Consider the following 128,699-nt stretch of genomic DNA (forward strand, 5'->3'; position numbering starts at 1 on the left):
GCCCTGTGGAACACTGTGGAAGACGCAGGTAAGAGTCCCATGTTCTTAATCAATCAATCAATGCTTAATCAATCAAGGTCCCTAATTCCTCAAAAGGCCTGTGGGTCTCTTTATCCAGGTGGTGGGGATGGGGGTGAAGGAGGTGTGAGGAGGGGAAGGGAAAGATGCTTACTCAGTTTTTTGTCAGCTTAATACTTCCTGCTGAAGAGAAAACCTTAACTGGTTTCAAAAATTGCTTTTTAACGCTTTACTCTTTAGTGCTTTAACTATTAATTTCTAAACATTGATCTCTCGTTACGATTAGATAATAAAGAATTCTCAGAGGAAAACCTGTTAGTCAGTTGTTTTCCCATCTGTTTGGAGTTGTGACAATTTAGATCTTTCAAATATTTGTTTCATGAGGGATGAGGCTGTAGAATAAAAGAAACTCACTTTTCACACACGTGTCCTCAAGTCTCGAAAAAAGCAAGAATAAAATATGTCTTTCTACTGAAATTGTGCAGAGCATGAGTAAAACATCAATTTTATTGGAAAACATGGCCAAGATTAAATATCCCTAGGGTTTTAAAATAAAAACACCACATGGGGAAAATTGTTCTAGTGGCTACAACGCACAGTCCAAACAAATGAATCCTTTGATCGATCTAAGAATGTAGAAAACCTTGGATAACAAAGAAACAGTCACAGTGGAGCAGTTAGTACACAGTTAATAGATTATTGTGGTAAATAATCAAAATGCTAATATGACATGTGTTCTGTAAGAAGAAAGGACATCATCTGTAATGTATTAAGTAGCATAATTAATAAAATACATTTGAAGGTAAATGACCCTTTTCACAGTCATAAGTTATATCTTAAATTGCAAATATGTTGAAATGTTTCCTTTTGGTGTGAATAAATATAGAAAAATAGACGAGGTTACTACCCGATGAGTCTTACAGTGTGTACTTACGTGCTATACTCAACTCACTGTTCAGTATGTTGCTGTATTCACTTGTTTTCCTCAATGTTAGATCATACATTGCCATTTTTCACAAACTCTTTAGTTACAAAGTTGTTTAAAATCTTCTGGAAAGATAGCTCACATTTTTTTTTTAATTACAGAAGGCAAAACAACTGTAGATATTAAAATAAGACAAAATTTGTTCGGCTTAACTGGAAAATGTATATCCCTTCTTAATTTTTTCTTGTAGAGAGAAACATAAAATATAGAAACAGTATCAAGACAATCAAATTTTATTTATAATGAAAAGAAATATGTAACATCATTTAATTGGAAAAAATAAGTAGGAATATTCTTAACTTTAAAGTATTTAATGTACACAAATTTAATCCTGCCTAGATATGAGTCAAAACAATAAGATGAATTTCTAATTTGATTAGAAATTAAAAATGTCTAAATTCTGATGCTTGTTTAAAAACAAGAAAAAAATATAATCATAAACGTTAACACTGAGGTAGGATTAATTTGAGAGGATCTGGAATTTTGCGGGTAAAAGTCAAAGGGTAGATTCTCCATCTGAAATCCAGCACTGATGGACAAGTCTCCTCTCAACTTTTCATTATCAACAAAAAATATTAATTAGAATTACAGAGCTGAGATTGGTCATTATTACTCATCATTATAATTGAACAGTCATTTATTTTCATTTGAGAAATTAAGACAGCATAGTCCTTTATGTTTGTTAATCTTGGGATAATCACCTGGATGTTAAAATTATAAGACAATGTCTGTGTAGCCCTAGGTATTTAGATTGAGCACAATTGATTGACTTTGATGATAATAATAATGATATATGTATTTTTTGAAAGAATAGTTTCTGATATGACTTCTATTGCTAAAAATTTGGTGCAGGTCAGAATACACCATACTCTTTCTGTGTAGTTGCTCGTGATGTGTTTTGGTAATAAGAGTAGAAAAAATTGTATAACGATTATGCAGATACCTACTGGGCTAGATGGACACAGGAGCTAAGAAAGGCGTTCTAGGATATAACTCTGGTGTCCACAGCTCATCCTCTGAATCTACAAGGCAATGATGAAATACAAGTGAGATAACAAGGCATTTACCTTTTCTTTTAGTTTTTTTTGTGGTGTGCTGTATTCCCAACCATTTTTCAACTTTCTCATGAAATAATTAGAGCTAATCCAATATTAAAGTTTTATCCAACATAAAGTATTAGTTTTGTACAACAAGACTAGCTCTTAATGGGGTCCTAACTTGCTAATATGCATTTGAAATTAAGATATAATTGCAAAATAAAATTTATTACTTGGAAACAAAATCCTAGTGTATAAATATTTCTGATAAATTGGCTGAGGTTGGCCTTTACTACCCTTTCAAGTGTGTGAGGATCTTCTGGTAGACTAGCACTATTAGCAGAAGATAAAGATGGCCGAGGTTGGCTCACCTCTAAAGGATATGAAAATAATCCTTTTTTTTTTAAAAAAAAAAAACAAGTTTCACCTGAAGCATATTTCCCTAAACAAGCACATCCTTAACCCCACATTTTGTGATTTTTTTCAGCAGAACAACCAACATTCATAAATAATAATGTATCTAATAACATTCATGTTCCACAAAAATCACTTTATCTACAGTCTTCCAGTGAGTTTTGAAGATTAAACAAGATTTCAATTTCATCACCTGTATTTAGAGTTTGCTATTTGCCAGGCAACGCTAGAAAAATTATCTCGTAGTGCATTAGAACTGGAAGTTGCTTTTAAATGCAGCAGCTTGTCTAAATCGCTATATTTTTTTTCTTTGAAGAAGGGACATATTATCCTTACTTTGCAGATGAGGACATTGGAGCTCAAAGTGTTTAAGCCCAAAGTCACATAGCTTGGAATAGATTGGCATCCACATCTTTTGACCGTAAATCCAATCATCCTTTCAATATACATGTTTTAAAAAGTTAATTTGTAATTTGGGGAACTTTAATAAAATTCTTCAGTAGAAACTCACAACATTTCCCAAAATAGAACTGAGTAAAGACCCAGAGTAAGAATATGCTGGTCTTGCTGCAGAATGAGGGACTATTCTATGGACAACAAGATATTCTGCACAGGATGACAATAACTCTTTGGTAATATTTATTTCAATGAGCCTCTAAGACCCATGCATCAAGAGCAATATTACAATAATCCTAAAATGACCAATTTTCATAGCACATAGTATTGGAAGGACTCTTAGCCCTTATAATGCCCAATCTCCTCTCATTTCAGAGATGGTGATAAACATCTTATTCAGCAAATTTAGTGATACCTCTGGTGACAGACAGAATCTTGGTGTCCTGACTCCTAGTTCAAGAACTTTTCCAATTTCAGTGCCCAAATGGCAGTTTTTCATATAGACCAAATGCAGGTGTCCTGGTGTGATTGAGCTACAGAGAATCTGTGGTGGCAAAGAAACTTTATTGCTATAGAACAAAAAGACTTCTTAGAAGGAAATAGGTGATAAAAGTCCCTGATTTGATACCTTTCTCAGAAATATCAAATGGAAAAAAAAAAAAAAAACCTATAGCTCTTTTGGGTATTTCTCTCTTTTGGTTTAGCCAAACGTGTAGCCAAAAATCTCTTTCTTGTTCTCAATTGCCCTTGAGCCTTTCCTGTAAATGACAGTGGTGTAGAATTTTCCTCTACTCCAATTTTTCCACACTGCAATCAAAAGTCCTTAAGTACCTCTTTGGTATAGGGATCTTATTTTCTAGAGGAAATAAATGAATGAAAACTTACAACATATGCCTTTTTTTTTTTTTATAAATGACAACATCATGTTCTCAAAAACCTTGCACATTTGCCTAATTTTGCACAGAAATTATCTGAAACATTTGAATGGTATCTTAGCCTCGCACATGTAAGTTTAGATTAGTCTTATAGTCACCTGATATGGTTTATTGTTTCTGTTTCTAGCCTAAGTGGATTCCATTTTATTTTATTTTATTTTATTTATTTATTTTTGAGACAGAGTCTCACTTTGTTGCCCAGGCTAGAGTGAGTGGTATGGCATCAGCCTAGCTCACAGCAACTTCAAACTCCTGGGCTCAAACAATCCTCCTGCCTTAGCCTCCCGAGTAGCTGGGACCACAGGTATATGCCACCATGCCTGGCTAATTTTTTCTATATATATTAGTTGGCCAATTAATTTCTTTCTATTTTTTTTTTATAGTAGAGACAGGGTCTCGCTCAGGCTGGTTTTGAACTCCTGACCTTGAGCAATCCGCCTGCCCTTCCTCCCAGAGTGCTAGGATTACAGGCATGAGCCACCACGTCCGGCCTTATTTTATTTTTTTAAAATATTTTTTGAGAAACAATGACTAATCTAGAGATAAAGCTTCTTGAACCTACATACTGGTTATTTTAGGTATAAAGAGTGACTTAGACTAAATTGAACATTAAATGTTATTAGAAAAAGATATTCAAGGCTAGGTGTAGTGGCTCATGCCTATAATACTAGCACTCTGGGAGGATCGCTCAAGGTCAAGAGTTTGACACCACCCTGGGAAAGAGCGAGACCCCCTGTCTCTACTAAAAATAGAAAGAAATTAATTGGCCAACTAAAAATATATAGGAAAAATTAGCCGGGCATGGTGGTGCATGCCTGTAGTCCCAGCTTCTCGGGAGGCTGAGGCAGGAGGATTGCTTGAGCCCAGGAGTTTGAGGTTGCTGTGAGCTAGGCTGATACCACGGCACTCTAGCCCGGGCAACAGAGCGAGTATGTCTCAAAAAAAAAAAAAAAAAAAAAAAAAAAAAACTACCATACTCAAGATTTTTGTATTAAAAATGTTATATTCCTATGTATAAGTAACCTCTGGCATAATTAGTATTCTATAAATTCATTGATTCCATGTTTATGAGGCATTTGACATATTCCTAGTACCGCTGCAAGAGGCACCAGGAATTTGGTTATGAAGAAAAGAGACCCAACCACACAGAACTGGAGTCCAGCAGAGAGGAACGGCCTGGAGCAAGGTCCCCAGATAGCAGAACTGCATTCCCCGTAAGAGCAATGGAGAGCAGGTGCATGCAGTTGTAACAGGAATTGCTAAAGGAAACACAGAAAGTCAGAGATTACAGCGTGGACCCTTCATGGAGGCCTGTGTCTGGAATGGGATGAGAGAAGAGGCTGGAAGGTGCTTCTGGGTCAGTGTGGGTGAGGAAGCGTTTTTGGTCATCATAGTGTTTGGGGCCAGAGCTGGCAACCATTTTGGAATACTAGGAAAACTCCCGTCACATCCTACACTCCCATAGTGACCCACTTGAGAAGCACAGGGCCCTCTAGGCATGTGAAGGACTTTTATCATTCACTACAAGAACATTGTGGCTACTAGGAGAATAGATTGAAGGGAGCCTTGAATGGGAAGGAGCAGTTAGGGTGATACTGCAACGGTCCAGGCAAAATGCAATGGTGTCATCGTGGGGGTTTGCGAGCCTTGGAGAAAACTTGTAAAATGCTTGAGATTGTTGCTTATCAGCTGATGTAACAGAACTTTAAGCCCAGCTAAAAGGCTTTTTGACCAATTTATCTCCCAAATTCATTCTTCAGTTTCACACAAGTCACTTAATTCTACTTTAAAGAGAACCAAACCTGGAGAACAAATGGGACCCACGCTGCTCTCCTGCCTCAAGCATGAACCCAATAGTGATCCTTGCTGCGGTCCCCAGTGCTGACAGTAAATATTTGGTGGTGATAACTATAAAATTTTAGACTTCAAGGGACATTACTGATGATCGAATCAGGCCATGATTTTTCAGAAGAAGTCTGTCACTTGGAAATTAATACCTTTTGCAAAAATCTGGATGGAGACCATTCTCTCAAGTGAAGTATCTCAAGAATGGAAAAACAAACACCACATGTTCTCACTATTAAATTGGAACTAACGGATGAGCACACATATGCACAGAGTGAAGTAAAACTCAGTGGAAATCAACCAGGGGGAGTGGGGAAGAGGGGTGGGGAATAAACCAACCTGGTTGATACTATGAACACTATTTGGGTGATGGGCACATTTACAGCCCTGACTCAGGCATTACAAAACAGATCCATGTAACCTAAACCATTTGTGCTCCCCTTAATATTTTGAAAGAAAAAAAGAAAAAAAGAAATTAATTGATATGCTTAAGATCATGCATCTAGTTAATTTAAGAATTGGACCAGAAACGAATAAGTAGAAACTATAAAAAGAAAAAATATATGATTTCTAATCCAGTGATTTTTTTCCTTCATGTTTCTTTCTTGCCAATAACAGCAAGGATCTCAAAAAGGTTATTCACTATCATCTACATATTGGTGACAGATATCTCATGCTTTGGAAGTTACAAAAAGCCATGAAAATTGCTAAAAGTAAACAGAAAAAATTTAAAAGAGCATTTCATTTTATTTGCTCACATTGATTTTTTTTTCAAGACTTGAATTTTCATGCCATGGGGCAGGACATTCATTCACTTGTTCACCACAGGCCCTACCACCACCTGTTGTCACCAATTTATGTCATCTTCCAGGCATTTTTCACTCATTAGTGAAACGACTGATCTTTTCCCAACCACTCAACCAGTTCACAGCATGGACTAACCATGCTGTCCATGCCCTCAGCAAAACATTCAGATTGGCACTCAAGGCATGCTGAAAGCTCACAGATAAGGATGTTCACGTATTTCTACCTCTAAAAATTGAGTGGTACATTTACCTACAGTCAGTTTTGTTTGTACCCCTAAGCTATATATAGGACAAATTTGTCTTTTTCTTTTTTCTTTTTTTTTTTTTTTCTACAAACTCTCACTGCAGCTATGTCTTTTTTTGTAATTACATAATTTAAGTAAAACTTATACAAGCTTATGATACATGAATGCAAAAGGTAAAAAAAAAAAAAAGAAAAAAGAAAAAAATATTTCAATACAAGCTAATTTGAGTATCTTGGAAACATCCAATAAAAGTGAGTTCCCAAATTTGAATTGGATATGGGTGAGGCAAAGATAAAAGCTTGGGAAAATCTCATAAAAACCTAACAGCATTTCATTTTCAGATTGCTTCGTGTCTTCAAATTCTTGATCTCTTGTAAAGAAACTAAAACTAGAATTCACAGAGGATTCACTGTGGGCAAGAAAGTCCGCATCATTAGATCCCTACTTGGAAAGAGAACTTGGCAAATAATGTACACTTAAATATTTTCAGTTATACTAAATTAATACGATATTAATGTAGTATTCTTCATGAGTCTCAGTTTTAACCAATTTTTAAGTTAACTATCTACTTGTAGGTCTCTTATGTGATCAATAAGAAAGCTTTTTATATATTCTTAAATGTCAAAATATCATTTCCAAAAAATTAATATGTGCTTTTATATAGGTGTGTGAATGTACATAGGTGTATGTTTTTCAGCATATTATCTCATAGAATCTTTATTATTTATTATATGCAGGTGTAAGGATGACAATTTTCATGACAGTTTAGTGCTGAGAACATTTCATCTAAAAGGATTAAACATGTTTAGCATTTAGTTTTTAGTGTAGTAACAGCAGATACTGGAATGAAACAGAGTGTATAGGTATGTTTTACAAGTTGTACATTTTTTTATAAGCACATTTTATATAGATAAATATCATGTCACTTGTCAGCTTCTAGTCCTTTCTGTCTTAAGTAAAGATGTCATGCCTTTGATTGTATTTATATTTTGACACATTCCAATGCTATAACATAAACTTGATCAACATAACAGACTTGTACAATAGTAGTAGAAGAATTCTCTGGCAATTTTTAATGCAGTATTTTCAAGGTCTGTCAGACCTGTTTGTGCAGACTTTGACAATGACTGGTAATACTCACACCCTAGCCCTTGAACCTGACTTCAGAAATCCAAGTGTGTTAAAAGCTGTCACCATGAACGTCGAAAAGCTAATAAAACTTGGTTTGCTTCCAAAAGTAAGTTTATCCTCTAGAGTTGGGTTATTTTGGAACTGTGGATTGTGTAAACTTCTGCTTAAACAATCAAACAGCTTATGATCTCCACTGATGTGCTGAGATCCATCCAAGAATCCAGGACATCTTTGGTGAAGTTAAGCAGAAAACGACAGCTGCTTCTTTAGCAGCACAGGACTCCTTATGAGGAGGAGGAAGGGGAGGGGGAGAGGAAGAGAAAGAAAAAGTCATCAGATGATGGAAACAAAAAATGTGTTGCTTTTAGCTGAAGAGGATGCTGTCTGTCAGCTGGACACTCTTATTTCCGTGGTCCTTAAGTGTAAATCTTTTGGGTGTCAGAAACTGCATGTGTCTGGAGCCAGGTTCTGCAGAGAGCAAGCCCTTAGTCCCAGCTACTCCGGAGGCTGAGGTGGGAGGATCACTGGAGCCCAGGAGTTCAGAGCTGTAGTGCACTATTCGCAGGAGGGAGGGAGAGAGAGAGAGAGAGAGAGAGAGAGATTTTGCATGTGGTTCATACTTGTCTTCTCTAGAAACAACTTTCAATAAAACTACTACTAAAAATGTCTGAGCAACTGCTGTTGACCGTAGTAAGTCCTGTTGTCCTCAAACTCTTAATTGTCAATGCCACTTAATTTTCATTTTATCATCTTCTGTCTTGTACAATTAAATATCATTCATTCATTCTTTCATTCTTAAAAATATTAGGTCCTTATCATGAGCTGGGTCCCACGCTGGGTCCTGGGGACATGATGATAAGTCACACCTGGGTCTTGGCCGCTAAGGTTTGCCATCCTGTTTTCACAACAGGATGATGAATTCTTTGAAGGCACACAGCTCTATTATTACCTGAAATCTTAGAGTCATAGAATTTTAGAGTCAAAAGGGGCCTTAGAAATAATAATCTGTACTAACCCCCTAGGATGGAGCTCTCCCAATGTGACCACGAGCCAAGATGGTGGACAGACCACAATTATTTACCTCCTCCCTTCTGAGACTCCATTAAAATGATGCCTGTTGACAAACAGCGCATACTAACTACGAGCCAGGCACAACTGTATGAATCTTACACGTATCGACATATCTAAGCCTCACAACAGCCCTGCAAAGCAGGTAGTACTATTACTTCCATCCCACAGAAGAGGAAACAGACGTCCCAAAAGGCCGTAGCCTCCCCAGTGAGAGTCACCAGAGTCACGTGATCCTAACCACGGTGCCTCTCTGCTTCTATAGATGCAAGGAAAAGGAATTTTAAAAGGCAGTTTATAAACCAGGAAGGAAGCCAGCTCTATTATTTTTTGCCATCTGATATTTTTAAACCAATCGATATTGTGTAGCTTGATTTTCTTTACCTTATTTACCAACCTGATAGCTTGGCCTTTTCCAAAAATTTTCAAAAAATTGTGCCATAGATACTAGGAGTAATTTCGGAAGAAGGATTTCAATATTTAATGCATAGCAGCTTTGTTACAATAGAGTAGATGCTTTAGGGTCATGCCTCTTTTTTTTTTTGAGGCAGAGTTTCACTTTGTTGCCCAGGCTAGAGGGAGTGCCGTGGCATCAGCCTGGCTCACAGCAACCTCAAACTCCTGGGCTCAAGTGATCCTCCTGCCTCAGCCTCCCGAGTAGCTGAGACTACAGGCATGTGCCACCATGCCCGGCTAATTATACTATATATATTAGTTAGCCAATTAATTTCTTTCTATTTATAGTAGAGATGGGGTCTCGCTCTCGCTCAGGCTGGTTTCGAACTCCTGACCTTGAGCAATCCACCCGCCTCAGCCTTCCAGAGTGCTAGGATTACAGGTGTGAGCCCGGCCCATGCCTCTTATTAATGATGATACAATGATCTCATGCAAAGGTTCCATGTCCCATGAACCACAAACATGAACATGTATGGGTGGCATAATGACTTCTTAGGTGACCACAGACATGAGGGAAAGGTGGGATTTGTTGCCTTTTATCACAAAACTACCAGAGATAGGCATAGGGCAGCCGACACTGAGACCATAAGCAAGCAGTAGAAACCTGACTGGTTAGACTTTAAGTACTTCCGGATGAAATGCCTGAGAAACCCATTTTGAATGGATAAAGGTTAAGAGGGGTCAGGTACCCTATCTTTCCTTTAGCTTTCCGCTGTTTAGATAAAATTTGCTTTTAAGTTCACCATGTTCTATGTCTAATTCAGTTGTTTTATTTAAGATCTGTTTCAGATATTTAAAATGTTTAGTGAGGTAAAAATGTTTTGAGTTACACTATGCAATAAATTAATGAGCCACACTCAGAGGTAACTGTTGTGTCCTACTAGAATGAGGCGTCTACACCACAGTGTGTCCTGGTTTGTCTAAGGAGGGGTTCGCAGGTCTCTGCTAATAAAAATTCAGGACCTGCAGGACACCCCCCTTCACCCCCAACTAGGCTGATTCTGTGCTTCTGCTCAGTGAAAAATTAGGAGAGAGAACTTCAGCAGAATTCTTTATGTTATGATTTGATGTCACCCTGACTCATAATTAGTGGAGATAAAGTTCAGAGAGGCACCCAAATGTTTTCTAAATCCTAGCCTTCTGGCATTGTTTATTTCCTCTAAGATGAAAAGAAATGAGGCAATGACATTGAGAATGTCCTGTGTCCTCAAGGTCAGCTTGATTTTATTTATTTGCTTCCACCTGAAAGAGAAACCCTATAATTGCAGGGTGTCTTTTTTTCCAACTGTCTCCTTTGTCACTGTTTGGTTAGAAAAACACTTCTATCTGTAGAAATGGAAAGAATTCCGGTGGAAATAGATGAATTGGAGATTATAATTATGCCTGAGATGTTGACTTTTCTGATTATCACCAGTTGATATTGTTACTTCATGGACAGAATAATAACAAATGTAAAATTCCAGCCCCGGAAAAGGCAATTTAGAAAGGAAATACAATGTTCAGTAAAATAATTAATACCTTTGAGACAATACCTGTCTTGTCTGTTTCCAGTGCCTCAGAGATATTATTTGTGAATCTTAGACTATAAAATTTTAAGTCTGGAGATTTCTCTCTCCACATGACATTTTTGGAGTGTTTACCACCAGAGTTCAAATAATGCAATGTTATTGCTTAAGAAATATATTTTCATGGGGTGTGTTTGTAATGTCAAAGTTTTGTATATTACTTAAAAAATATGTAATATTTTTATTACATATTTATACATTTATTTCTAGTATAAAACTAGATCTCTTTTTATCTCAAACTTAAAACTTCATCTGTATAATGTTTAATTAGGGAACAATAATAGAAAATCATGGACTAGGAGTCAAATGGCTTGGTGTCCAATCCTAGACCAGCCATTAATTAGCCTCGTCATTTGTCCTCTCTGGACTTATGTCTCCTTTATTGTAAAATGATGGTGTTATAATTCTTGGAGTGTTCTCTAAAGTGTTAAATTCTATGATTCCCTGATGCACTAGGATCCATGTATACTTTCAGATATGCTGGGAAATTTAGCATTTTTAAAAGTAACTTTAGGAATAATAAAAAAATGGGGGACACTTAAAAACCTTTACTCGAAATTTATTTTATTTCACTTACTAATGCAATTGTTAAAACTTCATCTTTCAGAAATAGAAGTCATTCTATCAGGTAGCATGTCACTTGCCTTCCTGTTCAACGCATTTGTGATATTGTGTAACATCTCCAGAATGCCACATAAAGAAGCTGGGCAGTCTTGCAATTTTGCATAGTTATTAATAAAAGATAGCTGTGCTGGTTGGTGGTCCGATTCCTACAACAGTCCTGAGAGACAGTTGCTTTCATCTAGTAACTGGCTACCATGGCGGTAACAGATGACTTTTAAACAGCTGTCACAAGCTGAAAACAAAACAAAAAAGCCACCCTCCCACACTATATACACAGCTTGCTAATAGCTGAAATGAATCCTTCCTGGAGTATTTTAACAAATGTTGTTTTCTCTTTCTTTCTTTCTTCCTTTCTTTCCTTTCTTTCCTTTCTTTCCTTTCTTTCTTTCTTTCTTCCCTTTCTTCCCTTTCTTCCCTTTCTTCCCTTTCTTCCCTTCTTTCTTTCTTTCTTTCTTTCTTTCTTTCTTTCTTTCTTTCTTTCTTTCTTTCTTTCTTTCTTTCTTTCTTTCTTTCTTTCTTTCTTTCTTTTTCTTCCTTTTTTTTTGGATGCTGTTACAATTAAACAGAAACATAAACCTCAGACAAGCTGGCTTCATGTTTCCCATAAACCTAACTCTCTAAATTTTCTAATGGGATCACAGCAATTAGTGGTTTCCAGATGCATTTAAAATGTGTTAATTGCCCGCATGAATTGGCTTTGAAAACATACACAAATCTTCAAATTCTTCAACCTCAGGATTCTACTGTAAGTCCCATGAGGTTCTATGCTGTCTTGGTAATGTTTGGCCACAGTTTCGTGCTGAGGTTGCAAATTATATCAAATAGCAAAAATGGGAAATGAGCAAATTCTGTGTTGTAAGGATACTTTTTCCTCCCTCTCTTATAATGGTCACATTACCAGTTCCCTTGTTATCCTGAAAATCATGGAAATAATCAGTAACTCCTGCTGGAGAAAAAGCCGGTGTGAATGGCCTTCCAGGAAGAAAGCTGTTGGTGTCACTGGGTCACTAGAGAGAAAGCCAGACATTCCAACATAGAGAGTGTAAAAGTTGTTAAAGTTGTCAGATGGATGTGTTTGTAGTTTAATTAACCGCAGTACAGAAATAAGTTCTTACTCTCTATGTTGGGATGTCTGGCTTTCTCTTATTTGCTCCTGGACAATTTCTACCTCTCACGAGAATCTTCCTTAACTGAAAGACCGAGCCTGTGTTTACACCCAGTGTTTTACCTTTGATTAGGACTAGGCAGAAGGTAAGCTTGTCATCTGTCTTCTCGCATCTGGCCGGGCTGAAAACAAGACATGAGAATAAAAACATGGCTTTTGATGGAAAAAAATGTTAATACAGGTGTTTTTTTCCTTCAGTGACTGACATAGTTAACTTCACTTGACACATGGCTGAGCCTCATGTCCTTCATTTATTTTTCTTTTAGATCCCATGTGGAGAGCTCATGAACAAAAATGAGAAACTGGTAATGTTCGCCACTCCGTATGAAGATTCTGAAAGGTAATAGCAACATTTTGTTGAGAAGTTATATATGCCTCTCGTGGTAATATTCTAATTAGAGTTCCTCTGTTTTCTGACAAAGATGGTGAGTTTATTAAAAATGGATGGCCGGGCACGGTGGCTCACGCCTGTAATCCTAGAACTCTGGGAGGCTGAGATGGGCGGATTGCTCAAGGTCAGGAGTTCGAAACCAGCCTGAGCGAGACCCCGTCTCTACCAAAAATAGAAAGAAATTAATTGGCCAACTAAAAAAATATATATATACAAAAAATTAGCCAGGCATGGTGGCACATGCCTGTAGTCCCAGCTACTCGGGAGGCTGAGGCAGTAGGATTGCTGAGCCCAGGAGTTTGAGGTTGCTGTGAGCCAGGCTGACGCCACGGCACTCACTCTAGCCTGGGCAACAAAGTGAGACTCTGTCTCAAAAAAAAAAAAAAAAAAAAAAAAAAAAGAATGGATGAGCACTTATCTGGGTGAGTCATGCAGAAAGGATAGAAAAAGATGAGGTGACAATGCTCTGTTGCCTGGGCTAGAGTTCACTAGCATTAGCCTCGGTCACAGCAACCTCAAACTCCTGGGCTCAAGCAATCCTCCTGCCTCAGCCTCCTGAGTAGCTGGAACTACAGGCATGCCCCACCATGCCCGGCTAATTTTTGCTTTTTCTTTTCTATATATTTTTAGTTGGCCAATTAAACCCACCTATAAGCCTACAGGTTATAGGTGGGTTTAGTAGAGATGGGGTCTCGCTCTTGCTCAGGCTGGTTTCCAACTCCTGACCTTGAGCAGTCCTCCCACCTCAGCCTCCCACAGTGCCAGGATTACAGGTGTGAGGCACCACACCCCAGGCCCTAAGATACTATTAACATTATGGAAACATAGAAACTATATGATGTTGAACAATTTCTAAGAAAGAAGATACTCCATTCTCCTTTGGTAGCAGAAAAACATGTTTGACAGCATTTTATTCTTCAAAAAAGAAAGAATGAAAGGGAGAAGAAAAGAAAGAAGGAGAAAAAGGAAGGAAAGAAGGAAGAAAGGGGGAGAAGGAAGGGAGCGAGGGAGGGAGCAGGGGAGAGAACTGTATTTCCACAGAGAGGCAGGGGTTACCCTCACCCCACACTCCCACAAGCCGTTTCCTTCCATGTGGGGAATCGTAAGGACTTTGTATAAGCTCCTGAATCCCATGTCACAGCCCTTCTTCACAGCGATGCATTCTCTGTATTTACTAATGATGAAAATTATACAGAATTTAGTAGTTAACATGTTTTTTTCTCTAGTGGTCAAAAACTTGTATTTCTGAGAGACAGAGAGGGACAGAGAGAGAGGGGGAGGTGGGTGCTTTGATAGTAATCTAAAACGTCCAGAAGATGCTTTTCAAGTTACTGTAAGGTCTACATGACTAGGGGCTCGGAAAGAAGGACGAGGGGAAGTGGGAAAGAAGGCAGAGAGAAGAGAGAGGAGAGGAAACAGGGCAGGAACAGAACGGTGAGCACCCGAGTCTCCTTTTCCTCACTCACTCCTGAACTGGCTCCTTTTTATAATGATTGCAACATTTTAGATTCGGCAAGGGTAAAATTTGCCATCTCCTGACACATTGTATTAATATATTAGGTTTGTCATACCAAGCAACCTTTCAAAAGAAAAGGAGTGGAGGAAACAACTTTGATTCTCCATGTGGGGGATTCTCAAAGTCAATACAATATATATATATTTTCAATACAATATTTTGTAGTTTTTCTGTTTCACTTTAACATAGCCTTGAAGCTATCATTTTAAAAGCAGCCCCATTCAACATGTTATGATCCTGGGTCATCCTTTTTTTTTTTTTTTTGGAAGTATGCTTATAATAATGCCAGTTCCTCATTTTCATTTCTCTAAAGCAGATGTTTCCCTGTCCAAACAATTCTTTTAAGAAGTATATTTTTAAAAAAATGTTTTTGCATTCAGAAAATTACAGTTCTAACCTTGCAAGGAAAATGATTGTAGTTCATTTTAGCCTGAAGTAGAGCTCATCTCAGAAGAGTGGAATGAATCCAAGTTCTCATGAAGGGCCCATTTCGTTTCACATTTGCCTCACTCATAATGGCAGTGGTTCAACCTGCTCTTAAACATGGGCGAAGGCCATCACTTACTCATTGCCTTCTGCTAACAATATACCGGTTCTCAGATGCACTTAAGGAGCTCTTGTCTTTCCTCGTATTCAAACCATTCAAATGTCTTTATGTAAACCACTGGTGGACTTTAAGAAAACTAAACAATAGTTTTGTCTTTTTTTTTCTTCTCCATGTGAATAGCACATTGCCTTCCAGATGCAGTATTGAGCAGCCAGACAGCTGCTGGCCATTAAAAGTCCCTTAAAGCTCTATTATTTTGCTCATAAAGGGAAGAGAAGTGTAGGGATGTTTATGGGGTGACAGGCAGATGTTTTAGTTGGACTATGTAAGTGGTAAGCGAAAACTAAAATGATCTCTTTTATGGTATCATGAGCATTTTTACAATTGTTTCGGCCTCTTTATTTTTTAACCCCCTTCTTACCTGACCCTAAAGTAAACTGTTCTGGAAAGGCAGAATAAAGGACCACGTGTACAGTTATTGTCTACCTTGCAGAGAAGTTAATGCTGTCTTGCACTTTTTCATAAAGACAGACATCCCTGAAGATCATTTTCTCACGCTGTCTTGTTCTGTAGAAGAGAAACCAATTTTGAAGAGCTTGTTAATGAAAAACAACAAAAAAAAGCCAAACTCTGTAAAGTAATTTTAAAAAGATTTACTTGAGCCAAATTTGAGGACCATGACCCCAAGCCATGCCCAAGAATCCTTGAGCAAGTGGACTCGGTGTGGGTGGGTTACAGTTTGGTTTTATACATTTCAGAGAGACAGGGGTTAACAGGTAAAGTCATAAATCAATACGTGGGACACATACATTGGTTTGGCCCCAAAAGGTGGGCCATCTTGAAGGGGGGGGTGCCTACAGGTTATAGGTGGGTTTAAATATTGACTTGTAATTGGTTAAAGACATGAAGCTTTGTCTAAAGGCTTGGAATGTTTTAATATAGGAGCTGTTAATCAGAGACAAGCCACCGGACATATATTTGTTGTGTAAATTGAGGACCTACAGGTTTGTCTTGTATACCCTTAGGCCTGTTAAAGGGGTAAAAAATATATCTCTAAAAGGTAGGGGGTCATGATGGGGCATGTCTGACCTCCCTCCTCCTGGCAGGCAATTTAGTTTTGGGATATTCCTTTGGCCAAAAGGGGTCCATTCAGTCAGCTGGTGGAGGGGTGAGCCTCAAAATTTTATTTTAGTTCACAAGCTGAATAAGTATTTCTAATGACACAGAACATCATAGATGATAATTTTTTCATAAATTTTACTAATTTATTTATTCATTTGTAATTCAAATTTGTCAGTTTTCCAGAAATTATATTTCTTCAAACTAATACCATCAAAGTCACACTGGGTTTCTGTACAACAGCTTAATTAAGTTTCTTCTCTTTCCAAACTAAGAAAGTAGCTTCTCAACCATGTGTTTATATGTAATATATTAAATAAAATGAACTTCTATTGGATTGATTCACAGAGATTTAAGACAGGGGACTTTGGGAAAACTTGTGCCTTCAGTCACGCCCTAGAAAGCACATTTTGGTAAAACCTCTTCCATGCACACAACATGGGATAGACTTTCCATTTTCTGAGGCTTGTTGTGGCCCAATTACAGGACGGGGGATGGACACAGAACATAAAATAATGACACAGATGCACACGGACATGAAATGACTCGAGTGTCCAATGCACTGGTCGCTTTATTTTTATACCCCCCCCCAGACCCAAGGTTAGTTCCTTGTACGTAAGCAACTGAGCATAGCAGCGATAGCTATCAATTCCAGAGTTGTATCACAAGGAAACAATGGTCCCATGCTCTCAGACCTCAAAATGGTTACTTAAGGCGCTGGACATAGCTCAAAAGCCAAGACCGAGATAAGCAACATAAAGCAATGCAGCCATTTGAAGTACTTCTTGTTCTCTTTCCCAGGCAGCGGCTCTCTCCCAGCCAGTGGCTGACCCCCACGGTTGTGCCTGTCTTAGGTTGCCCCTCTCATGAGGAGTCTTAGCTGTCATTGACTGCCAACCATCAAATGGGGGCCACTCCTTGGGAAAGTTCTTCTTATCCTGTGGCCTCCAGACTCCCACCATGGGGGCCCTCCGTGTAGGAGCTGGGCAACATTTGCTTGCGTGCAGAAACTCAGGCCTCTTATCATGTCACGAGGCAGCAACCGTGTCTGAAGAAAATGCTGACTACCACTGTGTCAGGCAGCACATGTACATTACAGGCTATAGTGAATGATTAGTATAAGGTATAATGCCAGAATCAGCCCCCAACAGAAGCCTGGCTGGTACAGAAGGCCCAAGAAGATACCTATAGTGTTACAGCAAGTGTTACAGTGGGTGGTCCGAGTACAAACAGAGAGGCACACGAAGAGTCGGAGAATCAAAGTTTATTTTGCTGGTGGGCTCAGAGGGGCCTCACCACCAAATTCTGAGTACCATCTACCCGATTTTTCCCACTTTTATTAATTTGGGGTGGTCTGAGGGGTGGGGTACCAGGTGTAGGTTAGTTGATGTGTCACAGAATAGGTTAATATTATGTTGATGCACCAGGCAATAGATTTAGTGTTACGCTGATGCCAGGCAATAGACTGGTTGACTGGCCAGGAAACAGGTTAGTAAAATGCTGATGTGGGTCTTCTGTGAGTGTGTGTGTGGGGTCTCCAGTGGCTGATGGGCCAAGTAACAGATGGGGGTTTCCCTTATCAATAGTATGTCTTCATATCTGTCTTTTTTTTTCTAATACTTTATGCTTGCATAAACTCTTGGATTCGAAGCAACAATCACTTATAAAGCTGCAACCATGTGCTAAGAAGTATTTGAGAGATATCACTGGAAAAAATACCAAATTAGAATTTTCCCAAGAACCAATTTATCAATTGTCTTAGAAGGACTGGCATTGCCTACCAGCATGAAATTTGTATGTCTGGAGACTGGAATTTGGCCAGGTTTTACATCAATGGAAATGTCTTCGATAAAACCCGTGGAGGTGCAGAGTTTGTCTGGAGGTCTTTACGAGGCCCCAGGCAGCCCACAGACAACATGCAGCCAGCAGAATGAGTTATAAATCTGTTCTTTCTGTGTGTGGCAACTTTTAAGAGTTGCTCCCTTTTTGCAGAAAGGCTATGGGGTTTATGCTTGAAGCCATCTCCTCCAACTCAATAATTAAATACACAGATCATCCACAGTACGTTCACTTTCTGTGGCTTCCATTTGAGGCAGTTGAAGGCTAATCAATATGATGGAAGGTACTGCATTAGCAAAATTCCAGTTTTCAGGAGCACTTTGGAAGCTCCAAAGTCACAACTCTCTCTGCTGCTCCAGCAGGAAGTCATAGAAATACACTAAGTATTTCTTAATGAAAAAATAATGGGGCATGGGGAGGATGAAGGGACTCGAGTTTAGAAAATTCAACTTGGCTTTGGTTTGGATCATTTCTCTTTTATTCCTTCACATAAATTGAAATTTTAAATTTAATACCCTCAGTGAAGTGGGTTTTTCATCTCTATTAGGCTTCTGTTTGGTATACTGCATATGTGTTTGCTCAAGCATGGGTTTACTTTGGAGGGTAGGCAAGTTACGTCCAGAATTTGTTTCAAATACATTTTTATTCCTCGCTTTCAGTAATTTATACCATTCGTTGGCTTTTCTATTGACATAAGACTAACTGTCACTACACGTTCTGAACACACTACTCTGTTAGATAGGATTATAATTACTTAAATCGTGTATCACCTCACTTTCCAAGCCAACTGAACTAGAGAAGCATTTTTCTGTTTCACATCTAGGAAATATTTTTAAGCCAGGGACATTTCTGCTTTCCAAACCCAGTTATTTCCACTGTTCTAACCACATAAGATTTTTTATTCCTTTCCTATTACCAGATTACTGTTTTAAATCGTCACAGAAAACATTAGCACATGAAAAAGCAAAGTAAAAATTATTTTAAGACTCAAACGATTTGGTGACTTGCCTTTTTAAATTTTTCTCTGTGCTACATCACACTTTATTTTAGAACACAACAGTAGGCTGTACCCTGAAACACCAACAGGAAGTGACATGTAAATATCAGCAACAAGGCTTACATGAATTGCACGGCCTATACGGCCACTATTATCAATAATTTAATATGACACTGTTTGGGCGCTACAATTCATAATCAGAACTTGCATTTGTGTAATGTTTTATACAGTTCAGAAAATCTTTTCCCGTTTCTATTTAAATTTGGAGTTGATTATAAGCTACATAGAAAAGTTCACATCAGTATGCATTTCTTGCTTATTTGCGATTGCGCCCCTTCTTACCTGTGGATTGGTTAGTTGCTCAAAGAAGTGAGGAGCGGATCACACAGTGAGTGGCACGTGGGAAGTGCTTTGAAAATATTTATTGAATGAAGAGATAAGTAGAGGCTGCCCTACTCCTACTCTAAGCAGAACACTTCTCTGATCATTACACAGTAGCTTGCCATCCTGCCATCTTCTCATCCTCTTCACATTTCTGTTTCTTTTTTTGAAAATAGTTTTTATTTTCTAACCGCAATATTAAAGCATGAGTTAAAAGTCAGTTCTTTCTGTAAGGGGTGCTATATTTATACAGAAGGCTTTAGTGTTTGCAAAATACAGACAAGAAAGAAAATAAATCTCATGTTTAATCCCACCATTTAAGATAACTACTAATAGAATTTTTCAGCTCTCTCTCTCCCCCCTCTTTATTTTTTTCTTTAAAATGAGAGCATAGCAAAAATGTTGTTTTTGAAACTGTTTTTAATAGGTGCATGATGAATATTTCCCAAGTAAATATTTATCTGTATAGTACCCAGTTATAGAGCTACGTCAGTATTTATTTATCGATTCTCTGAAACATTTAGGTTGAATTCAGTTTTTTACTATTATGAACGATGCCACAACAAACATACTTGTATTTAAAAATCCTTGGGCACATTCGCTTTTGTTTTCTTAGGGTAAATTCCTAAAAGTGGAAATGTTGAGTATAGTAAAACAGAAGACTTTTGATATGAATTTCCCAGTGCTCTCAAGCAAGGCACAAGTACCGATGTACCTCCCTTCCAAGAGTTGAGAGAATAATTTTGCTGCATTGTTACTGCTCTAAATGTTATTTACCGTTGAACCAAGTACTTCGCTCTGGTCGAAATGTCCTTCCTAAAACTGAATGCTAGGATTCACTGGAGTTGAGAGTCATTCTTCACTGTGGGTGGCTGGATTTCTAGATGCTCTCACCAAAGGAGACAGCGTATCTGTGCATTTTCTTTGCGGCCAATCTCACTGTGCACTCTTTTTCTTCTAACATTCTCACTTCTTGAGCTCTCTGTCTTTCTCTCCAATCTGGATCGGTACTCTTTGGCTTGCAGCACAGCTTTTTTCTTAGAACTTTCTTTATGATCTCAGAACTTCTGATTTTTGGATCTTTTCTGGCTGTTCAATTTTTATATTTTCTAGTCATGGAGATGTAGGACTGGCTGTAGGTGTTTGCAGTAGGGCAGACATGTCAGACGACTGCAGTTTACCATGCAGATTTTTGTGCAACCCATCCCGGCCACCCCAGTCCTCCCCCGTGCCATCTGTCCCTGAGTCCAGAGGCTTTTGGCTTCCACTTCCTGACATAATCAGTCTTGGGTGTGTCACACCTGCGGTATTAAGGCTCGTTGCCTGACGACATGCGTTCACATGAGAAGAGACCTCAGGAATTCAAATGCTCCCAAATAAGACAGTGAATTTGTTCCCTTGTTTTCAACTTTTTCTTTTTCAGTTGCAGCAAATGCTCAGCCTTTCAGAGTCTATGGGGCAAACTGTCTTCACTTCTTGGTGGCTTCTCTTTTTACAGACACAGGTTTTAATTTCCTCTGCTTTGGTGGGTCAATTATGATTCTGTGTTTCTTCCTCCAAAAATGGGCTGAAAAAACTCTCATACACTATTGTCTTCTCTCCCAATTCTCTCTGTCCTTTGGGTTAATAATGGTTTAAGAAATTCATTTCTTGGGATTTTACAAGAGCTTTGAGAAAAGAAGAAGAGTTAAATTCACATGTGCTCTATACCTATTGATATAATGCTTATCTATTTATTATTGAAACAGTAAATTAAGATCAATTGTAAAAATTATTTTGTGAGACTTGGTGTTTAGATATTATCTGAGGCTTTGTGTTTTTCGATATTTTCAAATTAGTGACCAGGTGTGTCTACTTCCGATTAACTTCACAGAATATTAACTTGTTTCATTTAATACTTTGCATCCAAATTCTACCTTGCTGATCTCAAACCTTGCCCTCTTATTGTTTGCATTTATTTGGTACATCTTAGACCAATCCTTTATTTTTTAGCTTCTCTGAATCACTTGGTTTAGGTGTGTCTCTTCTATTTGGCACAGATTTGGGTTTTGTTTTGTAAGCCACACTACAAATTATTAAATAGCTGAGTTAAGCTTGTTTGCATTTGTCGATATAACGAATATGCATGATCTCAATTCTGTCTTAATATTCAACGATAATATTAGATTTCTTCATTTTGTTCTCTCCTTGATCTGTCTTCCTTGCTCATTTTTCATATTTATTTCTGTATTTAGGAAAGTTGCATTTTGTTCTAGTGTTTGTCTTTATGCTAAGAATTTAAAATTCCCTTAGCCCCTTTTTTCTCTTACTTAGACTTTTATTATTTGGCTCGTTAAACTTAAAAGATGTCCTTTGACTTCTACCTATAATCTGTGCAGCAATCACTGAGCTTATTTTGCTTTCTACTTTCCTCCTTCTCTAATTTTTAAAATTACTTTTACCTAGTTGGAACACATTTCCATTTTAATGATACCTTTTTTATGCTTGTTTTCACCTTTGTTTTAATTTTGAATATATTCTTAGATCTGCTCTATTGTATTTTAATACTCATCATTAGTCTGTTTGCCAAAGTGTCCTTTAGATTTGATCTATGTAAGATAGTTTAGCTGGATATAAAATTCTTAATACTGTTTCATTGTTGTCATTGTGTGTTTCTGTCCAGGAACTTTGTGAATTTGGGGGGTTTTCCCTCTAAAGAAATATATTTTTTTGGATTCTTGAAAAATGAATAGTTTTACTAAATTCTGTCTTGTAATTTTCAAGGTATATGGTGGACACTTTCAACAAAAAGATTAAGGTTTCATTTTTTTTTTCTGAAAAGGATTCTTTAATTATAGTTTTAAATGTATTTCTTCCCCATTGTTTTATTTTCTTATTCAGGAAATTCCAATGTAGATTGGATTTTTTTTGCTGTTATTTTATTAATATGTCAAGCACTTTCTTTCTGATCCTATTTACTTCTTCATGTTATTTTTGTTCTTCTACTCAAAGCCCCTTATCTTTGCAGTCAAATCTGTTTTTCTTAGACACTTAGCCTTCATCTCTGAGATAATTTTTGTCTTTTTCTTTCAAGTTCTTTCTCAATTTTGGTCATATCTCCTTTTACATTGTGCTTTTTGTCCACTTCTGATGTGAGGCTTTTGAATTTATGACTTAAGTTGCTTTTTTATATCTAAAACTGCTTACTTGGAGATGTTTAGTGCTTAATGGGTTGGGTGTTTTGCCACAGTTTTTCTCTGCTTCATGTTTGGTTTCTTAGAGAATATTTTCATTAGTCGAAATCTTTTGACTTTCATTTGCTATTTTATTCTTGTAGATTTTATTGGATGCTGCCTGTCATTTTATAATCATTTAAAAATGTCACATTGTCCTTTAGTGGGGATAATAGGTGTTTCTATGTAGATATGGTGAGGGTGTTTTACTATTAATAGGTGTCTTAGTTCAAGAATACCCTCCTTTGTTGGGGTAGATAAATGCTTTTTCTTTAATAGTTGGTGTATTTTCAAGGCTCATCTATCTTCTAATTTTGTTTCTGTGGGACTCAATGCCACAGCTTGCTTTCTTATGTCCTTTTACTACCAAGATTCACAAGGTGCTTTCTCCTTCCAACCCACTGTCCTCTCCCCCACAGTGGTGACTTCCCAGGCTGCCACTTTTGGAGGATAGTTCTTCATGACTCTTTGACATTCCTGCATGTCTTACGAGCACAGGCACTGGCTGCCTTTGTTGTGGACTATCTTTTCAAAGATAAAAGTAATGTCTCCTCTGGACTAAAGGGCAAAATTGCTTATAGTCTTGGAAGATAGTGTGTTTCTTTATAGCAAGGGCAGACACATTTACTGTCTAATATAAAATATCATCCTTCCCTATGACCAGGGTTCCTCTTCCTTAGTGCAACCCACTACATTGTAAGTGCCACCTGGCTCTCTTTGCACCTCACTGTAGGAATTTGATTTGAGAAATTAGCCCAAGCTGACACTCTGGCTACTGCTATTGCTCTGAGCAAAAAAGTCCTTTGGCTCTGCTGCCAGTACCCATGAATGAGTGATAGGCTAAGTTTTTAGTTTGCGTGTGGGGTAGCCTCAGACTCTTCATGGTCCTTGACAACTGCCTTTGTCCTCACACTTGGTCTTTGAGTCCTCAGGAGCCAGTTCTCAGACATGTTCTGAGTATTTTCCCGCTCAGAATGCAGCTTCATCTTTCTTCCTTACCCCCCCAGAATATCCAGTATATTCTATTTAAAAACTGAATATTAGGAATATTTTCAAATAAACACAAAGGCAGAGAGCATATTATGATAAGCGCCCTAATCATCACAGCAACTTCAGCAATTTTATTTCTATGTATCCCCACCCTTGGATTATTTTGAAGAAAATCCAGGATGTCATAGCAAAGGCAAGATAAATGGTTAATTCTTTCATTTACTCATTTCCAGGGTACTGAAGACTCTCTCTGGAGGAGATTTTATTGTGTCCATGACCACTAGACCTCTATAGTTCACGCCTCTTTTCAACACAGTCTTCCCCAGACCCTGCTCTGGGCATGGTTTCCAAACCTGGCCAAATCTGTTGCTTTTGGATTAAAATTTGAAGTATTCTCTGACCTGACTCTTATTTCTATGGACTGAATCTGAGTTATGTTCTCCCCAAATTTATATGTGGAACTTCTAGCCCCTAATGTGACTCTTTGGAGATAGGGCCTCTAGGAGATAATTATGTTAAAGTGAGGATGTAAGGGCAGGGCTCTGATAGAAGAAGAATAGTGCCCTTATAAGAAGAGAAACCAGAGAGCTTGTTCTCACTCCTTTTCCACACACACACACACACACACACACACACACACATATACACACACACACACACACACATATACACACACACACACAGAAAGAAGAGGTCATGTGAGCAAATTGTAAGCCAAGGGAAGAGGCCTCATAATCACAACCTACCCGCTGGCACCTTCATCTTGGATTTCCTAGTCTTCAGAATTGTGAGGAATAAATCCCTGTTGTTTAAGCCACTCAGTCTTTGGTGTTTCCTTATGGTAACTCAAGCTGACTAAGACACCTATGTATGGTACAGGTGCTTATTAAGGATTTTATTTGCTCTTCTTGTTGATGATTTTGTAGGCTGTGTAGAGAAATTTGAGTTTAAGCAGATGTTAATGTTTCATATGCATGTAGAAGTCCAGGAAGTATATTGGGAAGTGATCTTCAGGGAACCACAAGTTCTTCTATGATCAAAGATGTGTTTACCAAACCTGATTCAATTTAAGCCTATTAAAAAAAATGTTCTAGAAACCCGCCTGTTTCGCTTATCCTGCTCCTAAATCGAGCAGCTACTAAAGCTGATGAGGTGATTTTGAGTCATACTTCTGATTGGCTGACTATCATGTAAATGAGGTGACTTTTGGGACATACTTTTGATTGGCTGACTACTATGTAAATGAGGTGACTTTTGTGAAAACTTGTGATTGGCTAACTGTAACCCCCCAAAAGGTATAAAATTGAAAGAAAACGAGAAAGGGGTGCTCAGAGTTTTGGTGGCAGATATGTTTCTCTGAGCCCACCAGCGTAATAAAGCTGACTATCCAACTCTCTGTGTGCCGCTCGGGTTTTCCTTCGGCCAAGAGCTGTTCACACCTGCCGGGACAATTTCACCTCTACTTCATGGTCATATATCCTTTTATTATCAGGTATAAGTCATTAGAGGATGGTGAAATTCCTTCTCATCAATGGCTCAGGGTAACTCACACCTACCCTTCTGAGCTAAGCTGATGGCAGAGGTTCTTATTTATTTAGGAGTAAAGGCCATCCACTGTCTCAATGACGCCCCTTAAAATCAGTATTCTGGCTAAGAGTGTGGTTTCTTGAGTCAGACTCCCTGAGTTCCAATCACACTTTTTAGGTAAGTCACTTAATCTCTCTAAAACCTACATTTTCTTATCTTCCTTACAGGTATAATAACAGTCGTGATGACTAAATAAGATAATACATATAGAGCCCCTGATGCATAGTAAGCATTCAATCATCATAGAGATGTATTTAAACCAACCAGTTTAAGTATGGTGTAAAAAATGGCTTACCTTAAAAAGATTTCAAATTTTAATAACTTTCTCTTTACCTAGACACAGTTATGTAAAATTAGGTACAACTCTACACAGGACCAAAAAAAGGTGCCAATGACTAGTTTTTTACAATAAGAAATATACTATAGAAGCACCTAGAACAGTTATTGGCCCATAGTAAACTTCAATAAATATTTGTTGAGTGAGTGAGTAAAAAATCACATAATAAAATAACGTATTTGATATTTATCTCACCCCATTTGGAGTTAAAGGGTGGAGGATCTTGAATCTTCTACAGTTGTTTAATGGAGCTTCAGAGGTACAAATATACACAATACTTGCCAGAACTTTATTGGTCTGAGTTTACATGGCTAATCTGATGCTTTTCATTTCCTCTGGGCTCACTATTCCTTCTATACATGATGTAGCTTGCCTGGGATCATAGAAGCACCAGTTACACCCGGTGCGATGTTTTTTTTTTTCTGACAACAAATGCATGGTCTTTTCCACATCAGTTCTCCAACACCAACTGAGTATCCAACAGTTCAGCTCAATCCTGGCACCATCAGGAGTTAGCACAGACCTGCAGGGTAAAGCTCAGTCCCACAAGACTGTCCCCACTTGGGACACTAGCTGTAAGTCCAGGTGCTTCTGGCTGTCTGTCTGTGAATCCAGAGGTTCCCATGCCCCCTCCTCAGATCTGGGCGTTCACTAGAAGGACTCACAGAACTCAGGAAAGCACTCATGTTTACCCGGTTTGTTATAAGCATAGTGCTTGGGAGCAGCCAGGGGAAAGGGATGCATCGGGCATGGCGTGGCTGGGGGGTGGGGGAGGGGAGCCACTGGCACACATTGGGGTGTTAGCACCCTGGAAGCTCTCAGACCTCCTGTTCCAGACTTTCTACAGCCCAAGCTCCAGCCCCGCCCCCTCCCTGGGGGCTGGGACGTGGGACTCAAAGTTCCCACCCTCTGCTCACTTGATTGGTCTTTCTGGTGCCCCCCACGCTGAAGCTACCTATGGGCTCTACCCTGAGAGGCCTCATTAGCATAAATTTAAATGTGGTCAAAGGGGACTATGTAGTTCAAACAACAAAAGACATTCGTTCCTCACCTAGGACATTCCAAAGATATTAGGAGTTCTGTGCCAGGGACAAAGGGACAGGGACAAAGAGCATACTTTTTCTCATATCACCCACAGTTTCTAGTCTCCTTGTCTAAATTGCCCTTCTCCTCTGAGTGGTTACTATGCCCCAAATCTGGGCTTCTTGGTGTTTTCATTCACTCTGACCATAACTAGTGTTAGAGCACTTAAATAGAACAATTTAGAAAATCACCAAACTTATGAAATAACAGAGAGTAAGACTTAAAGATACATAGCAGCTACATAGAATTGCCCAATTCATTAACATTCAACAATTACAAATTATTCATTCACAGATCCTGGTTTCTTCCAAACTTGAGTAGATTTAAATTTCATGGAATTTTCTTTGATTTTTCCTGGGACTTATAATTACTCTTTTTGATTTAGAAGCTTCTGCTTTACCACTGTCAAAGCTTAATATCTTTTTTATGCTTTAGATTTAAATATATCACGGACCATTGTTTTTCACTGCTTTGAAGGCTGTTTTTCCGTGCATTTCTGAACAATTCTCTGAACATCCAGGGTTCCCTCATCTTTCTTCTTCAATTTCCAGTAGTAGTTAACAGCAGCAAAAAAATAAACAGCAAACAAAACAAAAAAAAACTCAGACCACACATACCATGTTTTCACTATCATGACCTTCCATGACTGTTCTTTTCCAATGAAAAGATTTTCCTCTTACCAACCACCTCTTTTGCTCTTCGCTCTTTGCCCTTTGGAGTCAATACTTAAATTTATTTCTAGTTTGAACCGAAAGGTCAGGGCAACCCTCATAAATACAAAATTAGATAGCTCCTCAGGTGCTTAGTACAAGAAGAAAAAAAAAAAAACCAAGATATATCCAAATCTAACATTCCAACATCTTTAAATAAATTTGCATCTTAAAAGGTCAGAAAAATAAGTTTATCTATGATAAAATGGCCTGTGAGAATAATAATTTGTAGATTACGTTTAAGGAACAAGTTGATTATCATCATATTTAACTCACCTGAGGATCAGGGAATAATAATGGCTTCCTTATTGTGCTATGGTGAGGATTTAGTGAGGTAACACATGTAGAGTGTTTAGCAAAAGGCTTACACTGGTTAAGGCTTGCACGTTCATCTACCTACTCAGTATGTCTGCTAGGAACGTCTAAAAAGACATCCCAAATAAGAGTCTCAAAAAACAAAACAAAACAAAACAAAAACCCTTCAGAAAACAAAACTCCTCACCTCCCTAACTATCCCAAATTTGCTTCTCTTTCAGTCTTCCCTGTCTCAATAAAGGGGAACTTCATTTTCTCCAGTAGCTTAGTCTAAAAGAACTTGAAAGCATCTTTGAGCTTTTGCTCTCTCCTCCCTTTCCCTTCTTAGTGGCTAAATCCAAATTACACCCTGAATCCTACTTTTTCTCTCTGCAGCCCTGGCTGCCACTCTGTCCAAACCGCTACCATGCGGAGCCCACAGAAATTCAGTAGTTTCCTAAATGGTCTCTGTGCCTTCACCCTATGGGGTGTTCTAAACCTAGCAGTAAGAGGGACCTTTCCAAGTATGTCGCATTGTATCACTCCTCTGTCCACCCGGAGTAAAAGATAAGCTGTCTGCAAAGCCTGCAAGGGCTCCTGGAGCTGCTGCCTTGTGCCTTCGTGGCACAACCTGCTCCTGCTAGCTGTCCCCTCCATATCCCTCGACTCCAGTTGGATTTCCCTTCTCCGTTGGGCGTTGGACACACCAGGCTAGCTCCAGCCCTAGCTAGGGTCTCTGCACTGCCACCCTTACAGGGAATCCTCTTTCCCCAGCGAGCCACATGGCTCATCCGACACCTCCTGCAAGCCTTGCACAAATGTCACCTTTCCATGAGCCCTACCAGCTTCCATCACTGCGTTTAAAGTTGCAATCCTCACCTCCCCCGCCAACACCCCACGGCCCTGATCCCACTGACGTTGCTCTGTAGTTTTTCTACGACACCTATTACCTGTTAAAATGCTAACTAGACAAAGAACTACCACAAATGGGAAAGAGATAAGGTATTCATAAAGAAAAATCAGTCAAGAACCAGGACTAACAAGTATGGAAGAGAACAAGCAAATGATTAACAAACATATTTTAATATGATCAACATCACTGGTAAGTAGGAAAATATGAATTGAAACAACAATGGAATATCCATTGTTGGTGAAAATATTAGTAACATCGAAGGCTGACTTCAATTGTAAGAAAAAAAGAATTCTTACGTATAGCTGATAGAAATGAAAATCATTAAAACCAATTTAGGAAATAATCTGGAAGCATTATTGAAAGGTTCACTGTTCATACCTTGGACCCCAAAATCTAACTTTGGTAAATCCATTCTATGTAAATAAAACACCAGCATGTAAGACTATATCTAGACAGGTATTTCTATTATGCATTGATTGTAGTGACATTAAAAAGAAAAGTAAATAGATACAACTGGATATTTCATCATAGATAAATGATTAAATAAATTTGGTGCATTCATAATTTTCAAATATTATTTGACTATTTAAAATAACTAGAACAATATGTATGAGCCTGATGGAATATTCAGAGATGTTTTTCAGGAATGCAAAATAATCAAATAATTAGCAGAGTAATATATAATATGATTATATTTATATTAAAAAAAGAAAAACAGCATATATATGTGCATATATACACACATACCGTGTGTATATATAGTACATATACTATACTTATATGAGCACAGAGAGACTATGGAAGACTGGTGTTAATACTAATTATCATACTAGGATGGAGTTGAAAGAAGAATAAGAATATTATTAACTTTGTCTTTTATGTTCTCTAATATTTACTTGTTAAAGTGGGTGTATTTAATAATTTCATAATATGAAACTATTCAATAAAGAAAAAATAAAGCAGGCTACTATTTGAAAACACATGGTCCAATAAACTGATAAATAGGTTTATGTATCAAGACAGATGACCTAGATTTTTATCTCAATACGCCAAAAAAAGTGTGACATTTAAACTCAATTATATGATTTCCTCGCTGGAGTTGATCTAGCGTAGTTTCTTTAATTTACATATGAGGAAAACGGGAACCTCAGGCACATAGTAGGCTCTTGGCATATAGCCACTGAATAAATCAATGCATGTATTAATTAATATGCAAATGAATGAGCTAAGAACTTGCCCGAATCTAGCTAGTTAGTTAATCCGGAATCCAGGTCTTCCGATTCCAGGTCCGGGGCGTTTCCCACGACCACACAAGGACTGGAGAACAGGTGGATGTGTATTGCACGAAGCAGCGTTGGGCTTCCAGCTCTAAATTTGCCTAAGGCAAAAGGCATGATGCTCATGAGGAAGAACTATTATTTCTGTCTTCTGTTTGGAATACCTATTGTCTTTTATTTTGGGGGGGGGTTGTTTGTTTGATTTTAAGGCACACAATATAATTCTTCAAAACTAATTTTAAACACATGAGACACAAAACGATGCCTAAGAGCCAGATGTTCCACCCTGGAGCCTGCTGCTCTTTGAGCAGCCGGCCGGCAAGCACAGGCCGTCTTGCACGGAACGTCCTGTGGTTTCTGTGGCGAGTCCTCCCGTGGTCCTGCCAAGCACTAAATAAAGTGTCGCCACGGCCACCCCATTGCTGCCTTTCATGGAACATTTGATTATGTTTTCTGAACTTTCCTCACACCTCAAAACTTCCTTTCTTGCCCCTACCCTTCCAGACTCATCGAAGCGTCCAGCGACATAGCATAGAGTCCATTCACAAGCTGATCAGAGTCACTGTAGCCACCAAATTTCCCCCCGACCTTCAACTCCCACTCTCCTCCCTAGCACACAGTTCCACTTTTACTAACATTCAGAGTGTCTCACCAAAAAGTGACCTTTACTTTCACTCTCACCCGGCGGATCCAAAGAGCCAGTTTCGCTTTGCGACACTTCCCTCGGGTCTCGTTCTACCCTTGGTAAGTCATTTTCCAGGACAGTTTTGTTTGAGTCCTGAACAGAGGACTTGAATGGCCAGCTGGGCTGGAGTTCCAGAACTCTGCGAACAAAAAGCTCTCTGAGGAAATTGAAATAAAAACCAACCAACCAACAAAACATCTGTTGAGGAAAGGATAGCCAAGGTGCCTAATTGCTGGCAGCAACTCTCTGATCAGCTGAATCGATAACTTTGACAGTAAGTGGCAGCCACAGTTCTCTTTGCACTAGATTGTTCTATCATAGGAAAAGATGGCAGCTCATTGGTGGTTACCAACAGCAGCGTCTGCTGGCCAGGGTGTGTGCGCTCAGGGGTCTCTTTATGAATCCAGAGACTGCCAGTGACCCCGCAGCTGCCAACTGCCAAAACTCTGCGTAAAGATGAAAAACGTTGCTCAGAAGTGTGGAAAACCCCATGAGCCTGGCAAGTTCTAACTAGGTACAGTTTTGAGAAATTGGGTCTAAATAAAGACTGCTGAGGGCCCTACTAGAGTTTTTGAGAAATCTTGGACAGTCAATGTTCCTCTTCTTAATTTAAGACCATGCAAAAGGGAATTTGTAATTTTTGTAGTGTCTTCTTTGTCAAAACTCTGCTTCAGTTGTTCTAGTAAACCCAGTGTTTGGCGTTCTCAGGTGTGGTTGGTGTTATCTATCCGGTGAGAGCAAAAGCAAGAGGAACTGCCTTCAGCATGGCTGTGTCCATTTGGGAGTGGTAAAGGACACCAGTGAAAGTGTTCACGATGTCCCAACATAACAATGAAAGAAATGCCAAATGCCATCCCAGTATTGCCAGGTAAGGGCCCTGCCTGTGACAGTGGCTTTGGAGAGGGACACTGTTCCCAGGTTACCACTAGCCTATAATAAGTTCTGCCTAGATAATGGGCCAGGTCCCAACCTTCCCTGCTAAGCCAGCAGCCCACACAAGGTGCTCAGGTAGCTACCCTGACAAATGACCTGCTCTGATGTCACCTCAAAAAGCTATGTTTCCTTAGCTTCTTTTCTTCCCCGAGGAAACCAAAGGAATGGTCACCTCTGGATGTTGTGAATTTCTCTTCTTGGAGTCTCTCTTCTCTAGCTGTTGCAGTTTGGCACACACGGTCAGTTCTAGCTGAGTACGGGGGTTTGGGAGATAAAAATCAGTTCAGTGATAAGCCCGGTCTCACGTCTCTCAGTTGGTCATGGGTTGAAATCTTTAATCAAAGTTCCCAGTTGCCACTGCCTTTTCCAGTTCATTGACCCCTCCTCTAACCGGGGCCTTTGGAGTCCTTGTTTTCCTGCCTGTCCACTTCTGCCAGACGAGGGGATTTCTGAGGTAGAAGTATAGAAACATTGTTTTCTCACAGGCCCATGCTGACTTCTTTTACTCTTAAATGAAAACATGATTCAGTCACAACCTGCTTTATAGGTATATCTGTAAGCTCCGTACCCTGCAGCTGTTACAAATATGTCACTAAACGTTTCCTAGCTCCAACATTCATCTTTTACCGGTCCCTGAGGTGATGCCACCACCACTTCCATGGGTGTTTCTCAGGTTTCCTTTTCTCTGGATTTTTCTCTAGATCTTCTATTTTTGTTTCTCATTTTCTTCTGTTTTGTATTTTGTTGCTTTGAACTATCTGTCTCCTCTTTCTTTTCCTCTCAACACTTTCAACTGGGCCTGCCATGCTGCATCTGGGTTTTCTCAAGTCTTTTTGTTTGCTTGCTTGGTTGGTTTTAGAAGTTCACTAAACTTCCTCTTAATTTTTTACAGCTTTGTATCTCTGGCCATCAAAGAGGATCTATACTCTTTCCAAAAGATCTCTTTAAAAGATTTACATGTTAAAGACAATCTCTTTCTCATTACCCTCCATAATTCTTCTTTTTATTAAAAAAATTTAAATACCTTAGAGCTCTATGTATATTTTATGACATAAAACAGTAGATACTCTCATGGGTCACAACTCAGACCATAATAATCACCTTTGAGAGGAAGGGTTGTTCCCATAACATATTCCATGATTTTGTTAACACTCTCTTTGAACCTATTTATATTTTCCAAATAGATATACTAATTTTTAACTCTATTTAGAGGCAATTCATCTTCTTGATACTTGAGTTGACCTTCACTAGATCTTCCAAGACATGTTTATTAAAGAACGTGACTTCTTAAAGAACACTCTAGATTTGTTGGGAGGAAGAATAATGTTACAGTCTTTGTCATTTTTAACAGAAACTTCGACATGTAAGCTCCAAAAGAGCAGGGAATTTTCTTCTGTTTTGTTCATTGATATAATAATATGCCAACCACCAAGAAAAGTATGTGGCATAAAACAGGTGTTCAATAATTATTTGCTGAATGAATGATAAAATCCAGTCATTTTAAAGATTTATCATGTATCTCTGTAAGGGTAATTTCTAAGCAAATAATCTACAATGCCTTGTAACTCTCTTTGCAACTGAAAGTTTAGGCCACAAATACTGAATCCATTTGTTCTGGGTTTTTTCTTTGAATACAATTCTTTACAATGAAGCCATGTGTGACCTTTCAGCCTTTTCCCATAAACTTGTGCACTTTTCCTGTAATTTATTTCTTTTGCTTTAGTATTTTGGTTTGAAAAGTCTTAATAGTATCATTGTTTATCTTTCCAATAATTTATAAAAAACAAGAATGAAACTTCTCCTAGCCCAGATCCCTAATTAAAATAAAATATTTATACTCACCCAGAAATGTCTGTTATCTGTACCCTTTAATTCTTTTCCAGAATCTATTTTTTAATAACAAATATTTTCATATTTATTCAATTATTTAAATTGCCTTTGCCTATAACCTTAGTGAAGGTTTCACATGTGTATTCATTCAGCAAGAAACTGTTATTTCCACAGATTAGAATACTTTTATAGCAGTGAATCTATATCATGGCAATCCAGTGCTCACTAATAAGATATTTGAGTTTGTTATAGGGCTCTCTTTATTAACAAGTACAGTATCAACAATCTTCATTTCTCTTTCATGGTGGCTAACATATTTTCAGCAAGATTTCTAAATTTGCCCTCAAATTCCTTCAGAATTCTTGGGTGATTTCCAAGTTTTTCTTTATGTTTAGCTCTCTAGCTGGTTTTCGAAAAGATCCTATGAGTACTTGAGTTTGGACTTAGGCATTCTTAAGGAGAGTACTGGTGTAGGAATACTTAAAGCCTTTAATAGTAAGACCAAAACCCTTACTGTTAACTCTTAACAGCCATCTGCTTGTCATTTATGAGTGCAACTTTTACATCACCCCACTGCTTTCTAGTTGGTTTTTGCCCATCTTTGGTGTACTTCACACATTGTATTTTTAAAAAGTTTATTAAGATTTTGAGTCAAGTCTATTTGTGTTTGTTCGTGAATGCTTTAAACTGAATTTTTATTCTACACATGGATCTTTTTATATTAATAAAACGGATCATTGGTAGAATAAGAATTTTCTTATTTCTTATTTATTTTAATGATCTGATGGTACATTAATCAGAAAAAGTAAAACACATCATTATATATCCCTCATCTCAATTTTAAAAAATATGTATGTAAGTATAAAGAAAATAGAGGCAAATCTACTATGATTTTATTCTAAATTTTCTACATTAAAATTTTATTATTATAATAATTATTATAAAAATCTTTATACAAAAAATTAAAGTGCTTATTATCCCTTCATCCAGCATTTGTTGAGACTTTACTTTGCTAGATATTTATACTTATGAATGTATGAATGTGTATTCTTAAGCAATTATTAATTATTTTCAACTTCAAAGCTATATACTTTATATCTCATGTAGTTTATAATTCGATTTAAAAAAGTGTGACAGATTGCTTGGTTTTCCAGATCTCGCTAGAATTCCAAATTTCATTGTTATGATTTCCACAGCCTGGCCAACCACACACAATTACTTTCTGTACCAATTCCTGATTTTTAGCTCCTCCAGAACAAATGTTGAGTATGTCTATTTCTATTTTACTATCTTTTAAAAAAATCTATTATTTGTTATAGAAAAAAAATACAAATATCTACCCCTACTGTTATCACCAATCTGTCCTAATTCTTTACCTTCAGCAATTTATAAACACAAATTTAAAATAGATTTTTAGTGCAGCATTATTTTTAGATAAAAAAGCTATAAAACGAAGTATCATGGACCTGAACATAGAAAAGGGGTCATTTGTTTCTGGCTGAATCCTGAAGGCTAAGAGGTCACCTTGAGCATATTACAGAATCTCTGAGTCTCAGTTTCCTCCACTGTAAGACCGAGGTAAACCTTTCCACCATAAGAATGCCTTCAGCAGACGGAATGAAATCAATCATGTGCTGTTCAGTGCAGTGCCTGGCTCCATAAATCCTGCCTTCACTGTGACCAGCCTGGGCAGGAAATCTGTGTGTTTGTACATATTTCAACAAGCATCAGCTGCGTGAGGGTAACTACCATTTCTTTAGTAGAGTGCGACTGTTTCCCACACATTCTATCATCACTCACAAAAACAGTGTCACTTTACCCATCTGCTGGTCACTGTTTCTGGTGTCGAATGCCATCTGCCTGGGTAGATTATCTCTGAAATGCTAGTTACATGGGAGGCATGCCTCTCAATCCTGTAAAGAAGATATATGAAGAACAACACAGCAATTTTATACCAAATAACAGTTTTACTTTGCTGGTCTCTCAGTCAGTTTTGATTTTTCCCATTACAGAGGATTCTAACCTCAATCATTTGATCAAGATGGTATCTGCCAAGATTCTCCAATGTGAAGTTATTCTTAGTATTTCCTTTAGAATTCACCAAGATTTGGGGGGACTATGAAATTATGTAAATATCCCATTTCTCATCAGATTTTCAGCCACCAGTTTTAACATCCATTGATATTTCTCATTTGAATTACTACATGATGGCTGTCAGATAGTGATTTTCTAATACCATAATGTTCTCTACATTTATTGGTAGGCATTCCAATGTAAAGAAAAGCTTTGTCTTATACCCATTTATATTTATTGGAAAAGTTTTTATCAGTATAAATCAATGATTCCTGTTTTATTTGATGAGTTACAATACATTCCCATTATTATATATTTTGATGTTGAAAGTATCCTATAGTTGATCAGTTCTTTTAGTACTTACTAATTTTGGTCACAAAAGATATTCCAGGCTCATCACTTTCACATCCATATGAACACCATAAAAGAAAAGAAAGAATACGGATTATTGCAATTTTTTATAAAACCAACTTACATGTGACAATGTTATGTCTTATCTCTGATGGCACATTCCAAGTCTTTTCATCTAGTTGATATAGTCCAAGCCACTTTTTGTCAGATCCCTCACACTAGTTTTGCTAGAGGTGGTACAAAATATGCTGAATCAAATCATGATCGGTTATTATTATGTGTGGGGTAACTCTATGTGTTTATTAGTACTGTTTCTGAAAAACTTCTACATATAAGAGGAAAGCTGTTTGATGTAAATCTATTACATGAATGTCCAACAGTATTTGCAACTCGAAAAAACTTTATTATAAAAGAAATAATTGTGCTCGCTTCGGCAGCACATACACTAAAATTGGAGCAATACACAGAATACACAGGAGTTAACATGGCCTCTGTACCAGGAAGAAGCACGAATTTGTGAAGTATTCCATATTTTAAAAAAAGAAAATGAAAGAAATAATTTTTATCAAGAGTTTAAAAATAAATAAAACAAATGAGCTATAATTATTACTCACATGTACGCCACAGATTCTCTAGCTCCTGCCTTCCTAAACTCAAAATTCAAAATGAAAACCTTAAGAAAAATGAGCCTCAGACACTTTCTATGTGAACTGAATGCAGAGCGCCCTCTAGAGGCATAATTAAATTGATGCACTATTTCTAACAGTGAGTGAACTATTTAAAACGCCCAAGCCTTTCAGAAACAATTCTCATTAAATTCATAGAATTACCCGACACATAGTAACAACTGATCATTATTTGGTACAGCATAGTTTGTTCCGCCCCTTACAAAACTAGAGCAAGGGATATAACAAAAAGTAGCTTGCACTTTACCAGCTAGATAAAAAGATTGAGAATGTGCTATCAGAGATGGGAAGAGACATTACGCTGTACTAAGTGAAGTAACACAAGAATAGAAAAACAAGTACCACATGTACTCACCATCAAATTGTGTCTTTGCACAAACGCAAAAACACTGATGAAGTAAAATCAAGAATTGTAATCATGTCTTGAAATGAAATTTCAAATCACATGTGAAAAAATTCACATTTAAACTGATATTTCAAATAAATGTCATTTAACAATTAATTATATAGAAAGGTAAAATATTTCTATTAAAACGATTTTATACAGTCACCAGGTGTATGGTGTCTAAATAACTTAATACCGCAAATATAGTCATAATAATCATATCTTTCTCACAATATTTGCTAAAATTTAAAAGAATTTGAATAAATTTATTTTATCAATGGCTATTTCTTAAAGAAAAAGAATTCTTTCAAATATTTGTAGTGATGAGATTCAGTTTTAATGATAATAGTTTGAGAAGAGAATAATTTTAAGATAGTAATGTTTTTATGTGATGGTAATTTTTACTTCAACACACAGTTAATTGACAACAATGAGATACTAGGTAAAATATTGTAATTACTGGACATGACTCAAAATTTAGTCTTCCAGTCTTCTCAGGGAATGTCACAACTTGGAACTGTATCTATTTGAAAATTTAAGTAGAGATTTGAGATAAATGTTTTGGTAAATTGAAGGAAAACTATAGTTGACACAAGGATGTGGTTATATCAGGTGAGTATATCGGACTTAATTTATATACTCTACTTCACTTTTACAATATAGACACAATTGTAAAATATATCATTTAAATGTTCTTGTTGAAATGCATATCTCCAAGAACATTTATAATAAAATACATAACCTCGCCCTACATGTGTAGCTAGTTTGATTTAGTTCTCTTCCTGATGTTCATGGATAAACCTGTGCGTGTGTATTTATACTGCAGAATGACAGTGGGAGAGCATGAAGGAGGGATGGAAATGTTAGAGTAAGTGCCAAGATTTTTTCTTGACCTAAACGCAGAGGCTTAGCCTTATTCATAATATTGGTTAGGAACTATGTTTCCTATTATCTAAATCTTTAAGATTCTTCATTTTTTTTGTAGTCTCTGCTTCTTTAAGAAAATGGAATTTTAAACAAACAGAAAACAACCTTGACAACAACATGCCATACTAAAACAATAACAAAAACACCAAGGGTCTTCTTCCTGTTGACCCAGGAAGCCATTGAACTATGTTCTTCCTGTGTTCCCGTCAGAAGGTGGATTTTGTGCAATTTTTTGATTTTAGAATACAGGGTAGGAAAAGTAGCAGTGTTTGCCTGATTTCTTAGTTTTCACCTTTTTCTCCGTCAGAGTCCTGGCTCCCTAAAGTAGAAGAATTTGGATCTCAGCATCCCTTGGTTTTCTGGGCTTACCCTACCTGCAGTATCTAATGTGGCATCATTTTTCTCTGAGCTTTTATTAAGAAACTCTATGAGAGCTGTTAGGGAAGTATCATGCTTAACAGTTGCCTTCAGTGAAGGTTTTGTCCTTATTCATATTTCCAAGTATTGACCTGACTATAGGCATTAATTCCAGGGAACCTACAAAGGACTTCTGAACCCCAAAATACCTCCAGAGCCTGTTCACTGATGCCTGGAACTCTGTGGCTTGTAGGAGACAGGTGTGTTCTTAGTTATGTACTCATAGCTGTTAGCCTTGGTCAGCTCTCTTTCCCAGAGACAGATTTATTGAGGCTTAGAAGGAAAGAAACAATATGGACAGCATCAGTAGAGGTTGTTAGAAGAGGGCCAGGGAACAGCTTGTATAGGACTTTTTTTTTTTTTTTTTTTTGCAATCACACAAGAGGAGCTTTATTTTCTGGCTAGCCAGGGTCCAAGCCCCAGAGCACCAACGTAGTGGTCACTCCCGCAGGCAAGGACCTATAGGACTTTTTAATGGAAGTGTTTCTTTTTTCAGTATTATCTTGTATCTGTTGACTTCAGAAATAGTTGTTCTTGACAATCTGTTCTCTTGTCAAATATTTAATAATTACCATGAGGCTCTGGAAATGCAGTGATAAACAAGCTAAACCCATCTCTGCCTTCATGGAGTTTATAATCCAATAGAGAATAAATGTGACTAACAGGCAATTCCAATAAAGGGTAACAAGCTGCATAATGGGGGAAATCCAGATTGCTATGGAACTATGTAGTAGGAGCATCTTCTTCCATCTAGAGTTCAGTTTCCACCCCACATGGAAGGGGAGAACTGGATGGCTCAACTTCAGCCGGGCAAAAAGGCCAAGATGTTCATGTATCAGAATATCTTCTGTTGAAACACCATGTATTCATACGCTCTAGATTCTGTTTCAATCTATCACTCTGTTTTATGAACAAGATTTGTTTTACCCATGCAGAACAGTCCCAAGAATGAGGCCAAACCTACGTTGGTGGGATACTTGTAGGAGAATGTGATTTTTTTTGACAGAACTTTGTTCACTGCTAACCTTCCACGGGGTCTCGCGCCAGCCCCTGCAGCTATGCTCCATCTCTGCTTCCAATTGCCTCCTCTGCCCGCACGGTCCTCCTGGGCACAGGCACGAGAAGTTTGGCTTGGGTGTGCAGCGTCAGTATGGTGACCTGGCACATCAAAAAGCAAAGAGGAAATAAACAGGGATCCAGCCAAGAATGCACATGGCGGGCAATGACAGAGTCCGTGTTTGTGAGAAATATCCCCCCATTCTCTGGGCTTTCATTTCAGACATGCAAATCCAATATTTAGACATTTATTTAAATTATTAAACCACATAACTTTGGGTAAAACTTTAGAAACATTCATTCTTGTCCGAGGACAATGCAACTTTAAACATTCTCTGAGCAACCTTTTTCTCTTCTACTACCTTTTTAAGCCACATCTGTAAATATTTCCAATTACCAAAAATAATTCAGATATCTGAACTTAATCATCTAAACCCCACATACACAGAGTAATTTCTTTATCAAGTAATTTGTTTCTCCCCAAATAGCCAGGAGCAAACTGAAAGTACTAATCATAACAACAAAAAGTAAAAACTGAAAATTGCTATTTGAGTAGAGTCTTTTAGAAAACACTTCTCATTCTGGGTTGCCAGAATTCCTGGTCTTTGAACACCTAGAAACATTTCCATTCTAGAAGAACCTGCTATCAATTTTTCCTTGTCTTATATTTGAAAATGATCTTTGTTTTCCAGAATCTTTCCTGAAAAGAATGACCTATGACATAAGATCAAAGCAGAAAATGTGAGCTTCCTGGTGGGCCGGGAGGAAAATTGGGACATTTGAGGAAGGCGAGTGTGTGAGGAAAACTCTTGCCCTGTCTTTGCTGTCTGTCATTTAGTCCCCCTGAGCCTCATTTCCCTGTCATCTAAATGCAGGTGATGAATTAAATGATCTTCAATTTATTTCCAAGATGGTGGTGACCTGCTTTGTCTATTGAGTAGAATTATTTTATCCAGGAATTTCCACTACTTGCCAATACTAATGAGGCAACTGTACCATGAAATCATAAAAGCCAAGCCTGGTAGTTTGAGGTTGCATGCTCACCATGCATCATTAATGCCAACTAGAAACTTCCGGTCGTAAATTACCAATAGCCAAGGTGTTTAACATCCAGTTTGCAAAAACTTGAAAACATGACTCTCATGCAAACATAAAATGAAGATATGTCCAAGATTTTATTCAATTTATTAATGAATGAGGTATCTAGAAAGGTAAGAAGGCTCATTCAAGGAGCATTTGAAGAGCTGGATATTTACGGGCTATTCAGTAAAGGAATGTCAGAATAAGACGGTTGGATTAGATACACATCTGCCCTATACAGCAGTAAACCATAACCTTTGAGGTTATCTTTTCTCCCAGACAGCATTCTTCAAGTTAACGATGCCTAGGCTCTAACCAACTAGTAAAATTTAAATAAACAAACCCTGGATGAGCCTGATAAAGGCATTCAAAGACATGTTGCATCCTTTAGGTAATTTTTTGGAGACTTCTGTAAGTATAGACACTTTGAACAGGTAATAAAAGTACGAGGGCTCCAAATATATTTGCAAATCATCATGTCTTTTCCTGTCCTCTCTGGTTGCTTTCTGGGGTTACAGGGCAGACTGATACCTCCCAGTGTTAGTCTAGGGAAAAACAGCTCATGATCATGGATAACGTAGGAGAAACTTTTTTTGAAAAAAAGTTTCAGTGTCAAATTGGCTTAACGAACTATCATATTGGTAAAATCTAATTCCTATTAATATCATTTCTATTTATTTTCTGTGTTGATTTCTTCTGTGAGTGAAAGATAGGAAGGAGGGATTGCATCAAAAGAGGTCTGTGTCTATGTAAGTTAAAAATAAGCCATGAATAAGCCAAGGGCCAAACAGGGATTTACCGAATGTTATTTAACTATTTCACCATCAGCTTGAACTCTTAGCCCAACAATATTGCCTCTCTAATTGCCTGTTCGCTTGCAGTTTAGTAAGGAGGCTCCCTCACATGAAGATTTTAGTAACTGTGTTTGATTAAAAGATCCATTTCTGAGTTTTTATAGTTCTTCCATGGAAAAAAGAAAGAGAGAGAGAGAAAAGAAAGGAAGAAAGGAAGGAAAAGAAAACAAAGAGAAAGAAAGGAAGGAAGGAAGGAAAAGAAAAGGAAAGAAAAGAAAGAAAGAAAGAAAGATTAAAGTGTACTCTTAAACCAAAAAATAAAATAAAATTAAATTAAATTAAAAAGCCACAGTGAGATTTGATTTTAAAGTAGTCACTCGTGACAGTAACTAAAGTTGGGTCAGTGTATTCCAGCCTTTAAGCAGCACAAGAACTTGATAAAAACTATAGACCTTGTCCTCGGAAAGAGACAATAACCACATATCAATTTTTTATTTAGTTTTATTAGGGATGATTCATGGAACCCCCCTGAATCCTATCGTGGGCCTGGTCAAGAACTCACAGCTTTAGAAACTAGGGAGTTACAGAAAGAACAGGGAAACAGTAGATTCCTGCTCCTCATCTCTTCTCTCTCAAGCTTCTCCTAACATCTGACCACTGGAGTCACAATTGTCACTTAATCGGCTGGGCAGATTCAGGGAACACATCTTAAGGCGAGGATAATACGTACCCAGAACTAACGCAAGGATTATGTAGGACTTGTTCTGTTTGTCTTTAAAAGTTGGGTAGGATGTTTTCCTTTTTTCTGTTCTACTGCCAACCTCAGGTCTTAGTGCTATATTAGGAATATAACTATGTTAGATGCAATTATGAAGTGATCTAAAGAGAAAAGCAGGGTTTACGAGCTTTAATTGATTCTGCCTCTCAATTGTCAGAATTTTGAGTTTTTAGGAAAAAACTAAACCTTGATAAATATTTTCTTTTATAAAATAAATCTAGGGCAAATTGAAATTCATGACACATAATGAATTTCACTAACTAAAAATAGAATGTAAACTATTTTCATATACTACATTCTTACATTAATTAAGGAATAATCTAAAAGATTTGCTAAGGATGTTCCAAAACTCAAGTAGGTGACATGGTTGTCCTATATTTAAAATGTGACTAAACTTTTTGATTCCTTGTTGAACAAATGGAAATTTTTGTGCTTTTTAAAATTATTTTTCTTTTCTTTTCAGCAGTATACTAAATCCATGGTTCCTACTTTTCAAACTCGTTTGTTAGAACGGTGACTATGCCAGACCTTCAGAATAATAACAGTAATGTCGTTACAATGAGTATCGGTGACATGCCTGGCACTGTTCTAAGCCTTGTGCATGCAGTGTCACTAATACTACATTGTTTTCTTCTTTTTACAAACCAGGCCAATGGGGTTCACAGAGGTTCAAGGACTTACACCAGGTTCCACTGTTAGGTTCAACTTTAGAAGCCTATTCACTTTCTACTGCTTCAGGGGCACTTTCAGAGAATTCGTATGCTAAGTCTGAGGCACACTCATTATAGTGACCATGGTGATGGAAGTGACACTGGCAATGAGAAAAGAAAGTGAGTCCTACCTGCAGTGTCATCCCTGGAGCTCCACCCCTCCTGTGTCTTTTCAACTCCCTGCTGGGTCCCTGAGTGCTCAAGCTGTCTCCCTACCACTGGGGTGGGGTCAGCACGGAGACCCCTCACTCTCTCCATAGATGTGACCAAAGCTCCCCACCCCCTGGAACCACCACGTGGTCCTCTTCTCTTTGCTGTCACTTCTCCTCTTCCTGTAGTGGCCAAAGTCAACGAGGCTGAGGTCACCACACTAAGGCTCTGTCTGCACCACGTCCAGAAACCCACCGTCCCCCTGAGGGTCCCCCTTTGGCTGTGGTCCCAATGGGTCCCGATGCTGAACCATGCCCACAAGAGGGGGCGCAGGGCCCCAGCTCTGAGGCTGAGCCTTCATCCCCCTGTCCAGGTGCAAAGGGGAGGCGATGGCCATTGGCCTCTATGCGTGCTTGCTACTGATGCTGGGATGGTTTGGGAATCGTCACTGCATGTGATTATTTCTGGGGGAAGTCATTACCTTGAAATAGTGGACACTCGATTCATTATTGTTGAGTACCGAGGAACGCATATACTACTAGTATAAAAGAGCAAGGCAGCGTGAAGGCAGTAACAACCGAGCTGCCGTGTCCATTCTGAAGCTACTGCTAGTGTCTCCTCGCTCAATGATTTGGGTTTCGTTTTTATCCGTCATCCTATGAGTTTGAGGTTATTTGCCTACATCTTTTATTTTGTGATTAGAACATAAATTTAATCAGTAAGATCGAAATAGAGTGGATAAAACATAAGAGTGGAAAAGAATGACTAAAAGGGATGTTAATAGGAAATATTTGCCTATATTTTAGATAAACAACTAATGTGATGGTTAGATGTGCGTTAATGGTTAGGAGTTGTGGGTTAAACTTCCATCATGGAGTCGCAGGTACTCGGCAACAAAGACTTATTGAAGTCCTACCATGTGCCAGGACACAGAACAGCGAATAAAAATAGGCAAAGGCCCTTCCTTCATGGGACATATATGGTGGTGACGGAGAGGAAAAATAAATAAATCAGAAATCAAAAGGATTAGGAACTTCAGAGAAGAAAATGAAACGGAATTAAGGGACAATCATGATGGGGTTGAGAAACCCAGTGCGGATAATTCAGTCGGCAGAGGCTTTCTTGGCAAGGGGACGTGTGAGCGAGCACGTGGGTGAAGGGAGGGAGGAAGTCACTCACGCTAAGGCACAGCACATGCCAACGCCTAGCGCGGGAACTGTGCTTGGCACCTTCGGTCAAGCGTGATGGGGCAAACACGTCTGGAAGGAAAAGGAGCAAAAGATGAGATCAGAAAGCAGGCAAGCGATCCACATAGGTGGGGACTTGGAGATCAGAGTGGATCGCCTCCACAGGGTCCTGTCTGGGGTTTGAAACGCCTCAGCACAGGTTTGTCACAGAGGGATGTAGTGTCAGCAGTGTCGTGACCTCTCAGCAGGCAAGTCTGGTGGAGACAAGGTCAGGAAGCTACTGCAGGAGCTTAACATTCAATCTAGTTCACCTCTGTTGCTCTTTGGGAATCAGATCAATCTGAAAGATCTAGGGCAGTCACTAAAAGAAACTCTGTGGCTCTCCTCAAAGGGTTGTGGGAAACCTTGACGACATGTCCAAGCTCAATGCCAGGCACGTGCAACCCTTGGGGCCACAAAGGATTTGCCGTAGATGCAGTAGCCTGCATGTGACCATGGATGGCAAGTGGGACAGGAGGCATAGACATTTCACAGCTCGAAAGAAACAATAAATATAAATGTGAAGGTCAAGGTGCATATTTAGGGATTTTTGATGATAGAAAACAGAAACCAAGCAAAGCTAACTTTAAAAAAAAAAAAAGTAGGAGATAATTCCTTATAAAGATATGGAGTGGCTCACAGAATGCAAGGGTAGGACGGCAGCCAGGCCTTAGAAATGGCTGATTCTGAACGAGTACATTGTCAAGACTCTCTTCATCTCTCAGCTCTGCATTTCTCTACCCATCTGCTTCATTCTCAGCCCCTTCTGCACCCAGAAGAGAATCTCACTGGCCAAGCTGGGATCGCTTGTTTACTCTTGGTCCAATAAGTTACAACCAAGGAAACAAGGTCAAGACGCATCGGCGAGCATGGCCGTCACAGCCATGGGAGTCACTGTCACAGGAGGTGGATGGTTGGGCAGACACGTGATCAGGCCACCCATCTACCTATTTATTTTATTTGGAGCCAACTTTGAGAACTACTCCTGCAAGAATTCCTCCCCCAGTCCAATTTTTAGGGGGTGAGATAGGATGAGGCAGGCAAAAAAAAAGTATATATATAAAATTACACAGTTAGTGCATTTTTCTCGTGAGTTGTGTTTTTAATGAGAAAATTTCTCCATCATGCCAACACGATATAAAGGGAAAGAAAAATCTGATACGAGGAGAAGATCTGGTTTAAATCTCGGCATTATCAGTGAATGGTCAGTTCTCAGCTACATGAAGCCATTGGGCTACATTCTCCCTAAGGTAGCTTCCGGATACTCTTTGGCTATAAAATAATATTTCCATTTGGCAGCAAGTAATTGCTTAGGGATTTGTTCCCGGGTTAATTGAAGGTACGCAACAAAAATGGTTAAGACAGGGTATAGAATTCTACAGGTCTGAGTTTGATCTTGGCCTGCCAATATTTCACAGTTGACTTCACCTAAGTTAGCAAGTTAGTTAACTCCCTACTCAAGTTTGCTTGTCTGTAAAATGCAGGGACAGTGACAATTTCAATGGGTTGTTGTACCCATTGAATAAGAAAAATGTATTAAACTACCTGGCTCACTGTGGGCCCTCAGTTCTTGTCCTTGTTGTCATACTATGAAAATCTCTAAAATTGTCTGTGTCTTCCTTTACCACTTTGTATAAGTGTGCAAGTAGGGAAAAAAACCAAACTCTAAAACTCTTTCAAAGTACTTTTATGTCATGGACTAATGAAAACAAAATAAGGTTAGAGTCTGGGAGATTCTAGAGAGGTATCATGCACAAATAATACCTCCGTGTCATTCATACACTCACTCTACCCTTGAATAATTTTTAATTACCTTTGTAAAATGTGACTTCCCCATGTCCTCCGGGGCAGATGTGAAAGCATGGAGCTGGACAATCAAATCCGGGATCTGATTGAAAGAAATGCTTCCGATGCAAAAGGGGTCACCACGGAGGTCGTGCCATGTCCCAGAAATTCCTGTTCTCCAAAGGTAAGAAAACACCTTCTTTCTACTTCATCTCAATGTGCCCTTCAATAGTTTATTCACCAAGAAGGATCCATGGGGACAGTCCCCAAATCATTTACAGTCAGTCATATACTTCCTTGTCGCCTGAAGTGAAGCACTATAAAACTTGTACACAGTCACTTCCTGTTACTAAAGAAATCCTTCACAAAAGGCACCTTCCAGTTGAAAGTGTTCAGGCAGCTGCGACCACAAGAAAATGAGGAAGAGATCATGGTATTAGAAAGAATGTTTAATACCATGACAACTCTTTTTTTTGGGGGGGGGAAGTAACCCAGTTAGAGTAAACCCATTTAAATTGGGTTACTAAAATCAGCACAAATGCATGCTCATGTTTTTGTGTAGTTGGTGTTTTTGTTTTGTTTTAAGAAAAAAAAGGTTGTACTGATTAAAGGAGTTGTTTGACTTTTAACTTCCTCTTGTTTTAGGCTATTGATGTCTATGGTGCTTCATATAAGCAAATAAAATTCAAGGGTAAGCTCAAGCTAGGAACTCTGTGAACAACTTTCTAGAAATGCCTCATAAATTAACAACAGGAACTTGGACTCTGTAGTCCTCCCGAGTAGAAACCATCTTTAGTGATTATTACAAAAAAAAATATCTAATGAGTAGATTGACAGCATGGCTAGCATAAAAAAATAAAAGAATTTATACTTCTGTTTAAAAATAACTTTAGTTCTTTCTAAAGTAATTCATGCTCATTGTAGGCAATGAATATTGGATAAACAGAGAGAAAACTATAAACATCATGCAGAGATAGATTTACTGTGGAAATAATGGAATAGGGGTTCCCTTAAACAAATATTTATTTTTATAACTAATTTGTATCTATAAAATTGTATTTTTTTCCCTCTTAAAGGAGGTCCCAGAATTGTGGAAGCCTTGGGGACCTGCCCCTGAAACCAGAGAGTGTCCCTTAGCACTGGGGAACTTTCTGTGCTTTTTCACACACACAGCTGTTTTGTTACCTTTTTTCACTTGATACGTTATGAATACTCCTGTATCTCTTTCTTTCCTTCCTGTAGTAATTGGTACTGTGTACGTGCTACAGGTAGGCACTTTTTCCTGTTTAAAAACTCACTTCTTCCTGAAAAGGCTGTCTTTATTTTTGAAGTTACAAATGGACGTTTGTTAATGGGCAGGGTGTCAAAAAAGGCTTCTTTCTCCCCTTCCCTTCTGTTCTCCCCCTAGCTCCCGGCCCTCATCTATACACCTCTAACTCCCAACTAGAACTTCATTCCTTCTTGGAAATGTGTGCTTCCCCCATGACTTCCTTGTCTCACCCCAGGAAGAAATCTCATGGTGACAGTTTCAACCCCTCCGGTCCCCATCCTCACCTTCGCTGCCTGTCGCCCTCGTAGACCCACTGCTCGGGACTGGCCTCCCTCGAGATCCTCTTCTGGATCCTTCCCACACTCTTGACAAAATATTCTGTCTCTCTTTGGGGCTTACTGAAATTTGTGTCTCCCTCCAAGATATTTCTTCTTTGTCACCTCATTGATGAAATTTGCTCCCTCTCCCGCACTCCACCCACCCAGGTGAAGGAGAGCAACTTCGTAGCTGGTGTGTTCTCTCTTCCTTTGGAGTATGAGGCAGAGACCTCTACAGAGTGAGAGGGTAAGAAGTGAGGTCCAGGGTTTAAGGAAATTTGGGAGGGGGGCGGTAACAAAACAGTCACTGGGAGACAGGGAGGCACAAGAGATGAGTGAGAGTAAAGGGAGGTGCTGAGTAGCAGTGAGGACCAAGATGGGTTTGGTTTGAAAGCCCCCATGGTAAGGCCAATTGCTGAGCAGTGCTGGCATTACCATATCTTCAGTAGCTCAATTTCCTCGAACTACTGAAAGAAGCCTTTTTTGACACCCTACCCATTAACAAACATCCTCAATTTCCTTGCACCAGCTCAAAATGGGTGCACAATTATCCTCCTCTTTAAACGTACATGAAACCCCATGGTGGTTTTTTTTTTTTTTTTTTTTTTTTGAGACAGAGTCTCACTCTCTTGCCTGGGCTATAGTGCTGTGGTGTCAGCCTAGCTCACAGCAACCTCAAACTCCTGGGCTCAAGTGATCCTCCTGCCTTAGCCTCCCGTGTAGCTGGGACAACATGCATGTGCCAACATGCCTGGCTAATTTTTTCTATATATTTTTAGTTGGCCAATTAATTTCTTTCTATTTTTAGTAGAGACGGGGTCTCGCTCTTGCTCAGGCTGGTCTCGAACTCCTGACCTTGAGAGATCTGCCTGCCTGGGCCTCCCAGAGTGCTAGGACTACAGGCGTGAGCCACTGCGCCCAGCCCCCCCATAGTGTTTTATGGGTGATGTTCAAACTCTTACACAGAGCCAGCCTACTGATCACAGCATCCAAGACTCTCCCTCTTCTATTACACCACTAATACCTCTGCCTGGATAAATCCAATGGTCACCTTGCATCTATCTTTATTTTTCTCTTGTCCTCTCATCTGCATTTGACACTAGTCACTAATTCCACTTTCTTAAAATGTCTTAGTCCATTGACATCTGTAATATTGATCCCTGCTGCACGTCTGGTGTTGACCAGTGTCATGGTCCTTTCAGTTTTCCATTGTTTGGGTTTTTTTACTGCTGCCAATTGAGTGCCTACTGTGGGCCAGCACTTTGCAAAGCATTTCTGTACATTAGTCCACTTCATTTTTACCCCTCTACAGATGGGGAAATTGAGGGCCAATGAGGCTAAACAATTTTCTCATAGTCTTAAAGCTATTAATATCTAGATTCTGGACCTAAACTCAAATCTGTCTAACTAGAACCATCGCCCTATACTTCCTGTTTTTAATCCCCCTCTCTCACATATGGGTCATTTGGGAACTGGGCAGAGCTCAAGCTGGTATCAGGAACAATCCTGTCACCAGAGAAACCCCACCTCTCTGGGCGTGTAGGTGCTTTAGCGCCATACTTGGATCAAGCCACTGTGACTTTACTCTCTCCCCAAAGTAAACTATTCCGGAACAGCCCTTGGGAGTCTCCATTCCTTACCCCAGTAGACCTCCGCCATAGCCTTCTCAATTGTCCTCTGAAGGTATCTTTTAATATTTGATTCCTTGAGTAAACACTGGTGAGTTTCCTGCTGGAATCTCTGCTAAATTGCTATTTATGCCATAGCACTCTGCAGAAGGAAATCTTATATTCAGAACAAAACAAAAGCATTTACATTCTTGCTAAGATATTGGTAGAACTAAAAAAGATCTAAGAAAACATCTATTTGGGTAAGACAAGGGTGAGCCAGTGACAGAGGGTCTGTGGAAGGCTTTTTACATTGAATGAAGTGAGTATAAGAATGATAGGGTCAACTTCCTTTCCAGGAGCAGGAAATTATTTTTTTATGACTTTATAAGATGGGAAGGATGTGACTGAATACAGATGATACGATTCAATGAAAAAGCCTGAGATATATGTCAAGTTCTCTTTCTGCTCAACTACTATTGTCAAGAATACAGAAGGAGGGAGAATTACTATAAGAGAAATGAACAGATGGACTCACTGTTTTGAGGAAACAGGAAAACATTATTGATGGACATGAAGAACTCCATCAGCACAAAAGGACATTTCAATATTCTGGAAGAGTCGAAGAAGAAAGTTAGTGAACAAAGGTCATTTTGTCTTCTAGGTAAAGGAAAAATAATTGGCTAAGTGGGAATAATATTAAGATTCCAAAATGAGTGTTAAATGAAAGTTATAGACAAGCAAGATACAGTCCTAATACTATGAGAAACTTAATATATGAACCTACAGTTGTATGTCTTCAAGTACCAAAGGAAGGATGGAAGTCTTGAAATGTATTTCTTGGATAAACAAACACATTTGCAGTGATGTTTGGACACAAGGATGTAAGCTGGGAGTGGGGAAAAAAAGTGCCCACATCTTAAGAAGATCCACCAGAATCCAATTTGCTTAAGAACCTTCTCCTGTCTTTGGATTCTATTTTTTTCTGATTTTAACTTAGAAGCAGCACCAGAAATTGACCTTTAGTTACTTTGGACACAAGTCGAGGGAGGATATCCCAGAGGCTGGGGACACGCTTCTGAAAGTAAAAAGCCTTGAGAAACTGCTTTGGGTGGTTCAGAGATTATTATGAATTTATGACATTTCAAAAGATTATGGGGGAAAATCTCCTTACAAACTACAGTAAGTTGACAGGTGTTTTCTGTAACCACATTGATGAAAAAAAGATCTAGTTTTCCTTTCCTTTTTTCCCTTTATTGAAAACTAAGTTGGCTATTTTTTTATCAAAACAAAATTTTGATTAACGAAGTCTCGTTTTCTCATCTGTAAAATGGGATAAGACTATAAAGCGAGTAGAAGTGAGGAAGCACTAACGTGCTAAACTAACACAACATTATCATCTCTGTCATTGTCACCACCATTACAATGCCAATGGGTTTAGCTCGAGCCTCCCAGTTTTCTTTAATGGTTTTCTCTTACAATTAATGGCTTCCTCATTGTCTAATTTCAGTGGTTGTAGCTGTGGAAGCTTTGGTCCTTCCTATGACTATTAGTTTTTAGTCTTCTGATTCTAGAAGTACTATGAAACTTCAAAATTCAACTGATTTGTGGGTAAAGAGGCCAGGTTGTGTTTCCCAAAATATCACCATAGAGTTAGCTTGATTCCATGGAGAATTTATAACATATTTCTCCTTCCATTCATTTCAAGGATTTTAAAAAGTTTCCACTGCCCATGAATACTGGATATATATCCAAATAAGGAGATCTGGCTGTGTATGCCCAGCTGGAACTCTATTTTGTAAGCAAGTGTACCACTGGCCATTGCAGGAAAACAGAGACACAGATCTGTAAGCTAAAATGGGACCCCAAGACAAAAGAATTAAAACTCTTAAAAAACAAAGGAAACAAAAGCTCTCCCTAACTCTTGAGAGGCATCCACTTGTTGAACAGAAGGTTCTATACAAGATAGGAGAAGGGAGGCAACTGGAAAATGAATGGAGGCTCCCTCTCTGTTGATAAATAAGAAGCACTTTTCAGTAGGATGCTCACTTTATGACTCAAAGGGTGTCTGTTTCATCGCTGGGTGAATTTGCCCCAAGTTCTACAAAAGAGGGAGTCATAGAAAACCGGAAGATGCAGGTTGTCTTTTGAACGATGTAAGCAGTAGGTGGAAGAAGATTCCCTCTGTCTCAGTGGCAGCAACAGTCCTGGCAGCTCTAGTTTGGGTCACTGGTGCGGTCAATGGAACAGCAAGACAACGGATTTGGGGGGGTTGGTGGAGGAAGCCACCAAGACTTGAAGTGGAGAGTGGTATCTGTGGGGAAATTATAAAAGTTGATTAAAGTCTGTAAGGCCCCTAGGACCCTGCAAAGAGAAGAAATAGAATTCAGGATCTAGAGTTTCTACTAAATGGTATTATCAAATAATACCTTTTACCAAAGGTATTATCATGACTTTTGAAATGATCACTCTACCTTTGTCTTCTCCCAGACTTGTATAATTTCAGTAAGTATGATGTTTAAAAGAGTTCTCATCTACAGCAAAAAAAGAAAAAGAAAAAGAAAAAAAAATTCAGTAAGTAAATTTGAAGAAATTTTGAATATGTATCCCTTTTTGCTCAAGAAGAAGAATAGCATAAGTCTGTGGGCTAAGAAATTTGTAGACAATATTAAGGAAGCAAAATGTTTGGCTTGGGAGATATAGAAATAACATCTTCTTAAGAGTTTTTTTTTTTTTTAGCAAATGTGTTCTTTATGTTCTTGATCTGTTTAGCCTTGTGACAGGATGTGGATCTCTCTTAGGGACTTCCAAACCCAAGCTGGGTTTTGGAATCTAATGCCTTAATAAGCTTTCTTTTTCAAGTAAGCCTTCTATTTCTAGTTTAGTTGAAAATTTTTTTTAGTGGATGTGGGAAAGGTACAAGCAAAATGGACATGTCAGCTCTTGATGAAGAACACTCACATCATTCTAATATCTACCTTCTAGATAAAATATATCGTAAGACTCTTTGTACCTGACTTTTTACTTGTGGGGAAGTGAGGCATGACTCACAAAGTGTATGAATGTTTTCCTATGGGATTCTGGAATCAGTAGCAAAAAATTAGGCCCATTCTTCTTTTCTTTTTTTTGTCCCCAAGGAGGAAGATAGCTATATAAATTACTTTTTAAAATAATTTTTTTCTGCCATTAAAGAGAAATTAGCAAATGTTTGCAGTTTTTTCAGGGTAGGGTAGTGGGAGATTTTTTTTTTTTTTTGAGTCAGGCTCATTTGCAGATAAAATGCCCCCCATGTGTGCTCTTGGTCTCACCTGTATTTGGAGTCCTCATCATGGACAGGCTTCCTATAACCCTACACCATCTTAATATGCACATTTTCATTCTTAATTTTTGTTGTCTAAAAATAGTATCTAAATCTATGGTTATAGCATTGAAATAGTGCCTCAGGAAGAGGTTGGTCTTCTTTCACTTCCAGTGCCCACACTAATCCAGAAGATCCCTTGGCAGGAATAATGCAGAAAGGACTCCCTCATCAATGGAGTGGGCCCCTCAAGTCTTCAGATTTTCTATACAAGAAACAGAAAATACATGAGAAACACATGTGTTTTGCCCATCACCATATTCTAGTACATAGCACGATACAAGGTCGCCAGGCCATAATTGATCAATATTTATGATAAGAATGCTCACATGACTGAAGGTGAGGTCAACCCAGGGGCAAAGTACAAGAGAAAAACAAAGGGATCTATGTGAACATAAAATAATCAGAGATTCATTTCCTTCCTTCCAGAGAAGAACATTTTTTAAAAAATTCCAAACAAGATTACAATATTTGAAGGTTAACTTTCTCCTTTCTGTCCACTGGTGTTTGGCAGTAGAAATTCATCTCTAGGCAAACAGTGGTGGGAATTGGCAAGATTTTGTTTGAATATGACCTCAGAGCTCAAGCCAGGTCATATCTAACCCTCGAGAAAGCCCAATTTCCACGAAACTTTCTTGAATTCTATTCTTAACGGCTTAGGTTCCTGAATCAAAGAGGGAATGATATCTTATCCAAACATTTTTAGCTGTGTTAGTTCTTTGGGGGGTAATAAACCAGGAGAACTATTAATGAGTGAGTTCTTATATTGGTTCAGTCACTCACTTGTCATGTAATGATCAAGTCATTGGACAAGTCACTGGCAAGTCACTGACATCTCTAAACTTCAACTTTGTCCTGATTGACATCAAAAATGCCTCTTCTGACAACCTCATAGCACTGTTGTGAAGTTTGAAGCAGATAAAGTGTTTCAAACCACAGAATTGATTTTTACATGATTGTAATTTTCTTTGTTTACTACACTAAATTTAGTTTTAATCTAGGACCTCCATCCTGTCCCTTAGAAAATAATTTAATCTAGTTGATTACAGAAAATATCAGTCACTTTAGTGTTGTCTCAGACAATTTATATTTTCTGTGCAGTCCCATGCAGGAATTCTCCCTTTTTCCTTCTCACCATAATGATATCTAGGGGTGTGTGCAGCAGATCTTGTGAAATAATTTGGGTGGAATATTGCCAGATGTAGCAAAGAAAAATACAGAATGCTCACTTAACTTCAGATAAACAACAGACTGTTGTATGGGACATACCTACATAAAAAAACCTGTTGTCTATAAGAAATTCAAATTTGTCTGGATGTTCTGTATTTTTCTGGCAACTTCAGTGTGGAGGCGTCAGGGTTTCAATAACCTACCGTGTGACACCACCCATTGGCATAGATGTAATCTACCCTTATGGTGGCAATCACTTATGCTTCCAGGTCATTCGGCACATCTCCTATCCTTAGGTCCATGCTACTTTGTCTTCAGTTTGATGCGAGACTTCCTTCAATCCATTAAAACCTCAGTTAGCCACTTTTGCATCCTTCCCAGCAACATAGGAAATTTCTGGCTCTACTTCCACACCACTCTGGGCGTTGAGTTGTCTCAGGGCCTTTCTACCTAGACATGTCACTGGGCCCCATCACACGCTGGGGAAGGGAAATTCTCTTCAAGATGAACCTTCCCTGGACTTAACCGAGGGAGAAAGGCTGAAGCTGGCTCTGCTCTTTGATGTTCAATCTGGGCAGTTTGATAGGTGATGGTTGAGTCCCTAGAAGGAGGGGGACAGGGCTTAGTCTCCTCATGAGGACTGAGCAATGTTCAGGCAATATTCTTTTCCCTTCACCCCATCTTTTAAAAAATTTTCCCCAGGCTATGAAACCTACATCTACTCTTCTGGGGATGATGGTGGAAATGGTAAGGATAGGTTATATCGACTCTTTTTCTACCTTTTTTTCCCCCATCAGTTGTTCATGGCATAAATTTTTATGCCTTGATTCAGACTTTTCCCCTAACATTTTATATTATATTAAAACTTCGAGCATACAGCAAATGTGAAAGGATTCTACGGTGTGCACCCATATACCCACCCTCTAAATTCTGCCACTAACATTTTATGCAATTTGTTCGCCACGGAGCTATCCACTTATCCACCCCTCTTTTCATCCATTGACCCATGCTACTTGTTGACACATTTTAAAATAAATTGCACAAAAGCAATTAACTTTGAAATTAAAAAGAAATTATTTTGAAAACACTAGCTCTTGCAATTCAAAGGTTTGGTCTGCAGAATGGTCTCTGGAGTTTGGAGAGTCAATTTTGAAACTCAAAGGCCAAATGGAGGCCTTTTCCCCTAAAAATGGGAAATGTATGACAAAGTTAATCAGGCTTGAGGCAAAAAATATCTCTTATGGAGCAGCGAAAGGATTGGTTACATAAAATAAAGAGTAGTATGTGTTTTGGGGGTCATCAGTTAATACTTCAAGACATTTATTTATCTTATAATATGTTATATAGCACTATGAAAGTATAAGAAATATTATTGAAGATCCATGCCTTTGAAAAATCTCCCTATAGCATGTATAATGTTTATTTATTAAATATTAACCAAGATTAAGTGAAAACATTTTAAAGGAAGTTTTGTGTGGAGGTTAAATAATGTTGATCGCATAACCAAAATAGGAATGTGTGAAATATTCACCTATAACATGACTATTTTTTGTAGAGACAGGGTCTTGCTATTGTTGCTCAGACTGGCTTCGAACGACTGGCCTCAAGTGATTCTCCTGCCTAAGTCTCCCACAATGCTAGAATTACAGATGTGAGCCACCATGTCAGGCCCAAAGAAAATTTTTTAATTCCTATTCTATAAGGCTATAAAGAAAAAAGCCATGTTTATTTTACTTGCCAAAAAATGCCTCCAAGAATTTATAGAGATGTGATGCTGTCCTCTTGGACTGTTTTTGAAAGAAGTATTGTTAACTAGAAGGATGTCAACTACGACCAGTGACTGGTATAGTTCCTTGTTCCTTTCTTGCATCACATTTCTTTTTGTGATTTTTTCCCCTATGTATAACTATAATAAAATACATAATATTTTGGTAACTTCAGAAATGAGGACTTTTAAAAATAGCCTTGGGAACATGGAGTACTTCATTTCTCTCAAACCAAACTTGGGGTTCTTTGGAAGAGTTATTATTTATTCATAAATAACCACATGGCTCTTTGAGCTAATAGAAAAATCTGTTTGTTGTTCATCTATCTGCATAGCAGAAGAGGCAAAGGAATTGTAATGGAAATACAAAGGTGTAGGATTTCCATTCAATAGAAGCCATCACACCCAGCGATGCGTGCATCAGAATACCTTCACAGGGGAGACTCAAGAGACAGCAATGCCAAGGATATTTCCTGGCAAGAAAATGTTCTTTCAAACCACTTTTCTAGGTCTTCCCACATCCACTGGGTTATTACTACCAAATACAAAGACAAGGCTGAAGGAAACCTTAAACTATATACAACTATGTGTGTGCGTGTGCGCGTGTGTGTGTGTGTGCATTTCAGGAGAAAAATAGTTTCATGTTAGGGTTTTTTTTTCTTTTCTCATGAGCAGTTTTAGTGTTGATAAAGTGTCACTCTCCAGGAAATCTCTGCTTCTACCCGCTAAAGTCAGATCCTATGTGAGTTATAACTTTTACTTTTAGAACTTGGAGTGAACAATTTGATTCCCACCTGTAGTTTTGGATACTGCCTTAAGGCAACTTCACTCCTTCTCACTCAAGTGTACCCCTGAAACAGACCAAGAAACCAGCAGAAAGTACATACACACACACACACACACACACACAAACTAGTCATCCATTTAGTCATTCAGCAAGACGTGCTAAACATCTGTTGTGCGCCAGGCAGCTCGTGGCCAGGGTACTGCGGATGCAGAGGTGAACACAGCAACACACAAACACAACATTGGAATGCTTAGTGAAGTGCTCTTTTGGGCTGGTTACTGAAGGCCAACAGAGGGTCAGAGGACAAGAGAAGCATTAACTGGATTTTCCAGGTCACCAGTTTGGAGGGACGGCCCGGAGAGGGGATGCTGAAGGTGGTAAGAACAGCATGCACAAGGGCGCGGGGTGTAGAACTGACTCCTTTCAGGAAATGGAGGTCAGTCGGTATGGCTGGAGCGCAGGGGAGAGCTGGAAAGTGGGGGGAGACAATAAGGATAAAGAGAGGGCCAAATCTTGGATACCCAATAAATGATTCCTTTTTGGAGAGTTTGAATTTTAGGAGTTTTAGGCTTTATCCTACATCTATGGGGATGTTTCATAGGCAAGTCTAATGAAAAATTTTTAGTGATGGACTGTAAATTCTTTCTTTTCTCTTTTCAGCAACACGTTCTTTACATCTTTGTATTCTTTGCCTCTTTAATTGCTCCCTTTCCTCCAGGTCCAGAATGAAGTCTTCTGCTCCATCGTGGTTCATTTGTCTACCCCTAAGTATGTCTCATTTCTGTTTTACCTGCACTACCTGTTGGTGTGCCATCACGCTGAGGCCCTGCAAAATGACAGGAGCCAGCTAATGAAAGCTACAATGTTAGTGCAAAAAAAAAGATTTAACTTCAGTTGAGTCATGGAGAAAATCTGGACCTGGCCTACAGAAAAGATAGTTTCTTTTTTTTTTTTTTTTGAGACAGAGTTTCAATCTGTTGCCTGGGCTAGAGTGGCATCAGCGTAGCTCACCGCAACCTCAAACTCCTGGGCTCAAGCGATCCTCCTGCCTCAGCCTCCTCAGTAGCTGGGACTACAGGCATGCGCCACCATGCCCGGCTAATTTTTTCTGTATATACTTTTAGTTGTCCAGCTACTTTCTTGTTTTTAGTAGAGACATGGTCTCGCTCTTGCTCAGGCTGGTCTTGGACTCCTGAGCTCAAACCATCTGTCCGCCTCGCCTCATCCTCCCAGAGTGCTAGGATTACGGGTGTGAGCCACCCCAACGGCCAGAAGATAGTCTTAAACTTGAGAACCAAGTTTAAACATTCTGCCAATAAAGAAGATTAGATTAGCAAACAATGCCCCCCCTTTTTTTTTGCAATAAATTATTTTCTCTTTTAGGTGCATAAGAATTGGTAGCACTTATAGAATTATGTATGACTCATTAAGTTCTACAAATCTAAATTCATATTTAGAAGGCATTGCCAGAAAACCTTGCCATTAGGGAAACAAGTAACCGAGGTGTCAAAAACTCAGCAGTTACCTAATTGCTCTGGGAAACACAATGAATTTATAGCAGTTAGGCTACTGAGTAAAGACTTGGATTGCCCAGGCTTTCTGTGGTAGTGAACTTCCTCCTCCAGTGGGAGAAACTGCCAGTAAAGGAAGAATGACAATTTACATACCAGAGCAAGGCTGATCTGCCCCAGGCCTTAGTCACAGCCTGCCCGTTTGAGACATCCTGGGAAATCCCTATTTGGAAGAGAAGAAAAGTTAAAATCACAGCTGCTGTGCTTACAACCTTATTCTGTGTAATTCATATCCAGAGTTACTTCTGTTTATTTTTAATGAAAAACGATTGCTATTATCTTTTATCATGAGTTAACTGTGATGCATGCTTTTAAAATTTTGTATATTTGCTCTCACCCTAAAAGATACCATAAGAGACTTTTTTCCTCTTTTTTTTTCTTTTTTTTCCGATGCTTTCCAAGACTCCAGGAAAAACGGCTTCCATGGCATATCTTGTACAGGACACATCTAGAATGAGTGCTGCAGAAAGTTCTGTGGAACATCCAGAGGTAAGAACACATTTCTACGGGATGAATTGACTACACAGTAGCATTTCTAGCAGTTAATTGTGCATTGATTAAGAGTAGAAACAGCTAGTTTGATTTTTTTTTTTTATTTTTTTTTTTAGCTAAGATGTGCTCTGTATTTTTAATCAATGTTATTTAACACAGAAAAAGTATCTGGGTAACTGGTGCATTGTCTTTAACCTCTCTGGGCTACATTTTTTCTTTTACAAAATGAGAGGGTTAAATCTGTCAAAATTACTTTTGGCCTCCCAATTCCATGGGTTCCATATTTTGCTCTTGATTTATAGGAATTTAGTTCAGTATAAAATGTAAAAAAGAATATTGATATGGTTACAAATAGAACATATGATAGCAATAGAGTATCTATAGTAAAATGTTTACATATTTACAACTGATATTGTTATTTTTCTTCAGTTATTGCAATAGATACTTGTCAATTGAATGAATGAAGTAAAGTGCTTTCTTAAAGTTTTTTTTTTTTTTGAGCTAATCAAGGTATAATGGGAAACTAAGTGGAACTCTTTTGTTCATTTAGGTATTTAATGTAGTAGTGTCAGACCTTAAATATACTAGAAATTGGTATGGCTGTTATGGTAGAGAAAGAAATGCCTAGAAACTTTGAACACAGATTATACTTTATAGGCAATAATCATAGGGAATTATTTATAGGGAATAATTGCTCTGTAAGCAGACCCTTACTAGAACCAGTGACTAAAAATCTTTATTTGATAATTTCACTAGCAACTGGAAAGCAACGTAAATACAAATGAAAAGTTACCACAAGCCTTTGTGTTTGATTTATTTCACTTCATTTTAATATACAGCTGAGACATATGCATCAGGATAAAATGTTGCTTAATCTCCAGTGAAAACCCTGGTGACACATTCTAGGCTTACGAGCCATTCCTATTCACCGTGCTTTCTAGATTTCCTCCCTCCTCTCCTCTCCCACTTTTAACTGAGTATACTTCTGAGTTTCAGAAATCAGTACTCCTACAGTTACAAATAGATTCTCTTGCAGATTCAGTAACTAGCTTTTCAGTAATTCTTGTTTATAAAATAAAAATCAAGGGTCAAATATTTTACACTTTTCTTCCAGAGAAAATTATTTATGAAGAAAAAAAAAAAAAAGCACTGTCTTATCATTCTATACCTGGATTCCCAGAAGGCAGGGACATGTAAACGTTTGCTGGTTTCAGATCTTTGCCTGCATCATAAATAGAGAGGACCCAAAATTCATGTTTCCAACCATGGTCTAGGATGGAAGGATCTTGGACTTTAGCATGAATCAGCATTACCTAGGAAATGTATTAAAAACAGATGTGTCCTGGCTCCCCTTCTAGAAATTCTGAGCCATTGTTCATGAGGATCTGTATTTAGCCAGCTCGGTGGTACTTTGATGCACTCCTACGGTGGGTGAGAATCGCTGTTTTGAAATCCAGTCTCACTGCATCTCTGTCTCGTAGCATTTTTCAGATTAAAGATACTTAATGTTTATTCTGTTGTAATCCAGAGTGGGTCCAGTTTCTTAGAAATCTTCCCCCAAAACAGAAGGTCCGATGACAGGGCCCAACACATTTGACACCTGGGGTTTGAGGTCACTCTTGCTGCTTAGCCAAACCAGCTTCTTGAGATCAAGAGCAAATATAATTATTCTGAATTTATTGACCCACAGAAGACCATCTCTTTTAAAACGTGGTCTTCCTTATACCACAGGTCTAAGAAGAGGCCAAGGAAATGAAAAACACTATCTATACAGATGTAAAATATCATCAAACCCTAAAATGCTGAAACATAAGTATAAACAGAGAAAAGATAAAAAATACAGTCTTATAAATCATTTCTAGTGAAAAAAAGTCCTTGAACTCCTATGGTGATTGCAAAAGAGCTTTTTCCTGTAAACATTTTGGGCAAAGATCGACATGTTTCAAAAATATTTCTTCATTGTTCATTAATATCTTTAAGTGCTTTTGTAGTCCACAGTAACTATTGAGCCTGAAACTGAACACAGGTTTAGGGGCGACCGTCACCACCCAGTTCATTGTGTTACTTACATTACTCGGAGATGAGATGGTAATAAGAATATTGGAGTTACAGTAAAGGAATCAGTCCTGTATTTAAATCAGTTTTGCTGGCAGTGAATTTAGGCAGATGGTAGTTTCTAGAGCTTTTGAGCTTTCTTTAAATGAATACTCCCATTTCTGAAAAAAATATGTCCAAAAAGAAAGGTGGTTAACTTTTTCATTATGCCAATAATTTATAATCAATCTAAATTTATAAGCTAGTGGCTTTATTTAAGGAGCTGACTAAAGTTACACAGTACCAGATAATCTATGCCCACCTCTATAACATACTTGTGTCATAGTCATTGAAGTTTCTTGGTTCGGTTTGGTTTTGGGTGGTTTTTTTCCTTTTGTTTGTTTTGTTTTTGTTTTTTTAGAGACAGAGTCTCCCTCTGTCACCCAGGCTGGAGTGCAGTGGCCTAATCATAGTTCACTGTAACCTCAGACTCTTGTGCTCAAGCCATCCTCCTGCCTTAGCCTTCAAATAGCTGGGACTACAGGTGTGTGCCACCATGCACTGCTGTAGTTTTTAATTTTTTTTTTTTTTTTTTGAGACAGGGTCTCGCTATGTTGCCCAGGCTAGTGCTGGGATTACAGGTGTGAGCCACCACATTTGGCATTGAAGTAGTTAACTTATTAGTTCTGGAATCAACTTGCCACATTTTAGCTGTATGTGTTCGTTATTCTTGATGGTTCTATCACTCCTCTGACTTTTGCTAGGGCTACTCTTCAGAATCTTACTCATATACACGTTCATGGGCATAGCTATAAAAATGACTTTTTAGAAATGTATACTATGTAAATGCCTAAAATGTACCCATGAAACTTACCTGATTTCTATAAGCCATTATACTCTGAATTGTCATTTTTTGGGAAAAGATTGAATCCAAATTCATGAAATTTGAAATTCTAATCTGTGGCTTGCCCATTACAGTATATAGATACATTTATAATTTATTAGAGAATTATTTGGGTAACTAATCCATATAAAGGAGCCTAAAATATGATATGAAGCTGATTCATCAACAAGTTACTATGAAGGACTTACAGCGTGAGGATTTTTACTGCTAGAATCAGGCATTTTTATAAATCACAACATGAGAGTTGGCCAAATGCATGAGGTTTGTGAAGGACAGTATTTCTCCTGCTTACTTTGTAGACTTTTGTTTCAATCTTCTTTTTTTGTTTGTTTTCAGTGTGCTCAGTCATCAAGAACAAACTTGACACATTGTCTTGAACAAAAGATAAGGTGCTTGGAAAAACAAAGAAAAGAGGTAATTTAGAAATAGTAGTTGAAGCCACATGTGCTGTGGATTAATGCTCAGAATAAAATAGTGTATCACCTCATGCTTTTTGTTTTTATCAGGCAATAGTATTTATCTCTAGAATTCTAGACTGCATGTTTGGAAAGCAAGTGCTTTTTTCTTATTCACCCACATATCTTTACTCATTCTATCAGTGTTTGTGCAATGATGAATGAGAAATAACAAAGTCATGAATCTGGTCATTATAATATTAATTTTCTGAAAACTTAGATCTTTCTTTCACATGGACCATGTGAGCTTATCACTTGTACCCTTTATGCCTTGCAACTTGACACACCTTGAAACTCAAAGTGACAAAGGCTTTATAAGCACAGTTGACTTGTAATTTTGTAATTCCTTTTCTAACTCATTCTATGTATTATTTAATACACCTTTCTTTTCTTCTATAGTGCCTTCTATTCCTCTTTGATACTGCATTGATATTGTGCCCATCTGGAAAATTACTGAACTATGGCAGAGTAATGTTACTATAGCATAGAAATATGAATCCCTAAAATGCCAGATCAGGTATATTTATATGATAATATTATACAGTCTTATACTAAATAACCATATCTATTTCCAGTGTAGGAGGTATCTAGTAACTGCCACTCTGGATTAGGTATTTTGTCTTTTTAATTTGGAGAAGGCCTTGCTATTTTTTAGTCATGTGACTTATCTTCTCAGTCTCTGTTCCATATTGATAAGTGCTGGAATTTCTCTTAATGTAGGAAGCTGTGAGCTTCCCCTACAAAAATACTGAAACACAGATCATAGTGTTCTTTCTGTCTTCTAATTAGCAGATAATTTTAATATCCTTAAATTGTTTGCTGCCTAAAATTTTTCTAAATATTGTCTTAGGATGAAACTGTTATTCCTTGAAATCTATACTTTCAAAAAGGTGATATCCATTTGGGCATATATTACAAATCATGTGTTAATCTTTTAAAGCACATTATTCCAAGCAAATGATTATCAGTTAATGGAATCTAGGATTTGTTAATACAAATTCTGTCTTAAAGGAGCTGGAAAAAATATTTCATTATAATAATCGGTGTAAACACATAGACCAATATGGAAAGGTTTGGAAAAAGACCCTTCATACATTAAGAAATCTTACAAAGTGCTATCATTACTTACAAATTTTTACTAGATTCTGATTGGATTGAATGAAGAAGATGACAATTCAAATAACTAAGAAAAGTTAAACGTTGCTGATAAACTGTTTGACTGATTTGTCAAGATGTATTTAAGACTTAATAGTTTTTCATACATGGATCAATTACTAAAAGATGATTCTAATGAGAGTGAGAGTGTGTCCAATTAAATTATCCTAGCCCAATCAGAACTTGGTGGAAGGAATCTCATCTTCACTCATGGTTTCCAAAATCTCAGTAAGGCCAAAAAGTGATTTCATTTTGGCCAAATTTCCAGATGGGCAGACATTCTTTTTTGATTCACCAAATTTTAATAATTTCAGCTCCTGGAAGTTAACCAGCAATGGGATCAGCAATTTAGAAGTATGAAAAAGTTGTATGAAAGAAAGGTAGGCACCTCTCTCGATTTCGTATTTTCTTGAAACCAATAATCCTGGTGGAGCCAAGAGTGTGAAGATTCATTGATTTCAGCTACGGAGAGATTGGTGGATAGCCAACTGCTGAAAAACGAGGGAGGGATGCTGAGTGTATTATTGGCCTCTTGGTATTGAAGATTAATGATCAGTGTCAGTGAATTATCTTGAGCTGGCTAAAGAAATGTGCTAAAAACAGCCCCCAGCAATGTCTCGGGAGTTCTTACGCACATTTATTACGGTTCATCGAGTATCCCGGCCTCAGCTGTGTTATGAATACAAGCAGCCATAAACACACAAGTTATGTGTGCAGCGAGAGATGGTTTAAAGTTCACACCGTTTTATGCAAGTCTAGCTCTAATTATTTAACTAGATAGCAATAGCTATTTTCCACAGCTGCAGAAACCAACAGCGGCAACAGTGAAAGTGTGAGGAAAAACGGGGCATCCCCCACTTCCCTCCAAAGCACACTTGCTGTCAAGAAGCTTTTGCTTTGGTGAGAAAGGAACATTTTGGAGAAAATCTCCTTTAATAGGTAAAAGACGATTTACAATGTAAAAATCATTCTGTCTTCAAAAAGAGAAAGTAAATTCCCCTAAATAAAGGAAACTTGACCACAAGTGAGTAATACAGCAGCTTGTGTCCCATTGTTTCCCACTATGATACCCAGAAGACTAAATTTGAAATGCACTGCCTGGGGCAACGTCCCGGCCACCTCGCGGCGTCCGCGTCTTCCCGGGCGGCGCGCACGTGGGAACGCGTGTAGGCGACCGGGTCGCACCCGTCCCGGAAGTCCAGTCAGGAGTCAGACTAAAGGCCATGTCCGTTTTTCTCTGGTGTGGGCGTATTCTACCGGCCCCGACGCTCGTCGCCTTTTTGCCAGGCTCGCCGTGAGAGCCCAGAGCAGAATGACAAGCCGGGGGACGCGGCTGCGGCCACAGCCGTCGTCCCCGCGGGGCGCGCCGGGGCAGCGGGAAGCGCGAGGAAGCGAGGGGACAGGCGCGCGCGCTCCGCCGCGGAGCGTCTCCCTCAGACGGGAAGTGGCGCTCTGCGTGTGGCGGGGCGCGTCCGTCGCCGCGCGGGCCCGGGCGGAGTGGCGACTGTCTGTGAACGCCTCCCCAGGTCGCGGAGCTGCAGACGCAACTGGACGCCGCGGAAGGACGGCTCAGCGCGCCCGACGGGGAGCGGCGGCCGCAGCGCCCGAGGGACGGCGACGGGCCGCGCGGCCCCACCCGGAACCCGCCGCGCGAGGAGGTGGGCGGCGCCGGACGGTGGAAGCGGGGCGCCGTGTCCAAACCCCGGCCGAGTGACGCCGGCGCGCGGGGCGCGGGGCGCCGGGCCGTGGCTGGGCGACAGCTCTTTGCTGCTGTCTATCCAGGGCACTTCAGCTTAGACGAAAATTAATTATTTCTGCTTTTATTCACATTTATTATTTTTATTACTACTGTTAATAATTACTAATAACATAGCAGTTCCTTGCATTTGCACAGTATAGCTTACAGACACTTTACAAACAGGTATTACGTTTGTAATCATAAAAAAATAACATTTTTAGAAGCACTTCGGCCTCATTACCTCATTTAACATTCTCAGGCCACCCGTGAGGAAAATGTTATTTTTGCCGTATTAAAGATGAGGAAGCATTTGTGCATATTTAAAACATGCACAAATCTTAAGGCAGTGTTTAAAATCAGCACAGAACATGCCAGTCCAGGTTTTCCTACCTTGCTAAGGATGTGTTTGTCATAGTGAGTAAGGAAAACGGCTTTTGACAACTCCTTTTCAGCCATGTAGAAGTCATTTCCTTTTCCAATTACACCTGACCAGGAATCTTTGTAATTTTTTCCCTGTGCAGTTGGGACCATTTTCTAGTTAGAATAATTTTCTCTTAAATTAGAAAATGATTGGTTCATTTTTTAGGTATATAGACCCATTCTATTTAAAAGCAAATAAAAAAGTTTTTGCTTTTAATGACAATGAATTACCTAAAGTGGATATTTAAAATTTAATAGTTGTATCGGGAAATATTAATTACTAAAATAACATAGTTTAATATGTGTATTAGCTGTTTTCTTATTTTGAGTTACCTAAATTCTGCAATATTTATTTTACCCGGTTAAGATCTCAATCTCATTAAGAATCCAATTTGCTTGACAAAGCATTTACTGGTATATAGTAATCTAGTATATAAAATTCTAGTAATCTAGTATATAAAATCTAGTATATAATCTAGTATATAAAATTAAGAGATAGGGGACATTGTCTGAATTCAGAGCCTATTAGTATCTAGGCAGCTAACCTTCAGTCATTTAATACACTAGATTTCTTGATAAAGATCTAAAAAATGGAAGAGTGGTGGCAATTGGAGTAGTTGATTTCTACTTTTTAAAAATAATAATGACAACAATGTAGTACTCTGATTACTTATCTATAGTGAAGGGTCTTATTTGCCTACAAATTATTCTCTTCTCTCACTCTCTAGTACAGAATGTTGCAGGATTGAGCTTTGAGATAGAGTCTTGTTTTGTTGCAATGACAGTTTTTTTCTTTTTAGCAATTTCAACTACTTTTCTTTCTTTCTTTTTTTTTTTTTTTTGAGACAGAGTCTCACTTTGTTGCCCAGGCTAGAGTGAGTGCCGTGGCATCAGCCTGGCTCACAGCAACCTCAATCTCCGGGGCTCAGCGATCCTACTGCCTCAGCCTCCCGAGTAGCTGGGACTACAGGCATGCGCCACCATGCCCGGCTAATTTTTTGTATATATATTTTTAGTTGGTCAATTAATTTATTTCTATTTTTGGTAGAGACGGGGTCTCCCTCAGGCTGGTTTCGAACTCCTGACCTTGAGCAATCCGCCCGCCTCGGCCTCCCAAAGTGCTAGGATTACAGGCGTGAGCCACCACGCCCGGCCTTCAACTACTTTTCTGAATCACTTATCCATCACTTAGTATATAGGAACTTGTTTATTCTGCAGACCCATTTATTTGACTATTGAAAGTAAAACTTGGGGATCTTGAGTTTTTTTCTAGAGTCACAAAACTTCTAAACTACTCCAATAAGTTTTGATAAAAGATGGATTTCTTCAATCCTAATCTTGTCCTTTACCCAAAGGATATTGCTCAAATGGAATGTTAAATGAAAATCTTGCAGGTTCTGTTATTATTATATTTCAGAAGGGTGCCCCTCTCAATCTACCATAGCAGCTTTTTCTACAATATATGACTTTTTCTACAATATCTCATTTGACATTTATTGAGTTTGATTTTATTTTCTTGCTCTTTACCTCAGAAGGAAAAGGAAAGCCTAAATGAAGAATTACATGAATTGAAGAAAGAGAATAAGCGTTTGAAGGAAAAAAATGCTCTTGCAAACAAGAAGAAGGAACATTTAGAATGTGAAATAAGACGCCTCAATAAGGTATTAGACCAACTCAAGCATGGGAGATCAAAATGAGAGGTCCCTGTGTAAGAACACATTCCTACTAAGAGTCACAACAAAATCTAGCCTGCAACATGGGGCCCAGCCTTGGGGGCTTGCACAAGACTTTTCTCTGTAATTTTAGAAATCACTCATGTCTGCAGCTTTCAGCCATACCTGGGTAAGGACGCTTTAGGGAATTTATGTCCCTGCAAAGAATCATCATGAAAAAGAGAAGTGAAAAATTATAGACGATAAGAACTGTTTTTTTGTTGTTGTTTTTTTTTTTTTAGTTTGAAGAACCACATAAAGCAAGCGGGTGTTTGCGAACAGTAACGTATTTCTTGGTCAACCACAAAAGCTTCCTGAGGAAACAAGCTGCTCTTTAAAATGATAGCCATGGAGCTGGGTGTGATGCACACTATATGGAAGCCGGCTAAATGCCAGACCCAAGGCTGAGATGGTGGCTCTCCTGAGTGCAAGCCTAAAACCCACTTTTATTGGGGGCAGGTGGTGGGGAGGGGTCAGGAATAGTCAAGGCTTTTAGGAATATGCAAGTGGTTTACTACCTTAACTCCAGCGTAATTCTTCAAAGGGGCAGCCTGTGAGTTGCTGCAAAAGGATGATGTGTGTGTGTGTTTGGTTTTATGGACTAATTATTTAATTATAAGGGGGGAAGAGGTTGATGACTCGTTTAGGGAAAAAATAAAAAATCCTTTGCTGTCAACTTCCAAGAGCCCAGCCATACATGGAACATAGGAATGCTGTAGCACATGGTTGAGTTGAGATATGCATCTCTCAACTAGATATCTCATGACCAAAGCCATAGAAATTGTCTTTCTTCTAAGAGGAGAGTAGGTATTTGGCCTTGAAAATGTGCTCAAACCCTGCATTTTGGAGTGAATGCCCATGGCTGTAGTTAACCAGAGTTCAGAGGTGTCATTTAAAGGTCCTCAAAGTGTTAAGCATGTGCCCGCATAGTTGATATGCTTTGCAAATGTGACCCTGTATTAGATCTGTTTGTGGAACAAGTTATTTGTCAGGAGAAAATGGGAAAGTGGAGATTGGCTTCCTAAACAAATAAAAGGACACTTAAAGCCAGAAGAGAAGGCCGGGCGCGGTGGCTCACGCCTGTAATCCTAGCTCTTGGGAGGCCGAGGCGGGCGGATTGCTCAAGGTCAGGAGTTCAAAACCAGCCTGAGTAAGAGCGAGACCCCGTCTCTAATATAAATAGAAAGAAATTAATTGGCCAACTGACATATATATAAAAAATTAGCCGGGGATGGTGGCTCATGCCTGTAGTCCCAGCTACTCGGGAGGCTGAGGCAGAAGGATCGCTCGAGCCCAGGAGTTTGAGGTTGCTGTGAGCTAGGCTGACGCCACGGCACTCACTCTAGCCTGGACAACAAAGCGAGACTCTGTCTCAAAAAAAAAAAAAAAAAAAAAAAAAAAGCCAGAAGAGATTTCATCCCACATAGCTATCTACACCTTAAACTGCCACTTAAAAACATAGATATTAAGTGGTAGTTATGAAAAGAGATTTTTTTTCTCATTTAGCACATGTATTGGAAGATCACGAAGTAGAAGATGTTATTGTTCTTCTATTTTACAATGAGCATTTTTCTTTTCTTTTTTACCACTGTGATAGAAGTTACTCAAAATGTCGATTTCAGCAGCTGATTACGCACACCGTGCCTCACAGCATGGAATTTGGGGCCTACCCTATTTGCACAAGCTGACTGCCTGCTGACCCATTCACTCAGCAAAAATTTGTAATATGTCAGCCTAGTAATTAACTTGTGATTATCAGAGGTTCACACAACTGTGTACTCCATCTAGTTTATTTGCTTTGAAGAAAATACCCAACGGTTTTATTTTCATCCGGCTCTTGAAGAGAAGCCAGATGTTTAACCAAAGTGAGAAAAATTACCTGAGGCCTGTGCCACCCATGGGCAAAATCAGTTTGTCTGACATCTCACCATTATGAGGTGGGCAGGTCTGCTTAGTATATCTGCAACCACAGCAAATAGCTGTTCTAGAATAGATCATAGGTGTTTGTTCAAAGAAGTTGGGATAAATGTCTATGAGACTTACCTTTAATTTATGACTCATTTGCAAAATTTCTAGAATGCTGAATAGCATGACAGTAGGGAATTCAAATGACAAGTTCCACAAAAACAGTCTATTTGTAGGTGTAGGATAAGGAACCAGTGCATTCAATTGCCATTGTTCAGTTGGCTCATCCCACCCCAGACTCTATCACTATGCAAACGCTTAAAAAAAATGTTTAACTATTCTGATACTTCCTAGAGCTTAGTATAAATCCTCACAAAGCATAAATCACTAAACAACTTTATCAGGCTGGACAATATTCATAGATTCTAAGACATTCTATTTAATAATTTCTAGTCTGTCCACTTATACTCAAGACCACTAATTTGCTTTTCCTTTCCTACGTTTATGACCATATTGTATAGTCATGCAGCAGAGTGAGTTACCACAAATATCATCAAACAGACATCACTGAAGTTACTAAAGAAATACAGAAGAAGTGAATTCTTCTTAGAGCTCTGAAAATGAACCTATTCTATTTACAGAGGACTCATTTGCTAATGAGCAAGTAGTCACATTGTGGGCTCTGAGGCTATAACACGAGAAGTTTTCCATCACAACATTTGGAAGTCATTTTTATTGAACTCATCATGACCCGAAAATCTTCAAAACAGAGGCAATGCCTTTTCTATGATGTGACCAAATATAGTACATGTAAGACCATCATGAGCTAATGAGTAAGGATGATAATCTCGTTGGTGAACAGATCATTTCCTTCACCTCCTCATCCCTCAGCAAAAACATCAACTTGTACTTGATGTCAGGAAAGCAGAGAACTCTCTCTGCCCTGTAGTGAATTAATGAATGTTTTAAGAAGAAATAATAGGACTGTGGCGAGGCCAGGCCAGGAGAGCAGCACAACAGATCTAGCAGATAGTGAATCTGCATGGGCTCACATTTCTGTTTATTACCCTCTCTCCTGTTGGGGGTATGGCAGAATATTATATAGCAGAATATTACTCAAAACATCATCTGGGACATGCAGAATATCATCTGGAACATTTCTCAGCTTTTGAGAAACTCAGACTCCACCCCCAGATCTACTGATGCAGAATCTTGGCTGGGGAGTGTCCAGGGGTGGGCATGTTTGCTACCTCTCCTGCTCCCTGAAGTTTGAGCATCATTTACAGAGTTAAATTGAATTAAACCAGATAATCTAGGAAAAGGTGGCAGATACGTTTTCCTTTCATATTTGGCTAGGTAGAGGAGGGTCCACATTAAAGCCTCCCTAGATTATAATGGGGATTGAATAGCATAAACATCATCATGGGGAAAATACAGAGATTCTGAAAAAAAAAATACATACATGCAAAAAATCAATAAGAAGAAAGTTATTCAGTTGTGTAAGCAGCATTAAAGATGACATTCTACCTTGTGGGTGCATTTGAAATGATTGTAACAGTTAAAAAGGAATTCATATGATGTGGTAAATCTTAGATCAACGGTGTGCTTATCTTTGCTAACACAGGCTCTTCAGGACGCCTTGAACATCGAGTGTTCTTCACCTCCCGAGGACTGTTTGTGGAAGTCTGGAGAGTGCTGTCATGAGGAGCTGAGAACAGAAATGGAAGTTCTCAAGCAGCAGGTGAGAAGCTGGCAGTGGCACAGGCACGAGGAGAAGATAGGGCCCATTCGTCACACTCCTCTGGACCCTTGTCTTGCTGCTCAGAATATGTCAAAAAGTTTTTGCATTTATTTTGATTAGAATCATCTAATTTTAAAGCTTGATAGGAAGACTGTAGATCAGCTAATTCACTACCACAGTTTATGAAAGAGGGAATTGAGTGTCCAGCTGAATTAAATGGCATGCCCAAGATCACACAGTTGAAACAGGGGCATACTAATTAACCTTTGGGTGAGATTCTGTTAGCACTGGGTCTAGAGGGTTTCATGTAGAGGTTGTTTATTTTCAAAATGCTATTAATCCAAATTCTGGACCTTTTCAGAAAATGGTAGCAGCCAGATTGTGATTTCATAGCTGCTGGCCTCCAGACTTTTGAACAGTAAGGGCAGTTAGAAGGGCATACTTTGCCCTGGGCATAGTCATTGAGGAGCCAGGTCTGCTCAGCTGTTCCCACATGTGGATAGCACCACCCAGTAATTTACTGATGCCCAACAGCTTCCTCCTGCCCGCTCACCCCAACTTCCGTCACTGTTGCCAAGTGGACAGCAAGAGTAAGGATGCACTTACTGCAGTTGGTGCATGTATCTCGTGGCAGCATAGGGCTGTAGGGATATAGCCTGCCTACACTATTTGTGTCTCACTTTAGTTCAGTCAGCTGGTGTGCGCTTAGCCGAGGGGCCAACCGTGCATATCACCTCTCTTTTTCTGCGAGAGGTTAAATAAACTAATGTAGGTAAAAGGCTGGAACAGTTCATGGCAGTGTCTATAAAACCAGGAATTCTAATCCCTGAAGCACATATTGTCAGTATTGTATTAGCAGTGGGGAAGAGAGTGTCATAGAACAAAGTGATGGAAAGTATTCTTTTTTCTGATGTCCCTGGGTTTGATTTGTTGACTGTTTTTGCTCTGAGCAAGTGCCAATTACAACGATTTTTGATGCAGTACATGAAAAGATTGAGCACCTGTGTTATTGTTATTTATTGTTGTTATTTCATAGGAAGTAGCTTGCATATAAATAGATCTAAAAATGTCATATCACTTGCTGGTGAAGTTGGGTTTTCTCTTCTGCCAATTTCATTTGAATAATCAGTTTCATTACATTCATGATCATACACATAGCTTAAAAGTAAACCCATGAGGAGAATAGGAGAGTGTCAAAGCTTTATCAAATTTTCAACCCCTAAAACACTGTTGGTGCTAGCTAGGATTCCTTTAAAATATATAAAAAAAAAACACTGCTTATGTTCAAACACTTGAATCATCTTTGGTGCTCACGTATAATGTACATCGTGTGTAAGAGTCATTTTTACACATGGAGTTCACAGTAATGGATTAGCTCACATTTGACAAAGACAGTGACAGGTATTATTTTTTCATAATCCCCAGTGGGAGATCCATCTTCTTAGTTTTGGGGTGGCTTTATTGATGACTTTCTTCATAAGCATTTTAACTGCACGTTTCTAATTGGGCACCCACAATCACCAAGTGCCATGTGAAACACTAAAGGGTTTAAATCCACGAAGAAATTGAATTAGAATCTTTGCCCCTACCTGGCTGAACTAATGACATTGCCAGAATGTTCCACTCTAATCAGATGGGCTGGTCCCATTTAAAAGGCTTCTGGTAATTGTTTATAGAGTGTTAGTTTAACTGTCTTTGGAATTGAACCTCAGTTCTCAACCAAAAAAATAAAAATAAAAATGCCAGCTTGGCTGTATGTAGCTTCTTTGCAATGCTTCTGGTAAATAAAGCCTTAAAAATGGAATATGTATAGCTGGATCTAGAGCTATAGAAAGTGTTTAATTTTTTGTCTTGCCTATTTTGTTCTGTTACTGTTGACTTAAAATTGAAAAACCCTTAGTTAAAATTTGGTGCACTGTTGGTGATGGAGGTAAAATGTGCATTAGTGTTTATAGACAAAAGTCTATCTACTGTGTTCTAATGTAAGTAATTTAAGTCATGGTCTAAGAGGAATTTTTTTGCCTCATTCTCTAAGTTTCATTTGTTTTCATAACTTCACATGATAGTCTACAAGCCATCAGTCAACACTATGCCAATTAAAAGCAACAACAATAATTAAATCTGTTTTTCTTTTTAGTTTGGTCACCTTCTGGAACATTTGGATTACCTCTCAAGAGGTGTTCTACTAAAGTATTACTTTATAAAGGCAAAATTTGTGAACGCATTACTTTTCCACACATATCAGGCTTTCATTTGTATTTTGCACTCAACCTATAGTTTATACGTGGACGCTTTAGCATGTCAGTATTCTGTGGCTTCCCTTAACACCTCTTGTCAGTAAACTATCTTTTAGAACTTCAGGCGGTATCATACATTGAAGCCTTTGTGTTGGTGCTAGATGCAGCAGAGAGGAATTGTTTTAAAACATACATGTTGTTACTTTACTTCTGAATTCCTGATACAGGCTCAAGAAGGAAAATGTTGAGAATTGGCAGTGTAAACAAAGTGAAAGATAAAATTAAATAGTCCTATGTATTTCTCCATCACACCATGAAGAAATATTCATGAAAAGAGCATAGGAATGTCTCAGATTGGAAAGGCCCAGATAACACCTTTTCTGAAATCTTTTAAATGGCTTAAGAGTAAAGTAAGCTTTTATAACAGCAAGTTAATGTTTCTTAGGTGCAAATATATGAAGAAGACTTCAAAAAGGAACGATCGGATCGAGAAAGACTTAATCAAGAGAAAGAGGAGCTACAGCAGATTAATCAGACTTCCCAATCCCAGCTGAACAGGCTGAATTCTCAGGTACAAATCAAAACAAAATAATCTTTGCCAGGATGTGTATATTTTATTTTTATTTTTTTCATTTAAAAAAAATCAAGACTTTTTGACTTGTGTTAGTTGACATTGGATTTTCTAGAGAGATTAGCACCTGCAATGAAATCATTCTTGAACAATCTCGTAAGGAGATGAAAATAACTAGAAATTTTTTTTAACTTAAGTAAATTAAAGTATTACTCAAGAAATTAGATTCCAGAGTCTTTTATGAAATACAGTTCTTTTGATCTTTTTCTCATAATATTTACTTTGGTGGAATGGGAGTTGAACTACGTAGTACTCAAATAGAGTGAAGTGGTTTCTAAATTCTTGTCATTTTCTTTGAAGAGCTATGTGAGAATGCTCCTGTCTGCCAAAAACGTACATATTTCTAAAGGCCATTTACTTGTGAAACTGAGGATTTTGTTCAGTGGGTTCCCAGATTTAATGTAACTGGAGCACTTTCAAGGAAGCCAGATAATGGTTACCAGTTTATTAAAATAGAATATATTAAATGTAAGCACACTAAAATTAAGTGTAATAGGATATGTCAAAGTAGACTCAGGAAGTTGCTGTGATGGGTAAATACTGATGTTAATGAAGGAAAATGTAGCTAACACAATTTTGGCTTAAAAAAATAAAATGAAACACAACATTTTTGACTTGCAAAATCATGCAGTGCTTTTGAATAAATAAAAGATTGTTGAGACATGCTGTAGCAGCTCTTAGCTTTAAGATTCTTAGTCTTATAAGAAATTTTAAATTATTAGTCATCCTCTTCCTCCTCCAAATACAAAGTAGATTGTGAATTAAACTTAATTTCTAGGCCGCGCGCGGTGGCTCATGCCTGTAATCCTAGCTCTCTGGGAGGCCGAGGCGGGCGGATTGCTTGAGGTCAGGAGTTTGAAACCAGCCTGAGCAAGAGTGAGACCCCGTCTCTACTATAAATAGAAAGAAATTAATTGGCCAACTAATATATATAGAAAAAATTAGCCGGGCATGGTGGTGCATGCCTGTAGTCCCAGCTACTTGGGAGGCTGAGGCAGAAGGATTGCTTGAGCCAGGAGTTTGAGGTTGCTGTGAGCTAGGCTGACGCCACGGCACTCACTCTAGCCTAGGGAACAAAGTGAGACTCTGTCTCAAAAAAAAAAAAAAAACAACAAAAACAAACAAACAGAAAAAAACTTGATTTCTTTTCTGATTTTTATTGAAGGATTAATTTGAAATTTCTAATTTTACATGAGAAAAATTTTCAACAGAACAATTTTCTCTTTAAGAAATTAGAGGAATAAAATAGTAGTAAAATATAATTAAATAATTTTCTGAAAATAATTTATGCAACCTAATACATAATTTATAAACAGTAGGTAAGAAAATATTCTGGTTACACTAGGTAAAGAAATTTCTCTTTTAGCTTTTATTGCTTACATGCAGAGCTTCCTTAGTTTCTTTTAAGTTGTCACTGTGTAAATAGTTTCACTTCCTACTATATTTTAGTTTTATCCCTTCTACTATATTAAGTTCAGATTGATGATGAATTGCTGTCTAAGACTGGCAATGTCTTTGCCATTACAGGACTTTTATCCAGCCAGGAACTTCTATCCATCTATGCAATGCTATATGCTGTAATCCACAAGTCATTTCCTATGCCATCTGTAATTTTTGATAGTTATCAACAAAATAAATGTACTGTCTAAACACAGTATAGTAGAATTGTGATTATAAACTAAGGGACAGTCTTAATGACATCTAAGTGATATCTTAAAACTATCAAAAATTTTTTTTAAAATAATGATAGCCCAGTCATCTATTTTTCAAAAGTGTCCTTCACTTTGGAAAAAGGATGAGAGAACTCACAAAGAGATATAGTAGATGGTTTGATGATCTTTGTTAAGTGTATTTACAGCAGATTAAATGCTATGATATAATAAAAAGGACTGGCATTACCGTAGTTGAATAGGGTATTATTTATTGTCCAAGTGGACTTTTAAAGGAATTTGTAGGTCATATCATTCTGGAACTAGTTGCTTACACACCAGAATATGTTCAGTCTATCACTGGGGATGTTTTTAAACCAGCAACAATGGTAAAATAGCAATGTGGTGAAATGAAAGATACTTAAAGTACGTACTTAGGAGTGGGACGAATTTAGGGGGAAAGACCTGGTGTTCCTGCCACTCTAATGCTCAGTTGGTGTGACCTTGAGCAAGTCATTAAACTTTGTTGTGACTCCCTTTCTTCATCTGTGAAATGACAAAGTTGGACTAGATGAGTTCTAAATGTTTCTTATAACTTTAAAACCTCTGTCTCTAAAAAATAAGTTACCTAACCTCTATCTGTATCCTCACCTGTAAAATATGGATAAATGATACCTACTTCATGACTTCACAAAGTCATTCTCAGGGTTAAGTAGGCAAAAAAAGCCTTTATTAAAACATCTTAAAACACCACATTAAAACACCACAAGATCAAGTCATGACTCAAAGGTATTTCATAAATAATTTTAGTCTATTAGAAGGGTGCAAGTTTAGTAATTTCATTTAGTTATATGAACATGCTACTTTCAGTTCCTTGTACTCTAATTCCAATGCTTGCTTTCTGCAAAGGATTCTGGTTTATGCTGTAAAGGAATAAAATACTAGTTCTTAAAGAACTCACAATATAATTAAAGAGATATATACACAGTCTGTTCTTAGCATTTGCAGATTCCATATATGTGAATTTTCCTGCTCACTGAAATGTATGTGTTACCCCAAAATCAACCCTTGCAGTGCTCTTGTGGCACATTCTAAAACCTGAGCAGAGGAGTAGAGTCATCTGACATGCACGTTCCCAGCTGAGATTGAACAAGGCGATGCTGCCTTCTTGTTTCCGCTCTTACACTGTAGAAAGTTTCTTTCTCGTGATCTATTTAGCACCATGTTTTTCGCTTTTTGTTGGTAATTTCATTGTTTAAATTGCCCACAAAGTATAGTGCTGAAGTACTGTCAGTGTTCCTAAATGCATAAAGGCTGTGACGTGCCATTACTGAGAAAACGTGTGTTAGATAAACTTCATTCAGGCGTAAGTTGTAGTGCAATTGCCCGTGAGTTCCGTGTTAATGAATCAGCAATATATATTGAAGTATCTTTAACCAGAAATGCACATAAAACAAGGTAATGTATCAGTCAGTTGACAAAAATACCATGACCAGAGGCTTGCAGGAACTGAAGCCTGCATTTCTTCTAGAAACAATGGTTCAGAATTCACTAACTCAGTATTTGTTCTGACTTTATGGAACATGACTACTGCCAGTAGCAAGAATTGACTATACATAGCACATATTGGACAAAGTCTCATAGTAAATACACAACTCTACATGAGAAGACCAAGGGAGGCAGGAATAATTTTGAAGAGTGCGACTTGGAAAAGTATCACACAGGAGGGGACATCTGGCCATGCCTTTTAGGGATGTGGAAAATGAGGTATAAGGATAAGGATGGCATTAATAAAAACTCAGAGAAAAACGAGCTTTCTCTAGGTGTGTCAGATGTGGAGGGACACCAGGGCAGGTGACTGTGCTAGATGTGACTGGGAGAAGTCATTAAGTATGACTTCAAATAAGTCACTCAACATCTCCTGTGTCCATGTCCTCATCTCTAAAATGGAGATAATAATATTAAGTATCACCTGGGGGCATTAGGAGGCTTCAATAAGTTATTGTATGTGAAGGATTTAGATCAGTGTCTGGCCTGTATTAAGTGCATGCACAGCTTCTAATATTTATTGTGGATGCTTTTGAATGTCGGATTGACCAATTCCAACTTCATTCAGTACGCAATGGAAGCTGCTTCTCTATCTGTATCTAAATAGATCAGCTTAAAACTCAGAATTACAATGGCCTCAAAAAGTTGGAATAACATTTAAAACTATCCAGCTTTCCAAACTTCATTTGGGAATTTCAAGATAGGATCAATGCATGATTGGAAAACCCCAAATGTGACTGTTTTGTTGGCGTTCCTGCTGTCAGTGCCTCAGCCCTCAGGTTTCTGAGTAGGTTGCTGACAGCTGGGTCAAGAGCGCCTTGGGAACTAATGACATGAACTCTTCTTGATAAACAAAGGCCTTTGTTTTGTCCGTAGATAAAAGCTTGTCAGATGGAGAAAGAAAAACTCAAAAAGCGATTAAAACAGGTATGTTGGTCCTTACCTAAGCCCTCTTGTCACAGTTGAAATGGCAACTTTAAGTGTCAGTCACACATTCATTCCCATGTACAGCATTTCTCATGGTCCCAATTAAAGGCATACACTGCTACAGATGGCCTAGAACAACCCATGCTTTTCGTTATCAACTAAACCATCAGTGGGTAGACCATGCTTGGGAACCACCAAAGACTTTGAACCCTGACACTCATGAAAAACACATGCTTTCCAGAACATGTTTCCAGTGGCACAAGCCTTAGTTGTGTGTTCACTCAAATGGAGAGTCTTCATAGCCCCACTAACTGGGAAATATATTTCCTTGGTATCTCTTGCAGTTGCTCACACAATTTACAGTGGAAACCCATAGCAAAGATTTTGCCTCTTTCAAGAAAATATCATGTCTTCTTAGTCACTGAAGCGTTCTATCCTGTGCATTCTCTAGTGGCCTTAAAGAATGAATATCATTCCTCTTAATTCCTAATGTCCTTTCTGGACTTGAGTGGTCTCTGGCTGCAATCTAAGAAAACGTATTTTATGACTCAATGGGTGGTTTTTCTTTAATGAGGACCCTCTATGACACTAACTCAGAAACAAAAAAGTTAACTCTGTATACTTTTCAAGTGTTTCTAATTTCTTCAAAAGGAAGAAATGGTTATAGTTTCACCACAGATAAAATTTGGCCTTGGATTCCCATCTGTATTGGTCCTGAATCTATATTGATATATTTACTATTTTGAGTTAGAATTATTCCAGATTGGGCACCTCGAGATTGAAACCAAAGCTTGTTGTGTAAAGCAAATGTCAGTGTAACTCCCCAATTTCACCCACTGCCAGTGAACCCACAGCATTGTTCTCCCCAGATGTATTTCCCACCCTGTAACTGCGGCTTGGTTTTCCACCTGCGGGATCCTTGGGGACCCACGGGCCCTGGGGCTGTGCAGAATCCACAGGAGCACCCGGTAAGTAAGAGTTTTCATTTTGGCCAATAAATGCTTAGTATTCTCTTTAGGTAAAAAATTATGTGCATCTCTGGAGTTTTGGCATGTAATGTTGTCTATAAAAAGAGCTTCTATTTTCTCTCAGCCTCTAATTCATACAGTTTCAGTGGTCAATGTACAATATAATTATCTTTGAGGCACTGAATCCACAGGACACATAGATATGAATAAATTAATTGAAAGGTATCAAATTGAAGTATGATTTCTTGAACAAACATAGAACATTTTATATGGGTCATTTTAAATTGGCATACCTGACTCTACCCAAAGGACATTTTCATGTATAAAGAAAAGCAAAGTAAGCTGGGCACAGTGGCTCACACCTGTAATCCTAGAACTCTGGGAGGCCAAGGCGGGCGGATTGCTTGAGGTCAGGAGTTTGAAACCAGCCTGAGCAAGAGTGAGACCCCGTCTCTACTATAAATAGAAAGAAATTAATTGGTCAACTAATATATGTAGAAAAAATTAGCCGGGCATGGTGGCACATGCCTGTAGGTAGTCCCAGCTACTCAGGAGGCTGAGGCAGAAGGATTGCTTGAGCCCAGGAGATTGAGGTTGCTGTGAGCTAGGCTGACGCCACGGTACTCACTGTAGCCTGGGCACAAAGCAAGACTGTCTCAAAAAAAAAAAAAAAAAAAAAAAAAGAAAAGTAGATATGGCCAAACAAAAAATGAGATGCTTTTTTAAGTTATAAACATATATTGAACTACTGTGGATATGGCTGCCTATGTGCAAAATAGCTTTTGACATTTTCCAGTTGAAAGGATTTTCTTAAAGGATCCAAGAAAAAGTGACCCACTTAAACTGTTCTCCATGGGTATGTCTGCCCAGGCAGAATGAAGTGAACAGTTGAGCAATTATTTGTGAGTGGAATTGATTTGGACAGTCAACCTGAATAAGTCAAACCAGAAGCACCCTTCTTTTCCTTTTCAATGGCAATATCCACCCCACCCTCTTCCCACAATCTGAATGCCTGTATCTACTCTCCATTTTGCCTACATAGACAGAAACTTTATCCAGGAAAAGAGTTACGCATTTTTCTAGATTTTGGATTTGCTCAGACAGTTCATCCCACATCCCTTAGTTTTTTTTTTTTTTTTTTTTTGAGACAGAGTCTTGCTTGTTGCCCAGGCTAGAGTGAGTGCCGTGGCGTCAGCCTAGCTCACAGCAACCTCAAACTCCTGGGCTCAAGCAATCTTTCTGCCTCAGCCTCCCGAGTAGCTGGGACTACAGGCATGCACCACCATGCCCGGCTAATTTTCTATATATATTAGTTGGCCAATTAATTTCTTTCTATTTATAGTAGAGACAGGGTCTTGCTCTTGCTCAGGCTGGTTTCGAACTCCTGACCTCAAGCAATCCGCCCGCCTCAGCCTCCCAGAGTGCTAGGATTACAGGCGTGAGCCACCGCGCCCGGCTTCCCTTAGTTTTTATTAACGGTGTTTCTAATGATACAAAAAAATTGAGAGATTTTAACTGGATTTTCCTGGCACAGCACTTATAGAGAGCATGATTCTCTTGGTTGCCTGAAACCTCTCACACTTTTGTACTTGAGTGTGACTCAAAGCCCATGGCCCCAGGGAGGAGATGATGACTCTTTGGGTGGCACAAGCATGTCAGGATTTAATGAGCATCTCTTATTTGACCCTGGGGTGACACAGCACACTGCTGAGAATTTGATGTTCGTGTTGTCACCAGTCACTAGTGCTGTTCACTCTTCCTTTCTCATTTCCTCTTTTCTTTACCTGTTTGCTTCCTTTTCAGTCTTTACTAGAAACATTTCTGGGACTCTTCAAACACAACTATCATTCCTGAACATTTTTTTTTTTCAAGAATGTAGAAGTATACTAAGGTTGTGGGAAACATAAAGAGAAATCTATTTAGAAGTTAGCTTCTACAGGTTGGGGGATTGGAGAAATATTTTTGTGAAAGGTTAATGATAAAACCAATGAGTCATTCAAGTTTAGGAGGAAAAATGGCATTTTTGTCAAATCTTCATTTACAGAAGGAAGAAAGGAGTTCACCTTCTCATTAGACTTTCCCTGTCATGTAGAAGGGGCGAGGTCGTCCAGATCCCACAAATTTAGCACCAATCATCAGACTTTCCCTGTCACCTAGAAGGGGCCAGGACGTCCAGACCACACAAACTTAGCACCAACACAGATCCACATTTGAAAACAGGACTCCAGTCCATGCGTAATGGCCTACAGTTTCAAGCAGTATTCAATTTTTTAAAAAAATCTTATGTAACGGTAGAATTTACAGCAAAATCCTCAGAGTTCATTTTAAAAGAATATTCCATGTTTCTTGCTTATAGCTAAACCTGAATTAAATCCCAGGCAACAATGCTGGTGACATTGCAGCATATTCGCCTTCTTTTGGTAACTCTTCTGGGATAGAAAACTGAGGTTCACGTCACTTACCATGTGTGTTACTGGAGGCATCTAAAAATAGACGAGAAGATAAAATCCAGAGGTGATCTCATTTCCTCTTTTAGCTTTTTCATAGGCCGAAGGGGACAAGAGCCTAGGTGCCTGAGTGAGGGCAGAGTGGGGTCAGACTGTACCCCACTCTGAGAAAGGAGCATTTCTCAGTGTCTTCTCAGGGAATTGAACTTTTTAGGCTACTTGTAGTGGTCTGGCAGCCCTGTAAGTGCTCTCTATTGGCTCATGTTAGAGAAATTTTCCTCAAGTTATGTTTAGGAGATAATGGAATAATAGAACAAAAGATGTATATTCTCTTCCATCTTGCACGGAAGTAGGAGGCTGGGGTGAGCATTCAGAGCAGAAAGTAGACCTACTTTGTGGCCAGGTAAAGCTGAGATTGCTCCATTCCCAGGAGTTAAATACAAAGATGCCGGCCTTGGAACTATCTTGATAATTCAGGTCTGTAGTTTATTGTTTATTCAACGCAATTTGTTTGACATGTTCCCTGACATTCAATATCTAGCTGTTCTTAACTAGTATAAACCTAAGAGAAAATCCCACGAGAAAAATCTAGTCTTTCTAGACTAAACTGTCGAACAATGTAGAGAGTAGGTTCTGCTGGAGAACAGTGCAAAGGGAAAGATTAGCCCCGCTTCGCCATCCTGAACTCTCCAGGCCATGTCCCCATCTAATAGCTTAGATTTCTTCCTTGAAGAAACTAGAAAACTTATATTAAACTTGCATTTTTTTTTCCTGGCCTTCTCATTGCCTCCAGTGTGAGGGTTTTTAAAAAAGTATGTATTGATGGTAAGTTGCTTTGTTTTATGTAAGGGGTATAGTAAGTTTTACAAAAGTGTTTATACTTCTGCAGATAGCCAGAACACATCTGTTTCAAAAAAAAGAAAGAAAGAAAGAAAACATACCACAACCACAAAGTAGGAAAAATTCTAGAGGGGTGGGGAGAGATGAGAGATGGTGGTAGTGACAAGGGAGGTGAGTGGGATGAAGGCGACAGGTTTGGAAAGAAATTACTTTTGTGTTGTCTGCTTAATAAAAGCCACATAGCATGATGACGTTGTTTTAACTTGCCACTGTGTTTTGTTTGAAGTCCATATTGCTATAATAATGTTTTATTGTTCCACACAGCCAGACTGTCCGTGGTATGCTCTAGACCGGCTTCCGCCAGATGTACAGCACAAGGCAAATGGTGAGACCACAGCTGCACCGAGCAGTCTTTCATGTTTACATTTTAATGGGATGTTTACTCGACATATATTCATTTGTGCTCTGGGAGGACTTACTATAAAGTTGTGTTGCCCACACAACTTTAATTTGAGGTACCTGGGGTTAAACTCCTAAAAACAAAGAAAATGTGCAACTGCAGAAACGCATGAATCTCAATTCTGGCTTCTGTTCCTGTTCCAGTCTCAGAGTCAGAATTCCATCTGGGGTTAGAAATGAAAACGTTAAGCATATCTATATTCTAACAACAACAAAGCTCTGCGATTGTACTATAAGGGACAAATGCTCATCTACTATTCCAGGTTTAAATGTCACTGGCAGACAGAGGAAACCAAAGGCTCAGAACTGTGTTCCCTTGTGACTAAATGTCAGACTCCACAGCAGAACTATTAGTTTAGGCCAGGGTTGCCCACGACACCCACCTCGAAGTGTGCTGGGAAAAACCACAAGTCACCTGTAAAGTACTCATATCTAAGAGTACTTTTTAATCTTATTTTTCTTTAGTTTACCATTCTCCTCCTTTTTTATAGAATCTGCTGTGCTTTCTACTGATTGTTTCTATGGTCTTACATGGCCCCCAGAAGGAAGCTGTATAAACTGAGACATAATCCTAATTCCACTTTTATTCTTATCTCATATAATCAAAAGTCCTTAATGTCTGCTACATGTTTAAAGTCTCATGACACACAACTGTGACTCTAACTTGTTAATTTCCAAAAATTTCGATCTATCTAAAGAAGCTGAAGATCAATTATATTCTAATTTCAGGGCATTTAGTTCAGAGCTGAGAGCATAGAATTCTGGTTTTTAATACAGGGAGTCCATTGTGGAGTGAAAGCAGGGAACCAGGGACACCACATTTCGGGTTGTGAACTTCACAAAGCTGCTGGGTTTGTCATAGTAGTCTATGTGAATGGACTGCCCTAGAGTTTGCAATATACAACCCGGACAGCTGTACACAGCGCTGAGAATGTTAAAGACCATAGCTTATGGTAACATCACAGAGAAGAAATATAAAATGTGAGCACTTTATAATAAAACGTCCAGGTATTTATCAGAAAACTATAGGACTTTCTTTTTTTCTTTGCTTTCTACTACAAATACAACCAGTGGTTTTAATGAAGTTCTTGGATTCCAGCTGTAATGGAGAGCTTTCATTAGAAGGGCGTATTATTCCAGAATGGTTGTTGCATAATGTCTGTGTTTTTGAAATCCATTGTTGTATAATAGCTGAGTTGCTACCCAATTATAATTTTCATTTTAAATTGGTCTGGAATGAATAGTAAAGATATTTTCTCCTTGAGTTGGAGTTTAATCACTAAAAAACACTCAATAGAGAATTACTCAAAAATTACTCAGTAGAGAATTCAGTAATATCATAAGTCTATTTATATATCACTATGCTAATAATTATGTAAAATAGAGATGAATTGTGATGACATTCAGAAACTAAATAGAATATGCAAAAATGAAATTTTGTAGTCAGTGTATGAGACCTGCTGATTTTGTCTACTTAGGAAAAATGTAATTAGCTTTGTGATGTATAAATATACAGTGTATCTACAGATGTAAAACTACAGTAAAGAATAAACCTCTATGATATACCCACCTAAGTATTTTTAAAATATTACTATTTTAATCTTCACAACGATGTTATAAAATAGGTTTTATTTTAAACTATTTTACACATGAGGAAACTGAGGCTTGGAGAATTTAAGTAATATATCTAAATCACACGGTAAACAGTAGCACTGGGATTAGATTCTTTGATATATAGGATTCTAAGACCTGTGCTTGGAATCATACCCTATAGTGCCTTTGAAAACCTGCCCCTCCCACTATGTTGAAATTTTCTAAAATTGCAAAGATGAGAATGGGGCTCTTATTTGGATAATAGTATGACTAGTGTTTAACCCTCAATAATTTCATCTTCCTACGAACCCACAGCATATATTATCTGTGCCGCTCATTTGACATTTAGAATACCCCAGGTAAGAGAGACAGTGCTGTGCAAGAGTAAGTGTGTCGTTGATGTGTGATGAACTGATCTTTGCAGGGGCAGGCCTGGCGGAGCCTGACAGGGGCATGTTGCCATTGGAAACCTGTCCTTTTCCATGCCAGCATAGCTCGGCCGCTCGCTGAGGCTTGTCTGCACCAGGGGAGAGGGCTGACCATGGCTGGGGGACCACGAAAGGAATTCTTTGCTCAGAAATCTGCCTGTGTGGGAGTGCCATGACTCCTTTTCCAGCTTTACAGCCAGCGGTGTGTTTCATAGCTGAAGCCAGGTCATATGAACCAGCAAGAGCTCTGAAATCACCCTTGTCACAGATGATTCATGTAGTGATTCTTGTTTTTGGGTTCATTTAACTAGAAAGTTCCTTTTGATTGTTAGTGGAAAAAAAGCCAAATTTGGTAAAATAATTTTAAAGAGATTTATTCTGAGCCAAATTTGAGGACCATTACCCAGAAGACCATTACATTACCATGCCCAAGATGCCTTGAGCAAGTGGACTTGGTGTGGCTGGGTTACAGTTTGGTTTTATACATTTCAGGGAGACAGGGGTTACAGGTAAAGTCATAAACCAATATGTGGGAGGCATACATTGGAAGGGGTGGGTGGGAGGCTTACAGGTTATAGTTGGGTTTAAAAATTCTTTGACTTGTAATTGGTTAAAGACATGAAGCTTTGTCTAAAGTCTTGCAGTGTTTTATGATAAGGAGCTGTTAATCAGAAACAAGCCACCTGACATATTCGTTGTGTAAATTGAGGACTTACAGGCTTGTCTTGCATACCCTTAGGCCTGTTAAAGGGATAAAAAGGATGTCTCTAAGAAGGGAGGGGGGCATGATGAAGCCTGTCTGACCTCCCTCCTCCTGGCAGGCAATTTAGTTTTAGGATATTCCCTTGGCCAAGAGGGGGTCCATTCAGTCAGCTGGTGGGGGGGGTGAGCCTTAAGATTTTATTTTAGTTCACAGATCTGAAGGTTTAACTAAATTGCTCAGAATTATCATACAATAATTTTGTAGTATCGATCATTAGGGAATCACAGGTTTAAAAATCTTTTGATTATACAGACATTTTTGTTATGATAGTAGACATTGTTTTACTATATGACTAATATATTCAAGAATATACTACTAGTCAATATACCATATTTTGGGCTGAAAATATGAAAATTTAAGCAATGGAAAGAAAAATGAGTAGAAAAATAAAACTATATATCTGATAATATATAAGCAAAAATTATTTCTTAAAATTCCTGTTTTATACCTTTAATAAATACTTATAATATTTTACTCATACTTAAAAGAAATGAATCTTTTAGAAATGTGGATATTTAAGTTAATATTGACTAGTATATTGTGCTTTATAGATCAGCCAGTTCTGTTTTTATTAATTTCCTATAACTCCTGAAAAATTTACTTTTCTGACCCCCAATAAATGTATCACATTATATTTTTATCCTAGTATCTTCTTATAACACTGAAACCTGAAGTAGTAGCTCTATTAAATGTTCACAGAGACTAGCTTCATGCATTTGATTAATAAAAGGCATGACAGGTGATTACATTTCAATAATGCCACTAGATTCTCCTCTAACATTTCTGGGGCCTAGCACAAGAATAAATGGAGAGCTGTATGCTATGTAGTATTTATATATATATATAGTTATGCAAATAAATGACTCAATCTCAGAAACTGTCATAGTCTAGTCTCCTCCTACCCACAGTAAAATTCAGAATGCTCAGATTCAAACCACTTCTGTGCCAGAACGTGGTGGCACCGGGAGGCCTGAGTGCTGGCCTCCTGCCTGGGACCCACCCCTTTCTCCTCCCACTTTCTGACTGTGAGGACTCTTGAGCGTAGACTTGGGGACAACCCAGCTGGCACATACCAGCTGTGTCCGTATGCCCCTCACTACCCTACAAATAGCACTTCTTAGACAGCCTTCAGGCCTGCGAAGAGGAAAACATGAGCCTTAGAAGCAGGCCCAGGGTCATTTGGGCAGTGAATTTGGGGGTCTGCGTTTGAGTGGCAGGAGCTTGTTCTGGAGGAAGGGATAGTCGCGCTGTGAGCAGACATGTGGCTGGGGGAGGGCCAGAGCAGAGTCCTCCAAAGTGTGGGGGTCCATGAAGGGCCCCTGGCCAGGGACTATAGGTGCCGAGTACCACATCAAACAGTCTTCCAGTCAACTAATTTTCAGCTGTGCTCCATTGCTATCTGTGGCTGTTTTAGAATGCTTTGGCGACACATTGAAAATCAACTTTTCTTTCAAAAACTGAAGATTTTAAATGAAGGTTTTCAAGACATTTGAGACTTGGCTTTCTGTCTTGATAGCATTAAATAATGACGGTTTTTAATACATTGAAGTCCACAGATGTTAATGAGTTACAGTTTCTGTTTAGAAACATTTACAAAAGAACATTTTGATCCTGTTTCATCTGTTATCAGAATAAGATGCAAAATGATTTCCATGCTTCCAGAGCAATTATGGCATAGTAGAGTTAGTATAACCTTGAAAACATGTTGTTTGTTTCTTCCTTCTGAAATGTCAGCAAGCTAAGTTTTCTGACTGCATTGCAGGCTAGCCACTTCTGTACATTCCAAATTTTTCATATGGTACCGAGTTGAACTTTGTCTAATGAGCTTGAGCTCGATTCTTGTGTATTTGGAAAGGCATGAAATGTAGGCTTGTGAGTTTGTACTGTGAGCAAACATAATTATTTCTTTACAATATAGAAGATCAAAGCCTAAATATTATAGCTGGCCTATAGTAATGTCTAATAATAACTAATTAACTGAATACTGACTGAATTCATTTCCTAGGCTTGCCATAACAAAATACCGCAAACTAGGTGGCTTAAAACAGCAGACATTTTTTCTTCACAGCTTTGGAAGGTAGAATTCCAAAGTCAAGGTGTTGGCTGGGTCAGGCTCCCTCTGAACCCTTAGGGGAGGATCTTTCCTTGCCTCTGACAGCTTCTGGCAGCCCCTCTGAGCTCCGCCTGGAGCCATTGTCCCTCCTTTCCGTGTCTGTGTCCACATTTCCTCTTCCGGTTAGTGTTATGCAACAGTCACGTGAGATTAGTGTCCACCAGAATCCAGTGTGACCACTTTTTAACCTGATTACAGGATTAAGTTGTAGTCATATTTCAAAAAATGGTCACATTCACAAGTTCCAGGCTTGAGGACATAAATCTATCTTTGAAGGGGACACAATTCAAGTCATGACACTAACTATATGCCAAAAACTACTTCAGGTGCTTTGTACACGTTATCTCGTCAAAACTTTATAGCAACCCTATGAAATGAGTACTGCTGTTGTCCCTGTTTTATACATGTGAAAACAGGCAGAGAGAAATAGAGATAAGGTAACCTGTTCAATCCGCACAGCTTGTTATTGCCCAGAACATAGACAAGCCCACACAGTCTGACTCCAGAAGCCTGATTGTAACTATATTAGAATATAGACTATTCTAAGGTATCTATTAAGTAAAATATAATAACATTGTACTTTGCATATATATTATTCTAGTAAATTCTGATGCTCCTGTCCTGAAAGCCAATTCTGTATCTTTATTTCTTGGTCTTTGTCTTTTTATAACTGCCTTTATATCTTAGCATTACAGATAACTTTTATGTTAGTAAAATGACTAGATTTGTTTTTCTTTTTCTGTCAGTATGAAAAAATAAAGGAACCACCATAAATAGTAAAAGCTATTTAAGAGATGTAAGAAACAGAGGGAACTTAGAGACTGTACTTTGTACAATTTTCAGTACAGATGGATAAAGTATTAATATTTTTCTTTTATAAAATGCACTTAATTTCTTAATTATTCTACCAATAGTTAATGTAGAAGAGACAATTTTATTCCTGTTTCTAGATTTTTAAAAAAGAATTGCAGGAGAAATGCCTTCTGATCTATGTTATAATGCTGTGAAAGTCAGTTTATTAGTCAACTCAGTGATTTTGCTGGGAGAATATTAAATAAAGTGTAAAAAAAGTATATTTATTACATACATGAACATATAAGTGGTAAATATATTCCTATTTAAAACTATATTTTATAGGAAAATACTAAACATTCTAATTAACATAGATCCTAGATGAAAAAGATGCACACAACAAGTCTAGAATAGTCACAATTCCACCACATAAATAAAATTGCAGTAATTCTCTGAAATTGAAGATAAAAAACTATAGGGGAAAAAAACTGAGACATATATTAAATATTGCATCCCAACTGGGAGGCACGTTTGCTTACCTAAGTTTTCTTATGGACCGTGCCTAACCGTCCACATTCTAAGGGGCGAGTGCAGTAGAGAGCGAAGCCACCTCGGTCCTCTGCCCCACTCTGCTGTGTGGGCACCCTCCCCACCTCCTACCAGCTGAGCTTCAGATGCAGCCAGTCCTTGATGCGGAGTAAAGACGGCCTCTGCCACCAAACACCCTGGGCCATGCTCAGGTCACTTCCACATTCACTCTGGCGAGTACAGAAGCACAGACTGTCACAGTAATAAATAATCAGGGGCACGGTGATCACGTGGAGTTCTCCACCAGCCAGCGCGGCGAAGTGGACTGGTTCTGCTTTCTACCACCTTGAGGACCCGTGACTCCCTCGGGGCATGTCTCTTGCCTTTACAACTACAGAGCGAGCCTCAGGGCAGAAGTTTCTTCCCGCCTTCACTGTACCTATAGGAAAATTCTGCTTTCCTTTTCAGAAACTAAAGACCTGTTGTGTTTTGGTTCAGATCCACATTCTGCCACAGATTATTCCATGGGCTGCAGCCTCTCTCCATTGAAAGTATGGGGATTATGATTGAAGTATGGGGATGTGATATGAAAGTATGGGTATTATGACCTCCGTTCTGTACCTACTGCACAAGAGCACTGTACAAATTACAAAAGGAGTCAATTTTTAAAAATATTGTAAGATAGCTAGGAATAGTTATCATTAATGGGTTAAATTTTAACTTCAGAGTGGTTAGATCAGTGGATTATGCTTCTGAGTCCACATTTATGTTCTCAACATATCAGATATCTTTTTAATGTAATGACCACAGTTCTCAGCAACATAATTTTTTAAGCCTGGATAAGTAACTAACTATCTTGCTCTTTGTCTTTTGTTACCAAAATGTTAGTTTAGCATGTCTTTGACATACCCAATGCAGAGCAGCAAGTATAAAACTTTCAACATATTTTTAAGTTATCATGAATAAGGAAAACACTTTGTTTCTTGGCATTTCTATGGTTCATTTTCCTGTTATCATGATTCAACCTCTTTTGCCTTCCTTCGGGGACTCATTTATGGCATCGTCTCCTGGTCCCAATAAAATAGTCCACATTTTTCATATTGGTCTTCAAAACACACTGAAACATCTTAGGATCACAGTCGATCTTTTCTAGGCTTTGACAATAATATGCCCAGTATCATATTTTGAAAAAATAGTTCATTTGGTAAGTTATCTTTCTCTGGGATGAGCACTGAACCTAACAGCAAAATGTATGACTGCCTTTCATAAGCAAATGCCCAACTCACTGAAATGCCAGCGAGAACGAGAATTAGTGTAGAACATTCCTCTTTAAGCATGATTAGAACGAGGCCACAACTGATTTCACAAAATGGTAAGCATATGTCAATGCTTAAAATAATAACCGTCCATTTCCCGCCTCTTGATTTCTCAGTGTAAACTTGTGGGGAGCTCATGAATAAAATATCTCTCTCTTTTTTGCCAGCCCTGAAGTGTATGTTACCACTAAGCCAGAAGAAGAGAAATGAAATGTTCATTTTTAATCTGAAACATTTTTTTCTGCTGTTTTCTTTCTAGGTTTCTCCTCAGAAAGGAAGGGCAATCAGTAGAAGCTACACCAGCAGGGGAAACGGTTGATGGGGCAGTTGGCTGGCGGTCCTCTGCTTTGTTTTTACTGTGGCTTGTTTCTGCCGCAAATGCACATCATCCACTCTGTTATTTGTGCCTGGTAATGTTTCGCTTTGGCATGGATAGAGGAAAGGGCTTCTGACAGCTCAGATCCTGATCAAGTCTGAGGAGCCAGTTACACAACCAAGCACGACTTCCAGTTTCCTTGAAATGAGATTTGGCAGAGGGATTATGCACCGCTCCTGGAAATTCTCCGCAGTTGAGTGTGCAAGGGTGATTCCATGATTTAAGCAACTTCATTTTTGGTGCAGTGATATTGTGTGTGATATATATATATTTAAAAAAATATATATGTGTGTGTGTGTATTTTCCCTCGGGGAAAAGTTTTTGAAGTTGTAGATTTTTAAGATTGCTCCCATTTTTTTTCATAGGGGCTTAGTTCTTTAGCCAGTTTGAGTAGATCCTATGTTCATCACTGTTGGCCTGAGCAAATCTGAAAATAGGATTGAAAAGATGTATGTACTTCTGTAAATTAAATGAATGGATCAGTCTGAATAAAATGGTAAACTGGAAACTGTTCTATAAACAGATCATTTCTTTAAGATGATGAAAAATTGTGAGCCTACTTCATTTTTAGGTGGAATGGATTATGAATGATAAAGTTCTAATAGGATGATGATGGCTCTGCTGTGTCCTTGTAAACTTATAGAATTAGTTCAGGGATATATGGATTTAAGGTTAAATCTGTGTTTTACCTTCCTATGGATAATTAATAATGGAAAGCATAACTTTGACTTCTCAACCCAATGGAAAAAGGAAATAGAATGTATCCAAATTTTATTGCAATTATATTAATACTATATGGTAACATGACAGATGTCTGAAGATTAAGCATATTTAATAGTATTAAGTTCACCAATTTAATAAGAATGCTGCTAAGACCAACGTGCGTTCCTCTTTGTGAGGATATACACATAATGGGAGTGTGACATCTATGGATAGGTACTTCTAGAAGTATCCAAATGAAGCCAGAAGCATCAGCTGACTATGCAGGCAAATAAAACATTGCAGACATACTGCTGACGCTATCTAGTTTTAACTTCCAAATTTTATGCTGCTGAATTTCAGCTCAAATTATTTTTGTTTCAATTTCTGGATATACTTGAAGTTTGTGTAATGGGAAGATGAAAGAGCCTTAGGAAAATAAATATTTTCAGCTTCAGCCTTTGGGCTACTCTGGAACATCATTCTTGAGAAAGAATTATCCTTCTCTTACATTGATTTTTTTAAGCTTTGGTTTTTGCTGCTATTTATCAAAGAGACAGATCATTCTTGGGGATTACTTCATTGTAAATGAATCAGAAAAACAACACAGTTATTACGTCAGCTGCCTGGAAATATTTTGCCATATTTTTAAATTTCCATTTCCTCAGGTTAGTGAAAAAGTCAAGCAATGTCAATCTCTAGGGTGAAGTAACTTTGCCAACTGAAGTCTGCCCACCAGAATGAAAACTGAACATACATACAAGTAAGTACCCCTTAATAGGACAGCGATAGGTCTGTTCAGCAGCAGTAAAACATGAGCTAACTATCCAGGCTGAAGTCATCCTTTTGTGAATTCACAGAGTGCCAAACATTGGCAAGATTGTGTAAATGCTAACGTAATGGGAGAAAATCCAAGTGAGACCTAATTTAATTTGCACTCCCAGTGGGGGACTACGATGTGGAAAGAGGACCCCTTGCTCAGAGTGCAACTGCCTTTCCCAGAAGACAGATTTCACAGCCTGGCTGAGAGTCAGCCAGTCCCTCTTGTGTCCCTCTCCCTGAAGCATTTGTCTGGGGACTTCTCTGCTTAACTCGTTATAAGAGTTGTACCCTCAGCTGTGGCTCTTACTTCATTATGACACACAACTTGTGGAAACTGTGTGAGGAATAGTTATACCGCTTTGAAAAGAGAGGAAGTCACGTAGTCCATACTTAGGAAATGTAAAACTAGGCATATTTTAGGGTTTTGATTATTATAGAGAATTTAAAAAATTTTTTTATTTCAGAGTATTAGGGGGTACAAACGCTTTGGTTACATATATTGCTTTTTAAAAAAATTATTCCTTTGAGGTATCTCCATATTATTTTCTGTAGAGGTTGTACTAATTTTCAGTTCCACCAGCAGTGTAAGAGAGTTCCTATTTCCTTGCATCAACACCAGCATTTGTTTTGGGACTTTCTGATAAAAGCCATTCTCACTGGAGTTAAGTGATATTTCATTGTGGTTTTGATTTATATTTCCCTGATGATTAGAGATGTTTAGCATTTTTTTATATGTTTGTTGGCCATTATTATTTTTTCTCATTAGTCTTCTTTTCAAAGTTTTTGTTCATGTCCTTTGCCCACTTTTTAATAGGATTGTTTGATATTTTTCTTGTTAATTTTCCTAAGTTCTATATAGCTTCTAGTTATCAGCTATGTAGCATGTGAATATTTTTTCCTATTCTGTAGGTTATCTGCTCTTGTGATAGTTTCCTTGGCTATGCAGAAGCTTTTTATGTTGATCAGGTCCCATTTATTTATTTTTGTTGCTGCTGTGATTGCTTTGGGGGTCTTCTTCATAAATTCTTTGCCTTAGGCTGATGTCTGTAAGAGTTTTCCCAACATTTTCTTCTAGAATTCTTATGGTTTCATGCCTTAGGTTTAAGTCTGTTATCCAACATGAGTTGATTTTTGTGAGAGGTGAGAGGTGGGGATCCAGTTTCAGTCTTCTGCATGTAGCTATCCAATTTTCCCAGCACCATTTATTGAATAGGGATTCTTTTCCCCAATGTATATTTTTGTCTGCTTTGTCACAGATTAGATGACAATATGCGGATAGTTTCATATCTGGTTTCTCAGTACTGTTCCAAAGGTCTATATCTCTGTTCTTGTGCCAATGCCATGCTGTTTTGGTTGCTATAGCCTTGGAGTAAAGTTTAAAGTCTGGTAGATTGATGCCTCCCAATTTGTTCTTTTTGCTTAGGATTGCTTTTCTGTACAGAGTCTTCTCTGGTTCCATAGGAAGTATAGAATTAATTTTTCTAGATCTATGAAAAATGATGTTGGTATTTTAATAGAGATTGCACTGAATCTGTAGATCACTTTGGGTAGTACAAACATTTTAACAATGTTGATTCCACTGATACATGAGCATGGTATGGTTTTCCACCTGTTTACATCCTCTTCTATTTCTTTTCTCAGTGTTTTGTAGTTCTCCCTATGTAGGTCTCTCACTTTGTTAAATATATTCTTAAATATTTAATTTTCTTTGATTTTGCCTTTGCACCACCTGAGTCAGAACTATAATTGTGCCCATCCCCCAGTGTGGATGGCACCCTTAGGTGTGAATTTACCCATGCCCTCCTCCCCCCCAACCTGCTTGATCTTTGACTTGAAGATATCACATGAAAAGAAAGAAGTATTCACTTTGATTTGTTGTGGTTTGGTTAGATGAAACTCTGGGGGTCTAGTTAGGGCTGGGGGTTGGGCAAACCTTTGCTGCTCCTCTCTGGCTTTGCTTGATTTCAGTTTGTTTTGGACCCTACCTTCCTTACCTTAAACCCTTCCTTACCTTGGACCCTACCTTCCTTAAAAGAAAAATAATCTTTTGGACTAAATTGCTAGTGTTATTTAGCATGGACTAACTTGTAGGTGATTTTCTTTAGTCTATTTACTGAGCCCTCTCACCCAGCAAGAGGGGTATAATAATCCCCTGATTACAGCGGATTAATCTATGTCACAGAGAGATTCCCAGGGGCTCGTGGCAAGTAAATGGCGAGCCAGGATTCAAAACTGAACCAGGGCCACCCAGTGTTTAGCATGCTACAATTCTCCTTTCGAGATTACCTCAGCAAGTTCTATTTGTTTTTATGGTTCTTTTGTGTTATGAGCAAGCTGCATTATAGGAGCATACTCCTTAGGAGAAAATATTTTGATAAGAGAAAATACTATATGGAATTTGTAAGTTACCTCCAGAGTCATGAGAAGTATTATTTCATTTAGGCTACTATATGGCAAAAGAAAAATGTACAATTAATGTTAAAGTGTATTAAATAATAAAAGTGTAGACCTGGACGATTGCTTTCACATATCAGCACTGTTAATGTAGCCCAGTCACTAACAGAATCAAATCCAAACTATGTATGATCTCCTAATTCAACAATTAAGTTTAACAATTATTATTTAAATACCCACTTATTTCTAAAAATGTCTAGACAGCACACAACATCTCACACTGCCTCTGTGCACTGTTCTTCGTTGAATCTACACTGGGAGGAGAGGAAAGTTGCATAATAGTCATAATTCTCTCCAATTTGAGGGTCCCTTTGCCCCTTTTAAAATTTGTCATTTTTCTTCCCATCTCCCTGGAGATCGCAAAGATGTAAATTCTTAAGAGAGACAAACTCTGTTGCATTGCTTTTGCAGCCACACTATGATCCTTCTTTCTCTGGCTCGAATTTGCTTAAGCTCCAATTTCGTAGCTCAAAAGAGAAAAAAATAGTTGCTGTAAATTCCCTCTTTTCAATAATTTTAGAAATTATTTATTTTGCCTAGTTTCTTACATATATACTTCTCTACTTTCATCAGTCTTTTGCTCCTGGGGAGAAGGGTGCTACTGGGAACAGTTATACTCCCTGTCTTTGTGGTTCCGTAGGAAAGGAAACTTCTGTCAGTGCGCACGCGCGCGGCTCCCCCCCCACGCATGCCCACATCATGCACATACCCTGTCTCTGCCTCCCCAGTCTTGCGGGCAACACTGCAGGTCGCTGGCTTCTCCATTGATTCCTGGGTAGATTCACTCAAATTGAACAATTTGTATAATAAAGCTATTTTTTTCTAATTTTGTCTCAAATCCTTGCATGCATTACATATTGCCAAGAACACCGACCCATTCCGTTCTAAGCCTTCTACAGGAAGGGATCATGTTGAGATCTAGCATCAATTAACTTTGCCAATACTCGTTGTGTAACACGGGGCCCTTTTTTTTTTACTTTTATTTTATCATATAATGGGGATACAAATATTGTTAGGGTTACATATATTGCCCCTGCCATTCCTCCCCTCACCCTCCCCCACCTTACCAAAACATCAAGCGTGTCCTACCCCCAGGCGGTGCACATCGCACCTATTTTGTAAGTATATATCCTGCCCCTCCTCTCCCCCCATCTGCCTACCACCCAAGAAAAGTTTTTTTTTTTCTTTTTTTGACCTTTGGGTTACATTGTATATCTTTGCCTTTCCCTACCATCCCTCCCTCCCCAATGTCGACCACAACCCTAAGATGTGTATCTCCGCCCCCCCCCCCCAACCCTGGTGAGCACTACCACCATTTGAGCACCATAGTTTTAATCAGTCAGAACCCATTTGATGGTGAGTAGATGTGGAGCCCATTTTCCAGATCTTGTGTCGCCTCACTTTGGATAACGGGCTTGAGCTTAATCCAGGATAGCATAAGTGGTGCTAGCTCGCTATCGTTTGTTAGAATTGAGTAGTATCCCATTGTGAGCATAGACCACATTTTAGTTATCCACTCATTGTAAGACGCTGGGCTATTAGGCTAACAGCTGTTTTTCAGCTTCTGTTTGCTGCTTCTTTGCTAACCGCAGGGCATTATGGGATGCAGAGGAAAAAGACAACGCTGAAACCCCACAGGAGCAGGTTAGGGTCTATCAGGGGCAGGATGAAGTAAGAGACTGAGCAGATGCGTGATCAGTGGAAGCCCACCAATCGCTGTGGAGGGCAGATGCATGATCAGTGGAAGCCCACCAATCGCTGTGGAGGGCAGATGCATGATCAGCAGAAGCCCACCAATTGCTGTCAGGGACAGACCAATGATCAGGGGAAGCCCACCAATTGCTGTCGGGGGCAGATGCATGATCAACGGAAGCCCACCAATCGCTGTGGGGGGCAGATGCGCGATCAGCACGTAAACAGCTTGGGCATAAAAGGCTTACCGGCACACGGAGTGGGGTTCCTGCCCGAAGGAGAGGCCACTGTGCTGGCGCTCTGGGGCTTGGACCCTAGCTAGAGCTAGACAATAAAACTCCTTTTGATAATTACAGCCTTGGTGACTCTGTCTCCCTGTCCCTCTGCCCTGCGGAATCCAGCTCTAACATCATGAATTGACAGGGCGCTTTCACTGTTGGCGGGAGCGGGCGACTCTCTCAGCTTTGGGCCCCGGATTCGCCGCTCTCCTTCCACTTCAGTCCGTCTCTAATCCCGAAGGACGGGCAGTCGATGAGGGCGCCCACCGACCTTCTGGGTGAACTAAACCCCACCGGGGCGGCGCAGTGAGCCTAACTCGTTACTGAGAACTGATTTGCTGGCAAGGTCCGTCCTCTCTAGTCCTCCCAACGGTCTCCGAGGCCGCTCTGCGCTGCCCGGGCATGGGGCGCACTGGGGCGTGGGCGCGTAGGTGGCGGGTCCCCCGGCGCCCCACAGCGGAGGGACCAGGGCGGGGAGGCCGGAAAGGAGAGACTCCCTCTCCGCGTCCTCCCCGGATATCCGGTGTGTAGGCGTCTGTGGAAGAGACGGAGCGGGTCAGGGCGCGTTCGGACGGCCGGGGAGCTGTCGCCTGCCTGGAGCGTCCCCCGTCTGTACCCCGCCTGGGCCGGGGCTGAGGGAAGCGCGACCGTCGTCGGAGCCACTTTGCATCGCTGCCAAGGACTCCAGGGTTGGGCAGGATTTGGCGAGTACAGAAGGAGAACGGACTCTGCTCTCCTCCGTGGGTTCCGTCTACGCGGTAGGGGTTCTCCCCGCCTAGTCCTCGTGGCACCCTCCCCTCGCCCGAATTCTTTACGCCAGAACCACGTGTCTTTTCCTTCAAGCTTATTTCTTTTTTCATACTGTCTTCACACCCCTTTCAGGTACCTGAAGGTTCAGAAAGGCAAGACGGAAATGGTACAGTCTCAAGTGCTCCCGGGGAGGTGGCAGCAGGCGAGACATCTCCAGGTCCCTCCTGCATAGACCCGACGCTCTTCGACTCCTGGCAGAGCTCGGCGCTGATGGAATCTCCCCTTCTAAAGCCGCCCTGTTCCCTGTTTTCATCTACGGAATTGCCATTCGTCTAGTCCTCAGACCAGCAGCCCTTCCGGCTCCTGCGGTCCCCGCTCCTCTGGAACCCCTGTGCTCCTCCCAGAGCCCCCGCCTGGCACTGGTCCCCTACCCGGCACCGCCCTCGCAGTCCACCTGGGCCACGAGTGATGTCCTGACGGCTGTGACTCCATCTGTTTCTTTCACAAAACGGAATCATGCATAACATTCCTGAGATTGACCAAGAAAAGATTGAAGGTTGTTTAACAATTTAAAAATAAGTAATCTTGACAGTAAGTTTTTTTGTTGAAATACAGTTGACATGAAAGCAGAGGGGAAACACTTTGGATGGTTGGACACGCTATTACCCAACAAGACCAAGACCAAACCACTAAGGCCTTGTCAATGAACTGGCTTCAGATCGCTGGCCTTCTGGCACTGATGGAGGGTCAGAAGAAAAACTGCTTTACAAACGCCAAACACATGGCAACAATTCTTCTTTGGGAAATCAAAAAGCCAGTGTTAGTGTTGATAGTGGATATTCTAAAAAGTCAGCTGTCTTGCTTTGATGCAATCAATGAATAAATCTGTTTAGAAACCTCTTCAAAGCAACAAAATCGTGAAGCGACAAAGGTGGACTTTGCAAATCCCTGCCACTGCTTGTGTCATTTCTGCCCCCAGGACACTCCTCCTACAGCTGTTTCTCCAGGTCCTTTGCCATGGGTTCCCCAGCACTTTCAAGACATTATTGGTTCTAGAAGGAAGAATCAAATCTATGTGTTATTTTCTTAAACTTTCCTTATGAGAATAGTCCTGCAACAATGACTATATGATTTTGAACATGCTCTTTTCCTTGGGCTCATGTGCGATGAGAACACTTCCTGAAGGCCAACGAATAGGGAATAAATACAGGGACCAGGTGATCCTCCATGTTTGGATAGCACCAAATACATGCGCTAATGACGGAAAGGTGCTGAGCCCAAAGTGAGTGCCTACGCGACTTGACCAAAGTGGGCGAGAGTGAGTCTTTCCTGATCGGTCCATCTGGGGTTTGTGGTTCCCTAGTTCTGCCCCATAGGCAGAGTGGAGAATGGCACCATTGGAGCTCTGGTATCATGGGAAGAGGGCTAATTGAGGTTCCTTTGTGTATACGGTTAATGCTCTCTACATTAATCTTAGCCTTTTGCATTTATATGGGCACATTCAAGATGACCACACCACAAAAGCACAACGTTTAAGTAGAATGGGAACAAACAGATGGTTTTCCCTGGTATGACAGAGCCATAACCAAAGGGTGAGCCTACGTGGCGTTGATCTCAGCTTGTCTTTATTTTACCATCTGGTTCCTTTTCTCGGGCTCACTCCAAAGGGATATCCCCAACTAACCTACGCCAGGGCCTTCTCTCCCACATGTCAGTCAGTGAGGAAACAACAAAGGAAGTGGATTGTGCTGGTTTTCTGTGTAAAGCCCCCATACCAGGCTTGTTAGCAGAAGCCTCCTCCTTCACCCAGGCTGGCTGGCTTCCCCTTCTCGGTCAGGAGTCTTCACTTAAGTCCTTTTTAATGAGAGGAGCTCAGAGCTAACTCAATAGTCCCAACCTTCCTCTTAAAGGAACTGAGCTCCACCCCCCGACGGCAGCCACTCCAACAGCAGCCCTAATAAGACTCTTAATGCTTTCCTATGACACCTATTCAGCGCCTACACGTTTTTTAGTTTCAGAACCAACAGGGCTATTTTTCAGAACAACAGCGTTATGTTAAACTTACCCCATTTGAAATCAGACCCTAATGAAATCACCTACTGCTTTCCCAAATCAGCTTGCAGATTCAAGGTTACATATTTATGTACCAATCCATACGAATAATCCAGATGAATGAAAACCTTGGTCACTCACAGATGAATACTGAAAACGTCACCAGTTTGAGCTTATTCCATTGTAGTTCTGCATCGATTATCATTTCATTGGGTGAAAACTATTCACTGAAGAGAGGCGTTCAGCACTCAAGGAAGAAAGGGCAGAGGACAAGAGCTATTTCTATTTCCAATTATTTCAGTGATTTGTTTGGGGCTAAATAAGCCACTGAATCTAGAAGTGCTTTAAAAATTGCTTAAATAATGCATGGATGGGGGGAGGCTTGCTGAATCTCAGTGGTGGTTCTTTTGATTTGAGAAACATTCGTACAGGTTCCCAGACCTGCCTGTGGACATCACCAGGAAGTCTATTCTACGGTATTCTCTTTGTCCGAGTTTCCAACTGATAGTATTCTTCAAATACAGAGTGGCATATTAAAAAAACATTTATAGCACGCATCTCATTCTGATTCATGATTGGAGCAAATATCTGCCCTCAAATTTACCTTTGGGGAATTGTTTAAATCATTTAATAGAAAATTTAAAACAAACATTTATTTATTTATTTATTTTTATTTATTTTGAGAAGAGTCTCGCTTTGTTGCCCAGGCTAGAGTGAGTGCCATGGTGTCAGCCTAGCTCACAGTAACCTCAAATTCCTGGGCTCAAGCAATCCTCTTGCCTCAGCCTCCGGAGTAGCTGGGACTACAGGCATGCACCACCATGCACGGCTAATTTTTTCTATATATTTTTAGTTGGCCAATTAATTTCTTTTTATTTATAGTAGAGAAGGGATCTCACTCTTGCTCAGGCTGGTTTCGAACTCCTGACCATGAGCGATCCGCCCACCTCAGCCTCCCAGAGTGCTAGGATTACAGGCGTGAGCCACCGCACCCGGCCCTAAACATTTATTTTTTTCACATCCTTCATTTATTTGGCTTGACCCCAAACAGCCTTGGCTCACATTGTGATCAACTCTCTTCCACTGAGGTAAAATTTCTGAAACGCTGGTAGAATTCACCTGTCATTTGTGTATGAAATCTTTGGTAAGCAGTCTGGGCAAAATTGGCAATATCTCTTAGAGCCCAGTGAGAAAGAAGTGCACACAGCGACTCAAGTGTTGGTCTTAACTCAGTGGCTTTGGAACAATGCTTTGCGAACTGTCCGAAATCTGTGAGTTTTTCCATTTAAACACTGATTTTCTCATTGTAAGAAATGACATTATTCACGTTTAAAAACAGTGGTTCTCAAATTGCAGTCCTCTGACCAAGAGCATCAACATCAGGCAGGCACTTGTTAGAAATGCACGTTCTCAGGCCACACTCTAAAATTTGAATCAGAAACTGGAGGGGTGGGGGCCGTCAGTCTGTTTTAACAAGCCCTCCTGGGGCTTTATTGCGCATGGAGAGATAGTTAGCAGGAGAGCAGATTTTACCCACTGCTAATTGAGTAACACAGAGTTGAGGTTCTCTTGTGCTGCTGAAAGTCTGACAGAGCATGTAGCACTCATGAGACAATCTCCCCCTTGCTCTGCATTGTTGTAATCACAACTTAAATATAGGATCAATAAGATATAGAAGACCTTAAGTAACCTTTTAAGACTTTTGCCTTTACAACAGCCATGCTGAAATTTCAATATTTTCTTGTCCTCACCCAAATCCATTTTAACACATTAATCATATTCTTTTAAACAGGAAGCTACGTTGATAAGAAGGGGTGAACAATTATAGGGCGAGACGGCAGTAGAAACACCAGAGATGTGTACAGAAAGAGTGGTTCCCACGAAATAACCCTCAGGCTATGCCTGTTCTAAAAATTTTCAAAGTAAGACTCTTCATCTGTAGGATCTTCCCTTTCTTCATTAGTGAAGCTAAATCTGGGGTTCAGAACTTTGTTATCTTGCCCAAAAACTCTGTGATTTTCTCCTAATCAGCTTTCTTCTCAAGCAAATTTCTCTTTTGTCTTCTCAGATCAACTCTAAATACAGCCACTCAAATAATCTTTTCTGTTGCTGCTTATTGACTTGGCACCCTGGTAATTTCCTTTAATCTTTTTCCATTAATCTCCCAGTGCGTGTCTTGAGCACTCATGCTTTTTGCCATCTTCACTAGGCTTTCTGTCCCTGTGTGGTCTTCTCTTTTTATTTATTCACTATCTTCTACCCATACCATTATTTCCTTTAACCTGTACTTTGAGACGCTCATCTTTGCCTTTTCCCACTATTTACTTAATATCAGACAGCATCACCTGGTTTGTGAACAGGTAAGCCGAGGAGCTGGCCATAGTGGCAGGGTGAGATAAGGACAGTCCCCTCCCTTGTGAGTGAAACAGCTTAACACACAATCTCTCTGTGGAAAAGAATCGAGGTTCCTGAGTGTGAGAGACAACAGACAGTCATCCCGGTCGGCTGGTGTAAAGTCCTCATGTCTTTACCATCACTTGCTTGTTCTGGACATATTGAGCCATCTCCAATTCCTTGCCAACTCCTGTTTTCATGTCTCTTCCTGCCTCTGGCATACCCCATGCCTTTGTGCAAATTACAGAAAAGTGGTCTCTCTAGGCAAATTGATGATAAAAAGACACACCCACAGGCAGACAATTTTACAGAACCCCTTGGTTGGACAAAATCCAGACAAGTGGCCCTTCCCTTAGGTGGGTGTTGCCCTCAGGGCTTGGCAAGCACAATCTGGGCTGGATTCTAAGCCCCATTCCAACCCCACTGCCCATCCTGGTGCCTTTGCTTTGTGCGAAACTACACAATCTGATCTGCGGTGCTGCTTGTCTTTGCCCCCTTTCCCACTGCTGTGCCTGATGCAGCGGTTCTCCAAGCACAATTCTTGGACCAGTAGCACCATCACCTAGAGAGAGACATGCTAGAAACACAAATTCTCAATCCCCACTGCAGAGTTCCTGGCTCAGCAAGCAGCAATCTGTGTTTAATCAAATCCTCCAGATGATTCTGATGCGCACCAAAAAAGCACCTGGCACACAATAGGTCCTCGGTAAATGTTTGTTTGTTGAATGAATAAATGAATTTCTCCTTCACAATGAAGCTCAAGCATCCTCTCCTGGAGAACAGCCCCTCCCCCAGCCTCCCCCTTGCTTGGCTCTGTCCTCTCCGTGTTCGCACAATGCTCCATGGTGCTCTGCGAGAAACCATTGCCCTTCTTGGCTCTTCCCATGCCGTGCCCCAGCACCTGTCATGACTTAATTATTTGCTGAAGACCTCATCTCTTAATATTCTTACATTGGTGTCTGAGTCCCTTTTCTGTTGCTTATAACAGAATATCTGAAACTGGATTATTTATGAATATAAATAGAAGAAATCTATCTTTTACTGTTATAGAGGCTGGGAAGTCCCAGGCTGAGGGGCTGCCTCTGGTGAGAGCCTTCTTGCTAGCGGGGACTCTCAGAGGAGTCCTGAAGTTGTGCAGGGTGTCACGTGGTGAGGGGGCTGAGCATGCTAACATGCTAGCTAAAGTCTTTCTTTCTCTTCCTGTAAAGCTACCAGTTCCTCTCTCATGATTATCCATTAATCCACTAATCCCTAATCCCTATTCGTGGGGGCAGAGCCCTCATAATCCAATCACCTCCAAAGGGCCCACCTCTCAGTGTTGCTGTGTTAGGGGTTGAGTTTCTGCATGAGTTTTGGAGCAGACATAAGCTTTTAAACAATAGCAGTGAGGAAAGAATAGTCTCTTCAATAAATAATGTTAGGAAAACTGGATATACATATACAACAGAATGAAATTAGACCCTTATCTCACACCATATATAAAAAGCAACTAAGAATGGATTTAAAACTTAAAGACAATACCAGAAATAATAAACTACTTGAAGAAGACATCGGGGAAAGTTTCTTGATGTTGGTCTGGGCAATGAGTTTTTGGAGTATGACACTAAAAGCACAGGTAACAAAAGTAAAAATAACACAAGTGGAATTGCATCTAAATAGAAACTTTCTGCATATCAAAGGAAACAATATAGTGAAAAGACAACCAGTGGAATAAGATAAAATATTTGCAAACCATATATTTGATAAGGGGTTAATATCCAAAATATATAAGGAAATCAACTCAATAGCACAAAACCAAATAATTCAATTTAAAAGTAGACAAAAAATCTGAATAGACGTTTCTCAAAGGAAGACATACAAATGGCCAACATTTACATGAAAAAATGTTCAACATCACTAATCATCAGGGAAATGCAAATCAAAACCACACCAGGATATCACCTCCACCTGTTAGAATTACTATTATTAAAAGATAAAAGATAACAAGTGTTGGAAAGGCTATGGAGAAAAGAGAACTTTTGGATACTGTTGACATGAATGAAATTAGTACAGCTATTATGGAAAACAGGACAGAGGGTCTCAAAAAATTAAAAATAGAACTACCAAATGATCAAGCAATCCCACCTCTGGGTATATACCTAAAGGAAATGAAATCATTGTTAAAGAGATATCTGCAGGCCCATGTTTGTAGCATTATTCACAATAGCCAAGATATGAAACCTAAGTGTCCATTGATGGCTAAAGAAAATTTGGTGTACATACATAATGGAATATTATTTTGCATTTTAAAAGAAGAAAATTCTACCATTTGCAACAACATAGATGAATCTGGAGGACAGTATGCAAACTGAAATGAGTCACACACAGAAAGACAGATGCTGTACAATCTCACTTATCTGTGGAATCTAAAAAGTGGAGCTCGTAGAAGCAGAGAGCAAAATGGTGATTGCCAGGAGTTGGGGTGTGAGGTAAACTGGGGAGATGTTGGTCAAACGTTACAAAGATTCAGCTATTCAGGATGAATATGTTCTGAAGATCTAAGGTACAATATGGTGACTATAGTTAAAAACACTATATTTTATGCTTTAAATTTGCTAAAATAGCTCTCACTATAAAAATCATAACTATGTGAGTTAATGGATATGTTAATTGGCTTGCTTATGCTAATCATTCACAATGTATATGTATATTAATACAGCACATTGTACACTGTATATATCCAATTTTGTCAAGTATACGTCAATACAATTAGAAAAAAAGAAAGAAATGGAGTGCCCTAGAACCCAAACTTCAACTGTTACTGTTATGCACCAACTCTAAGAAAATGATGATTTAACTTCTGCAAATAGCAGAAGTGTTTCCCGTCAATCCACTTGGAGTATCTTCGGAAATTCTCTTTGAAGTGACTTGAGAGGCACTGTCCATGTTACCCCTGAGGACACATTCGAATTTCGGTGGACAGAGGGGACCACAGTAAACTGGTTTGCCTTATTTTCTGTAGGTTACATGTTATTGTTTTTGTATTAAAATGGAAAAATTATATGTATTATTCATAAATGTTTAATTTATTCAACTTTTTTTTAGTGTATTCCTGTGTACAATGGTGAGTGAGCCTTTACTAACCTAAGTCTGGTATATAAGCAGATAATAAATAATTTCACAAATAAAGTGAAAAAAAAAGAACCTCACTCCTTTCTAAGGCTGAATAATATCTCATTATATCATTATATTTAAACAGTTCGTCTGTTGATGGAACCTTGGGTTGTTTCCACTTTGGGCTATTGTCAGTAATACTGCTATGAACAGTATAGCCTTTTCTGTATAATCCAATGGTTTCAAACTGCTTTCCATGAACCATTTTTTCACCTGATTTAGATATCAGCATTTCATTTAAGGCTTAAAAATTAGTTTTGCTGGTGAAATAGAACAAGTCCAGAGTTGGACTTGTTGGACTCCTCTAACAGCTATGAAGTTTTATTTCAATTGCATACATAGATCACACCACCATTCCAAGTTTATCAATCTGTTTAACATTTCATTCTCAAAAGGTCTATTCTACCAGATTTACCTTTAGATCCATGTCATAACTTCTACTATGGAGAAAAATCATTAGAGAATATGTTTTTAGAGGTTCAAGATCATGCATGTCTGAATTATTTTGTATATATGAAAAAGCACTTAAATGCGACAAAGACATTTGGTAAGACTGCGCATACCAGAGAAAGAACAATGATGGTTAACTTTTGAAGCCTAGATACAAGCTATTCTCTCACTGGGATGTTTTGTAATTGCAAAGTGGCATTTTTTCACCCCAAAGATATGTGGGAATCTCTGATGGGGTACTATTTCATATGCTTAAATCCAGGAATGACATTGGAAAGCCCTAGAATTGGCTTTGATGTGTGCAAAAGAGCTACATTCTGTTCAATCTTAGCCTGCCCTGGTACTTGGTCTGTCTGCTTTGTGTTGATGCAGTCACTGTCCAGCAATGTAATGGGTAAAAGAGACCCAGAGATGTCCTGTCTCAGTCCAAACACCCTTGCATCTGGAAACCAGATCTGCACATCTTAAAAGACCCACTCAGAGCTTAACCATTTTAATTTTGAACAAAATAAATCATGATGCAATCAACTATTTTAGTCTTTTGGTAAAAGATCAATTCTAAATATAGTTCACAGAGCCATTTATAGAAGGTTTAGGTTTTAAGTTCATGAAAAGCAGGACAACAATGACAAGAACTATGACTTCGGGTGTATTTTATTCAAAGTTTCCAGAAGTTTACACTGTAGGGCTTCAATTTGCTTTTAGAGAAAATGTAGTTAGAACTAACACTCAATAAAATCAATTTTAAAAATCTGACCATGCTGGCCGGGCACGGTGGTGGCTCACGCCTGTAATCCTAGCACTCTGGGAGGCCGAGCCAGGTGGATTGCTCGAGGTCAGGAGTTCGAAACCAGCCTGAGCAAGAGCGAGACCACGTCTCTACTATAAATAGAAAGAAATTAATTGGCCAACTAATATATATAGAAAAACTTAGCCGGGCATGGTGGTGCATGCCTGTAGTCCCAGCTACTCAGGAGGCTGAGGCAGAAGGATTGCTTGAGCCTAGGAGTTTTAGGTTGCTGTGAGCTAGGCTGATGCCACGGCACTCACTCTAGCCTGGGCAACAAAGCGAGACTCTGTCTCAAAAAAAAAAAAAAGAAAAGAAAAGAAAAGAAAAGAAAAGAAAAGAAAAGAAAAGAAAAGAAAAGAAAAGAAAAGAAAAGAAAAGAAAAGAAAAGAAAAGAAAAGAAAATCCAACCATGCTAACATTTTGAAATTATCCAGATAATAAATACAAACATTTGAATGAAGCATTTCGATTGATTGGCTATTTAGCTATCATGTAGCAACTTAGAGACATCATCAGAGGTGAAGATTTTATTTCTTCAATAGTTAATTTTAGACAATCATTCATATTAATAGGTAGCCCCTCCTGAACTATATGAATAAAGCAATTGCCAGTGTCTCTAGCTGCTAGAAAGTGACTAGCATATAACTGAAGCCCATTAAATATTGTTGCCAAAATGAATAAATGTTCTCTATTACTCTGTATTTTTGAAGCTTTGGTACCAGATCTTTTTTTTTAAATGAGTAGTTCGTTTCTATCCATAGTCACTCCAGGGCCTGTGTTACCTAGCTTGGCTCTTTACATCCATAAATTAGCCACATTTTTGCCAAATTTCTACTGTGTTCTTACAGGAAAGTCTTTTGTTTACTGGCAGAAACTTTTCTTTGTTTTCCAATTTAATCATTTGATTTCTATCTTGTTCATTGTGAATTTCATATATAAACAAATAATCTCTGTTGTCCTTTTTATTTTCTTTTAATGCTGATTTTATCACAAGAAAAAAACTTGTCTGTAACATTTGGAATCAAGGATTTATTTTTAGGTAAATTGTCCACTAGATGGAACTATTGTTTCAAAAGAATAAGGGTGGTGCCTTGACAAGAACTTATTTCGATAACTTTCCCACTGAAAGTTACAACATAAAAACTGATAGAGAATTCAGTTTTTTCTTTTCTCTGTTTTTTTCTTTTTATACAAGTGACATTGGCATTTATAATGTATGCCATTTTCAGCTTATATTCTGAAAATCTTTGCATCTCTGTTAAGACTTTAGTTAAGACATCTCAATGCTGAGTTTTCTTTTTAAAAAAATTGTTTCCTATATGCTTCACAGATTTAATGACAACAAATGAAAATATCTCAGTTTTAAAAAACATGCCTTAGAATTCTGGGAACTTGCTCAATGAGTCAGAAATAAATAAAAAATTCATAGAGGTTTAAATAAAAACCCTAAACCTAAAGTGCTTAACAAAAAGATAATAAAACCCTCAAGTGAGAAAAACACACACAGGTTAAATGTGTCTATTAGGCATGTCTATCAAGTTCTCAAAGAAACAATATCATTGTGTATTCACACTTTCTTGCCCAGTATACACAACTGTATTGAAAATGGTATTTTACTATTTGCTAATGCAAATGGCATAGTAAAGTTGCCAATTACATTCCATTCTTATTTGCAGTTGCTGACATAAGTATAAAAATCTCTTTAGTAATTGAAATTTGTTATGATTTTTTCCCATTATTTTAGTATACTTAATGCAGCTTCTTGATCAATTTTTTGTTCCCTTACTATAATGTTTATGACATTTTTTTACAGTATTTACTCAACCTCTTATAGCATATTATGTTTTATAATTAAATATGACTTTGAAATTAATGGTTAACATTATCTTTAGGAAATACAACCCTGAGGAAGCAAACTTATGCTGCATAAAAGCATTTTAGTTGGAGGCTTCAAACCTCCAACTTAATGACAAGCTTCCTCCTTATGTTGCCCCTCAAGTGTATACTTTCAACAACTGATATGAAGAAATAAGCCCCTCAGAAAAGTCTTTGCGGTAATAATGGGAAATATCAAAGAGAATGTATTTCATAAAGCATGTCTGAGTCACCATGATGTCATTGAAAATACTGTGGTTCTTTTTTCTCTATAAAAGTGGAGTGGAGATTTTAAAATTAATTGGAATAGTAATAATACTTTCTTAAAGTTTTTTTTCTAAGCCCTCACAATTTAAAAAATATGTATTTTTTTTAAGTTTTCAGAGTAAATGTTCTTTTTTACATATTTACTTAGTAAAATTTAGCAAATAAATTAAGGCTCTCAAAAAACTAACATAGCAACTTTATATTCTCCCTTTAAGTCATTTGTCAAAATGAAGTTTCGAACACTAGATTTTGATTTAATATTGTATGTATACATACAAAAGTAAGTCAAACTCTGTAATTTTACTTATAAGATTTTTGTACTTTGAAAAGTCTAGAAACTCACTTTCCAGTTCTAAAGATAGACAACTAAACTAGTCTACTAAAGGATCTTGGGCCAATTTGTCATATCAATGAGATCATGGTGTTGATGTTTGGCATAAACAGTCGAGGTGAAACTGAAGTCAGCCTGCTTGTGTTATTTAAGCAGTCAATGTCAGATTATGTAAACCCTGATTCCAGTGTTTGAATGGTTGTGTGTTCCTTCGTTCATCCATCCAATGACTCCTTCATTTATTATTAATATTTATTGAATGCCTAAGTAGAGCTTTTGAAGCATTTAACATTTTCCATGCCTTTATTTTTGTATGCTGTCGTACCTTCTTAATTTGATTTCCAAATGATCTACTTTTTAAGCATTTTAAAACGTTCTTCCATCACTTCCTTCTGCCTACTGAAAACAGGTCCAAACTCTTTGGTCTGATATGTATGGCTTTCCTCAATATAGCTCCAACTTATATTTTGAGATTTATTGCCTGCTCCTCCACGTATCTTACAATTAATTTAAATTTTATCCACTCATCATTCCCTAAACACCACCTTCACTTATTGATATTTTCCCTTTGTTAAAATTATTCTCTCAATCACATCTCCAAATTTTTCACATACTTTAAGACACATCTTAGATTTCACCTCCCTGATGTGATTCTACTCCATACCCATGAGAAACATTTCCAGTCTCTGAACTACCATTCCTTGCCTTAGACTTGTGTCTCTCTTACCATTTATCACTTTGTCCTGCATGACAGAATCATTTGTGTGGGGTTTTTCTCTCTCCCAAACTGAAGGAGGACTCGGATCCTGCCATATTCATCTTTGCATCTTGAAAGCCCTAATCACACTAGCTCCTGTTACCAGCCTGTGACTGTCTGGACCATCATCACTCCTTCCTTCTGTCACCAGGAGGGGTTGCTTTTTTCTGACAGTGGCAGGCTTCCACCAGCACCTTGCATCTTCATTCCCCCTGCCCTAGGGTGTCCACCCAATGACCATTCTCCTCTCCACTGGCTTCTTCCCATTGACATATAAACATGCTCAAGTCTCTTCTGAAACATTTTCAACCTTGACACACTCTTTCAGCTAGCATCCTATCTCTCTTCTCCCTTTAACTGCCAAATCTCTTTCAAGGGCTTCCTACCCATGCTGTCACCATGGCCACAGCTCCTACTCCTTCCCTTCCCTATGCAGGCTGGCTTCCATCCCCATCACTCAAGTAAAACTGTTCCTGTAAGGGACAGCATGTTAAATCCAATGGGCACTTCTTAAACCTTTCCTTATTTGGCCTTTCTACATTATTGAACACTATTGATCATTCTTTCCTTTTACATCACCCTTTTCCCTTGCACTTCTGTAACTCTTTGGGTTCCTGGGTATTCCCTAATGTCCCAACCCATCTCTTAAATTATGGACTCGGTCAGTGTTACATCCTTGGATTCTGTTCTAACTCCATACGCTTTTCCGGGATGGTCATCTAATCCACAGCTCCAGACGCCATTAGGCTGGTGACTTTTGTATTTCATTTTAGTTCCTGCCCAAATTTCTCTTCTGAGCTTTGTGCCTACAAAAATATACGTTTCTTTTTGCATGGTCCATATGCATGCAAGTACAATGTGTACCAGATCAGATTCATCACATTTCTTCCTTTCAACCAATCCATTGCTTATTTTTCTGTTCCTCATCACATTAAAAGGCAATACTATTCATCAAGTTTCCCAAGTCAGAAACTAGGGTATCTTCCCTGGACTTTCCCTCTCCCTTATTCTACATATTTTAGTCAAACACTGACCCTGCCAATTCCATTATCTACAAGGCTGTTGAATGTGCTTCCCATCTTCTCTCCCACTCTCCTGGTTAAGAGCATCGAAATTTCTTACCTGGATTTCTGACATGGCCTTCTAACTTGTCACTTGCCTCCAGTCTTGCTTTCTCCTTTACTCTACACTGAAGGTAAAGTAAACTTGACAAATGCAAGTCTGATTATTCCCCTGAGGGAACACATCAATTGGTTTAATGACTTGTAAGACAAAGTCCCACTGCCTTAAGACAGTTTATTGTGGGGTGCAGGACCTACTTCCTTCTCTGGCCTCATATGGTTGAACCCCCTTCAAACCTGATATTCTAGCTCCTCCAGCCTTTTCAAGTTCCCTCAACATGCCACGGTGTTGCTCACCTCTGGTCCTTTGCATGTGCTGTTTTTTATGTCTAGATCACCCTTATTTCCACCTCTCCACCCCTTTGCAAGGATGACTCATTCTCATCTATCCAGTTTCTCAGTTTACACGCCTTCCTCCAGAAAATCTCTACTAACTTACTGCATCTGGGCTTGGTATTCATCCTATTTACTTCTGATAGCATCCTACACCATTTAGATCATACCTAATTGTTTTTGCCTGTTTAGGTACCTGTATGCTCATGAATTGGTATACAGGGACTGTGTCTATGCTGTGCACAGCCATAACCACAGTGCTGAGGACAGTCCTGGCACATAGAAGTAACTGATATATGTTGCAAAGATCATAGGTGCTCAATAATATATGATAAGTATATTATATGCACAATATAAATATATGCACAATAATATATGTGCAATATATGATAAATTTTTAAAAATAATCAAACCTTCCACACTGGAGAGAAAAAGGCCTTTTGTGGTTGATTAGAGAATTTTGTTTTTGCCATGTGACTATATTTAACAATGATTTTATCTAATCAAGTCAATAACAGACATGATCATACATACAAGTCATATCAAGGAACAGAAGGATAATTCTATCAAATTGTACTTCACCTCTATGTTGATGGGTGAGCACACACAGATTGCCACATCATAACATTTGCATCGTCCTGTAGCAATCAATGTTGATACCTAACAGGGTCAGAATAAATAGACTGGCCAGGGGAAAGCCTGTGCATTCCACCCGTGTATGTATTTACACATTGTGACACTTACACTGAAGAAAAAATTTATCATAGATTTATTGAGGTATTGATTTTAGAGACAGATGATCTCGCTCTGTAGCCCAGGCTGGAGCACAGTGGTATGATCATAGCTCACCAAGCCATGAACTCCTGGGCTCAAGTGATCCTCCTGCCTCCTGAGTGGCTTGGATTATAGGCACGTGCCACCACACCTGGCTAATTTAAAAAAAATTATTTTTTGGAGGTGAGGTCTTCCTGTATTGCTTAGGCTGGTCTCAAACTCCTGACCTCAAGTGATCCTACCACCTCAGCCTCCCTAGCAGTATCACAGATTATACTGAACTACTGGAGAAATCACTTCGTTTTGTACTGGAAAACTCTAGTCATTCACAAATTGAAATGAATTTTTCAGCTCAGTTTATAAGATTCACATCAAATAAAACATTTTTTAACTGTCCCAAATAGCTAACCACATAGCAGAAATAGATAAATAGCAGTGTGCTTTAATCCTAGAACGTGTTCCGTACCTAATTAGCAAGAGCTGGGCAAGCGAGGGTCATCTTTTTCAACTTTTTTATCTTTTTTTTTTTTTTTTTGAGACAGAGTCTTGCTTTGTTGCCCAGACTAGAGTGAGATGCCGTGGCATCAGCTTAGCTCACAGCAACCTCAAACGCCTAGGGTCAAGCAATCCTGCTGCCTCAGCCTCCTGAGTAGCTGGGACTACAGGCATGTGCCACCATGCCCGGCTAATTTTTTCTATATATATTAGTTGGCCAATTAATTTCTTTCTATTTATAGTAGAGACGGGGTCTCGCTCTTGCTCAGGCTGGTTTCGAACTCCTAACCTCAAGCAATCTGCCTGCCTTGGCCTCCCAGAGTGCTAGGATTACAGGCATGAGCCACTGCGCCCGGCCAACTTTCTTATCTTATAAATGGGGAAGAGTGGAGTCTAGAGGGAAAGAGCATCATTTTAAGGTCACTCTCCCACACAGTGGCAAGTCTCCCTCTGGTTAACAGGATCATAGTAGACCACGTTTGCGCACCGTCTTACCCAGTGTTCTTTCCATTGCACAGTGTTGCTGTGGACCACCTCACTTCCCATCACTTGCACCCTCAACCTGCCTCAGAATTTCCAAGTCGAGGAACGCTGAGAATCTATTTCAAAGATGTATGTTTTCTAGCTGGGATTAAAAAAAAAAATTAATGGAGTCTTATCTGGTACCACAATAAATACATAGAACAGATAAAAATCAGTAAATGGGCTTTTCAAGCAATTTAAATCTTCATTGTGTGTAGAACTCCTGATGCTTGTGTAAAGGTCCAAAACGATCTCCGGAGCTCAGTTTGAAAACTACTCTAGACCAAGGGAAGAGGATATTTGGTGGCAGGATTCTGGATTCTGCCATTCAACCAACCTCATGCTACCCTTGGACCTGGAGAGAGCAGGCTGATACAGCAAAGTGTTACTTTGGCATTCTTACGTGTCTTAACAGTGTTGGGATTTTTACCACGGTCAGTCCCTAAATAATTACTGCAATAAGATAATAGTAACTCAGAGCTCAGCCAAGACAAAACGATAGGAAATTGGGTGTTGGAGTGGTCTTTCTATGTGTACTCATTCAACAAATTGTTTTTTCTTAAATATAGTTTATGCTTTAGACACTGGCTAGCCATCAAAAAGTTCACACAGATCCACTTCATATCTCTAGTTCCCAGTGATTTGTCAATGCCTATTTCTCATCTCAGCTCTTTCATGAAAAGCTCATCTAAATGAGGCCAAGATTGCTTCCTCTTTTAAGTCCTTATGGCATTTTGCTCAGACTTCTTTTATAATAGGTTCATACGGACTTCTCTGCCCCACCATTCTATCCGTATCCCACAATGCACACCTCTATTTTTGAGACAGTTGCTCTCTTACTTATCTATGTTTCCACCAGAGCAGCCAGCCCACTCCCTTGAAAAGAGAATGGGTTTTGGGAAAGATGAAACAAAGACATATTCTGGCTTTAGGATTTTTTAATCTAATATGTTGCTTACGTAATCTTTCTCTACCTCAATTTCCTCATTTGCGAAATGTGGATAATAACTGTCTTGGAGAAGTAGGAAATCCTTGGCAAAGATTGCAAATAATGCCTGGATCATCATTATATAATACATATTTATTTGATTCACATGGCATGGAGCTCGGGTCTGCTTTTCGTCTGCAGACTGCTGTGGCTGCGGTAGCAGTCTTTCCACGAGGCCTAGAAAGCTGCATAGCCCACAGCCTGGCCTGTCAATTCTACTTCGCAGAGGCAGATTTCTCTTTCTACCCAATCTGTTTTGTGGTCCTCAGCTCACCCAAGGAAGCACGATACGATGGAAAGACCACTGGATTGGTAGGCAGAAAACCTGTGTTTACCCTAAGCTTTAATTGCAAAGGAAGGCAGAGGCCTGTATCCTTAGTTAATTCATGTAGAAAACAAGTACTTGCCATGTTTGCCTCACAGGCAGTGGCCAGTCCCAGAGGCGATTATAGAAGTGAAAGCCATTCGGAAGCTGAAAAGGACAAGACAAATATGGATTGAACATTTGGTTATTTTATTTTTATTTTTTACAGGTAATATATAAACTGTACAAAATTCAGGAAGTGCAAATGGGTATACAGTGAAAGGCAAGTCTTTCTCTCCTTCCTGTCCCCCAGCCCACTCAGGTCCTCCCCAGGGACAACAGACGTTATCATTTTCTTGTTTATTCTTCCAGAGATCTTCTATTTATATGTAAGTGATTATGTAACTTTTTGTAAAACTTTCCAAATCCCCACCACCACCACTTTTCTCCAGCCTAAGTTTCCACTTAACACCTTTGAAGCCAGCAACACCTAGGGCTGACACCTCCAGTTGGCCCACTTGCACTGCTAACTGTATTTACTATTAAGAGTCACTCAGTCACTGAGAAAGATTCTGTCATAAGTCTGAAAAAGCCATCATTCTCAGCACACAACCCCCCAGGGAGCATAGGGCCTGATGAGACACAAAGTTGCTACATCCTCAGCTCAGAGTCCTGACAACTAAATGGTCCCTATTCTCACACATTCCAAGTGAAGCTATAGTCCACTGAAAATCAATTGTTTTACTTTTTTTCTTCTACATGAACTTGTTTAACTTAGTTGTGTATAAAAATAATTTTTCACTGTATTTGCTTGTAACAAGTAGACTTGAAACAATCTTAATGTTTGGCTGATTTATATGTGTGATATTTATGTGCTATCATATTCATGTGAATATTGAATAGATTGCCTAAAAGTGTTAATATTAAAAAGCTCTTCCAAATTTGTTAGGTGAAAAGTCTACATTTATGTTAAGTGTGTGGTTTTAATATTAGAGAGTCTCTAATCTTAAACCACTTCAGAGAAGTGTTATGAACACTGAAAGTTCTTAAAGATCATATTTGAGCCTTCTGAACTTTGAAGACCACACTTAAATTGATGAAAATTAACTTTATATTATTATTTTATCATCCATGCTCCTCTTTAGTCACATTTTCCTCTACCTTTATTAAGATATAATTGACAAAAATTATATGTATTTATAGTGTAACATGATGTTTTGATACATGTATATATATTGTGAGATGATTAAATCAAGCTAATTAACATACCTATCACCTCATATACTTACCATTTTTTATGTTGTAAGAACACTTAAGATCTAATTGCTTAGCAATTTTCAAGTATACAATACATTATTGTTAACTATAATCACCAGGCTATACAGTAGATTTCCAGAACTTATTCATTCTGTCTAACTTGAACTTGTACCCTTTGACCAACATCTCCATATTCTGTACCCCACCCTAGCCCCTGGCAGAGAGACCATGTTACTCTCTGTTTCCATGAGTTTGATTTCTTTTAGATTTCATATATAAGTGCAATCATCCAGTATCTGTTTTTTTGTGCCTGGTTTATTTCACTTAGCATAATGTATTCCAGGTTCATCTGTGTGAGTGCAAATGACAGGATTTCTTTTAAGGCTGAATAGTATTTCTATATATATCTATCTAATCTATCTATCTATATGTGTGTATATATATACATATTCCACATTTTATTCATCCACTGATTAACACTTAGGTTGATTCCACACCCTGGCTATTATAAATAATACTGCAACGTGCAATAAACATGGGAGTTATGTCTCTCCAAAATAGTGATTTCACTTCCTTTGGATATATGTGTGTGTATGTATATGCGTGTGTGTATAGTATGATAGTTCTATTTTTAATGTTTTGAGGAATCTTTATACTTTTTTCCATAATGGCTGTACTAGTTTACCTTCCCATCAATAGTGTATAAGGGTTCCCTTTGCTCCACATACTTGCCAACACTTGTTATCTTTGGTCTTTTTGATAATAGCCATTCTAACAAATGTAAGGTGATATATCATTATGAATTTGATTTGCATTTCCCTGATGATTAATGATGTTGAACATTTTTTCCGTATATCTCTTGGCCATTCATATATCTTTCTTTGAGAAATGTCTTTAAGTCCTTTGCTCATTTTTTAATCAGGTTATTTGTTTTCTTGCTACTAAGTTGTTTAAATTCCCTGTATATTTTGGATTTTAACTCTTTATCAGATATATGGTGTGCAAATATTTTCTCCCATTCTATAGGCTGTCTTTTCACTCTGTTGGCTGTTTCCTTTGCTGTGCAGAAGCCTGTTAGTTTGATGTGATCCCATTTGGCTATTTTTACTTTTATTACCTGTGCTTTTAGGGTTATATCCAAAAATTCATTGCCCAGACCAATGGCAAAAAGATTTTTCCCTATGTTTTCCTTTAATAATCTTGTGGTTTTGAGTCATACATTTAAGTTTTTAATCCATTTTGAATTGATCTTTGTATGTGGTATGATATAAGGGTCTAGTTTCATTATTCCACATATCAATATCCAGTTTTCCCAGCACCATCTATTGAAGAAACAGTCCTTTCCCCATGTGTGTTCTTGGCACTTTTGCAGAAAATCAATTGGCCATAAATGCATAGATTTATTTCTGAACTTTCTATTCTGTTACTGTGGTCTATTTTTGTGTTTTCATGTCATACTACATTGTTTCTATTACATAGCTTTGTAGTATATTTTAGAATCAGGTAGTATGATGCCTCAAGATATTTACTTTTTGCCTAAGATTACTTTGGCTATTTGGGATCTTTTGTGGTTCTATATCAATTTTAGAATTGATTTTTTAATTTCTTTAAAAAATGTCATTAGAGTTTTGATACAGATTGCATTGAATCTGTAGATCATTTTGGGTACTACAGATATTTAAACAATATTAATTCTTCCAATCTATCAACATGGTATATCTTTCCATTTATTTGTTGTTTTTTAAAATTTTTTAATTTGTGTTTTATAATATTCAGTGTACAGATATTTTACCTCCTTAGTTAAATTTATACCTAAGTATTTGTTTTTTTGTAGCTATTGTAAATGACACTGTTTTCTTGATTGCTTTTTTGGAAAGATTGCTCTTAGGGTATAGAAACACTACTGATATTTGTAAGTTGATTTTAAATTCTGCAACTTTACTGAATTCTTGATTCTTGATTACTGAATCCAACTTGATCATGGTGTATGATCTTTTTAATGTACTGCTGAATTTTCTTTGCTTGTATTTTATTGAGGATTTTTACATCTATGCTCATCAGAGATATTGACCTATACTTTTATTTTCTTGTAGTGTTCTTGTCTGGCTTTGGATCAGAGAAATGCCCACTTCATAAAATAAATTTGGAAGTGTTCTCTCCTCTTCAATTTTTTGGAAGACTTTGAGAAGGATTGTCATGCATTCATCTTTAAATGTTTGGTAGAATCTTTAGTCACTTTATTAATGAAATTTCTTTAATAAGAATGGAACCAACCTAAAAATTGGCATTTCTTTTATATAAGAAACTATATATATCAGCCAGAATCTAATCAGAAGACAGAAACCATATCTGTTATCTGAACAGAGAATATAACCAGGTATTAAAGAACTAAAAAAGCAAAGAGGGAACCCTGAAGTCTCACAGAGGCAGTGACTAAGAAATCATTTACAATCCTTGGGCTGGAGAGCAAAGGGAAGAGGTGGAATTGTTAAAACCTAGAAGCTTGGAATTAGCGGCGTGGAGCGGCTCTGTGAAGCTAAAACTGATCCGTGGGGATGTAACATCATTAGGCTAGTGCTCCTGTCTCCGAGCTAGAAGGAGACTCAGACTTCTAGGAGAGGTGCTTGCTCATAAGCTGGTGCTGATGTTTCTGGGGAGTTGTGATGAAGCTGGTTCTGAAGATTAGAGAAATTGTAAGCTGGAGTCAAGTGCTGCTTCTGCAAAATACTGTCACTGTCAAATAAGGAACTATAGCTACAGTGAGGCAGACAGGAACAGGAAGCAAAAGCAAGAACAGGAATGAAAGAGGAAGCACTGAGGAAGGAATGTTTTTTTCTCTCCTCCGCCCTTGCTTTCTCCCTTCATCAGTCCCAACTGGTGAGACTAACAGGGAGCCACTGGCAAAGCAGAGCTGCGTTTTGCAGAGCTCATCCCTGAGGCCTCAAAGCAAGGTACGGAGAGATGAGTGAAAAATGGAATAAAAATAGCCTAACATCAGGCACAAAGTAATATATAAAATTTCCAAAGGGAACCTCATACATGTTTAGGCTTTGAAAAAACAAACAAACAAATAAACAATTCCCAAATACTAACAATGAGACAAAAAGCAAAATGTCCTTCACTGTTTTAGGAACAATTTTCAAATGCGAACTTTCCACTGTTTATTAAACACTTGTCAATGGAATACTAATATGTTATTTTCTTCTATACTTTTGAGGAAAATAGTATACTATTAATAGAAGTGTTAAAACACTATCATATCATGTTTGTTATTAAACATTAACTAATTGGAATATAAATGCCCTCTCCCTTTCAACTCTGAAGTGGAACTATTCCTCTACCTTAAATATTTGTCTATTCAGATGCTTGAATTAGTTGTTTCACCCATTGAGAGATGCCATATTAAAACAAGACATTGTGTGTTTTTTTTAGGTTAAAATAAACTAAGTTGGCCTTTAATTTGGTTCTTCCCATTCATATTATAAAAACAGTCTCCTGGTTCACTTGAACAGAGATAGTGCAAGAAACTTACACTAGACCAGTAGGGGTGTGTGTTTATGTGAGTATGTGTACATATGTCAGGATCTATGAGAATCAGCATCCCAAAATGAAAGTGAGAGTTAGAATAAAACTGTAGATAGCTTCTGCTTCTACCTGACCAGATTCTGTGAAGCTCAGTCCTAAACATATTATACCTTCAAAGAACATGAAACTGGGGCCATTCCAAATGATATGTCCTCTTTTGAATTATGTCAATGACTCCGTTGAGCTTTTAGAATGTGATTATGTATGAGTCGTGGTAAATTAAAAATGACTGCAAATTTTTTTGCTGTTCCTCCCATCAGAGGTAGAGACCAATTCCTCACCTCTTGAATCTGGACCAGCTTTGTGAGTTGCTTCCACCAACAAAAGACAGAAGCGACAGTGACATTTCCTCATCTCTCCCCCTTTCTGCAGCCCTGCCTCATGCCTGACCTTGGGATTCACTGACCATTGCTCTACTGCAGTTTGTCTCCATTGCATCTTTCAGGGGCTTCCTACCACTGTTGAAGGTCAGACAATGTCCCTCCTGCCTTCCTCATGGCCTGAGACTATCTCACACAAAGCAGCAATGGCATGCAATATTATTTTAGGTGGTTCCATAGCAAATATTTCCTTTATTTTAATGTGTATGAGAAGAAAAAACAATAACCAGCACATAAAACAGACATTACTGTTTAGGTTGTTAACTTCCTTTTTATATAAGCTGTTTAGTAAAAAGTTGTTCTGCAGCTTAAACAAATCAATCAAGTAAGTAATAGTAGACACTGTGTTTAAATATGGAAAACTTTGGGGAAACTCTGCTTTAAGGAAAATTGGTTCAAATCCCACTTGGTGCAAATACAAAATACGTTCTCTCCTTTTACCAAAAGGATCCCTCTAACTTCAAGATCCTCTCTGCTTCAGCTTTCTACTGTCTTCCCTTCAGACAACTTGCCTATGCAAATCTGCAACTCTTGATTTTCCTAACTCCTAACTGGTAGCAAGATGGCAATTCTGGAAACATGCCAATGTTCCTGCCCCCCAGTCAATGTCACTGCACTAATCTGTTTCGTTTTCTCATTACATAAACATTGGCTTTATGATGTTACATATGTGTTTTAGTAGAATATCGCAAAGCATTTTCATTGCACTGTTCTGTGCTCTTCTCTGTCACTTCTGCCTTTGAGTAAAAGAGAAAAAAATGAGATTTTTCTCCATACTTTCTACATGACGTAGCCCCCTTTCTGGCACCACTTCCAGTTTTGGTGCCGAGTTATGTATCGCCCCTTTTCTCTTGGACTTCTAGACCCTTCTAATGAACTTGCACTTGCCCCTCCTTATTGTCTGCCCTTCATTTCTTATATCCACCACTTCCATGTGTTCTGACTTTCCCTAACCATTTTACCTACCTATCTTTATTTTCTCATCACTATTTAAAATTCTTAACCACTGTCTCCTCTTCTCTTTACCCATTTCTCTCCTCTTCTCTTCCATCACCCATTACCTTTTTTCTTCATTTTAGTGTGTTTCTTCCCCTACCCTGGGCCCTGCTGCACTTACTGGGAAATACAACAAAGGGGCAGATAGGTTTGTAAATGTGTTCACTGATGGAAAGATGAAGAGAGTCAGACATTCCTAGAGCTTTTGAAGTTCTTTCTGCATTGAGGTCCTGCTTGATTTGTATGACTTATTCCCTTAAGAACATTTCTTACTCAAAATAAGTTACAAAAATTCTGGACTGGAATTGATTGGATATAAGATTATCTTTAGTCCTTGAATGAGACTCTGTGTTTAACACAAATTACATATTCCTCACGGGTCAGTGTGCAATTTCCCACACAGATAAGGTCTTTGAAAAGTCCTTACAAAATCAGAATGATTTTACCATGTTTTGACAGATGTACAAATGAGCTCTTTTGAGTTTAGTGTTTCAAGTGACCTCTGAGTTTCAAACTTATTTGAATTTTCATTATGTTAGTCTCTTCTAATTGCAGGAAAATGTCCAACCCCTATATTTACAGTTTCTTCAAAATAGGAATTCCCTCAGCTTTTCACCGAATAGTCTAGGTTGGAGGATTTGAAATGATAGAACACTGTGGTAATGTGATAGATTACCACATTAATAAAAAGTTCTGACTTTGGGAACATAGAGAGCTACTGATAAAAGGCTAGGAAGACAAAAGAGAAAAATTCAAGGCTCTGTATTTGGTTCTGTGTTTTGGAAGAGAAAATGACATAATGATTAAATTGAAGGGATGAAGAAAATGTAGACTGGATAAATCTAAGCTTACATTAGGGAAAATCAAATTTTTCTTTTATAACTCCAAGAGTTTTCTGAGTTACATTAGACTCTATTGGTATGGAAACTGTTTTCCCAAAATAATTTCAGTGGTTCAGTTACAATTTATTATCCAGAAAAAATGGCTCTACTTCTTTTAAATGACCCAAAATAATGCAATTTTTTTCTTCAACAGAGCATAAGGAGAGTTGAGTAGTTACACTCAGAAAATAAGAACAGCCCCTGTTTCTCATTACGTTCCACATATAGATTTTGAGTTATATAGGGTAATGATTCACATTTGATCTAGTTTTATAATAGAATCTGCTGTGGCACAATGAAGTAAATATTAACACATTTCTTTCCTAGAAGTGGTATTTAAAAGTAGAAATGTGACACAATCCAGCATTAACTAGTCTAATCCAATAAGAAATTTAATATATTTGAGTCTGATAGCACATACTGAAAATCTTAACATAATTCTAAAATAATGCTATCCTATTAAAGTTTTATCTTCTTAAAGGGAAATTTTTTATGTGCCAAACTACTAGGAAATAGTTTAAAATGGATGGTGAGAGGACTGGATTTGCCTTATTATTAATTTCTTTGGTTTATTCTACACACTGGTGACTACCTTGAATTGATTCCAAAAGGGGAAGAGTAAGTGTAAGATCTAGAAGTACTGCCTGGGTTCAAATTTCTTCTTGGCAAGAAATATGACAAGTTTGGATGGCCTTGGTAGCCTCATCTCCAAAATGGGAGTCATGATGATAACTACTGAAGGTGGCTCTTGTGGTTCTAGTAAAGAGTGACAGTAGCAGTCCTGTAGAAACCACTCAATAAATAACAGTGATTAAACAACCAAAATGTTAATATGGAGATGCTCCTTTCTTTTTTGAAGTAACTAAGTTCTAGGGTTAGTAAGTTACTTATAATGGAAACTGGTTGAATCAAAGGTATATACGATCATATGCTATTTTTTATGAGATACACATGTTGAGATTTTTAAAAATTGTGTTAGTCCTCCCATCCACACTGCTTTTCATAGACTAGCTAGTTTGTTAAATGTTTTTAGGAAAGGACTCATACTGTGTCAATGACAGAGTTTAAATGGTTTTCAAATAAAAGAAAAGATTCAAGCAGTTAAATCACTTTGGACTATTCCACCTCCCCCTGGTTTAATCTTCAAGACTTGTGACCTGAGAGGGTTGTAGCTAGAATTGATGAATAGGTACACTTTTGTGAAAACAGTACATGTGGTCAGATTTGCTCTGGGTACCAACAAACCAAATTATGTGGTAAAATCCCTTTTTTAAAAAATGCCCATTAACATGACAGCACTGAAAAGAAAAAAAAAAAAATAGAAAAGCTTCCAGTAACATCTCAGGAAGGCCTGAGTTGGTTAAGAGCACAGGCTTTGGAGTCTGACAGAAGGAGGCTCAGACCCTGGCCAGCCACTGATGTCCCTAAACCTCAGTTTCCTTATCTGTGAAATGCAAACAATTATGTCTTTTTCACTAGATGTTTTAGGAATAAATCAGATAAAATTTGTAAAGGGAAGAGTATTGGATTCAGTACATTTTGTCAAACCTGAAATCAATCATTTTGTTCATCCTAATGAGCAGGGTCTGAATGATTCCATTAATTTTGTTTTTTCACTGACAAATGGTTTTCCTGATTAGGTAGAGGCAAATGTCTTGTGCATTTTAAGGGAAATTGAATCCAGGGAATAAGAACTGGCCATTATTATCCAGACAATTATTTAGTGCCTATTACATATCAGGCACTTTACATATTCAAAATAGTTTAATCTAACAATAACCCTATCAGGGAAATTTTATTGTCCCCGTTTTACAGATGAGAAAACAGAGCGTCAAAGATTAAACAACTTTCCAAGCTCACATAGTCACAAAGTTATCAAGTGTCAGTGTAGGAAACTGTACCCAAGACCTCTGACTGGGAAGCCTGTGTTCTTTTCACTACATCTGGTGCCATTCAGCTTCACAACATTTAAAAAATAACCAGGCTTCATGTCTGTGTGGCCTTAAGGCAGAATGATATCACTGGCATGTAACTGTCAGGAACTGGGGCCAAATTGCTCACATGAAAGAGTTTGCTTCTGTAGCTGTGCCTAAACAAGCCATGGGATGGAGAAAATAAAGCAATTATTAAATGAACCCAAATTATAGGAACATATTAATCACATAATCTTAAACTCCTGTTACATCTAAGAATACATCTCTACCCTTATTTCTTTCAGCCCCTTTTATACTCTAGGCTGGCCTAGTGTTTTTCTCATCTCCTTGTATTTGTGTGAGCAGAGCTTCAGTACCCTCACAACACTGCTGTTAGCTTAGGGTTGCACTATCTGTCACTGCTTCTACACAACTGGCGGAGCACAGGGCCTGAGAACAGCAGTCTACACTGATTTGGTCAGACGGCCTAGACCAGAGAACACTGGTGGGATACCAGAGCCTGAGGCTCAGAGTGATCAGTGGATTCCTTTTAGAGCATGGGAGGCTCTCAAAGAACGTTTTCTGGATTGACATTAAAAAAACACTTAGTTTTCCCATCATGTAATTGATAAAGTATAATACAACAATTAGTTAAATGCTCACAGGAAATGGGATGGATGAGTGAATACATACTGCGAAGTGAAACAAACCAGGGATTTTACGTCAGAGAAACTCATTAATTGCAACCAAAAGAACGCCTCTTTTACAAACTACCAGTGTCCTTACATGTGACAAATGGTGTTTGCTTTGTTCCTGTTTTAATTTAGGTGTTACCCATTGCCGAGAGGATAAAGCCCAAACTTCCTTTTCTAACACCTTCTCTCCAACCTACATATTCAATTTTCAGTTCTATGAATTCCATTAGCAAAATCCACCCTAGCCAAATTATTTTACTCACTGTCTTTTAAAGGAAATACCTTGGTATTTCCTTCCTGAGAAACTTTCCTGGGTGCCACTTCGGTGTTTTTGATGTTCTGACCTCTTCTCCGTCGTTTCAAACCTTTCTCAGTGGTGAGGAAGTGATATCCTGTAATCTTACCATTCCCTTGGCAGTTGTCTTCTGGTGTCTGACGCTGTGTACAATACCTGAAAGCCAACTAACTTGTCACTTCCTCTGTGCACTCTCTGAGGGTAGGGGTGACATCTGTCTTTTTGATAATGAATGCTCAGGGTCTGGAAGGAAATAGGCATTCAATAAATATTTACTGGATGTCTTAGGGAAGGAAAGAAGATATGTCTACACTCATCTTACAGACTTTTCCTGGGAAAATACTATGTTCTTTTTATCTCAGCACTGAGTTCAGTACCTTGAACAAAGTTAAGAATTACATTTTTTCCCCATGTTTTAAGTTAATCTTTGGAAATCTGTGCAAATTGTATTTGGAGGTTTGAATAAAATCATTAATCTTTTATTTTAATCCAAAGATTCTTTTGTAAGATAGTAGCAATTCTGATTTAAGTTACATGTATTTAAATGTACTATAATAATTTTAAAACATTCCGCTCTACTTCTTAAACAAACTAAAACTCAAGGAAAATGGGTCGATCTTATCTACAATTTTAAAATTAAGATTTTCTTATAGTAATGACTCATTCTGTGACATTTCCTTATTATAGCATAGTCCATGCTAATCCTTCCTTCTTCCTTCACACCCCTGTCCTTTAACCCAAGGTGACTGACCCATCCTTCAGATCGCTACTTAGATGTCACTTTCTCCAAGAATCTTTCCCTGATGCCCTACTCTCACCCTACTCACCGACTTGCACGGTACCATGTTATGCCCTCGTTATATCACTTGATAACTATCTAATTCTTCACTAAACGGCAGGTTGCTCAGAGCTCAGACCTTGTTTATTCTTTTGTTCCCAGCAACCAGCATAGTGTCTGGCACATAACAGGTGCTCAGCAAATATTTAATTAAGTGCATAAATGCCCTCAGGAAGAATAATAGGTGACTAAGACTTGATGTTTCAACTTCACATTGGTTAAGTGTGTAAGAGTCATCAAAATTAGAGGTAATCATTAATTTTTAAGGGACTTTAGAGAACCAGTTCCTGAACTGTGTGACAAACCCAACCCATGGAGATAATGCAGTCGGGAAAGGATTGAAACTGGACCACAGACAGAGGAATGACCAGCGCTAGTACGGCCAGGGGCGTGATACTGTTTTATACAAGCTTCAGGATTTGTACGATGCTTTCCATTAGTTCTTTTGTCCCAGTCCCCAGAGTAGAGATGTCGATTATAACACTCTATAGAATTAAGTTTATGTATAGAAGGACCTATTTACATTTGTGTAAAATGACAGCTGTACAAATACAATTGAGGTGATAGCCAAGCAATAGGCAAAATATTGTGACAAGCTTTTGATGATCTTTCAACCTATTGTCATGATTGGGGCTATTCTGTATGACAGTAGTCCTCAGGACAACTTTGCAGTCTGAAATTATGAAGGATTCCAAGAAGCTTTTGTTTTTATGGGTTATTTCTATCAGTATTCAACATATTATGAATTATAACAGAAATCTTTAAAATATTTATTAACTCACTTAAAAATAACTGTAGTAAACCTACTACATGTTAACACAAATAACATCATTTTCTGAAAAATAACTATGTTTTCCAAAATAGGTTAGTGAGAAAAGTAGTATTGTTTTACAGTTTTGTAAATCTCTTTAATGTCTGGCTTAATAGAAGACAGATGGATTCTAATATGATGTCTGTATTCAATCTGTCTCAATTTGGGTTTTTTTTTTTGTTGTTGTTTGAAGTAAATGAGGAAAATTCAGATTCACTAAGATATACAGTTGAAAACTGAAGAAGCATTTTAATCATCTTTTAAAATAATTCTGGATATTTATTCTTCTTTGATGCTACACCAAAACTCAACAAGTGGTAGTTTCTTAAACCTTATAATTGGAATGTGGAATAAGAAACCATATCAGTTACCTTTTCTTACTATGTTATATCAAAATCCATTTGTCTATTTTGCACTTTAAATGGATCTTTAACTTGTGGATGAATTTATAATATCATGTGTTATTAGTCATTTGGAAAATACTGGTTCACTGATTTATGTAGATCTTCCAAATATTAATATAATTCACTGTATAATATCTAAAACCATATTAATTTAAATGATCATAGTCTTATTAGAAAGACTAAGTATCAGGTAAACTGTCAAGCTCATGGTGGCAGACATAAGTTTTATAAATTCTAATTTTTTACTTGAAAGCTCAAATTTTAATTGAAAATAAATATTGTGGGCTGTTTATCTTGAAGTGAAAGACTCCTTTTATTCATTTGAAAAATCTGTCTGCCAAATATCCAAGTCTGAATAACCATAGTTTGTCTATAAGTTGTTCTTTCAAGTAAAAATATGTTTCATAAAAAAAAAAAACTAGTTTAGCTCATAGCTCATAAAACAAGTATTTCAGTTCAGGACAAACAGTATACTTCAGTATATAGAAGCAGAGCTTTATTTGTGCTTCCCATTTTGCCACAGAGATTTTATTTTTATTATTTTTATTTTTTTTTAGAGACAGGGTCTCGCTCTGTCACCTAGGCTGGAGTGCAGTGGGACAATCATGACTCACTGTAACCTTGAGCTCCTGGACTGAAGGGATCCTCCTGTTTCAACCTCCCAGAGTAGGCAGGGCTACAGGTGCATGCCACAATGTCTGGCTAATTAATTATTATTATTTTTTTTTAGAGATGGAGTCTTGCTATGTTGTCCAGGTTGGTTTTGAACTCCTGGCCTCCAATAATCTTCCCATCTCCTCCTCCTAAAATTCTGGGATTATAGGCCACAATGTCTGGCACCACACATAGTCAAGGATTGAAATTTCATAAAACGAATAATTTTTTACTACTTCATTAAAGACATTCTTAAGTGGAACTGACATTTATGGCAATAGAATATACAAAAATTCCTAGGACTGTTTGGTGCCTTGATCATGCTAAGGTGTTAGCAGTTTCACCTACCATTGCTTTTGTATCATTAGTCCAAATTCAGCACAGTAAAAGAAGGCAAATTAATATCTTAGATCACTATGAAAATGGTTTTGGCCTTGCAGATCTCCCCTGTAAGGATCTCAGGAGCCCTCAGGGGTCTACAGATCCCACTTTGAGGACTACTGCCTTAAGACATAGGCTTGCATTAGGAGTTCTCCTAAAAAGACTTAAATTATACTCTTAATTTTATAATTGTTTTGGACTTTTTTTCCCAGTTTACTGAATATTTATGAATTTCATAATTTAAAAGTAAATTCAGATATAAGTAAATAAATATCTTTCAAACACTTTAATGTGTTATGCTACTCAATACTCACAAGACATCTGTAAGTCAGCTATAATTTGTTCCATTTTTATATTTGAAAAAAAAAACTGATGTTCAGAGAGGTTTTGTCCTACAGCAAATAATTGTCAGAGTCTAGAATTAAATACGAGTCTGTCTGGCTAAATAATGCATGCTCTATCTAATATGGCATGTTGCCCAAGTCTCTCAGGACACTGAAAATACTTACATATCTAAAAATATAAATATACACAATGCCATTGGTTTTATTATGGGCATATCTTTTTTGAGAAGACAGGGTATATTCATATTTGCAAATTGTGATGTTCAAAACATAGATATTTTTTGGAACTTTCATAAGAATATCCTTCACAGAGTCCACAGAACTTTTTGATAGGCTCACGTCTGTCATTATTTGGCTGGATGTATTAATGACAAGTCACTCTAATATATTAGAACTCAGTTTCTTCCTAATGGTGATTTTACACCTACAACATAGACTACAATTTCTTGGGTCAAGATCACAGAGACGTTTTGTGAAGAGGAGCAATCGCTTTTCAGTCTGGTCATCTTGATGAGTCTTCCACGGTTTACTCTGGTCACCAAGCTTGTCTTTCCTTGGCTTCATCAACCCTGCTCCTTCCTCTGTGGTCTTTTTCATCTTTTTCTTTTGCAGGATCGTCTTCGTCTACCCATGCCTAAAATATTGGTGTTCTGCCACATTCCATCCTAAGTCTTCTCTTAATGCCTGCCTTCCTCCTCTCCCTGGCTTTGCGAAACACCTACATGCTGATGACTCTGTATGTATCCTTCTGGCTTGGATATATTCTCCTAGGCACTCCCCTTCTGGCTGTCTGCATAGTGCTGCACTCAGATGTCACATAGGCACTCCTTCCACAAGTTTGAAATAGAACTCATTACATTCCTCCTGAAACTGCTCCCCTCCATGTGCTGTTTCTCTTGGCTAACTGGCACCATCACCTGCCCTGTTGCCCCAGCCAGAAAACTGGGAGGTGAGTCTAGACTGCTCCTCCTCTCCATTAGCCTCTATATCCAATCAATCACTAAGGCCTGTCTATTCTATTTCCTAAATCTCTCTAGAGCTGTCCCAACCTCCCAAATGGCATTTCTGCTGTCTTAGTTCAGACTTAATTTTTTCCTCTGGAAATAACCTTCTCACTGTTCTCTCTCTCCTGTTTGTCTTGCACAGTGATGCCAGAGGAAACTTTCTAAAACACATTATGTGATGACACATAAAAACCTTAAGATCTGTCCTTGCTTAAAACCTTTAATAGTTTCTCAACCACTTACCACCTTCAGGAAAGTTCTGGCTCTTCAGGCCAGCGGAACCTGGTGTAGCCTGGCCCTGCTTACTTCACCTACAATCCAGTCACACCTAACTTCTTCCTTCCTAGGACACACTGAGTACTTTGACACTTTCCTAATCTCTTCACTTGCTTCTGTTTGTGGAATGCCCTTCCCCTACCCCATCCTTGTTTGCCTGGTGCTTTCTTCCTTGTCCTTCAAAATGCTACACTAAAAGCCCTACCAAGAACATCTTTTAAAGGAGAGTTAGCTGCTTTCTCTTCCATGCGCCCAAATGATGAGGTACAAACATTTATTATAGTGCTAATCACATTTTCATTTATACCTCTGTCTCCTCACCAGGCTGTGAGTTCCTTAAAGGCGGGCACGTCTTACCTCTAAATCTCCACACCTCAGATATACCTGGTACACAGTAGGAACTTACTAAGTGTTTGTTAATGAATGCCTGAATGATCTGGGTCCTATCTCACAAGTGCAAGAAGCTCCTTCTCCAGAGAAGAGACTTATTTTCTAGACTGAGGTTGAGGGGTCCCTTTTTCCCACTTAACATTGTCTCATCTGCAAAAGTCAAGCTTGCCCAGCGATCTCAAATGTTCCTTTTAAAAGTTTAAAAATTCGTGGCGTTTACAAAACTATTTTGTGTCATATAAGCAGTTTTATAAATCCACCTTCTGCAGTATTCTCATCTAGGAGGCACAGAGCTTTAGGAGCTGCGTTGGACGGCCCTCTGTTACCAAGTATTTAACAAAAAGACCACAGTTCTTAATATTATCTCGGGAAGGTTGGTTTTCATTTTAGTTATCTTCATCTCGCTGTGGCAACGAGAAGGGGTCAAGTGTTTTCATGTATACTGACACTATATTTTAAATATTGCACTTTCTTAGAACTTACAACTCTAAAAACTAGAGTCTAAAAACCAGGTTTGCTGGAAACTAGG

General features: G+C 38.6%; 1 protein-coding gene and 1 pseudogene across 2 annotated transcripts; both read left to right on the plus strand.

Annotated features, from left to right (window-relative positions):
• Nucleotides 1–31,200: 31,200 nt before the first annotated feature.
• TNIP3 (TNFAIP3 interacting protein 3) lies at nucleotides 31,201–90,273 on the plus strand. 2 transcript variants are annotated; one of them, XM_012745866.3, is made up of 13 exons: nucleotides 31,201–31,436; nucleotides 45,816–45,933; nucleotides 57,997–58,083; nucleotides 61,361–61,438; nucleotides 62,949–63,014; nucleotides 64,161–64,292; nucleotides 66,325–66,453; nucleotides 70,034–70,150; nucleotides 72,833–72,958; nucleotides 77,092–77,142; nucleotides 78,012–78,110; nucleotides 81,726–81,782; nucleotides 89,649–90,273. In XM_012745866.3, exons 1-12 carry the CDS (start codon nucleotides 31,384–31,386, stop codon nucleotides 81,744–81,746), a joined length of 1,077 nt encoding a protein of 358 aa, XP_012601320.2. In that variant the 5' UTR covers nucleotides 31,201–31,383; the 3' UTR covers nucleotides 81,747–81,782; nucleotides 89,649–90,273. The 2 variants fall into 2 exon arrangements, with proteins under 2 accessions (XP_012601320.2, XP_020139536.2); XM_020283947.2 differs by having other exon boundaries at nucleotides 31,296–31,436; nucleotides 81,722–81,782.
• Nucleotides 36,177–36,291, plus strand: LOC142864962 (uncharacterized; annotated as a pseudogene).
• Nucleotides 90,274–128,699: the final 38,426 nt, after the last annotated feature.

Source organism: Microcebus murinus, chromosome 27 (genome assembly GCF_040939455.1).
Source record: "Microcebus murinus isolate Inina chromosome 27, M.murinus_Inina_mat1.0, whole genome shotgun sequence".
NCBI classification, from domain to species: domain Eukaryota; kingdom Metazoa; phylum Chordata; class Mammalia; order Primates; family Cheirogaleidae; genus Microcebus; species Microcebus murinus.

Coding starts and splice junctions, on each gene's coding strand:
- TNIP3 (XM_020283947.2), top strand. CDS start 31,384: ATGTCCCAACATAACAATGAAAGAAATGCCAAATGCCATCCCAGTATT. Junction 66,454..70,033: donor AAATAAGACGCCTCAATAAG/GTATTAGACCAA, acceptor TTGCTAACACAG/GCTCTTCAGGACGCCTTGAA. Junction 81,783..89,648: donor TGTACAGCACAAGGCAAATG/GTGAGACCACAG, acceptor TTTTCTTTCTAG/GTTTCTCCTCAGAAAGGAAG.